Consider the following 144,179-nt stretch of genomic DNA (forward strand, 5'->3'; position numbering starts at 1 on the left):
CCTTCGTGAATGCTTCCCCTCTCACTGCTTTGTCAGTGGCTTTCTTGACAAACCAGTTTTATTCACAGCCTCACGTAGATAGTCTCTCAAGTTACCGGAGCGTGTTGATCTAAAAGACCCACTCAGTAACTTAAGTTCAAAAAGGGGCATATTTTTGAGTTGAATTACTGAATCAGTTCTGCTGTTCACTCACTCAGATCCAGAGAAAGAGGTCTTTAACTCCCTTCCTCCCTTTGCAGTTTGGATAGTAACAGAACTATTGGCAGAGTCAAGGTCTGATGTGTTTCCGTGACTTGTTCCCATCTGCCAAAGCTGTGGCTCACGGAGAGTAGTTGGCGTGTATACAGGAAGAACTGTGACTTTAAAAAAAGGGGAAAAGTCATGTTTCTGTATGGCAGCTTTGGAGAAAGTGGCTGAGACCTTGACCAGAGCTACCAGAGAGCTTATCTAAACCTAGCCTAGCATTGCAGCATAAACTTAAATTTAAAACTGGAGTGGGCAACTTGCAGCCCTCCAGCTCTTTTGGCCTACAGCCCTAGTCAGCATAGGCAGTGGCAAGGGATGATGGGAGTTGTTAGTCCAAAATGTCTGGAGGGCCACAAGTTTATACTTATAGTCAAGCTGTGGTGGTGGTGGTGGGGATATTTGCAAGTGACTCCATCCTATATGGAAGCTTGATATCACATGCTGTATACTGACTGGAAGTTCTGAGTGGACCTGTGACCGAAACAGGAAAACAACACAGCTGGAGAGGAGAGGAGGAAACACTCAGTTCTAAAAGAGCCAGTGTGGTGTAGTGTTTAGAGTGTTTGGCTGAGACTTGGGAGATCTGGGTTCTAGTCCCCCTCATCCATGAAGCTCACTGGATGACTTTAGGGCAGTTACTGCCTCTCAGTTTAACCTGCTTCACAGGATTGTTGTGAGGATAAAATGGAGAGGAGGAGGCACATATAACCTACTTTGGGATCCATGCAAAGGGAAAAAAAAGGTGGGATATAAAACTATAATAATACAAAAATATCGCAGCTGCCCAAGGAGGCTACTGCCTGGTTTGTAGAATCTGCCTCAGAGGTTCTTCTGCCAGTCCTCACACCAGGTAGGTTGTAACCCATCAAGGGGCTTTTTCAGTTGCGGCACGCTGGCTTTCCAGGGAGGTTTGCCTGCTGTTGACTCCTTTTGCCATAAAGTGAAAACCATTTTTATTGCCGTCAATGCATTTTAATTTTTTTAAATCCCACTGTAATCCTCTGCTGCTCCTATTTTATAGGATTGACTACAGTTATTTTATTGTATTTACATCTGTTGTGTGGCAACTGCTTTGGGAGGCTAATGCATCACTCTTACTCCCATTTACAAAATGAGAACAGGTGTTTAAAAGACTTTTCACCCTTTGAAGCTAGCTGGACCATGAGTTTAAAAGTTAAAGAATGGCCCTTTAGCGCTGTGCACCCCAGCCCTTTTATGTGTAAAAGGTATATTAAAAAGTACTGAAATATAACATGTATGCAAACAGATGTTTGCAGTTCAAACCTATGCATCATACATATTGGCTGGGTTCACTCAACATGCTAACCCACCTAGTGTGGGTTGTTGAACCGTGGGTTATTGTGTTGTCTGAGAAAAAATAAACCATGCAGCATGGTTAATTTTTCTTGAACAAGCCACCTTGAGCCAAGGCTTGTTGTTGGGTTGTTCAGGGTGGTTAACAATCCACACTGCGGAAGAAACGCTTCTTGCAGGCAACACGATAACCCACCCTGTGGAAGGTATACTGGGGGTCAGACAACACGATAACTCATGGTTTGACAACAACACACACTGGGTGGGTTAATGTGTTGTGTGAACCCAGCCATTCACATGTACTTGCTACAATTTCTTTGTGTGTGTGTGTGTGTGTAAATTCAATGGCAAACCAAGGGTTGCTTTCCTGTTATGTGATGTGTGAAACAAAAGGCGTAAGTGATATTTCAAACAAGAATGCAGCGTCTGCTTTAAATCCATTATGCCAGGTAGGAAGAGGTGTGTGATTGTAGAGGCACAGCAAAGACGTGGTGAATATAACAGTTACATACAATCCAGCTGAATGCAGGCATCACTTTGGTCCACTGCATTTTGCATGTGTATGTGACCGAAGGATGCAGTAAAGATATTAAGACAGGGGAGCCACATTACAATCTCTGGTCAAATAGTTTTTGTTTTATTCTAAGCACCTGGAAGAGTTTGAATTACGTTGGCACAATTGTAAATTGACCCCCCAAGCGGGTATTCTGGGGTTGTTGCCATTTTAAGTTTAAATGGAGGCGGTCTTAATTCATTCGGTCCATTTCAAATTTCAGCACGATGAATTTAAATCCTTTCGAAATCCCCCACCCCAGGCAACTCTGCAGAAGCCCACTGTATGACCTGGGGGCAAATAACCTTGTGGCACTGGCTGGTGCTTGGATGAAAGGCCTTTGGGAGCCCCACGTAAGCTGCCCAGAGCTACCTAAAGGAAGAGCAAGATATAAATAAGATCTTTCTTCTTAATCCATACATACTCAGATACAGAGATATGGCACTAGGTCATGGCATATTGTCTCTTGCTTCCTTCTGTGTTTGTGGCAGGCATGCAGCCCCCAATTACTACACAACACTAGAAGGGCAGCTGCATGCTAAACTGGAACCGAAGGAATTTGAAGGTTTAGAATTTATTTGAGTGGTCTCAAGCGTCATGATTCAAGGGAGAGCCGGAGCTGGCTTGCTAAGCTGTTCACAGGGAACCTTCGCCGGATACTCTCTTGCGGGTGATGTGCTCTAAGTGGGCTGTCTCCGAGGTATCCAGCTCAATCTTGTACTTGGCAAGAATCTTCAAGATGGGGCGAAGCTTCAGCCACCACTGACACTTGGGAAGGCGGTGCCTGTTGGAAAAAGATGAGGTGAGCATCCCTGAGGCAGGTGGCTTAGATTTAGACTGTGATCCTATGCCCACTTACCTGAGAGTAAGCCCCATTAAACCCCATGCGAATGACTTCTGGGAAGATATGTATAGGATTGCACTGTTAATGTATACGCTGCCTTTTCATCCTAGGTGGTGTCCCCCAACCTCTTGCCCTTACGGGCTTCTTCCTAACCCCTTTTTCTTAAATCACTTGTGTCCCACAGGGGAGAGGCTTCCAGCATCTGCTCCCCACACCTCCAGCTTGTTTATCAGGGCCACTTCTTACTGGTGTCTTTGACCATTCCTGCATTTATAAAATAGATTGGAAAAACTCGCCGACCTATGTGCTGTGCCATAGGCATTAACCATAATAATCATTTACTGTGACATTTCTGACTTAAAGCATCTTTTTCAATCGCAATTGAAACATTTTTCTCTAACGGTGAGGACTAGAAACTTTTTAGGCTTCTAACAGAGCTCATGGATTGAAAATTACCTAACTCCACATTTAAGTCCTTCCTTCCTTGCTGACTACACCCAGAGAAGAAACTTACTCAAAATCTGTCTGTTCTTTAAGTTCAGCAAGAGGCTGGAATACAAGGGCCCGTCTGCGCATGCCCAGAAGGCAAGCTGAATCAGCAGTGTTGGCGAAGATACGACCTGAAAAAAGAAACAGTGCCAAATGCTCACCAAATCCACTGACTAAAACATTGGGGCTTGAGATTTTTATTGCGTATACTGTAAGCTGCCTTGGAAAGATTATTTTGAAATGAGGGGAATATATGAATAAAATAAATAATTACAAATGTTCCAGGTGGGATCCAGGGGGCTGGATTCTTACCTCTGTCTGGGACCAGGATCCCACATGGAGAGCCTTCACCCAATGGCCCAAGTATTGAGATCGTCATATGAGACTGCTCCACATGCTGTATTCTATCAGAGCTCTGACTAGTGGCTACAAAGCAGCAGGGCTTTTTCAGGAGTGGCACCCACCCTTTAGAACTTTCTTTCTAGACTGGTCTGCCAACCTCCATCACTGCCAGATTTTATTTATTTATTTATTTATTACATTTTTATACCGCCCAATAGCCGAAGCTCTCTGGGCGGTTCACAAAAATTAAAACCACAGTAAAACACCCAACAGGTTAAAACACAATTACGAAATACAGTATAAAAAGCGCAACCAGGATAAAACCACGCAGCAAAGTTGATTATAAGATTAAAATACAGAGTTAAAACAGTAAAATTTAAATTTAAGTTAAAATTAAGTGTTAAAATACTGAGTGAATAAAAAGGTCTTCAGCTGGCGACGAAAGCAGTACAGTGTAGGCGCCAGGCGGACCTCTCTGGGGAGCTCATTCCACAACCGGGGTGCCACAGCGGAGAAAGCCCTCCTCCTAGTAGCCACCTGCCTCACTTCCTTTGACAGGGGCTCACAGAGAAGGGCCCCTGTAGATGATCTTAAGGTCCGGGTAGGTACATATGGGAGGAGGCGTTCCTTCAGATAACCTGGCCCCAAACCGTTTAGGGCTTTAAATGTCAATACCAGCACTTTGAATTGGGCCCGGACCTGGACTGGCAGCCAATGAAGCTGGAAAAGGACTGGCGTAATGTGATCTCGCCGGCCAGTCCCTGTTAGTAAACGGGCTGCCCTATTTTGTACCAGCTGAAGCTTCCGGACCGTTTTCAAAGGCAGCCCCACGTATAACGCATTGCAGTAATCCAAGCGAGAGGTTATCAGAGCATGGATCACTGTAGCTAGGCTATCTCTGTCCAGATAAGGGCGTAGTTGGTATATCAACCTAAGCTGATAAAAGGTGCTCTTTGCCACTGAGTTCACCTGTGCCTCAGGTGACAGTTCTGGATCCAAGAGCACCCCCAAACTACGGACCCGATCCTTTAGGGAGAGTGCAACCCCGTCCAGGACAGATTTCCAGCATATGGTTAAAAACCACTTACTTTTAAAAGCATTTGGATTGCTGTGTGATTTGCTACTCATCTCTAACGTGATGATATTGCTATATTACTTGTTTTCTTAAACCATTTTATAGTGTTTTCGTTTATAAGAAGCCTTGAGGGTTCTGGGTTAGACCAAGAGGAGAGCATATATAAATTTAGGTGGGGAGACAGTGGTGGCTGCAAAAGAGGTGAGGGGGGCAGAAAGCACCCCACAAGCTGTGTGTTACCCATCCCTAGTTTAAGGCTTTAAAGATTAAAATCAGCCCCTTTGACTTCGATCCGGAAACGAAGCAGCAGTTTTAGTATTGGCCTCAGCTGCTTCCTATAGTCAGCCCCCTCAGCAGACCCACAGACAGCTTATTTCAATCAAGCAACCGGATGTCATCAAAGCAATTTAAGGATGGCTGGATCTGTCTCACTTATATCATGTGGGCTGGGGATTATGGGAGTTGTAAACCAACACATTTAGAGGGCACCAGTTTCAGGGATGCTGTTCTTTTCTCACACAGCAATACAATAAAATACCCCAATGGACCTTATGAGTACCCTATGTAGGTTTCCAGGGTATTATCCCTTTCATGGCACAATGAGAGGGAGAAGGACATGGACAGACAGACACTGACTACTGCGTTCCCTTTTTTATTTCCACACACCCTCCTGCTAGCAGCCTTGATGACCTGTTGTACCCAATTGTATAAAAAGTCATCAAGTGGAAAATTCCCACATACCGTGCCTGGAACACTCTTTGATCTTGCCGCTCATCCACGCCACTGCCTTGGCACCCATTTTCGTTCCAAAGTTTCTGTCGAAAGGCGTTGGTGACCCACCCTGCGATGGGAAAAGGGAGAGTTGGTTTGATTTTCCTTTCAGAATCATAGTTGTGAGGATGTGATTTGCAAGCAGCTCAGTGCTTGGAATCCTCCAAAGCTTAATCATCGTGATGTTATTTAGACTATAGCTACAATCAGTCATACCAATCACTGAGTAAAACGCTGCCAACTCCACTGGTTTAATTGGGACACACAAGTGTAGATACCAGGACTCTGCTATCCAAACCGCATAGAAGCACTAATTCCCCCCCCCCCCCCGAATGAAGAGTAAATGTTTTTGTTTTTAGTTCTTTCTGATTTTGTTCAAAAGTAGTAAGATTAATGAAAATCATTGTTTGGCAAAAGTTCCAAAGGCCATTCTTCTTTGTGGGGGGAGGCAAAGGCAAACCCCATCAGATTGTCCAGACTGGCTGAAACCAGCTTGAGACAGATCTCGCAGCACAACCTTTTGCTGGCTGGCACAAAATCTGTATTTTAATATATGCACAATTTTTTGTTCACTCCATTTTGACCCCTAAAATCAAGTTTGGAACAGTCTCAAATTGAAGCTGCCCATGTCTAGATCTGCAGAAAAATAATCGCACCACCAAAAATAAATGGATAACTTCACAACTAATTGTAAAGTTTATAATCATCTGTATCACAGAGCCAGCCCAGTGAGCTTCCATGACCGAATGGGGCTAAAACCAGATCTCCTAACTCCCAGTCCAGCACTACAGCAAACTGGTGTATCTCCTTCAGATACAGAAAGATATTTTCTTAGATTACTATTATTACACGCTGCTGGTGCCAGTACTTACAAAGATACCAGAACATATAATGGGGTAGTATGTGATACTTTGAAAGAAGCAGCTCAAGCATGCAATTTATTAATTGAAGATGCAGAATAGCAAAGAAGTTTAGAGATAAATAATGGTAAAATCAACATTTAGTACTTGAATTCTTTACATGCACTTCTGTTATGAAATCTTTCACTGTGTGATATATATTAAAACATGAAGTGATTTCTTTAGCAATTCATATCTCGAGATCCGTTTGGCTGATTCACTTAATGTTTTTTTTAATCATTTTCCACAAAGATTTGGTAAGAAATACAAAAAAATCCCTTTTTGGGCTAATTACATCAAAATAATTGGAAAAATATGTTTTTCTGTTACGTGTAACTCCAAAACTGTGGGCCATAGCGATTTCCAGTTCCTTTTGCAGCTGAAACTTTCCCCACGGCCTGAGTTCGATCCCAGCGGAAGCTGGTTCTCAGGCAGCCGGCTCGGGTCGACTCAGCCTTCCATCCTCCCGAGGTCGGTAAAATGAGTACCCAGTTAGCTGGGGGAAAGGTAATAATGGCCGGGGAAGGCAACGGCAAACCACCCCGCTATAAGGCCTGCCAAGAAAACGTCAGCGGAAGCTGGGAGTCCCTCCAAGAGTCAGTAATGACTCAGTGCTTGCACGAGAGGTTCCTTTCCTTTCCTTTATCTTGAAAAGCTTTCAAAACTGAATAATTTTCTTGCTTACTGTACCAGTCTCTAACAGTTTCAATACAAATTTAATACCAGGTTGTAAAAATTCAAGATCAGGTAAACCAGGTGATGAACAAAGTTTCTAAATCATGAGTTAAACACACATGGTTGTGAAATTTTTCACAATGGGTACAGCTAGTATTTATATTATACAGTGTTCTTTGAAGCACATAATGCCACAAACCTTGCTGAAGATAAGCAAGTCTGGGTCAGGTCAGGTCAGGTCCGTGCTTCGATGGGAGACCCATGTAATCCTTACCAAAAAAAAAGTCTTGCAAAACAGGGCAAGTATGATCATACTTAGATTGCAGATGAGCTGAGGGCTGAAGCTGAAAAATGGCAGTTTGCCTAACACAGCCGAGGTGAAAACAAGCCAGAATCTGAAACTACTGGTTGCTCTTGGCTTGTTTTCACTAACCATAGCTTAAACAAGTCCCAGTTTCCCAAGTTTGGACATCATGGAGAACTCTGGGTTTGTTTAACCACACACCAGAGGGGAATGTCAGTTGTGTGAATTTTAGCTATCGCTACAGAGTTAGTATGATATTTTTGATACATAAATATGTATAGATATTCTTTTATTTTATTTTATTATTTTAGATATATAAATAAATGATCATGGGGGTAAATGGATGGGATGGAGATTATTTTTCTATGTATACAATCAATAAAATGTTCAATAATATGTTCACTTTAAAACACACACACACACACCCCTCTGGAAGCAGATGCTTCCAGTCTCCACCTCTGGTGTGCTTAAAACCAAACAAACAGGGCAGGGGAGCAGAACAAGCAAGCCTGGATCTCATTCATATAGCACACAATTATGGTTTCCTGTTACCTCTGCACGGTGACACCAAAATGCCTATACAACGCTAACAGATTTTCCATTTCGAACAGTACATAGGACAGCATGGGTCCAATCGGGGGGGCCCTGGAAGGAACTAATTTGGGGGTTTTCTATCTGACCTACCTGCCTGTCTTGTGTCATAGTTCAACTCCTCCTCCTTGTTGATGGAACTATTAACATTATTATTAATCCTGCCTGGGCAGAATATCCAGGTGCTCCAGCACCAGGCATACCTGCTGCATGTGTCCCAAAACATTCTTCCTGGTGTCGAAGATGCCTTTCCCTTCTTCAGAATATAAGTTGTATATGAACTCAGTGGTGTAGTTCTCATTGCATTTCTCATTCCTGGAAAGAAAGGCGAAAATCTGGCATGAATAAGACAGGGAGATGAGGTCAGCAGTAATTAAGAATGGGTTTTGACACATTCGTAAATCAGGTCTGCAATAGAGGAAAGATGGGTGGTTGTAACACACTGCTAAGAACGTTTTCTCTATTGACAAGTCTTACTTAGGGTCTAACTGGCTGCCATATTTGGAGCAAGGAAGGAATTTCATATAGTCATATTGGCTGGTGGGCCCTAGAGCTTGAATGACTCAACCTTTTTCATGTTCCGTGGCCTATTTGTAGCATGGCCTTGCAAACCACTGTAGTCCCCCCTCCCACTGGCAAGCGTACCAGGAGACATTGGGCAGGGGTTCCGTTTTGCAGTATGCTTCTAGGTCCCTATACAACAAGGGCCAGAGGCATTCTAGGGGGAAAAAGCTGCAGCTTTGATTCTGCAACACACCCACCTACTGGGGTCAATGTCATCCCAGTGGGCTCTCCTGGCACCCATAGGCCTTGGCATTTGCATGATCATGGTAGGTGCTGACACCAGGCTTGGTAGCCTAGTTTTTCTTCTCTAACTTAAGAGAATCAGTAAGCAACCTCAGTTGTTGGGAGACCTAAGTGTCAATCGGGTCCCCCAACTTGATTTGGAGGGGCCCGATGGAATAGATTTGGGGGGGCCATGGGGGGCTCCAGGTGGGGGAGAGGATATGGAAGTCCCGTTCCACCAGTGGTCCCCTTCTGCTAGCAGAACGGTGATTCTGGATCCAGCTCAAGGCTATTTTCAAGTCAAGGCGGTGCTTCCTTCAGTACAGTTGGTTTTGCTTTCCACAAAAATAAAAACATCTCATATTCCATATTGCTGCAGAATAAGCCCTGACTTAACTGGCCAGTCTGTTTCCTTATATTCTGGAATGAGACAAGCACATTCTGTGCCTTGTACAATCAATCCAAAAGGGATTGGTGATAGCAGCTTACATATTATTTCCTTGGTTATCCAAAGCTAGGATCCATTGAACAATTCTAGCGTGGCTCTATTCTTGCCACTTACTACTGGGGAGCAAGGGGGGATATCCCTTCTTCTGGACACTTGGAACAGCCTGAGATTGGGGGAGGAGAAGAGATTTGCAGCTGGGAACTTTATCTAGGCTTGGAAGAGCTTTTTCCAGAGACATGTTTTAAGTTCCAAACTTCAGCGTTAGGAATAACAAGATACACACTGAGATACAAAATGTTGGCAACTTGATTGTGGCATCAGCCTTCTAGAATTCTATTCTCTCTTTCCAATTGCTTGTTGTTCTTCACGTCTGAGATCTAGCTTAATATGATAATACCAAACAGCAGAGGCTCCAGCAACAGTTCTCAAAGCGCCTTTGCACAGAGAAGGAACATCTTCCCAATGTAGATAAAAGACAGATGTAACGTTTAAAGAGCAATTGCAGCAGGTTCTTCAATCTACAACTTCTGTCCTAAACATACATTGATGAAATGCAAAAAACAGCCTCTCTCAGAAAGGTGCACTGTCTGCTTCTTTTTTTAAAAAAAACCCATGCATGGCACATGCATGTTTATTCATTTATGCATCTACTGTTCATCTCGCCACACACATTTCACAAATGTTTTTAAGGTGCAAAACTCCAGGTTTTTAAGTAGGGGGGTGGGAGAGGGGGGGAAAAGAAAAGACTTGTTCAGTGGGACACTGGTGCTAGCTAATAGGCACTTTCTACAGCCAGATTTTCACCCTTCAATCAGCAATATTTCTGATTGTTAATTATAGTCATGTACCTCAATACTAGACCTCTCTTCACGGTGGTCTTCATCTTCTCAGTAAGATGCTCCACATTCATCTGTCAACCAAAGAAAAAACATGGTTTCTTAGAATTCTTAGGGATGCAGGGAAGGACGGTGAGGGCATCCCTCTTCAAAACTAAACATGAGCACATAGAATAGTAGAATTGGAAGGGGCCTATAAGGTCATCGAGTCCAACCCCTGCTCAATGCAGGAATCCACCCTAAAGCATAGCTGACAGATGGTTGTCCAGCTGCCTCTTGAATGCCTCTAGTGTGGGAGAGCCCAAATTGGACTTCCTAGAATTTGAGACATTAACAGCCAAAGTTATCAAAGTTCTAGTGCCAGAGTTATCAGCTAGCAGAGTTTAAAATTTGCACAAAAGCCGATCACAGCCTTCCCCCAACCTGGTGCCCTCCAGATGTTTTTGCACTACAACTCCCAGGATTCCTGGCTACTGGCCAGACTAGTTAGGGCTGATGGGAGGTGAAGTCCAAGACGTTGTGAGGGCACCAGGTTGGAGCAGGCTGGGATTGTGGATATGAAAGAATAAAATCTAGTCATTAATAAAGCTCAGACTGTGTGTAGACCCAGATCCATTTACATCACTGATGGCACACAGCAGAGAGAGAAATACAAAATGTGAACATCGTAAGATACACTTGCACCATGTTCGCTCCCCAAGCATCTTCATGCCGAGGCTTGCTTTCCCCCAGAATTTAAATTGGAGGCACATGGTTTCCGTTTTTCTATTTGAAGTGATTAGCCCTCCAAATCACACCCAATAGAGAGTGCAGACAGAATGACCCGGGTCCAGTGGATGCTGGTTCGCTGAATGGCCACAGTGAGTCATGCAGAGAGACACCTGGCAGCCTCTTCTATAGCCATTTCATTTATTTCTCATGTCACACTAGTGAGTTGTTGTTGTTGTTATTATTATTATTATTATTACCACCGTATTTCTTCAATTCTAAGATGCACTTTTCCCCCCATATAAACATCTCTAAAAATGGGGTGCATCTTAGAATCGCGGGTGTGTCTTAGGGTTTTTTTTCTGTTGATGGTACTGAAATTAGTGTGTGTCTTACAATCGATGGCGTCTTACAATCGAGGAAATACGGTATTAATATTTATTTATGTAGCGCCATCAATTTTCATGGTGCTGTACAGAACAAAATAAAACAAAATACAAAACGCCCTGCCCTATGGCTTACATTCTAAAATCACAGTAGCAAACAAACAGGGAGGGGAAAGGCCAACCGGCATGGGGGACAATAAAACAAATAATAAAAACTAGTATCGTCACACTACAGATTATAAGCTTTTGAGAAAAGAAATGTTTTCACATAAGAATTAAAAACTGTGATTGACGTCGCGGTTTGCAAATGCGCTGGAAGAGAATTCCAGGCAGAGGGAGCAGCAAGTCTCCACTGCTGTTGCACACAGAGAATTCTTGTTCTACTATTTGCAATGGAGGCTGCTAGGGAGGGACAAAGGAAGATGCTCTACACCAAAGGCAGTATCCAATGTTGGTCCTATTTAGAGTAGACCCATTGGGCCTGTTCAGACAACACTTCAGGCTCTGTGGTTAGCGAAACTGTGGTTCTCTGGGGTTAGCACTAGGGATGTGCTCCGCTTCTAATCGGACCGGAGAAGCAGTAGCGGAGCGGGGGGCTTCGCCTGCCCTTAAGGCGGAGGCGAAGAGGATTGGGGGGCCGGCAGAGCGTGGCGAAGAGGATCGAGGTGAAGGCGGATCCTTCGCCTCGATCCGGAGCTCCGCCGGAAAGGTAAGTGGGGTTTACCGGGCCCTGCCGCTGTCGCTGTCGCCCATGCGGCGACGGCAGCAGGGCCCGGTAACGCCCCCCGCCCACCTCTCCCTTACCTGCCTCCGTCCGCGGTCCGTCAGCGTCTCCAATTGAGCCCGTGGTTCCAGCAGGAAGTCTGGGCTGCACTTGTGGCCCAGACTTCCTGGTGGAACCACGGGCTCAATTGAAGACGGTGACGGACCGCGGACGGAGGCAGGTAAGGCCCCCCTCCCCCTTGGTCCCTTACCGGGCTCGATGGCGGCAGGGCCTGGTAACCCCCCCGCCCTCCTCTCCCTTACCTGCCTCCGTCCGCGGTCCGTCAGTGTCTCCAATTGAGCCCGTGGTTCCAGCAGGAAGTCTGGGCCGCACTTGCGGCCCAGACTTCCTGGTGGAACCACGGGCTCAATTGAAGACAGCGACGGACCACGGACGGAGGCAGGTAAGGCCCCCCTCCTCCTTACCGGGCTCTGCCGCCGTCGCCGCATGGGCGGCGATGGCGGCAGGGCCCGGTAACCCCCCTATGGGGGGGGGACCGGAGCTCCGATCCGGATCCAGAGCTCCGAGCGGAGCGGAGTGGGCACAGGCGGAGTGGGGGCGGGGTGGAGCGGGCCGATCCGAAAATGGCGGATCTTAAAGTGAAGCGGAGTGGGGGGGTCCGTGCACACCCCTAGTTAGCACTACCATAAGCCGTGTCGTCGCACATAACGCTTTAAGCCACAGTTAGAGCCGCTAACCCTGCTGCAAAAGGTCCAACTGGGGTTAGCGAGTGAGCAGGGTTTAGCGAAACACATCGCACAAGACACCTTTTAAACCCTGCTGCTTAACCAAAAGCCTTAACCTGCAGGGTTTAAGGTGTCTTCTAAACTGGCTGATTGAAATGAATGAGACTGAAGTTGGTCATGGCTAAGTTAAGTTCCATTCATTTCAATGGGTCCACTCTAAGTAGGAATAACATGGAATACTACCCAGGTCCTTATAGCTTAGGGTGACCAACTGTCAGGATTTCCCCGGATTTGTCCTGGTTTTTGTTCTTTCCATGGTGTCAGGGGGGATTTTCTATAATTTTCAATAATGTCCTGGAATGACACACCTTCCTCTTTAAGGCTGCCATTAGCATGGCAGGAGGGAATGACATGCTTTCTTGAGGCACATCATTCCCCCACCCCGAGCTCCAATTGAGGTCTTAAAGGGGAAAGTGGGTCATTCGTGGACATTATAGAAAAGGCCCCAATTGGAGTGGATGGTGGTGGTGCAGAATGAAATCCTTTCCCCTCCTCCACTCCAATCGGGTTCTTTAAGGTGGCGGGGGAATCACGTACTTTCTGCAGGACTCAGAAAGCTGCTTCCCCCCACACACACTAGGTGTCCTCTTTTTTGGTTTCCCAAATATGGTCACCCTATTATAGCTCAGTATGCTGACTGGCAGAAACTCTCCAGAGTTTCAGGCAGGATTCTTTCCCAGCTCTACCTGGAGATGCTGGGGACCCAACCTGGAACTTTCCAGAGTCAAAGCTGAGGCTTTACCATTGTGCTACAGTCCTTCCTTATTCATGGTAAGAGCTCCATGAACCCAATTCGCCCTGTGCTGGTTCTCCCAGGAACAGGCATGCTTTGAAAGAGGAAACAAGCCATCGTCTCTTGAGCATCTGCAAAAGGTTTTCACCTCCAAGTCATGGATGGTGAAAGGATCTTCATAAATATAGGCCGCATCTGCTCCAGCAGCCAAGCCTGCCATGGTAGCCAGGTAGCCGCAGAATCCTCCCATGGTCTCAATGATGAACACCCGCCTCTTGGTGCCAGCCGCAGACTGCTTGATCCGGTCGCACGTCTGGGGATGAAACAAGCTACAGGTCAAATAAAATGTAGCCAGCTCTGAATGAAGTCTTTTTTTAAAAAAAAAAGTCTGGAAAGGAAAAGTTCTTCTTGGAACCCTCCACGGCTGTAAACATACAAAAAATGACTTATATCGATTCAGAAATCCACACCCAACCTTCCCCAACCTGGTGCCTTCCAAATGTTTTGGACTTCAACTTCCATCAGCCCCAGCCAGCCTGGCCAGGAATGCTGGGAGTTGTATTCTAAAACATATGGAGGGCATGGAATAGGGGAGGCTGTTCTACATCTATACCACCTACTCCGACGTCTCACGGTCGAGAAAGGAGTTTCCCATCACTTGGTCCCCCGAGAACCTCTGAACTGGAGAACCTGGAGCCTTTTGGACGCAACGCAGGTGCTCTGCTGCTGTGCTACGGTCCATCTCCCCCCCCCCCATTGCTTTTGAACAGGTGACACCACCTAATGCCATTGGTCCGGTCTGCCTAGGACAGTGGCTGGCAGCAGCTCCCTCCGGGTTTCAGGCAGAGGAATGCCTTTATTTGATTAGAAGGACAAATACACACCTCCCATAATGCAATGGATTGAGGACCTAATAAGATTATCAACTTTTGAACGAGTGTTATATAGAAAAAAGAAAGGGGGGGGGGGAAGAAAGAAAATTATTTTATTAGATTTTGTTATTTAATGTTTATTTTAATATTTTATTAGACATAAAATTTAAATTCTGCGCCATGAAAAGCTGATTTCTGTAGCCTGTTTAAGTGCTGCAAATCTGCCGAGCTGCTAGCTCTTGCTAGCTGTGGGGTAGAGCAAGAAGCTATGCAATGCACCAAAGCGTTGCCCCTCTAAAATGTTACTTCCCTTGCAAGCTCTTCAACTTTTGAGATTTTTTTTTTAAATCAGGGCATTGCTTAAAACCCTTTTAGCCTATATGTGCAGACTTAAGGACTATAAACTTTAAAAAGCTGAGATTCTCAGGATACCCCAGAATACACAGTCCTGCCTGTAGGAGTAGACCAGCCTTCCTCAACCTTCCAGATGTCTTTGACTACAACTCACATGATCCCCAGCCAACACAGCCATGCGATGATGAGTGTTGTAGTCCGCCCAGAGAGCTTCGGCTATTGGGCGGTATAAAAATGTAATAAATAAATAAATAAATAAATAAATAAATAGTCAAACACATTTATTTGTATATTACATTTATGTGCCAGCATTTTCCCATTACAAGGAACCCAAGGTGGCATACATAATCCTCCTCCTCTCCATTTTATCCTCACAACAGCCCTGTGAGGTAGGCTGGGCTGAGAGTCTGTGACTGGCCCAAAGTCACCCAGTGTCTGAGTGGGGACTAGAACCAGGATCTCCAAAGTCCCAGTCCAACACTCTGACCACTACACCACCCTGGCTGCCACTACATCTGGAGGGCGTCAGGTTAAGGAAGGCTGGAATAGTCCCTCGGTTCTTCCTTGAGCACCTCTTGCGGCTCCTGTGCAGGGGAAGCGGTTGCTGCTGCTAACCTGCTCCAAAATGCTACTTTGAAAGAGACTGAACTAGATGCTCACAGGCCGAGGACCATCTTACCGACGTGATGGTGTTGAGGGCAGTGTCTGCCCCAATGCTGAAGTCGGAGCCGGGAACATTGTTGGAGACAGTGGCAGGGATCACACAGAGCGGGATGCAGAGCTCTTCAAACTTGGACCGGCCTTCAATCATCTCCAGGCTGCCGGTGAAAGCCTGCGGAAAGGTGGAAAGGAACAAGGGTGCCTCCCTTGACGTTGTCTGACGGGCGTGAGCAGCTCTGTACGCGCTCAGGTTCTGCTCCTCCTGCCCCGAGAGAGACTTGAATCGCTGGCCTCTCACAGCTCCCAGAGCAAACTCTGCTCACCCCAGGAACCCAGCCTGGACTAACCTAGAATTTGGATGCTAGACAGGGGGTGCTTTTTCCAGCCCACAGTCAACGACAGCCCACACTGTGCCTTGGGAAAGAGTTCTGTGGAAGGTGAAAACTTGCACACTCATGCGCTGGTCTGTTAATCCTATAAACCAGGGGTGGGGAATGCCTTTACATCTGGCTTCCATGGGCCAGACGACGTAAGTGGGCATCAGCCATGTTGTCTGATTTCAATCCCCACCCCGACCCCTGGCCCCTTGTCCATTTTGCTGCCATTCGTTCTGAGAGGGCTCCCTATGGGGACAGTGCACCTAATGATGCTACAGACGACGGTTTACTGCCATGATCTTTCTCAGGCTTTAAGGAAGGGCAGACAACCTGGTGCCCTCCAGATGTTGTGGACTATAACTTCCATAAGCCCCAGCCAGCAAGGACAATAGTTGGGGATTATGGGAGTTGTAGTCCAAAACAGATGGGGGTCGCCAGGTAGTCTGCCCCTGCTCCTAAGAGCCCCTGTTTGCCCGAGACCTACCTCAAAGCCACCAATGATGATGAGTCCATGAATGTTAAAACTGGCGATGGTGTTGCTGATATCCTCAAAGTATTTCTTGGGCAGAGTCCTGAGAATAAAGAAGAAGAATCCGAAGAAAAGCACCCAGCTGGCACTCCCTTCTTGGGATGGTACCTCTGAGTTCCAATGAAGAAAGCACCAGCACCCTTATTATCCCAGTAATTCCCAGTTTTAAATCAATCTCTGCAAAGGCCTGAGCCGTTCTGATATGCCTCCGCGTTGGATATGATTTGGACTATTTGGTCACTCTTGAAACAGAGACCCAAAAGCATTCCCTGCCCTCAGAGGCGGCTGCTTGGTGCATCTGTTCATGAGTCATCGCTCTCAGCTTGCCTCCTTCCAATCAGCCTCCAATAGGGAAAGATAATTCTGCTGCACCTTAGCAGAGGATATAATTGGAGCACTCAGTCACTCCCAAATGCAGGGACACAGAAAAATGACCCACCCTTGCCTGATGCACCTCTGCATGAGCCACTGCTCATTCTATCAGGAGGCATGCCCAGCACAGTGACTCTTGCAGAAAAATAGGGGGTTACATCATCATCATCATCATACTGCCCCAGAGCCAAAGCTCTCTAAGCGGCTTACACAGATTAAAAACATTGAACATTTAAAATTTTTGTACTTTTCTGTTGAGAGACTTCCTTTCATGGAGTTTCTCCCCCCACCCACCCCAAATCTCCCCATTGGTTGAGAGTGCCCACTTTTTTAAGGTGAAAAAATGGGGGACCGTCCTAAATAAATCCATGAATGGAAGAACAACATCTCAAGATGCTGGAACAACGACGGCACCTGTTAAAAACTTTCACCTCAAGGCCTTCCTCAGGGGTTACAAAAATGCCTGCAGAGACACCTGCAACAATGTCTCCTACCAAATTCGCCAGTGAATTTTAGTAGGAGACACCACAGCAAATATCCTCACAGGTACTTCACAACCCCCAGGGACTGTGACTGTGAGAATTCTTACTCTTCCATACTCTAAAAGTCAACATTTTTAGGTGTAAGAGTGACGCGTGTGTCTTCAATTCTAGATCAGGGAGCAGGGAGGAGAAAGAGACTGGGTTCGGATGAAACGATAACCAACGGTGGGTTAAATAGTCAACGGTGCATTATTATTTGTGAACCGCCCAGAGAGCTCCGGCTATTGGGCGGTATAGAAATGTAATAAATAAATAAATAAATAAATAAATTGTGTCGTCTGTCGGGACTTCTTCACACCACGATTGGTTATACGACTGAAATAATCAATGCAAATAACCAAATGCTGTGCAGACATGATTATTTAAACAACTGTTGGTTATCGTGTCGTGTGTCAGACACTGTTGACTATTTCATTGCACACAATTGGGTTTTTGGGGGGGCACCAAAGAGTCCCCTGTCAAGAGTGGCCAAAGCAGAGTGTACCGCTCTAGTCCAGCCGGTAGAACTCACAATGGCTGATGGGATACCAGCGGGAGGTCTGGGGTGGGGATAGAGGGCAGGGGATGTGTCAATCAAACATACCGTTGACTAATAGTCAACTCGACGCTGGCCTTAATCCACACCACGATTGATTATAATCATGCCATGTGGGGAGCTGCCCCTCGATAACCAACCATGGAGTTGACTATTAACCCACCACTGATTGTTGTGTTGTCTGAACGCAGTCAGAGCACACTTCGGCTGCTTCAGAATTTCAATATGTTTGTTTATTTTTAATCACAAAGTACAAACAGCCCTGGCGCAGTACCTTTTGGTTCCAAGGCTCGATCCACCTTTCCCAGTCCAGCCGCCAACTCCTCCCCAACCGATTTCTTCAATCTGTCCAGAGAGAGGGTGAGAACACCGTTTCTTAGAGGTTAAGCAGAACTTTCCCAACGGCAGTGCAATTAACTAAGCCCTCCCAAACGGCAGCGCCGCAATTGTGGAAGGAAGGCAGAACGTTCTTAGTAAGACAAATGAATGAAATGATTTACCTTCCCTTCAGCCAGGCCTTCAAACCCATCATGCACGGCCAGCATCTTATGGCCGTGGATCAACCCAATTCTGACGGCCGACCTCACGGCTGCGTTCATGCCGGCTGCTGGCGCGCCCACATTCATCACCGCCAGAGTGTAGCCGCTCTGCAGGAGAGAAAGGGATCGGGATGAAGCCAGGAATGGTTTCAAGTGTACCCACCTCCCTCCAAGGTACCCCTTGGTTGGGAATCCTGGATCCCACTGGGAGAGCCAATCACAGGGACACCATTGCGTGTGTAAAGCAGACTTCCCCCACTGCCGACAAGGTCCATCTTAGGAGATGCAGACTTCTTGCCTACAGAAGAACACAGGAAACCGCCTTACCGCTCAGCTCTTTGTCCGGGTAGCCCAGTATTATCTACCCTGACTATCAGCAGCTCTTAGGGGTCCCGGGCAAAGAAGGGCCTTTCCCATCATTTGCTACCTGTGGGGATACCAAGGTCTGACTCTGGGACCCTCTGCGTACAAAGCAAGGGCGAGTTGGGCAGCCCTAGCGTTAGGCAATGTGGAGCAGTCGCCCATGGAGGAGAAGGCTATCAATGGCTACCAGTCCTGATGGCAATATGCTATCTCCAGTACCAGAGGCAGTGTGCCTATGTACACCAGTTCCTGGGGAACAGTAGGAGGAAGGTGCTATTCTGCTCACATCCTGCTTGTGGGCTTCCCATTGGGGCAGCTGGTTGGCCACTGTGCAACCCTGGTCTGATCCAGCAGGCCTCTTCTTACGTTCTTATGCTGCGGGGGGGTGGGAGGTGGGTGTAGGAGGAGTGGGAGCAGCCCCCTCCATCCGTTCCTTCTGAGCTCTCTGTTGGAGGGCCCTGCTGTGTGTGCCAAACAGTCTGCCCTCAGGTGTGGTGGAGATGTTCTCCCATAGCACGTTAAGATTCAACCGCCAGCCTGGGCAGCTTCTCTATGGGCTTTTCTGTGCAAGGCTGTTAATCTGCTATTTGATTTCACTTTCACTGCAGAATTGAAATCCGAGCACTACACTGCATTTCCGCTACTTAACCTCCAGGTGGCACTGTGGTACGGTGGAATAGCGCAAATACACAAGATGAAATCACACTTTCTTTCGCCATTAGAAATAATACCCCATTTTCACTGCTCTGAAAAATAAGTCGCGGAAAGTGAGTCACAACATCGTCTAAAGAACTGTGAGTAGGAAATGATGAGCGCATAACAAATGCCTTGTGTAGAAAAGCTCTTTGTGGAGGTCCCCATTTGGCTGGAGATGCCAGGGACTGAACCTTGCTGGGACCGTCTGCATTCAAAGTACAACCTCTACCATTGAGGTACAGTCCTTCTCCTCTGTACGTTCCCCCCACCTCTTACCTTTGCAGAGGGGGGGCGGATGTGGGCCAAAATCTTGTAAACATTCCAGTTGTTCTGAAAACTCCTGCAAGAAAAACAAAGGCATGGTTTAGCATCCCTTCAACTCACAGAATCCCACAAGGGCACCAGGAGAGGTGTTGTCATGTAGCAACTAGGAGACTGAGCTATGAATCACGAAGCACCTGGTTTGAGTTGCACTCTTGCTTTGAACTGCCTAGGCAGCCTCAGGCATGCCACTGCCTCTCAACCTCAGCCCCCATGTGCAATGTGGGGAAAAGATGGACCTCTCTTGCAGGGATTCAGTAACATCATGCCTATCTTCTGAGTCAACAGACCTGCTCTGCACTTGAAAGAAGAACTTCAAAGTGCTACTGAAAGGTTCATTTTGTTATTCACATGATATTTTATTTACTTTTCAGGCACCTTTATCCTTGTGTCCTTTCCCCAACATCTAAACCAGTTTCTGAAATTTATGGGACCTTCTGGACTAGAGCAACACCTGGCACCGAACAAGGAACTGTACCTGGATGGAAAAGTGGAGATAATCCCTGTGCGCGCAAGGAAGCACTTGAGGAGTGTGGGCATGGGGCCCTTTGGATCAAGGGGTGGGGGACCTTGCCAGTGCTGAGGGCTGCATTCCCTCAGGGATAATCTTCTGAGGGCTGCATGCCAGCAGTGGGTGAAGCCGATATCAAAAGTGGGTGGGATCATCCCTTTCCCCCCCCCCCCTCTGCTCCTCTCCCCATCCTCCCTACCCAATAGGATACAGCAGAAGGAAAGATTGCTTTTGTCACATGTCTGAACTGATTGCTTGCAGAGGGGTTTTAAAATTAGGCCGAGGGCTGCCAGCTGCCTACCTCTGCTTTGGATGCTGGACAATAAGTGTTGTGGCAGCTTAGACCAAACCCAAAAGTGTCACCTGTGTTTCCTTTGCCTTACTCTTGGCTCTGGTTAAAGAGGTTTTGGAAGTTTTGGAAACAATGCAAAACTAGGATGAGTGTGGCTCACTAGGAGCTGTGAAATCTCTTCCAAAGCTAGTCTTCGACTCTGGCCTTAGGTAAACCTAAGGTTTATCCCAGGATAGTCCCGGGGTCATCCCTGTTCATGTAAATGACACACAGGATATCCTGGGAACAGGCAGGGACGACCCCAGGATGATCCCGGGATAAACCTTAGGTCTAGCTAAGGCCTCTCTTCCCCACCTTTTAAAAATTGCTGAGCCCCTGTATGTTTTTTCCTTGTTTTAGCTTACTTACTGTATGAATAGGCCACCCTATAACTACATTCTCAGGGTGACTCGCAAGAAGAAATGAAACCCGAATACTTCTTGTTAGAAGGAAATACGAACTATTAATATTCTCTTTCGTTTTGTTACAAATGCACAAGACAACGGGCTGCATCCCACGTACCCGTTTTCCTCGAATTATCCCCATAGCAAAAAGCTGTTGTTGTTGTTGTTGTTAGCTAAATCACACCCTGGGCAGCAGCGCTCCTAAGATCCTTTGCATACCAGGAAAGGGTTTAAGGGGGAGAAATGTAAAAAATCATTAAAAAATCAACGGACGACCCAATCCAATTCAAATTTGGTATGCTTAACGCCCTCCTTAATATCTATTACTGTGCCAATTTTAATGTCTTTATCTTTAAAACTTACGCAGATGTAAGCATTTTTTAATTTGGACTTTAAACATATCAAACCATCCTCTTGCGCCCCCAGTGGCCGCTCAGAAAACAACAAATGATTCGCTCCTAAAGAGATATTAAAATAGGTCAACTCTTTTGGCTTTATAGCACAATTAAAGTAGGATGCATGGGAGTACTTCACAGCCAAAGCAGATTATAAGCTGGAAAATTTAGCAGTCTTTTGCACCCAATTCACAGTGATTGCACAGTATAACGCTGGTGTGATGAAGCTAAACCTCAAAAAATGTACAAATATGTCCTTCATGCTGAGCCATATCAATTAACATTGGGCACTACTGATTAATCAGCTGATTAATGAAATTATTAAAACTTGCAGCCTGACTAAGGAAGGGCGGGGTGGGGGAAGCACAGCAACAACAACTCCGGAAGTTGTATTCACATTGTAGCGCTCTCTCACCTTCCTCTAAGTTTAAGAGCTTCATCGAACCGGCGCTCATTCATCGCTGTTGTAACGTCTTTTGTCTGTTGAAATATGTAGAAATGGTTACAATTTCTTGCCAGTGGTGCAAGCTAGGTATTTTTTAGACCCTGGACTTAAAGGCCTTACATGAGGTTGTGGGGGTGGGGTGGGGGAGCCTTTAGATGTCCGTTTATAACTTCAGTTGTGACACACAACTATCTTTTCTGTTCCCCCTCCAACGGCCATTCCCTGTTTCGAAACTGATTTTACATTCGTGATATATTAGGGCAAACAAAACAAAAACCTGCTTGCCAATCCTGGTGTGTGTGTGTGTGTGTGAGAGAGAGAGAGAGAGAGAGAGAGAGAGAGAGAGGCAGAGAGAGAGGCCTTAGCTAGACCTAAGGTTTATCCCGGGATTGTCCCGGGGTCATCCCTGTTCATGTAAATGACACACAGGATATCCCGGGAGCAGGCAGGGACAATCCCGGGATAAACCTTAGGTCTAGCTAAGGCCAGAGAGAGAGAGAGAGAGAGAGAGAGAGAGAGAGAGAGTTTAAAAAAACAAATACTCAGAGTATGTGTAGTTTCACATTTTAAACTCACAAATCAAAGTACCATCTTGACTACGGGCATAGTTTACGTCTGCTGCCCTGAAGGTAAACTCATTTACTTTGGAATTCGCTCCTTTTTGTTGCAGAAAAGGATAATATATTAGCTGGCTCGAGTGGACGAGGTGCAAATAGGCTGCATGTACCAACATGTAATTCATACACATCATGGTTTATTAAGCCTGGATTCCTGGCTTGTTGTTGTATACGAACACTCCTACTGCGGCCTAGCCATTCTCCACTCTATTCTGCAATCTTCACTGAACTGCTTCTCCACTCTAACTCTTCTCCCTCACTTGGCCTTTGCTGGAACCTCCTTCCTGCTTTTGCTGCCTTGACTTCTATCAAAGGAGAGCCCATTTCTTGCACAAATTTACAGGCCTGACAAGCAGCCAATTAACATCAGGCCTTCACTACTTTGTAGTCTATGGCACACCCTGCCTATGTCATCCACCCTGCTAAAAGGCTATGGGAGTGGATGCCAGCACATTTAGAAATGGCACCAACACAGGCTGTCACAATTGTTTGTGCTCCCACTCTTCCCACTTTTATGCAAATAGGAGTGCTACCAGTCCGTGTAGCAAATAACACACATTCATGTGCTAACTGTTCTTGGGTGCTCCTTATTTCAAATGAACGGCTTGCACATTTAAGCCACAAAGTCAATGTTAGAAAGTTAGGTGCACATGTTTAAATGTCATTAAAAAAAAAAAAGAAAGAAGGCAGAAAGTTTAGTTTTGGAAAAATGATCTCCTAATGGAAGGGCGGGCGACAAGTTTTGTTCCAAGGATCGAGCTGGCAGGCTGGATGATGTCAAGGAGGTGGGGGCCTGCTCCAAAGCCACACCCCTCCGGTGACATCATCTGGCCTCACTCTGCCCAATTCCCCCCCTCCCTGCTTCTAGGAATTGCAGACTTTTGAAAGCCCCCGGTGAGTCCCTCCCAACACCGCTCACGTCCAAATTGGGAGGGCGAGTGGCATCCCTTTGTTATCTCCACCCTGTGAGAGGCGGCTTCCCTCTCTTGTCCTAACAATTCCCCTAAGGCAAGAAGGGCATCATGTGACCTTCCAGAAGTTGTTGAAATGCAACTCCCATCATCCTTCACTACTGGCCATGCTGGTTTGGGTTGATGGGAGCTGAAGTCCAAAAGCATCTGGAGGGCCACACACATTCCCCCTCCTTTTGAGGGATTCAGATGTTTGGCATTTAGTTAGCTCCTGAGCCAAGACACCACATCCCAAAGTGATATGTTTCCATTGCCAGAGAAAAGCCTTGCGAGTTTGACTTCATGTCTGCCTGCAAGCAAGCTTCCCTTGAGAATATTTGAAAGAAGGAGACGGCTAGGCTACACATTTATTCATGTCTTAACTGCCATGAACTCCCCCAAAGAATCCTGGGAGTTTTAATTTTGGAGAACTACAACTCCTAGGATTGCCCAGGAAGAGGAAGAGACTGCTAAAAGGTAAACCCTTGTATATGTCTGTAATGTAGATAAATGGTCTAAGGAGGCCGGGCTGCTCCCCCCAGGTCAGCACCCACAGGGGAGAGAGGTAGGAGAAGAACTTACCACTTGGACACACTCCATGAGAGGAAGACGGATGGCTTGGTTGCCGGACAGACTGACCACGCATGCTGGAGTATCTGGAGTTCCCTCTAATAAGGCCATGACTGCTTCTACTCCCATCCTGCTCCCCTGTGAGATGAACAGCAGAAAAGAGGGTGATTTCTTTGTTTTAATCTTGGGGAGTTGGGGGAACTCCCCCCCAGGATTTCATTGCAGGTGATCCCACAATCCTCTGTGGCCCACTTTGGACCTTCCTGCCTCAGGACATCAGTATGTCCCTTCCCCACCCTCTTTTTCGGCTTTCCACTGCCTAGCCAGCTCAGCAGACAACTGACCTATCACACTGAGGGGAGTTTTTAAGGGACCAATTCCATGTTCTTGAGGGTCCAACCTACGCTAGTTTCTGAGGCCACTGCTGTGCTGGCATTCCTTCAAAATGCAACTGCTGCTCTGGAGGCACACGCGAATGAATACAGCGCCAGCATTTTTTTTATAACACCAAGGTGTGCCGCACACAAATGCTCACAATTGTGGGAGGAGTAGGAGCTTGAAAGGTCCTGCATGTTTTAATATTTTTGTTCGGAGCCGGAGCACAGGCTACAAGCCTCAGTATAGTGTTGCAACTGTGGGAGAAATGGAAGGTCCTGCTGCCCTTTCAATTTGCTTTCCTTTTTCTTTTTCTGAGTCCGCCAACTGCATGCGCAGCTTCAGTACTGCACAGGACTGAAGATTTAAAAATAAACTGTGTGCTTAACCACAGCTGTACGTAGCTGGGTGGGTGGGAGAAGACAGGGCTGTTTTGGGGTGTTTTTTTTTTAAAAAAAAGTCCTATAGGTGCATGCACACCTTTGCAGCTGTGCAGAATGTTTTTAAATTAAAACCAACACAGCTATAAGCATATTGTCTATAAAAAAGCAGCTGGAACAGTACAATATTGCATTTTACCAGGATACGATCAAAGGCAGAGGGGGTCCCACCACGCTGCACATGCCCGAGGATGGTAACTCTCGTGTCGTAGCCCAGACGTTTCACAACCAGCTGCAGAAGGAAGAGAAATACAAAAATGACATTATTCCTTTAAAGCTGAGGCAGGAGAGCTAGAACCAGGGCAGTGTGTGTCCCACAATTCCACAGCTGGAATTCAGCATCCTGTGAATCTCAACTTTCTCTTTTTAAAAAAGCATGTTTCTAGCCCTTAAGAATAACAGGTGACAGTATGCAAGTAATGAAGTCTCAAAAGCCAGACACAATTTTCAGTAGGCATCAAGAGTGTGTTTCAGTGTTCAGCAGGAGTTGTTGCCTTTCTCCTTGAGTAGCAGAGGCAGAACATTTTTATCAATTATTTTAAAGCAATGCTAGTTCCTAATCTAGGGAGACCATATGAAAAGGAAGGTTCTTGTATCCTTTACCAGTCGTATTGAAAAGGGAATTTCAGCAGGTGTCATTGTTATGCATACAGCACCTGGTGAAATTCCCTCTTCAACACAACTGTTAAAAGCTGCAGGAGCTCTGCCCTCTTGACCAGGCACAAAAGAGGGCAGGGCTCCTGCAGTTAACTGTTGTGATGAAGAGGGAATTTCAGCAGGTGCTGCATGCACACAAATGACACCTGATGAAATTTCCTCTTCTATACCACTGTTTAAGATACAGGCATCCTGTCCAACTTTTCATATGGTCTCCCTAGATTAATAGCTCTAGAAAACTCAAAAGTTTGATCCCTCTTTTTTGACATTTTGATTGGTCCTTAAAAAAATAATGTCCTTCTGTAGATTTCGGATTTTCTTTTCCTTAAGGCCCAACACGTCTCTCCCTTTGCTTTTGATTTACTACTGAATTTCTTTGCTGTCTGTAGACTACCCTATTGGCCAAAGGCAGTGCTGGAACATTTGCCCAGCCAACATTTATAAAAGAGGAGCAAACCACAGTTACCCTTCTCCCACCCCTTCCCAACCCCCATCTATTGCACAGGGTCAGAACAGTGGTGATGAATGGCAGCGCATGCATACAGAGTACAGAGCTCGGAATTAAATTCAGGCTGTCTTGGGTTTTGTCCATAATGATCTGGAAAGGACCTTAGCAATGACTTATGTCTTCTGAATGGCTTTTAGAAGGCACACCTGGAAGGCAAGGGAGCAGAAGCCTGTGTATTACAGTCCTTAATCCAAGTGGTCCCTTGTGATTGCAAGTCAACGTCATTACCTTGTATAGTCTAGTCCAGCCTTTCCCAACCTAGTGCTCTCCAGATGTGTTGGACTGCAACTCCTATAATTCCAGGTATGAGGGTTACAGTCCAATACATCTGGAAGACATCAAGTTAAGGAAGACTGGTCTAGTCAATGGATGTTTGGTTTGCTGACATTTTCCACCTTTGACACTGGCGTTTTCCTTAACTGGGAAACCGTTGGGTGGGTGGGTGGGTGGGGAAACACAACCCAACATCAAAATTTGTAGGGGGTTACATGTTTTAATATTCATATATGAATATTCCCTGCTGGCACATAAAAATAGCATGCTACAGAGACAGTTAGGGCATGAAGGATCCAAGCCCAAGCAGGAGTGTTGTCACCTACATTTTTAATATCTTCTGAGGTGATGGGCTTGCCGTGTTTGTCGATGGCTCCTTCAGCCACAATGATGATGTTCAGCCTTGAGCCACGGGTTCTTGTCTGCAGAGAACAGAAGGAAAGAAGATCCATTTCATATATTTTTTTAATAATATTTTTTTTATTTTTAAAACATCCAAACAATACAACAAAACAATATAAAACAATGCCCCATAATACACAATAATATAAAGTAAACAATTTAATAAACATATGTTCTAGCTAAATTCCATTTAACATAACATAATTAATATAAATGTGCTCCCTCCAACCCCGGGATCTTATTCATATTTCCAAAATCTCATTACTTCCTCTGGAGGTGTTTTCCCTCTCCCTTTTAGTAATACAAATTCTAAAAACTGTTTCCCTATTCCTTCAAAATCATTCGTTTTTATCATTCCTCTTCTAACTTTCATGTTACATGTTAGTTTATCATTAATAGCAATATCCCATATTTCTTTATACCGATCTTCTATATGATAATCCCTTTGAACCTTCCAGTTCCTAGATATCATTAGTCTTGCAGCTGTTAACAAATTCGTTATCAATTCTTTTGTCTCTTGATTACAATTCAGTTCTCCATAAACTGATAATAATGCCACAGTAGGTGTCTCTTCACTCTCCATTCCTAAAACTTCTTTTATCTCTTTACACACCATTTCCCATAATTTGGAACAGAAGGAAAGAAGATCCATTTCAAATCAGGCTCCAGGCCTGGTTTTAGAACGGAACCTGCCTTGGCTGCATCCCCCCTAAAGCTGAGGTGAGGAACCTGAGGCCCACCAGATCTTGCAGGACTACAATTCCAATCATCCCTAACAGTTGACTGTGCTGGCTGGGGCTGATGAGATCCTATTGGCTGGAAGCAGAAGAATCACTTCTGGGCATCTGCAGTGGTGGCAACACAGGGCAGCTGAGATCAGCTCACCAGGACCAACCTTGAGGTGACTTGGAAAAAATATGTGAGTGCGTCCAATCCTGTTGTTTTGCGACAGACTTCTATTGGTGCAAAGCTCTTTCAACAAGTCCTGATGTTTCATTTGATTTACTTCCCACCCCCCAAACAATCTACTGCCAGTATCAGTGCAAGTTAACGCAGCACCAGCACATTGTAGCCCTATAGCTACTCCTTCCATAACTTCGAGGCTCGACTTCTGCAATGCGCTCTACATAGGGCTACCTTTGTGCCTGGTTCGGAAATTTTGGTTACCTCAGTTAACCTCCTGCACAAGTGATCCTCCCAGTCGTCTTCCGGTGGTGATTCCGGAATGAAAACCCAGTCAGCACCACTTGCCAAGGCTGTTACAAGGGCTAGATAACTAAAAGGAGAGATAAGAGGAAAGTTTACTACTTATTGATCCAATACAAGACTTAAACCTTGCAGAGTGTTTGAAAACTCCAAGTTGGGAAAGTGCTGTATCTAAAGATGTGTAGGGTTAAATTTGACTAGACACTAATGAATTTGACTTGGCAGCTTCCAAAATTAAAATATTCCATTTCATCCTCGTTTGGGAAAACTGATAGTAGTCTGCATTCAGACACGGTTGTCAACAGAGATGGGAGGGGGAACCATTTCTTTGTTCCAACAGACAAATTAATTGGAAGAAGTGCACACAAAGCATGTTAGATTCACAGCAGTGCAGATTGTATGTCCTGAGAGGAATAGATGTACCAAGCCAAATAGCAAGATGGGAAAGAAAGAAGAGGAAAAAACCACTTAGGGTGCTGGTGAAACGTTTTCTAGTTTTTAAGGCAGAAAAAGGTTTCCTAACATCCAGTCATGGTTCCGAGTTTTTAAGCCGGTTTCCTATCATCCGAGAACAGGCTGTTCTGCTAGACTCTCCCACCCCCACCCCCAGCCCTGCCTTTAAAAAACGAACAAATAATAAATTACAATTAAAAATAATCTATCCATGCTACAATTCCAGTCAAACTATAACAATATAAAATATACAGTACTGTGAAAATATACTGATAATAGTAATATTATACAAATAAATCAAATATAAACTTTATAAATATATTATTTAAACAATATTAAATCATACCCAGCAATAGATATGGATTAATATTATCCTGGACATAGTTATTCCAAATGGGGGAAAAAACAGGATCTATTTTTCTATAAACTTATTTTCCTGTTCCCTCCCTTCTCTAACTCTATGTTACTTCATTTGATCTTCTATATCATGCCCCATAACTTGTTAATTTACTCATCAAGCGATGGAGGGCAAGTTTTCTTCTAATTATAAGCAATGGTCATGTGAGCAGCTGTTCACATACATACAACCATTTCAATTTCCCTCTCCAGTACTAAGACCTTAAGATGCCAGAATAAAACTACCAATTGGTAGCTTCTTTCAGGATTATTATCTGGCAGCTGCAAATTTTTAGGCATGATCAAAAGATATGAATTATATCAACAGGCTGTAGTTCTTTGAATGCTAAATCAGAAATTATGGAAATCAAAGGTATGTGATGGGAGATGATTATCTATATATATACACATACAAGCAGGGATTGATATAATTTGTCCATGGATGTTTCATTGGTTTGCAGAAATCTATTTATTTATTTATTTATTTATTTATTACATTTATATACCGCCCCACAGCCGAAGCTCTCTGGGCGGTTCACAAAAGTTAAAACAGTAAACATTAAAAAGTATACAAAATTTAAAAAAACAACAGTATAAAAACAACAGTATCCATTTAAAAAACAAGAGTTCTGGGGTACGTTAAAAAACAAACTTAGCGTTGTTAAATGGTGTTAAATGCCTGGGAGAAGAGAAAAGTCTGGACCTGGCACCTGAAAGATAATAGTGTTGGTGCCAGGCGAGCCTCATCAGGGAGATCATTCCACAGTCAGGGGGCCACCACCGAGAAGGCCCTCTCCCTTGTTGCCATCCTCCGAGCTTCCCTTGGAGTAGGCACTCGGAGGAGGACCTTAGATGTTGAGCGTAGTGTACGGGTAGGTTCATGTCGGGAGAGGCGTTCCATCAGGTGTTGCGGTCCCAAGCCATGTAGGGCTTTATAGGTTAAAACCAGCACCTTGAATTGGGCTTGGAAACGTATAGGCAGCCAATGCAAGCAGTGTTATATGCTCAAACCTCCCTGTTCCAGCTATCAATCTGGCCACTGCATTCTGCACAAGCTGCAGCTTTTCCACTAAGAAATCAATGAAGTAGTGTCAAGCTTAGATACTGGGCTAGTTCAGATACAATTATGTGGACAAACCACAGCAAGCTTTGGGCTTACACACCCCTTCCCTCTGCACTCTTCTCCTCTGGCATGGGCTATAAGGAGTTTGGACAGTTTGGGTTCATTTTTGATTAACCACAACGTCCCATATTGTCCAAACTCAGACAAACCAGGTTTAATGTTAACTATGGTAAGTGGGGGAAAGTCAACTTCAAAGCACATTTGATGAAGCTGGCTTGTTTCCACTAATCATAGTTAAAACTAACCCCATTGGGGGTTTGTACAACACACTAAACTGTGGGGCCTTCCTAGACGAGGCCTTAGCGCGCATTCTGTCCCGGCTTCCCTGCTGTGCGTCCAGATGACGCACAGGGGAATCCGCAGACAGGCCGCGCTGAAGCCTCGTCTTACCCGCCATAAGCGAAGTCGCTTATGGTGCGCCTTTTCCCCAGCTCCGGCCTCAGGCCGGAGCTGGGGAAAGTGTGGAGAGTTCCGCGGCTTTTCGCGGCTCCTCGCTTACTCGCGAGGAGCCGCGAAAAGCCACGGACCTGGCACGATGCGCTGTGCCCATCGTGCCAGGAGGTGGGTGATCCGGGGGGGGGGAGATGGCAGAGGGCGACGAAGGAGATGGTGGGGGGGCCGGAGGGCGACGAAGGAGATGGTGGGGGGGGCGGAGGGCGACGAAGGAGATGGTGGGGGGGGCGGAGGGCGACGAAGGAGATGGTGGGGGGGGGCGGAGGGCGACGAAGGAGATGGTGGGGGGGCGGAGGGCGACGAAGGAGATGGTGGGGGGGGCGGAGGGCGACGAAGGAGATGGTGGGGGGGCGGAGGGCGACGAAGGAGATGGTGGGGGGGCGGATGGGGGGGGATTAAATTAAAAAAAACTCATGGACGGGCGGCACGGGCATCGGGGACAGGGAAGACGAGCGGGGAAAGAGTGGGCAGGGAGGCATTGGGGATGGCAGGGGGGATCAGGAGCGGGGGGGGGTTATTTTTTTTTAAAAAAAGGCACTTACCTTGTCCGGCGGCTTCGGGCCCACATGGCCCCTTTAAAAAAAAAAAAACATGGCCGACGCTGCAGGGCTTCCGTCGTCCCTGCGGGTCGGCCGTCTAGGAGGCTGGGCGGCGCGCGTTAAACTTAGCACGCCGTCGCCCCGCCTCCCTGCCGGCTTATCCCGGCAGGTCTAGCAAGGCCCCCAGTTAATCTATAACAGAAGTGGAAGGTTCCAATATCCTCTACGCAGCCATACTGAAGGAGGGAGTGCTTAAGCCTGGGAGGAGATGAGGCTCATTCTCATACAGCACCATGTACATTGATGGTGCTATATAAATAAATAATAATAATAATAATAATTCTCGTAACAACCAACTTTGGTTTAGTGTTATGTCCAAATGCAGACAATATCTATTTAACAATTTACAATTATTTCCTACCCGCAATGACGACCCATGACCTCCAGTACAAATGTCCTCTGGTGGCTGTAAGACAAAATCAAAGTGAAAAATGGTTTCAACAGCAAAAGTGTAAACAGCTGAAGTTATTTATTTCCAGCATTTCAATACAATCCTCCAAGCAAAATAATGAAACATCACCGAGGCAATCAGAAAATGGTACGAAGCATAAGACGTAGGAGTTAATTCTCAGGCAGGCGGCTATATAGGCATCTCTGACAAACTGTTCCTAAAACTGGTATTACCTTTATCACAGGCATAAGGTTGCATCTAACGTTAGTCTTAACTTAAGTCAGTGAGAGCCAGTGTGAGGTAGTGGCTAAAGTGTTGGACTGGGAGTCAGGAGATCCGGGTTCTAGTCCCCACTTGGCCATGGAACCCACTGGGTGACTTTGGGCCAGTTACAGACTCTCAGCCCAACCTCCCTCACAGGGTTGTTGTTGTGAGGATAAAATGGAGAGGAGGATTATTATGTACACTGCCTTGGGTTCCTTGGAGGAAAAAGGCAGGATATAATTGCAATAAATAAATAAATAATAAAATCCCATTCATTTCAATGGGTCTAATCTAAGTAAGATTAACATTGAAAATAACACCAAAACCCCAGAGTCCTTTAGACTTTGTTGTTCCTTTTCTCTCGCTCTCTTTCCTTTTTCTTCTTCATTTCTTTTGTTGGAGACAAGTCAGTGGAGGCTGGTGCTCCGATGTCAGTGGGGCTGTGTATCCACTCTGGGAATGTAGTGGAATGCAGTGATCATGGCAAAAAGCCACTGATAGACTTAAGTGAAAGCTCTACGTTCAGAAGCAAAATACCTCTCAATTCCAGATGCTGGGGAAAAAACAGCAGGGATGCTGAATTCTTGACCCAAACACCAATTTTCCACAATGCTGGAGTGCTACCAAGGACTTACAGAAAACAAACAGGCCTGCATAATGCTCACAAGCCTTACCTTTGGGCTGTGGTGGCAATAGCGTCGACAATCTCCATTATCCTGTGAAGAGCAGAGTCTGTGCCAATGGTCATGTCGGTACCACAAAAGTCATTATCAATTGAACCAACCATGCCAACAATGTTCAGGTAATTCGACTTCTTTGCTTCTTCTGCTGTGATGCCACCTGAATGGGTATGGTACAAAGAATCAATGGAATACTAGCAGACATAACTAGATTACCATTGCAGGTTCACTCTTAGCCTGAACTGGACAAAAAGAAAAGAAAACCTCAATATTTACACTTTATTCTGCAGGTCAGAACTGAGAGCAACTTACCCCAATCTGATGTCCTCCAGATGTTATTTAAGCCACAGAAGCTTATTTTATTATTATTATTTATTTATATAGCACCATCAATGTACATGGTGCTGTACAGAGTAAAACAGTAAATAGCAAGACTCTGCCGCATAGGCTTACAATCTAATAATCTATTTAAATCAGTAGAGCTTAATTACCCACCCAGGAGTGGTTTGTCTTGTTGTCTGAACCCAGATGGCATGGCTTGTTTGAGAGGGAAACAAACCTCAAATAACCCATGGCTATTGTTGGGTTATTTGAGGGTTGTTTTCCTCTCAACCAAGCCATGCTACTGGGGTTGAGAAAACACATCAAACTGTGCCCGGGCAGGTAATTAGGCTAATGGCGCCTGGCACACGCTGCTAATTTTAACACGCCACCAGCCATGATGCCTTTTTCCGATCTGGCCCACAGACTTGCCACGTCAAATTGGGCAGCCTGCCTTATTTCTGCTCTCCAGTCTTTGCAATGGAAGCAAGAGCCTAGCATGAAGCAGACAGACAAAGATTATGAGTGGTTTTCAATCCTACAACCATGCACATCAACCATAGATCACATAGACGGGAGAAACTACAATCAAATGTCAGCATGAGTGTGCCAGTGTCATGGCCTTTGCATCTGATCAACGTTCTGCTTTTAACTCCCCTCCCCGAATTTCCCACGCACAGCCGTGATACCTGTCTTAACCAGATCCTGCAGCAAATTGCTCCACTCTGCTCGGAAAGTGTCCGCTCCGGTCAAACTGCCGTCGCCCCCGATCACGCACAGGTTTGTTATTCCTTTCTTGACCAGGTTGCGAGCGGCTTTCAGGCGTCCTTCACGGGTGCGGAAGTCCTGGCACCTGGCACTCCCAATCACTGTGCCGCCCTGGGTGGGGACAAACCGAGTGAGAGTTTGGAAGCCAACATTATGACCACTTAGCCCAGGTGCCGCTGTGATCAAGAGGTAAAGAGAGAAAGTCTCCTGAGCTCATCTGTTAAACTTTTATTATGGAGAGAAAAATATTTTAAGGACATAGGTATCATCACAGGACAACTGATCTACCTAGAGCCCTGATGGATGTCTCTCCAAAAGAGCAAACAGGGTTCTATACAAGGAACTCATTTCTCATCTCCACTGTGCATTGGAAGGACCAAACAAGCTCTACAATTAGATCTTATTACAATTGAGTCCATCTTGTTTTGACCAAATAAACTTCCTGAATCTATTTGTGGACTACACAGATGAACTCTGCAGGTGCTGTCCTTCCTAATAAAGAGGATGGGAAAATATCCCTACAAAACCCCATGAACCACAGAACTCTACAATAGCCAAGGGGTTGTGGGTGGCAACAAGCCACCCTGGGTGGGGTCATGTGACACGACAAACTTATTAACCACACTATGATCATGTGAACCAGGTCAGTAAGTTTGCTATATTGATTATATATATACTACACACACACACACACTTATAGATCACACAAATCCTAGTAGGAATTTTCAGATGTTAAATCAATAAAAATGCAAGTTGGGATATTGTTGTTTTTCCAAAGAGAATGATATCCCCTTACTCTAATTGGACATTAACAGAGGAAGCTGCCTTATATCAAGACAGACAATTGGCCCATCCCTAGTTCACAACTGGCAACAGCTCTCCAGGGTGAGAGACAGGAGTCATTCTTGGCCCTAACTGGATGTCTTGAGAAATGACACGAGTGTCCGCTTCCCTGTCCAAGAAAAGGAATAGTATAAATGCTGGCCTGATCTTCTCATTACTTCAGGATGCATAGGACTATACAATGCTACATTTTCCTCTCTGAAAATCAACTATATACAGTACAAACCAAGGAATCTTCATGATCACCAAAATCTGTTTGCTACACCTTGAAGTACTGTGCCTTAGAGTGTTAGGTATTTCACCAACTGAACAATTAAAGTTGTGAGTCTGGGGAAGAAGATGATATATTTATGCTGTGTGTGACCCTCTTTATTTCTGCAGCCACAGTGAAAGTGCCTGAATGCCTAGAGAGAGGCTTGGCTAGAACAGAATCCTCTACAATTCTTGTTTATGAACTCCAAATAGGCTCCTCTCACTTGCCGATGCAAGTATGGCTGCCGGCAAAGGTCAGCTCCAATTTCAAGTTATTTTGGGTCTCAAGACATTCACTGTGACCCCAGCTGCAGCAGTATCATTACACTTAAGACATACAACCTTGCCAGTGACCCCAACTGACGAAAAGGTCAAGATGTGGCAACAATTTCCCCCCTGACAGGAACCCCTCCCTAAAACAGCCAGTGACCTTCTACATTACAAAATGCAGAAGGAAAAAACAAAACAATTTTGTAAGGGGCAAAGAATAATGATTTAAAAAACTGGACTGACAATTGTGATATTTCCTGATAAAAATATAAGACGAGCCCTGCTGGATCAAACCAAGGGTCCATCTAGTGCAGCATTCTGTTCACACAGTGGCCAATGAGCTGCCTGCAGGAAACCTACAAGCAGGTCATGAGCATATTAAGAGCACCCTCCCAGCTATGTGCTATAGCAACTGGTGTGCAAACTGCCTCTGATACTGGAGGAGCATATAGCCATCAGGGCTAGTAGCTATTGATAGCTTTATCCTCCATGAAGTTGTCCAATCCACATTTCAAGCCAACCAAATTGGTGGCCATCACTACATTTTATGGTACCAAATTCCATAGTGACTGGGTTTGGATGACACCAACGGTGGGTTAAATAGTCAATGGTGAGTTGAATAGTCAACAGTTGGTTATTGTGTCATCTGTCGGGACATTTTCACATCACGGTTGGTTATTATGACAGCAAACTGTCATCTTGGCCCTGTGGGGAAGACGAAAGAGCAAGGGGACAGGAGCAGGCAGAAGAAACATCGGGGCCTGCTCCTGTTGGATCTTCCGCCACCCCCACAGGGCAAACTGTCATCTTGGCTCTGTGGGGAAGAAGAAAGAGCAAGGGGACAGGAGCAGGCAGAAGAAACATCATGGCCTGCTCCTGTTGGACTCTTCCCCCACCCCCACAGGGCAAACTGTCATCTTGGCCCTGTGGGGAAGAAGAAAGAACAAGGGGACAGGAGCAGGCAGAAGAAACATCATGGCCTGCTCCTGTTGGACTCTTCCCCCACCCCCACAAGGCAAACTGTCATCTTGGCCCTGTGGGGAAGAAGAAAGAGCAAGGGGACAGGAGCAGGCAGAAGAAACATCATGGCCTGCTCCTGTTGGACTCTTCCCCCACCCCCACAGGGCAAACTGTCATCTTGGCCCTGTGGGGAAGAAGAAAGAACAAGGGGACAGGAGCAGGCAGAAGAAACATCATGGCCTGCTCCTGTTGGACTCTTCCCCCACCCCCACAAGGCAAACTGTCATCTTGGCCCTGTGGGGAAGACGAAAGAGCAAGGGGACAGGAGCAGGCAGAAGAAACATCATGGCCTGCTCCTGTTGGATCTTCCTCCACCCCCACAGGGCAAACTGTCGTCTTGGCCCTGTGGGGAAGACGAAAGAGCAAGGGGACAGGAGCAGGCAGAAGAAACATCGGGGCCTGCTCCTGTTGGACTCTTCCCCCACCCCCACAGGGCAAACTGTCATCTTGGCCCTGTGGGGAAGAAGAAAGAACAAGGGGACAGGAGCAGGCAGAAGAAACATCATGGCCTGCTCCTGTTGGACTCTTCCCCCACCCCCACAGGGCAAACTGTCATCTTGGCCCTGTGGGGAAGAAGAAAGAACAAGGGGACAGGAGCAGGCAGAAGAAACATCATGGCCTGCTCCTGTTGGATCTTCCCCCACCCCCACAGGGCAAACTGTCATCTTGGCCCTGTGGGGAAGAAGAAGGACCGAGGGGACAGGAGCAGGCAGAAGAAACATCATGGTCTGCTCCTGTTGGACTCTCTCTCCTCCCTCCCCCCTCCCTCCTGAACTCCTGTTCCTTGTGTGTCATGTCTTTATTAGACTGTAAGCCTGAGGGCAGGGACTGTCTTTTTTGCTAAGTGTAAGCCGCTCTTAGAGCCTTTTTTGGCTGAGGAGCGGGGTATAAGTATGATAAATAAATAAAAATAAAATAAAAATAAATTCAGCCAAAATAACCAACACAAATAACCAACGCTGTGCAGAGTTGATTATTTAAACAACCGGCGGTTATTGTGTCATGTCAGGCACTGTTGACTATTTCATTGCACAGAGTTGGCTATTTTCGGCGACTACAGAGTGCCCTGGCAAGAGTGACCAAAGCAGCAGCTGCCACTCCAGTCCAGCTGGAAGAATTCGCAGTGGCTGATGGGATACCAGTGGGAGTAGTGGGGGGAGAGAGAGGGTGGGGCATGTCAATCAAACACACCATTGACAAATAGTCTACTCAACGCTGAGTTTAATCCAAACCACGGTTGATTATAATCGTGTCATGTCTGGAGTATCCCATCGATAATCAACCGTGGAGTTGCTTATTAACCCACAACTGACTATTGTGTTGTCCAAACGCAGCCAGTTTAACTGCGCAATATTTTGTCTAGGTTTAAAACAAAATCTCACTTTTTATTTTGAAAAACCCTCCTGTCACATTGTTGCAGAAAAGAAGAAAAGGAAAAAGAAGAAAAGTAACGTGAGTGATAAATATTTTGCGCTAGTTATCAGGCCAGTTGGGTGAGTAAATAATATCATGAAGTTGGACCTGAAGGTCAGGAGGATCATCCAGTTTATGGAATGTAGTGATCATGGCACAAAGCCACTGATAGACTTGAGTGAAAACTCTATGTTCAGAGGCAGGATACTTCTCAATTCCAGATGCTGGGAATAAAACAGCAGGGGAGGCCCACAGACTTCATGACCAGCTTGTGAATTTCCTGGGGGGTATCTGGCTGGCCACAGCTGGAAAAAGAAAGCTGGGCTACATGAACCTTTGATCATCTGATTCACCAGGGCTCTTATTTTCTTAACTCTCCATCCCAAGCGCCCCATCCATCCCAATCCATCTTTGTGCCTAAAGTATCCCAACACAGGCTTGCCCATTTTTTTTTCTTGGAAGACTCCAAGGAAGGAAGGAAGAAAATGCATTCTGAACAACTCTGGGGATTCTTCCTAGATTAACTTGAATTTGTCTCCCTGTAAAGTCTTGAGGGGTGTATATGTGGAAGAACTGAGTTTAGTTCTAAATAGGCACGTCATCAGCACACTGAACTCCAGTCTTCTTTGCTGTTTCTGTTGCTTGTGAGATGGACTCATATAAGCTAAAATATGCTGTTATTGGCCCTGCCCCCTTCGCCTTTGGCTCCACCTACCACTGGAATGTGGCACTGAATCTGGCCCTTAAACTAAAAGAGATTACCCACCCGTGCTTTCATTAAAAGCAGAATAATCTAAGAAGCAACCAATGGGTTCACTTCAGAGTGCTATTAGTTACCCGATTTCTCTGGGAACCCTTTCAGTTCTTGAATTGTATCCAAGTTTTCCACAAGCCACTCAGCTAAATCATGTTGCACTGTACTCTCAACAGGAAGTTGCATATTTTAAGAAGGATGTTATCTACAGGCCAATACCTTAGTGGGCCTGTCCTGACAACATGCTAAGCCATGGTTAGGCCACTAACCCTTTTGCAGCAAATGGTTAGTGAGCGTGTTTAAACCATGGTTATGTAGCCACCATGGTTAGGAATGGTTCACATGGCACACTAAGTCTTGGTTTGCATGGCACGCTAAGCCATAATAATCATCTCAAAATGCTTAACCATCATGGCTTAGCGTGTTGTCTGAACAGGGCCAGCAAGTGGTAAGTATAAACAAACTAAGCTTATTTTGTCTGATAACAGGACTGGTTTTGTTCCAACGACAAGAGCATCCTATAGCTTTCTTGCTGAAGCTATGCACTGTTACCAAACTACAAGCAGGCCTACAAGAAGTTGCCCTTTCTACTCAGTTTAGTTAACGTATCGTACATCTGCAACAACTGTGTGTCACAAGACAGGTCTCTGAATATACCAGGAACATCAACTGGGACATTCCACATCTCATTTCAAACAGCACCCCAAATGAGGGATCTAGACCCAGTGATGACAGCACCTCATTGAAGGGATACTCTTTCCCCAAAAAATGTTCCTTGCAGTTGCCTGGACAGACACTGTAGGAAATGCCATCATCTTCAAACAGCAAGCTGATGTGCCTGACCTCAAGTAAGCTTACTTGAGAATAGATCCCCCAGCTGACTGTTCCATGCAGCAAGCTAGTCTATCCACCAGCAAGTAAATTTGCTCACATTTGAGCAGATGTATTTAACCCTCTCTGTGCCTCTTGTTCCTCCTTGTTCCTCTCCAATTGTGCAGATGCATAAGGAGCAGTATAGGAACAATTTCAGGATAATTGGAAGAAGCAAGGGACAAATTAAAACAAAACAAGACTATAAAACGCAATGGTGCAGAACCAAGCAAAAGCTTGGATCCTACACACACACAAAAGAACTTCTGCTCGCACGACAGGACTTCTCCGTCCTCTCCTATCCCCCTGCAGCTCCCCAAAGCATGCCCCAAATCTGCTCCTGAGAGTCCCCCAACCCTCCAGAGCGGATTTGGGGTGGTACACAGGGGGATTTGGGGATGAGAAGCAAATCTGTTCTACCAGTGGTTCTCTCTTGCTGACAGAACTACGTCACTGGGTACATCCTATACATCAGTGGTTCTCAACCTTCCTAATGCTGTGACCCTTTAATACAATTCCTCATGTTGCGGTGACCCCCAACCATAAAATTATTTTCGTTCTTCTCTACACGATCCATTGTCATGGGATGGTGTGCTAATGAAAATAATACATAACAATAGCTTTAATAATACAAAAGATGATACATGACATAGTTCAGTCAATACAGTTTCCTAAGACCATCGGAAATATGTGTTTTCCGATGGTCTTAGGCGACCCCTGTGAAAGGCTCATTCGACCCCCAAAGGGGTCCAGACCCACAGGTTGAGAACCGCTGCTATACATTCTATTGCATCATGCCCACCTGGCCTTCAGGTGGACTCTCTGAAAATCTTAGGATTGGCATTTCCTGGGATGGGGAGGACAGCTCTCAAGCCTCTCACAACCCAAAATTTTGAGGGACAACATCCAGATGACAGGCTTACCAGTTGTAGCATCATAGACACACTTTCCCACGTTGCTTCCTTAATATTGTCACCTCCATCCACAAGCCCTTGGTAGCCCTGGGAGGGAAAAATGCCAAAGAGATTATTTAAAGGGAAGCTTTCTCTGCTCAAGAGCCAGCTACTAAGAGATTTACAAGAGTTTCCAGTTGCTGAGCAATGCTTGAACTAAAATGCTCTTTGAATGCAGTACAGCACAATGGGGCAGTGTTTGGCCTGGTTGCGCAATTCTCAGGGTATTTCCAGCTATGGTATGATGTGGCACTATGCTCCCCCTTCTAGTCTATTTTATTTATTTATTTATTACATTTATACCCCACCTTTCTTCCATCTTGGAACTCAAGGTGGCTACATGTGGTTCCCAAGTGGTCTCCCCTCCAAGCACTGACCAGACCCAGACCAGCTTAGCTTCAGCAAGGTGCCTGTCTCATGTGCCTTTAGACTATACTCTGGTTGAGCAGCAATCAGCACTTGGACAGGGACATCCTGACGCTGTGAGCAATTTCCACATGGTAACTCTACAAACTACCCTGGGCTTCAGATGTGCTCTTTACTAAGCCAAAGGCAGGAAGTCAACACTGCACCTAAGAAAAGTGAACCTGGTCTTGAAGCACCCCATGTCAAAATAGTCAAACACCCCAAACTTTTCAATACAAATCTACTGTGTAAGTGACACAGTTTGCGCAATGTATTGTATTGTATTTATTTATGAAATTTATATACCGCCCCATAGCCAAAGCAAGCGCCACATGCAGGTTTTTCCTGGTACAAAATGGGCAGGGACAGAAAGGAGTATTTTTTTCTGGTGCAGAACACTGCCAACTTGGAATATAGCTTGGAATTCTCAGGCTTGGTCTACATAAGCAGTAGAAAGGAGGAAACGCTGTAGCAAAATAGGCTGTGCCATTTCAGACTGAAGGGATCATGTTTTTAAACACCCTCACGCATTAAAAAGAAGAAGCTCCCAGTAAGCTGAAACTGATACAGAAAGGAAGAGACTGGGTTTGAACCTTGACGAAGGGCATTAGGGCAGAGAGACAGGGTGGAAGGAGTAAAGAGCCAAGGACTTTACAGACAGGAACATTTCTGGATCTACAAATTCAAAACTCCATAGGGCCTTAATATGAAGGCAAAAGCAGGTTTTATAGTATGTATTTTGAATGTTTACAAGAAGGCCTTGAAAAGGTTCAGGCTGAAACGTGTCGGGCTTTACAATCTACAACAAAAAGTTCCGCATCCTGAGAATTCGTTTCTCCCTTCTTTTCCCTTAATATGAAGGACAATTCATAAGCTTTATACCACTTGTGCCTCTGTTTTGTTCTCCTTAGGAATTTTCATCTACCAGGAAGCCACTCTTGGTATCCATTTAAAATCGCAGCTACCAATGAGGTTAAAAGCTGAAACGCTTAGTTCTAAATATATTTTGAAATTGTTGTTATTTTATCTATCTTCCTGTGTGGTGGGGGGGGGGAGAGAGAGAGGTGTATGTGTGTGTCTGTCATTTACATGCAGTGAGTTTTGTGTATGGGGGAGCATTCATAAAAGCCTATTGCCACCCACCCCGCCCCTTGAAGTGGTGCAGTCTACTCTAGGAATCTACCACCTCATTCTACTGCATGCATGGACCAGGCCTTAAGATCAGGAATAGGGAACATGTGACCTTCCTGATATTGTTCAACTGCAACTCCCATCATCCCTCACTATTGGCTATGCTGGCTTGGACTGATGGAAGCTGTAGTCCAACATCTGGAGGGCCACACATTCTTGTCCCCTGCCTTAGGTGCAATTCCTAATTGAGAAAAAAAGAGGCACCATCTAGGAAGGAAACAATCACATCTACATTGAGTGCCATTTTTTAGTAGAAAGGTGGGGTACAAATCAAATCAAATACCTCATGAACAAAGAATACTTTGGCACCAGTATATATCCCCACTCGGACTACTGCCCGGACAGCAGCGTTCATGCCTGTTCAGAGCAAAGGAAGACGAAAGGTCACACAGATGCCCACAATCAAAAGTGAAAGATGGCGTATTAGCAACAATAACTTACCTCTTTGGAGTCGTAAGCAAAGGAATTTCTAGTGGGCTTCACCTTGCTGTACTTTGATGGAGACATGGAGTGTTTCCAGATGAGGCTTCTGTTGTGCATTCACCTTGCCTCAAACACAGGATTTTGGGGAGATGTTCAGATGTCATCATCTCCCATTTGTAACCCTCCCAAATTTTTCTACCTTTCCTTCCATCTTTTTTCTTACCACAAAAAAATAAATAAATCTATTAATAAGTAGAAAGATGGAATAGCTCTATAATGACTTTTGATTGCCTGTCTGGAAGCCCCCATGTTCATCTAGTCATTGGTAGATTGACCAGACTCCTTGGTGGCTTAATGCATAGAATCACAGAGTTGGAAGGAGCCTTGTACACCATCAAAACCAACGCTGGACGTTCAATATAGTAGGTTTTGGAAGGTGGCATGGAGTGAGTATTTATGTGAAAAACTGATCTTATGCATAAACACCATAAACACGTATCATCCATTTCCGTAATATCCCGTCCCCGTCCTTTCATTGCAACATAAATGGACTGTCCCACATAGGAATATGAGGGGTGCTGAACCATTTTTGGGTTGCCACCTAGCAGCTCCACTGCAGACTGGCGTGAGTGGATATGGCCACATTCAATGACAACACCATCCCACGCCCTTCCATTTTGTCTTCCTCCATACTGAAAGAGACACATGGACCTAATCTACACCAAGCAGGATATTGCACTATGAAAGTGGTATATAAAAGGCAGGAGCCACACTACTGCTTTATAGCAGTATTGACGTGCACTGTCAACTGTTGGGGCCCATACCATTTTCATAGTGCAATATCCTGCTTGTGTAGATTAGGCCATGGAGTGCCTTTCTCTGGCCACGTCCCTGGTTTGCAAAAGGACGGACAGCACTGAGACGAGTGGCTCCTCCCCTCAGCATTGGCCACTAGGCCTCTCACATCCACACTGTTATTTCCAACTTGAAATTGCAGATAACGGTGGAGAATCCCCTGTGCACTGTTCCACCTCTCAATCACAGGGATTCTTCCAGGGAATGGGCCTTGCAGGCTAAACCCCACTCCATGGAAGAACCCAAGAAAGCTCCACAGACCAGATGTGAAACCTTCAGAATTGGATTAGGCCCAGGAGCCAGAGTTTCTGCATCTTTGGCCTAGAGTGACACACCACCCTAAACTCTGGCTTCCCAGTTGGAAGCTACCATTTGCAGAGCAGGAGTACTAGGTGGGATGAGAGCAGAGGTGTCACTCTACCTCCATATTTCTATAGTGCTCTGCCTTATTTGCCTGGCAATGGTTTCTCTGAACATGGAAAAGTAACCAGTGTGCAGAACTGAAGCCCACATTGATGTGCACTTCTTGCTTTTCCTCACTCTCTCTCTCTCTCTGCTGTCTCCATTGTAAGGGGTAGTGGTAGTCCTTCCCCAATTTCATAACATTAAAAAATAAGATCTCACAAGCCGTGAATTTTAAATAACATATAATGAATGGAGGAAGTGCTAAATCATCTGGTAAGGCTCAAATGTTGCTTGGTTCCATTTACACACAGGTGCTTCTGATACAAAAGGAGGGCGGCCTGGAGGCCTTCCAGGAATGCAGCCTGAAACTGAACTGTTGGGGTTCATTGATGGGATCGCATCTCCAGGGCAAAAGTGAAAGCAAGCAAAATCAGCAATGTAGCAGGGGAAACTGATGATCTGATCACATGGTTCAGAATCAGATTCATCCCAAGAAGGCATGATAATGGAAGTGCAGAAAGGAGTGAGAAGCAGAAAGAGGTCATGGGAGCAAAGGACATTTTGTCAGGCAAAGGCAAAAAAGAGTTGCTCCAGCAAGAGTGAAAGGCACCTAACAGACCCAACCATTGTATAAACCATGGGCTGTAGAACTCAATGCCCCTGTTCAAACAACACGCTAAGCCATAGTGCTTAAGCATTTTGAGCTAAACAGGATGGCTTAGTGCATCATATGAACCATGACTTAGGGTGTTGTGTGAACTATTCCTAACCCTGGTGGCCATATAACCAAGGTTTAAACATGGTTATATGTTTAACCATTTGCTGCAAAAGGGTTAGCAGCCTAACCATGTCTTCGCGTGTTGTCTGAACAGGCCCAATGAGTGGTTTGTTTGCCTTTATTTCCCATAATATACCCAATGCCAGGGCATAGGTAACTCAGTGGGAGATGTACTTCTCAACAAACATGCATAGACTCAGGCTATATGCTTTATTATTTATGAAATGAAGCAGCCAGAACATGGAAGAAGACACACCTTCCGAATCAGACATCAGCATGAGGCTTGCCTCTTACAAAACCCCCTAAACTTTGACTAAAAGCTATACTACATGATAAGTTAAATATGTAACATGCAGCTTAGCCTGTCTAATACCCTTATCTAGATTAGGACCGCTATGTGTAGGGAGGGGAGACTTAACAGCTGCTGGTTTTCCTAAATTCAAAAAGAGGAAGAAAAAAACTTGGCACCGATGGAGGAGTTGTTCTTTCTTATTTTAGCCCCATGAGGGTTGGAACTGAGGGAGCAAATCTTGGAAATCAAGTGGCCAGGAGAGGAAGGTATGTAAAAGACATAGAATTAAAGAATCTTGAGCCCCTTCCCAGTACCAGAACTGAATGGAGCTCACAGTCCCTCCACACAAGAATCATCTCCTGGTTATTCCGAGCATTTTTCATTTCAGCAGTATGATTCGGGGGCAGAGAGTCGCTTGTTGCTGCCATTATTAAACAACGAGGAGTCAGAAATCCTTTCTATTCTATGACATATCACCTGGCACTAGGACAGAAAGTCGATGTCCAGATGTTTTGGACTTCAACTCCCAGAAGCCCCTGCCAGCATGGCCAATGGTCAGAAACGTTGGGGGATGAGTCCAAAACATCTGGAGATCTACTTTCTGCCTAATCACTGCCCAAGTACATTCCATTCAGCCCTGAGGAATGAAACCATGAAGAGTGAGCCAGGATTTCTGGATTCACTGAGGAAAAGGAGGGTTTGTCAGATTAACAACAGCAATAACAAAAAGCAGGACTGAAACAAGACAGACAAGACAATCTCCTCACAGGTTGGGGCAGAAGCTTAGATGAGGGTGGGGGTGGGATTTTAATTTACATGGCTTCCCTTAGCTTTAATTTTTATTCCTTTGCAAGCAGTGTGGACTATCTCTGTCTGTGACCCCTCGCAGAAACATTCAGATGTTATGGACAAAATCTGGTTCAGGTGAGGAGGAGGAGAAGAAGTACCATCTCAAATTTGCTTTTATAAAACCTCGAAAGAGTAAAAGTCCATTAAAGTCCAGAAGCACTGATGTTCTTAAAAAGAAAAGGGGTGTCTTTAAAGAAACAAAAATGATGAAAAGAGCCATGACACCCATTTCAAAGAATTGTTTCATCTTAATTTTATTGCCCATGTCACTTTTTGAAAGCTAGATGCTTGCCAATTTCATGCCTGTTTCACTCCAAACATACGGCCAGACAACCACCCACTGGACTCTCCGGACTAGCTCCTCCAGGGAGAATTCGATATACACCACATTCCAAAACTGCATTAGGCCGATCACATCTAACCTGGCTTTTAGCTGCTCTCATGCCAAGAGAGATACATTAAATGTTTTGAAGACTAGATATAAAGGCTCACTATTGTTACAGCCCATGCCAAATCCTTAATGAGGACTTGTAACATACAAGGTAAATGTGCAGTATGGGGCCTCTATAACGGCAGCAGCCTTATGATCTCTTAAGCCTGCCCATGCTGCTACTTCTTAGACACCGCTTTCTTAGCAGGCTCTTTGGAATAGCTGTAGTTTCTCATTGCTCTAAGTCAGTATGCACCCAGACTCACAAGTCTCCTGTGTCTCTTATCCCTAGAGTCACATGAGTCACACATGTTATTTTTGAAATGCTGACATTTAAAATAAGTGCCTGTGGTAACCCCTGCCAGGTCACTGTGCTTGCTGGCTCTAAAATATACCGCACTGGGGAAGGGACATAATCCAACCACACTGCGTAGCCAGAAAACTTTCTGCAGTCCTGTAATTGCTGCAAGGAGAAGCCATGAACATGGTAGCTATTGCTGCTGCTTTGAAAAACTTTTGCTATAGGAAAGTTGAGGACGCAAAATGCCCTCTGCTTTGTATCAGTCTTATAGAATTAAGTCAAACTAGTCTCAAGTGAATCTCATTCCCTTGGCTCTCCAAAATCTGAAGGAATAAAAGAAAGGTCTTGTACTCATCTCTAGGGGTTCCTTTTCACTCCTGAGGGTTTCTGGAAGGGAAACAGGAAGCCCAGTCCCAATACAGACAATAAAAAGCAGACCAACTCAACTTTGACTGCACAGATGGAAAGAGAGCTCCCCCCACATAATTAACAACACCTACCTAATTTAACTACACTGCTCTACTTGTGTGGGGAACTTATTTTCTGTCTTGGGGGGTAACCTGTCAGAGGCTGCATGCTGGCAGTGAGTGTGGCTATGAATTCAAGTCAGTTCAACTGGTAGATCAATCAACTAAGGTTTCAGTTGATTAATTAGCAGAGTCTAATTTTAACAGCCAAGGACAACTTATAATTGGTAGGATTATAACTTAATAGCACACATTTTTGGAGGTGATTTTCTTTCTAGTGTATTGCTATAATAGGGAATGAAAAAGAAAATCTTAAGGACAGTCTTTTCTTCAAATGAGTTGTAGCTTTCAATTATAAAGTTATGGGATCCTTAACCTTTTTGTACCAGTGGGCACCATTTGGAATTTTGAGAGTGCTATGGGTGGCATTCACAAAATGGCTGCCATGGTGGGTGTGGCCAGTTACAAAACAATCACGGCCCAGAAAGCAAACTGGTGAGATGAAAAGAAAAGTAACATAAATAAAAGGCAGAGGTGGGGGTTCAGCTCCAAACTCCCAAAGCACTTTTCTGAAACCACAATCTTCTGCTCCAGAACCCATTTCTCAGAAGGCAAACTGATGAGACTCCCCCTCTCCACACACATACCCTTTTTTTCTTTTCTAAGAACACCTCTGGGTGCTACATGGAGCCCAGAGACATTCATGGAAATAAAAGATGATGCTGGAGGCCAGCACTTCGCTTTGCAGCATGCCAGTCTCATAGTTAAATTTTCAAAATAAATAAGGAGATGCAAGGAGGTGTCTGGGGATTATGCAGGTTGTTGTACGAGACCTCTGGAGGGCACCAAGTTGGGAAAGGCTGGCGAGCCCAGCATTCAGTCTCCAACACTGGCCAGGGAAGTTGCATCACAGAAAATCACAAAGGCATGATGGAGAAGAAGCATTCTCTGCTGAGAAAAGGAATAGAATCAGAAAAGAATTTCAGAGTCAGAGGAGGACTGAAAGGGAGAGAATGGGCTATCTGTATTCATCATCGTCATTATCATTATCATCATCATCTTTTTTCGCTTGTGGCAGTTTTTCTAGATGGACATGATGGGCTTTGCCAAATCACGCTGTCGTTCACTGATTCAGGAATTTTCTGACCATGGAGCATGTTTTAAGTATGATTGCTTTCTGGATGTTGATGTGGATGTATTTTGGTAGTTTCTGAAGGTTTGATGTATTCTTTTTTGATGTGATGCCAGTGACTGATGTGACTAATGGAATAATTGTGACCTTTTCCTGTTGCCATAGTGTTTTTTTTTAACTTCCATAGCCAGTAGTGTATATTTTTATCTCTTTTCCTCTTCCTTTTCTACAATATTTTTGTCATTAGATATTGCTATGTTGATGAGGTAAGTTGTTTTTCTTTTTTTGTCTTTAACTGTTATGTCTGATCAGTTGCAGATTATTGTGTTGTCCACATGAATTGCTCTGTCCCAGTATATTTTATGATCTGCATTTTCCAAGATTGTTTTGGGTGAGTATGTATGGTGTAGGTTGTTTGATGAATTTGAATTTGATGGGCAGTCATTGGTGAATTATTTTCGCAGCTGTATTGCGTTTTTCTGTATAGTCCATTCCTGATAGAATTTTACATCCTCCTGTTACATGTTCTATTGTTTCTTGTTATCTTTTATGATGTATTTTTGGTAGTTCTTGGTCGCTATAACTAGATCCTTTATAGCTATTAGGAATCCTTGTTTCAGGAAATAGCTCATCCTTCCTAAGCCATTCGTACAATTGTTCTTGGTTTATTTGTGAGTTCTGTGTTATTTTGCAGTGCTTCCCATGTAGTGCTTTTTGTGCCCATTTTTCTTTTTTCTCTGCCTGGTCGTTTGGTCTTTGTTATTATTGTTGTTGTTGTTGAACTTCAGTTAGACACTTTGGACGTACCTGCTATGTAGCACATCCACCAATTGCACTTTCCAACAGAGACCCGGTCAGCTTAAGCCATTTTAATGAACCTATGGGGGGCGGGGGCAGGGAAGCAACTGGACAACTAAAGCCCGGATGGAGACACCCATTGAGACCAAGGTCTCTACTGCTTTTGCCATTAGCGTTTCAGGCCACAAAAGGACACAGGCCAAACCACAAAAACCCTTAGAACAGCAATCAAGTCAACTTACCTTGGGCATCTCCTCCGGACGTCAACACAGCAATGGCTTTGCCGATCCCCATCGTGTCACTGTGCTCATGTTTTATCGTTGTTTGCGACATTCTCAGGGCTGGAAAGTCAACAAGAAGAATTTCTTAACGAGGCTGATGGAGAAAAGACCCTTGATCTTACGTGCCTCCTGGTCTCCCCTCCGCAAGGCCGGCAAGATCCGGAGTGTTCCTTGTAGCCCTCTGCCGTTGCCTTTCAAAGTCAACACCCCGCCTACCCTCCCATACACAACAAGGGAAAATGTCACACTGTAAATGATCTTCGATGCAGCGTCAGCCACACCTAATCTTAAAGGGCACATGGCCAGCTGTCATGAGTACCAACGAGCGATAGAGAATTCAGGTCAGTAGCTGAGCAGTCATCCCTTTGTGCTGTGATTAAACACTTTCTCCTTAGGCCTCAGATGCAACTACTGCAGCAAGGGGCTGCATCTGCTTGGTGGCTCCCAGGTCTGCAGAGAGTGGAAGTAGGATTTTGAAAGGAGGCAGAGGCTGCAATCCCAAACCCATTCCTTACCTGCAATTAAGGTGCAATGAACTCAATGGGACTTATACCTGAGCTGACATTTAAAGGATTGCACTATTCAATTGCAATTAAATAATTCTGACTCAGCCAATTAAATAATTCTTAATTAGGGCTGCAGTGTATAGTGAATTGATCCATTAATTTGTAAAAGACATTATTCTTTGATGCCCAGAGTGGCCCCTATGAATTAGCCATGGGAATTGAACTTGTTACATTATTTTTAATGCAAATATTGATAAAATGTGCAGATGGCAGCGCCACATTAAAAGACACTCCTCTGTGTGAGTGAAGATACTTATTGCAATAAATCTAAACCAGGGGTGGGCAATGGTTGGCCTTCCAGATGTTGTTGGACTTCAATTCCCATCAGCCCTAACCAGCAGAGTCAATAGTGGTGGATGACGAAAGTTGCAATCCAACAATACCTGAAGATCTGCATGTTGCTCAGCCCTGATCTAAACCCAAAGGAAATACAGCTTCCCCACCCTCAAGTATTACTCGCTCATAACTTGTTGGGTTACCTTCACACATTATGAAACAACCCAAGATTCCTGAGTTGTTAATTAAAAGCGGAAATGGCTTGTGCACAACTCCCATGCTCCACTCGTCCCTGAAACTCTCAGCACATAGACAAATATGTACGGTTATCTGAGACATGGCCTTTTCCCCTATAGACCGCTATGGTCTCTACACTCTGAGTGAGAGGTATTGCTCAACATATCACAGGGTATATTAATGTTTGTTTGGCCGTGAGGCAGAGGAGGACCTTTTCTATTGCGGTGCCCACAATGTGGAAGGATTTATTTATTTTTATTTATTTATTTATTACATTTTTATACCGCCCAATAGCCGAAGCTCTCTGGGCGGTTCACAAAAAGGATTCCGCAGGCCCCTACCTAATGTGAAGTGCTTCCACTGACAACTTAAAATTGCTTGCCTGGGCATTTCCTAACTACTAGCATTGTCAGCTAGCCCTGGATACTTTAATGAGATTTCATTGTTTTATTCTCTGTTATATTGATTGGTTTTATATGGTATCGTATCATGTTTTTATCTTATGAACAGCTTGAGATTATTATTTTTAAAGGAAGTTCAGTGTGTTTCCCCCTTGAAATAAATAAATAGTATGCCTTTAATTCTCAGCCCTGCCAATTAAAATTTGCCCTCACCAATGTTAATCAATTAAAGCTTTAGTTTATTCACTTCCTGATTAAAGCTTGCAGTCCTAGTCACATTGTACCAGGCTGGCCTAGAGGTATCAAAACCAAGAAAACTTGAAACTTTGGATTAAAGCCTCAATGTGTCGTTAAATTTGCCAGACTAGAAGAGGAAAAACCTCCTGGCTTTGTAAGAGCTTGTTGAAAGGGCCAATGCCACCAAAAAGCTATATAAAATGTTCCTATACCCCTCCACCTCCACAAAAAAAGAGCCGGAAGTATTGGGCTACATCACTGTCATGTGAGTAGGTAATTGCTCGTGCAAAGGAACTTCCTGTTCTCTTCTTCTCCCGTGCACGCTCCAAATCTACTCTGACGGACACCTGACCCTCTAGAGCAGACGTGGGGGATAGGGTTCAGAACCTTGGACAGCTCCTTTATAGTTCTGGCAGGTTCTGAATGAAATCAAATCCAGGGTTCTAGAAAACCTGAAAGCTTGTCCAATCTTTTGTGGTCCTAATAAAAATATTGCCCAGTTGTGGAATTTGGATTTTTTAATTAGCTTTTTTTTTTTTAATGTTACAACCCTGGAGAACAGGAAGCTCACATATCCCTGATTTTTATAGTATATACATAGCGTACTTTGTAGGTATTTTAACTTTCCAGGGAACATTTTGTCCTGTACATTCAAAGAACAGAAGCCATATGAGTACAAATTTGACTTTGCATACTATTATTATATTATTATTTATTTATATAGCACCATCAATGTACATGGTGCATACGTGCATGCAGCCAATACATAGCAACTCATCTGCAGGCTAGTTGCAGGCTCAACTGCAGGCTCCTCATCTCTCATTCTCTCTTACTGTCAATGATGTTACGCTTACTCCGGTCAAGGAAGCTCGTAGCCTTGGCTTTATCTTTGACTCCTCGCTCTCCTTTATTCCTCATATTGAGGCCGTAGCTAAATCTTGTCGATTTTTCCTGTATAATATTGCCAGGATTCGATCATTTTTGTCTGTCTCTTCTGCCAAAACGCTTGTTCATGCGCTGGTTATTTCACGGTTGGACTACTGCAACCTTCTTCTCTCTGGCCTTCCTTCTTCTCACATCAGTCCGTTGGTTTCTGTTCACCACTCTGCCGCAAAGATCATCTTCTTGGCTCGCCGCTCCGACCATATTACTCTGCTTCTGAAATCTCTTCATTGGCTTCCAATTCACTACAGAATCCACTACAGAATCCACTACAGAATCCAATTCTCCTGTTAACCTTCAAAGCTTTTCACGGTCTAGCTCCTTCCTATCTCTCCTCTCTCATCTCACACTATTGCCCCGCTCGTGCTCTTCGCTCCTCTGATGCCATGTTTCTCGCCTGCCCAAGGGTCTCTACTTCCTTTGCTCGGCTTCGTCCATTCTCTTCTGCTGCCCCTTACGCCTGGAACGCTCTTCCAGAACATTTGAGAACTACAAGTTCAACCGCAGCTTTTAAAGCTCAACTAAAAACTTTTCTTTTTCCTAAAGCTTTTAAAACTTGATGTTGTGCAGACTTCTACTGTTACTTTCTACTGTTAGTTTTACCCTACCCTGTGCCTGCTTACCCTACCCTGTACCTGTTTGCATTCTCTTCCCCTCATTGTTTTACTATGATTTTATTAGATTGTAAGCCTATGCGGCAGGGTCTTGCTATTTACTGTTTTACTCTGTACAGCACCATGTACACTGATGGTGCTATATATATTAATAATAATAATAATAATAATAATTGAGGTATTATACAGAAAGAGGTGCAGAAGCTTCTTTTACGAGGTGACAGGATTGGCCGGATAGATGCAGTCCATAGGCCTTCTTTTGTCCCTTCTATCTTCAGAATACTTCTAGGTCTGCCCCCTCCCCTTGCTCAGTCTATTACCTAGCACAGCCCATCGGGCTTCCCACATTCCTGACACAGCGTCGTCGTTCAAAAAAAGAAGGCTTCCCTCAGAGACAGGCTCCATGAATGCAGCAGGTACCTTGGCTGCTTGTCTAACTCTGGGGCCACTTGTCATGGAATGTTCACCAAGACATTGCTAGGAAACCGAGACATCTCATTCTTATTTTCCAGGTCACAACCGCTAGGTGCATGATGAATCACTGTTGTCTGTTTCCCAGGCTTTGGGGCCACAAGATTTCACTGTGATCTTTTAGCCCAGTCTACTGCCCTCCAGATGTTCTGGATGGCAACTCCCAGCATCCCAGAACATTGGCCTTACTGTCAGGGGGCTGATGAGAGTTTAAGTCTGAAACACCTAGAGGCCACCCCATTAGATACCCCAGGTAGATGAAAACATGACTTTTGGAAATACAATCCCATCCTCAATGTAAAGAGCTGAAGCACCAGTGGATTTGCTTCACATTTTTATTACAAAGGACACTGGCTTACCAACGGCAAAAAAATGGCTTCCCGTGTATCTGATAGACACACTTAACTTTTAGGTTTTAATTTTACAGTAGAGCAAGTTTCTAGCTCTCATAGTTGCAGCATTAAGGGCACAATCCTATGCATGTTTAGACAAAGCCCTACATTTTCCAGGATTCCCCAGCCAGCATGGGAGCTGTAGGACAAGCTTGCTAAAAGATCTGAAATTAAAAACAAACTGGAACAGAGTTCCAAGTGGTGAAGATATTTTTTCATTCTGTGGCATTATCTGCCTGCCCCCTTGCTCCCCAAGTAGCTATTGTGACCCTTGCTAGTTTCCATTGTCATTCCTGAATTTTGCAAATAGAACATACTTAGCCCAATACAGAAGTGAGGAAGATTCTTTCAAATAAACCTATGGCCTGGTTCGGACAACACGCTAAACCATGCTGCTTAACCACAAAATGGTTAATGGAATGCATTAAGGTCAATGCATTCATTAACCATTTTTTGGTTAAGCAGCATGGTTTAGCGTGTTGTCTGAACCAGACCAGTTGCTGATGTTCAACAGTTTGTTTCTAATTGAATATTGTGAGATCATATATTTGTAAAACTTGTGTGACATGTTCATAAGTTATATTTATGTGAAATCTGGCTTCCTGGACTGCAGAATTATGACACTTGGCTGTATTCATACCTCCAATGCTACCTAGAAAGTGCCCCTTCTTTCCTGGTTGAAATGTAATCTGAATTGTGTGGTTTAAAGCTTTTTTTTAAAAAAAATCTATTTTAATGGTGTGTTGTTTTTATTTTATTATATCTTGTACACTACTCCAAAATTTTGAATGAGGAATGGTATATAAATACTGTAAATAAATAATCTGTATATTGGGGTGCACAGTCTTTTTGCCCCCAAGGGCCAAACGGCTCAGGATTTGGGGACCACATGTGTGCACAAACATAACACGTGTGCACACATATCCCTGCAAACCTTATACAGAATCACTCTTTCTTCCCTGCTAGCTGCGGTCTATACGAGGGTCACTGGGGGAAGGGACAGAGAGAAGGCTAGCCACATGGGGCCCATAGTTAAGACCTTGACGTGCATATGCAGACCACAGACCACTGCTTGTGCACCCGAGGTATGTGCAGGACAACATTGTACGCCATTGGGCTGACTACTACTGCTATCATTGGAAATATTCCAAGTGTTAATTTGGTATTTGTCAGCACAAAGCACATGCACCCTGCTCCTAACCTTTAATTCTGCCACTTTGCACACAACCTTCTTCAACCAGGTGCCCTCCAGATGTGTTGGACTACAACTCACATTATTATTATTTATTTATATAGCACCATTAATGTACATGGTGCTGTACAGGGTAATCCTCAGCAAGCATGTGAGTTGTAGTCCAACAGACCCAGAGGGCCCCAAGGTAGGGAAGTCAGCACCACGTTCTAGGAAATGTGTAAAATCTAGGCATATACTTGTGGAAACCAATTATGTATTCAAGAGGATGAAGTCACTGGCTGAGTGCAAAGCTGCCCTTCCCTGAATTACAGATGCGAAATGCTGCTGCCACCTTCTGGATGCAGAGAAAGAGCAAACTTCTGGATTGCCTGCTGAAGAACTCTTCCTTACACTGAACTTTTTAGGATATGCATCTAGACTACTGATTTCAAAACCATGTCCCTGAGCAAACAAATGTGTCACAAGAAGCACCCCTTGAAGAATTAAAGCTGAAAATATTTGATATCACTAGAAGCCCCACGTTGCACTGATCAGCCCTTCACTCTGCCAATATATGGGCAGTTCCATCACCCTGAGACAGAGAACAAAGATGCAATGGGACTCTCTGATGCAGCCACATACAGGGAAATCACAGAAGTGTCATTGTCAGTGGGATAGTAGCAAATTTGGAAGGACAGGCACTCATCATGACCGTCCCTATAGCCACAAACCCAGGGAGAATCCAAAAGCTTAGGCAGTTGTATCGATCCATACCAACAAACTTGCTCCGGCAGTTTTCATCTTTGATTTAGGTCTATTATAAAGCTATTTGGTCTTAATTGCCAAATCAAGATTAAGCCACTCCCAAATACTTTGCAACAGGGAACAAAATATTGTTGCTGGGAAAATTCATCCCCCCTCCCACCCTGCCCAAGTTACTGTGAGGATTGCAGCTAAGCTCAGAGGAAACAAGGCGGGGTGATGGTGGCAGATGGCATCAGAATACCTGCTAACAAAGAAGTCCCAATGCTGCACCTCTCTGAGCCTGGGTTCCCTATACCATTATCATCATTGCCCCAAAAGCTCAGTCCCATCCCTGAGCCTTGACTGACTAAAGGAGAGAACGTGACATTGAGAGGCATATTAACCAGGCTATCCTTCAGTTGCAATACTTGCTCGTGGTTCTGGGAGCTGGCTGAGAAAAATATACGCATCCTTTTGATGAACATTAAAAAAGCATGTCTTCCATTGTAAATGGAGGGGAACGGAACAGAACACTGCGTCACCCGTGGTGTTAAAACCATGAAAAATACTTCTCTCGGCAGATGGAGCTAAATGTTTTCAACTAATACTTCTTTAACAAAAATATGCATGTGGTTGTATATTCATAAAACTTAGAAGATAGCATCCTATGTTAGTCCTATGCAGAGTAGAACCATTGAAATGATGATGCTTATGCTAGCCATGACCAACATATGCCTCATTCATTTCAATAGGTCTACTCTACATAAGACTAATATTGGATACTACCCAGAAAACCAGAAGGTAAATAAAAATAACTATTGGCATAATTTTTACAGCAGGGCTTATAAACAGCCACTCACCTGGCTGCCACTGGCAAGTAAGATTCCCTCACAAGTGACCAAGGTTTCATAAGCTGGAAGCTTTTTCTCCCCACCCTCCAGTATGCTGCAAATTATTAACACAGATATTTGTCAACAAACATGCCAGTACATTTTGTGGGCTTGTTGGTTTTGTGAACTTTGGCCATTTTATATACCTTTTTATGCAGGAAATACAGCTCATCTTTGTCACAATTGCTGGTTTCAGTATCATCTTACCAACTCCAGCCTGGAAGTATAAAGCAGCTTACTATACGTTAGTGCAGCCTCCCCAAACCTGGGAACCTTCAGATCTTTTGGACATCAACTCCCAGCATCCCTGGCTAGCATGGACAATAGTCAGGAATTCTGGGAGCTGTAGTCCAAAAGATCTGGAGGGCACCAGGTTGGGGAAAGCTGAGTTAGTGGTTCCATAGCTCATCCTTTTAAACTCTGGAGTTGGACTGGATCAATGTGCATTTGACAACAGGCATAGCACAACCACTGATGTCGAGTCAGCATTCCTATTCAGTAGCACTTGTTCTCATGAACCCATCACCAAACTAGTCAAGTTCAGTTTGTCTAGAGCAGCGTCACCCCTGCATGAGATACACTGTATGATACATATTGCATAACTTGCCCAGGATTACACACCAAACATATAAACGCTACTTAAAACTGTATTAGTGCCAGGAATCCTGGGTAGGAATGATGGGTATTGCAGTCCAACACATCTGGAGGGCATCAGGTTGAAGAAGGCTGGAATAAACCCTATGCAATGCTCCGATGTCCGTTCCACAGCAAATACTCTCTACCTAGTACAATTCACCTTTGCCTACCTCCTAACCCTTCAGTGAAAAATATGCATTTGTGAGGAAAGGCAGGTTTTTCAGGACCATCCCTATAGACATACGGCCTTTCTGCTTTGGAGGGGAGCAGCAGCTGACATGCTTTGCGTGTATAGGATCCGAAGTTCGATTCTTGTGACTTCCCCTTGCATCGCTGTTAGAAATACTATCAGAATTGTCAGTGCTGGGCTAGATGGACCCAGTGGTCTGACTATGTCGAAGGTATCTTCCTTTTTTCTGTCATTCTGTTACCTTCCAGATGTTTTGGACTATAATTCCCATAAGCCCCAGCCAGCATGAGCAAAGGGTTAGAGAAGTTGTAGTCTAAAATAGCTGGAGGACACAAACCCCTGCAATAGAAGGAACAGTAAGAAGAAGGACCTGACCATACAATCTTTGAGTAAAAACAGATAATGGATCAGTGTGAATGGAGAAAGTGGGGCGACTCTCAGAACCTCAGGGGGGATAACAACCTTTTAAAGAAAACTGTGTGGCCTGGTCTCTGTTGGCAATTTTGGCATAACCCACTACAACACTCATATAAATACCACTCATATAAATTGGATTTAACCCTTCCATACTCTCCTCCAAAGAGTGGCACTGATCACCGCTTCACCCTGATGATGGAGTTCTTCTAGAAAGAGACGGTTTTGCACTCTGGTCCAGGAAATCATCCCAAATGAACTCGTCCATTACCACATCACGTATTTCGTCTTCTTCTTCTTCTTCTTGAGAAGTACCAATTCATCCCATAAACCTAGTGTTACACCCTTATTAATTAGCTCATACAGCTACATTTGTGTTAAGCCAGCAACAGAGATCCTTGTGTGTGCTTTAAACACACACAGGCCTGGTTCAGAAAACACACTAAACCATGCTGCTTAACCACAAAATGGTGTGTTGTCTGAACCAGGCCACAGTAAGATAACTACAAAGGAACTAGGAGATACTCTGCTTGCACCATTAGAAAAAACTTACCTTCTCTGCTCATCTTGCACACTACCAAAACTTGCCACACAGCCTCCCTTCTTTAGCATTAATTACAAGGCAGGCTGTGGCATTTTTTATCTAACTGAAAACCCCATAATCCCACTAAAGCAGATATGACCATTTATTCTAACATTTCTTCCTGAACTAGCCTAGAGTATATTAAAATATTTTTCTCTCGATCTCCTTTCGAACTATCAGGTAGATTAGGCTAAAACAAATCGCCCAAAGCCACACGGTATTTTCCTTGACTGAACAGGGATTTGAACCAGGCTCACTCTTCCTCCAAGTGGAAGAGTGCTAAGAAGCTATTCATAGTGTTCTAATGCCCCAAGATGCTTTTATCAAACAATTTAAACAAATCTGCAATGGGATGCTGCACCAACCTGGTTGCTCTTCTTTTTCTTCAGAGAATGAGTAGAAGGTAAAGAAGAAAACAACAGCTGCAAATGTAAGTGACACTGAAATGAAAAGACTGGACCCTACCACAGAGAGGTCCAGCGGAGCCCACATAACCAGAAAATGTGGGCTTTCCTGTAGGATATTTATAGATGTTATGCCTGGCCTCTAGACAGCTGTCTCGGCTATACCTCTCTCTTATTGGTGGATATAAACGTTGTGGCCTTTCATTGAAAATGTCGCAGTCATGTTGGTGTGCAACTTTAAAAATTCCAATTCAGCTTTACAAGATTACTTATTTTAAATCAGGAGGATCTCTTACATTAAATCAGGAGGATCTTTTACATTGGTGTGGCCACACAGAATATAAGCGACTTCCCAGTTTCCAGAGGGGTAGCTATGTTAGCCTGTTGCAGCAAAACTAACTAAGAGTCTTGTGGAACCTGAAAGACTAACAAATTTATTATGGCAACAAGCTTTCATGGTATACAACTCACCATCAGATGCATCCACAAAAGCTTATGCCATAATAAACATTTGTTTTTAGGCTTCTTGTTTTGCCTGGTATAAAAGGTAATTGAATGGAGAACTAATGAATACAAGATAGAACAAATATTTTGTAGATACTGTGACCCCAAGCTGATACCATACAGAAATAAAATTAACCTACAACGTAGATCTAACATAAGCAACAAAACAAATTATATGTTTGCATAAGTGGATCTTGAGAATATAAAATGGTGAGTTTTCCCCCATGTTAAATGGCACACATCCAAGTTACATGAAAGAATCACTCATAGAATAGGCCCTGTCTAGCAGTGATGATGATATCAATGGGTCACAGAAAAGATTGAATACATGCATATAAAGGTATCCTATAAAAGCAAGAACACCATTCTTTGTTTTATAGGAAAAATTGTGAGTCTGCTTTTCAAGACAACAATCTTACTCTCCCAGAACCACAAACAAGTAAAAGCCCACTGAAACATTTCTTCTCTCTCTTCCAACCAGCTCCTCCCCCGATTCATATGCACCATCACATTTGTACTGCAAATATATCCACATACTCTTCTCAACTCAGCATTGCCTCAAAATACCATGAGACCCTAAACAACCTAGCGGTCTGGGTTCAGACATAGAAGGCAGGTGCGTTGCTGCACATTATCAACAATCCATTGGTTACAAATCATACATCTGGTGGGTAGAAATTAGTGATGTGCTGTTTGCATGTAATGATAACCCACTGTTTTTTAGACCAATGGGTTATCATTACATGCAAACAACATAACATTACTTTTCACCCACCAGGTATATGATTTGCATGTTTGTGCCCATCCCTACAATCTTACTTAGAAGCAAGCCACAGTGTTCAACAGGGCTTACTTCAAGATAGCATACAAAAGTGCACAATGTTAGAAGACATTTTTGAAAAGAATTCAACAAATAAAGGAAGGACAGGTCTATCAATGAGGAAGATATTCCTTGGGGAAAGGCCATATAGCTGAGTGGTAAAGCATAGGGTTTGCATGCAAAAGCTCCCGGGTTCAGCCCCTAACATCTATATTAAGTCTAGAAAAGATCCCTGTCTAAATCTTTGCTGCCAGATAGTATAGCAAAAATACTGAGCTCGATGAACCAATAATCTTATGATCCTAATGGGTATTAACCATTATGAGAGGGGCAACAGAGCCGCTGATCTGCATGCAGAAGATCTCAGGTTTAATCCACGGCATCTCCAGGTAGGGCTGGAAAATCTCCTGCCTGAAAGACTGGTCAGCTGCTGCCAGTCAGTGTCTGCAAAACTGGGCTAGATGGACCAATGGTCTGTTTTGGCATAAGGCAGCATCCTATGTTTTGCCTACGTACGATGGCAAAATAGATCTCCCATGCTAAAAGGCAGAGTCTGGGCGGAAAAAACAGGGCGATGCTACTACCTTCATTCAAGCCCTGCTTTCACCTAAGAATTCCTTCGATTTGATCCACCTGCAGCCAGGTCCTGAGCGCCTACATTAAACTAGGATGCGAGGTCACTAATAAACTACCTATGCCACACACATACTTCTACCCTTCCCATAACCGCAGGAAAAACAGCATTATTATAGGGCAGAATCACACATTACCACCATCCAGAAACACGTGCATACAAAGCAAACACGCCCACGCACCGCCCTCCTTAAGCACCGGCGCATGCGCGGGCCTTCTTCCTACCTAGGTTTCCCCGCCCCTTTCTTTTGGCCCCGCCTCTCTCAGAATCTCCGTTCTCTCCGCCTCTTTTTCAGAGTCTTCCTCCCCGGAAGACGGAAGGACAGGACAAGGCAACCGGGAAGGCATTTCCGCTTCCGGTTGCCTCGACGTTCCCGCCTCTTCGAATCCGGTTGGAAAGAAAGAAAGAAAGAAGGGACGGGCAGAAGGAGGGAGAGCTTGGTGCACGGAGAGTCGCTCGCCTCAGTTCCCGGTAAGGGGGGGGGCAGGTTTGGTCGTCATGGAAACCGTTCTCCCCCACCCCCACCCCCGCGGTCTCTTCCGCCGCCGAGGCCCCACCCGTATCCCTGAGCAGCCCTGTTGCCTCTTTTGTCCCCTCCGCCCGCTTTTAACTTTTTGGGGGGGCCCCAAGTCCGTCCCTGTAATGTGGCGGGTGAGAGCGCCTGACTGACTGAGCGGGAAAGTCCCGGTTCAAATTCCACCTGTGCCCTAAAGTAGTAGGGCTGCCCGTGACTGACGGGGTCTGTCTGAGACTTGGTGTTTTGTCCTTGTTTATGTCCGGTTACTTGGAAGTAAAGCCCCACTCTGTTCGGTAGGCCTTGTTTGCTCCCAAGCAAACGTAGCAGGCTGAGCCTCTTCCCGCGGGTGTCCGAGGAAAGAGTAAAACCTCAGGGAGAGGAGCTGGAATCAAGGGATGGGAAGAAGTCCGTAGTCTGCTTGGTTTGATGAGAACCAGTCGCTGGCTCTCAGCCGCCTCACAGGGTTGTTGTGAGGCTAAAGCAGACAGGAGGAAGGCTGTGTTAAAAAGGTGGGATATAAATGTAATAATCATAATCACTTGTCTCATGCACATTATTATTTATTACTATTATTATTATTATTATTATTATTTATTTATTTATTTATATAGCACCATCAATGTACATGGTGCTGTACAGATAACACAGTAAATAGCAAGACCCTGCCGCATAGGCTTACAATCTAATAAAGTTGTAGTAAACAATAAAGAGGGAAGGAGAATGCAAACAGGCACAGGGAAGTGTGTGTCTCCTGAGGTAATAGGTGTGGCTGGGATGTTCCCCTCATTCTCATCTGCTTCCACCAATTTCTGTTATTAACACACAACCAATGTTGTCTTCCTGTGCTCCTTCTTCAGTCCACTCTGCCACAGTTGTCATTGGAATCCCCCTGTACAAAGTAAATTAAGATAAACCAATGCTAAGGAGGGCAGGGACTTATGCCTTTAACTGTTGCTGTGGTAGTGAGGATTTTGGCAAATACTGTTTTTTTTCTCACACCTGCTCCATTGTGCCATGATGAGCAGCACCTGTCAAAATTTCCTCTTCCTCACAACTATTAAAAGGTACAGGAATTCTGTCTTGTGTTGCATATGGTCAGTCTAAAGTAGGTTCAGATGGGAACACCAGAAGGTGATGTCTGAGATGGTAATGCTGCAACAGTATGATTTTAGCTATTGGAACACCCCCATCCCCAATTTTGGTAATGCTCTGCACACTAATAGTCGCCATACCAAAACATCACCAGGTAATTTAATCATTGTAGTCACTGCCTTCGATGTGAATCTATCCAATTTTTGCTGACCTATGAACTCAGTAACTTCATTCCAAATTCTTCTGCCAACACCTTACCAGCTTTCTGGCCTAGGAAAAAAAATACTGAAGTAGCCATGTGTATCATAGAATAGTAGAGTTGGAAGGGACATATAAGGCCATCGAGCCCTGCTCAATGCAGGAATCAAGTATGTTGGTTTACTTACCGTATATAACTTTCTCTTTAAGAAAAAGGTAATATAATTTTATTCCATGCAAGTAAGAACAATTAGTCATGCCGCATAACTGGTCCAGCTTGTCTCTAGTGTGTATTGTAATGATGATCTTGTATTTGTTATAATTTTCTCTGAATACAAGAGAGACTGAAGAAAGATAAAGGTAAGTTAGTGACCCTAACTGCTAATAGCTCTTGACTGTTCTCATTTTTGCAGGGTTTTCCTACCTTTCCAGTGAGAGAGGATAGATAAATTCCTCTAAAGTTACTGTGTGAAAATGGCAAAAATTTCTTATCTTACCACACTTTAACTGAGAATAGAATAGGAAAATTAGGTTGGGAGAGGGAGATAACACACCTAATCGCATACCATATGTTTTCCTTGTCCTGAAAAATAACCTGTCTTCAGCACAATAAAGTAGTCCACTTCTTTGCAAAATCATCATAATGCAGAACAATTAGATGAGTGATTACATCCTGAAAAACTAGTTCCACTGTTAACTTTTAATTACACAGGCAACATGTGAAGAGGAGTGTGGGATAGGTATGCATCTCCCTTAGCTTTGTAATGATGCTGTGAGTATAGACAAGTTGTACTTCAGAGGCATGGTACATACGAGAGTCTGAGTGGTTGTGACTTATCAGTTACACTATGATCCTTATAGTCAGAAGGATTGCGAATCAATGATGCAGACAGATATGCTGTGTTTTCTGGTTTTGTTTTTGTTTTCCAGGATATAATGAGGAACAGAAAACAACTTGCCTCTTGTAGCCAATAATGAGAGAGAGAGTTCTGGACAATAATACACTTTCCCAAGAAATTATTTGAGTTGGTAATACACGTGAAATGTGGCACAAACGTTATTGCAGAGTGGGAAATGGGACAGACTAGGAGGAAAGCCCTGACATTTATTCGAGGGCAGCTTTAGAGAGCCTGCCTTGAGGTTATTTAGCAATGTAGTATTTCTATTTCTAGAAACTCTGAAGACATGAAGAAGAAACGTCTTTCACGACAGGGTTTCCTTTTTCCCCTTCCCCCAAAATATCCCTGGTTGTTGCTTTCAAGGTTAAACTGCATAAGTATTATAGATGTATCATAGGTATTTTCCCCCACTGTATTTTAATAGTTTGAGGATGGACAGTAAAGAACTCTGGTAAACAGATGAAGGATGTGTACAATTATACAGTGTCCACTTTCAGCCTTACCTGCAGAGTTTAACTTTGTTGTAACCCATCAAGATTCCATGGGACACCATAAGCCCTGGGTCTAATGGACATTTTAATGTACAGTGTAGAAGGGGAGGTAGACAAAGTGGCAGATTGCCATGATCAGAGCTCTGCTGGCTTGCATTGGCGGGGGGTGGGGCAGGGTGGAATTACTGCCTTTTTCTCCCATGTGAATCTTTTGTTTTAATGTTGCCCCCATTGATTCAATTTTTTGAGGGGGCAGGGGGTATTTATACTAGCTCAAGGCTAGCATGGGGAGATGGCACTCCTGAGAGTTTTCTGGCAAATGAAGGGCTTTGCATCCATGGGATTGAAGGCTGCTCCTAGAATGCATTGTTTGGGAGGCCTATCACCAGCAGGAACATGGCCCGGAGATGGCTGTACAGTTACTCCTGCAGATCTTTTCTTGGGCATAACTGGTGCCTCCATGAGGGATGCAGCTTCGCCAGCTGGCAGGGAGACACCTTCACCCCATCCTAACCATTCTTGAGCAGTTGTCCAAAGGAGTTCAGATTGCTTTGCTCATCCTTACTTTTTCAGGAAATGCCTTTTTTCCCTTCAGAAATCCAAATCTTCTTCCAGCCTTTTTACTCAGAAAATGGAATGTCTGTAACAAGCAAAAAATGCATGAGGTTTGGCCTAAAGCCTTTTTGTAATGCAATACATTTGTTATAACTCTTTCTCTCTTCTCAGGCACTCGAAGCTTTCAGCATCTGTGTCAGTTATGTGATGAGTGTAGTAATGGGTGAGTCTGCATATTTTATACTAACTGACATTGTTTATAGCCTTTTTCAAGTTGTTAAAGAATTTCTCAATGAAGTATCCTCCTTTTCTGTACATTCAGACATGTTCAAATTTACCTTACAGCTCAGTCTAGAGAACCCTTATGGTGTCATCTCTGTGTATAGCAGCGATGGGGAACCAATTTCAGCCCAAGGGCCAAATGCATTCCAGACAAGTGCATTGGGAGCCACATGTTAGCAGTGGGCTGGGCCCACTGGCATGCATTCCCAATGCACACACACACGAAACTTAGCTAGTACCTTTGGTAGTTGTTCTTGAGGCAGTGGCTGCGTCATGGGATTGGCAAAGCAGATTTAGCCAGCTGCTTAAGGAGGAGATGCTCCTTGAGGTACCAGCTGAGTTGCACACCGACTTCATTCCCCCTTCCCTTTCTGAAGGAGGAGCAAAACCAACATAGCTGAGACCTCAAGGAGGGATCCTTGAGACACTGATTCAGTTGCTCTCCTGCCCCCTCTCCCTTCTGGTAGGTGGGTGATGCTCCCAGGAGTGATCTCACACAAATTCAGCCTGCAAGCCAGATATTCTCCATAATTTGTTTATAGGATTACGCATGAGCTTCTCATCCAAGTAATGCCTTGTGTAAGCTTTGGGACCTGACCCAAATCTTGCAGACAGTGGCTTCCCCAACTGTTCTCTGGGATGCTTGGCAGACAGAAAAGACAGTATGGGGCATGTATGGAGGAGGTAGGGCCCATTTGCTCTACATCCTATCTGCTTTTTTAGTCCACTGCAAACATACGCTGGCTGTATATATCATAGGAAATGAGCAGGTGTGGTGGTAGAAAGTTCCTAGCAAGTTGGAGAGGACAACTCAGCTTTTCTCCACTTCACAATCACATGACTGGGCTTTAGCTATGGTTGCAGAAATTCTGCTTGTGTTGCTGCTCTTAAAGGCAATCCATAGGACCAAATTTATGAATGAGAGACAGGGATTAATTTTATTCTCAGTCACATTTAGCTAAGTGCTGCTTCTCAATCTGAATACATTGAAATGCTGCTTGCTTGTCTTTTTAAAGAATGCCAATTGTACCTTTTGAGAAATGAGACAGTCACTAAAACCATGTAGAATATTACAATTCAGCAAGCTGCAGTTCATACAGTAGCATTGCTGATACTTGATTGCTCAATGTGTTTGCCAGGTTACCTTCCTTTTTAGATGAAGGTTGTTACAAGGGCAGGGGGAATGTTCACGAGCTGCCTCTTTCTGGTGCTGCTAGTTTTTCTTTGATTTTTGAATCAGCTTTTGTTTTCATTTTTTCTTTAAACTTTGCATAGTCCACAGGGAACTTGTTCTACCTGTGCTTTTTGTCAAGTCCTAATAGAGCTTGCAGCAGTGAACATCTTTCTTAGTTTGTGTTCAATTCCTTTCCTCTTGAGAATCAAATGGTAAGGAGCTTTTTCTTTCAGATGAAACTACTGATTGCATGAAGATGGATGCTGGAGACTATGTGTTAGCTAATCACACTTCTGTGTTCAAGACTCTTCCTCAACAACAGAATGCTCTCTCAGGAGATCAGTTTCCGTTGTCTGGCAACAAGGTTTGGGAATCAGCTGCTTTTGCTTCCTTACCTTTGCAATGCTTTTAATACACCAGCTAGCTCATGAATCAATTCCTAACTTTCTAATGTAACAGTATCAAAAGTAATATGATTATTTTTTGCTCCTTGAATTGTAGCAATTACTTGCTTTCAAGATTTCCTTAATGTAAAAGTAATGAAGCCAGGGACATAACTGTGCCACTCCAGCTATTCAAATGGAGCTTCATATGTTTCAGTCCCTTACAAGTTGAACCTTTATTTGGGGCACCTGGGATTTTATGATAGTAGAAAATGATGTAGAATTTATCACAGAATACCTGTGGTTCAACCATAATAAGGCTTATTGTCATCATCCTTAACATCTTGAAGTTAAGGGTGATCCTGCTGGCTGGGAGAAGCAGCAATGGCACCTTATAAAGTAGTTTCTACCCTTTTCTCAAATTCCATATCTTTCTAATATTTTCCAACCCTCTTATAGTAATTGTTGACCAATTCTAAATAATACTGTAAAGTAAAATAATTTCCTTGCCTAGAATGTTGCATATCTAAATATGCCATTCTTTGCTTTTGCATAACCAGTTCTGAGTTTTTCATGTAGCAAAATTCTAGTGGTTCTACATATATTGCAACTCTTGTTTCACATGTACTGCTGAAGCTTTTTGCCTTTCTTTGGATGTGAACTTTTCTTTGAATATCCTTTGATTGTTATTTCCTTCTTTGTTAGTTTTTATCAAACAAATTTGACAGTTTGGAGAAACCTTTTCCTTGTCCATCTGGAAATGCCTCCTGTAGTTTCAATTACTGTTCAGGTAAGGCAAGCTGTATTGGCTTTGGTTGAGGGTCTGATTAAGATGGTTTAAAATACATGCAGATTATAGCACTGTAGTGAAAATGCCCTGGTGAAAGGGGCATGTGCTGTGTGTTTCATTCTCGCTTTAATTTATGGTTGAGTCTAAAACTTCGGTTATGTAGAGTGCATTTCAATGAAGCAAACTGGATAAAAGCATGAAATGTCTCTTATTCATGAGGGGAAACTGCTGCTGTTTGGTTCAGTTTTGTAACCAGAAATGTCTTACAGTGAGAACATTATTTTGTAGCAGGGATTCTGTATTCTTGGGTCCCACTCCATTCCCCCAAACTATGGTTCAGGTGTCAGAAATGTATTTTTGCAGTGCAGATTGAACTTGGGTTCCATGATAAAGCTAATACCACCTAGTAGTTAGAGCTTCCCCATTATGGAATATATGCCCTTGGACAGAGCTGTACTCATATGAACATGTACACGTTATATGTGCATTGTATCTGACCCTTTTTTTAATTAAACTGTAGAATGGCTGTTTTTGAAAAAGTTATGTCTAAAATTGGGCAAACATTTTTACTAAACCTTCCTTTAGGATTGGTAAGATTTGGTATATGAGCTGCCACGTTTTCTATTCCTGGGTTAAAGGATGAGGGTTTTCCCCTCAAGAGTGACTGTGTAAATTGGGATTACATTGTAGGCAATTATTCAGTTACTCCTTAAAAGGCAGGCAGCAATTTACAGCTCGAGCAGGCCAGTTTAAAGTGAGACAAGCTGGTTGTAATTGCTCCTGCAAAACTGAATTTTGGAAATCTTATTTGAAACCTCTAGTCTCTTTCAAGTTACTTTACACTACCTAAGCAATATGTTGTATACATGGATGGAGCCCCTTCAGAGGCCAATGATGCTTTAGACAATGACATTGTTTTGTAATTGATAACCTGGATGTGAGGCTATTGACTTCTTATTCACTGCTCAGTGCTTCTCTCCTAGCAGAACCTCCATCCTCTGAGAGCTATCAAGCAGTACGTGTGCAAAGAACATTTGGAACAAGTGCCAATGGACAGTGGAGGAGTTGCAGTTCTAACCTCGGTCCTGTTTTACAGATGCCTAGAGCAAGTCGCAGTGAAACACGCAAGAGTCCAAGGTACATAAAGTTTCACTAGATTTTGTTTTGTGTTTAACATCTTAATCATTTTCTGTTTGTTATAGCCATTGGCTGAAACAAAATTAAAAATTGCCTGTACATAATTATAACAAGAAACTTAAAATAGGAACATTCACATTTCCAATACCGAACAACCTGAAACACATCTATCAATACTTAAAATAGTAAATGTTATATATCTGTGTATAGATACACAGTTGAGCACAGTGCCAACACAAACAGAGCCAAAACATGAATATTGAGAAACAGGAGAGAGGTATTTGCATGCTTGGTGAAACCCCTGGTCTGTAGAATTTTTTCCCCAAAAAATGAAGAAAAAACGGATTACGGGATGTTTTATGTTGAATAAAATGTTTAAGACAAGGTGTTAAGATATTTACTTCAAATGATTTCTAAAAACTCTACAGTATCAGATTATTACAATGTCTGTGCACCAAAGACAAACAAGTCCTAGGTTGTAAACTGAGACTACAACTCTCAAATGCAAGAGAAAGATCAGGGTCTTGCTATTTACTGTGTTATCTGTACAGCACCATGTACATTGATGGTGCTATATAAATAAATAAATAATAATAATAATAATAATAATAATAATAATAATAATAGAATCAAATAAGGCTGGAACCCCTGCCTGCAAAATAGCACAATGGGGATTGAGCATACTCAGTAGCAGCTGAAAGTTGAAATTCTCTGTGTTGAATTCAATAAAAAAAAATCCTGTAAGCTGTTAATTGGATGGCATTTCAACCAGTTTTTGGCAATTTTGAAACTCCCTCCTGCAGTCTCCTATAAAATCGTTGACATTTGTGTAAGTTACTGTTAGCTTATCTAAAATTTAAAATGCATTTTGAATCATGCCACTGAACCCCAGAAGCATAAATTAAATAAAGCACAGTGAAAATTGAGATTTCCCATAATGGTATGTAAACATTCCAGGTGCAGAGGCTATGCTATCTTGGTGTTCTGCCTTGACTAAAATCCAAAGTGTTTTAGGTTTGATCCTAGGTAACACACAAGACAGTGAGCTCTTCATGTGAGTGTGTGTGTGTGTGTGAGAGAGAGAGAACTTGCAATCCTAGTAGTAAAACAACTAGTTGCATGGTGGGTAATTTGCCATTGTATTGAAGAACTAAAAGAAAGAAAGAGGGGAGGGATATTGTATTACGAAACAGCAAAATGTTTGGAGTCAGTTCTTAAAATCTGTGGCAAATCTGCTGCCACTAATCTGCTTTAAGTTTAATTAGGCTGCCACAGGAGGAGTCCAGTTGCAGCCTTGGGAACCTTTCAGGCACAAATCCCTGTCGCCATTCCACCTCTTCTGGACTATCTCCTATATACTTCTGTGATGTTTTGCTCCCTTTTTTGGGTGAAATTCTCAATCACACAATGGACTAGAACAGTTTTCCCCATATGAAGCCACAGAGCTTATGCTAAACTTAATTTTTTAAAAAAATGACTGGAAAGCACCTACAAGAAAGGAATAATATAAAGCATTGGGTAGTAAGTAGGTTGAAGGCAACTCAGATATGTGGCTTTGAGGGCCCAGTTCTCCTTGTGGACTTCCCACAGGCATTTAGTTGGCCAGTAACTGGACAGAATGCTGGATTGGATAGGCCTTTGATCTCATCCAGCATAGGTTTTCTTATGTTAAGTGAGAAATTTTTCAGCGGGGAGCGGTATATAAATATTCTAAATAAATAAATGATAATGGTGGACTCATGTGTCAGCATCAGGTCATTATCAAACACCTTTAATTTTAAGTTGCTACACGGAAGGAATAGTGAAACTTGTCTTCTGCAACCACTCCTTAAAAGCTGTTTTCCTCCCAATAAGGCCAGAAACAGCTTTTTTAAAGATTTAAAAAACATTCTGGAGGGAAAGCATAGGTAGAGAAAGGGTTCACCTCCTGCCTGCAGCCATTTTCTTCAGCCCCTGCTTTGTAGGAGTTTGGCACACTCAAGTTAGGTAATGCTGCATCAAATCTACTTTTGGTCCAAGTGTGCTTGCATGTAAATTGCAAAAAATGTAGTGTGAAAAGTACAGGCGTCCAGCCCCATCTGGTGGCCTCATGTATAAATTGCTGGTAGGTTTTGATTCAATTTGCAGGTGAGGATTCTCTTGGCATTGGACCTTCACATTCATTATCTTTACAACCATATCTCCTAATTTATATTGGAGACCAAATAGTCTCCTTGATTTTAAAAAATAAACCATGCTTCTCAGGCACACATCTCCTGTGAGAGACCCATCGTAGAAATTGGGAGCAACTGGCTTAGAAAGATTTGATCATCGCCATCATCCTCATTATTATTACTTAAAATATTGGCAGCCAAGAATGTGTTTTCAAAATGCTGCAATCTGAAAGTGCAAGATGCCATAGGATATCTTGTTCAGTTGGAAAGATCCTTGACCACATTTTATAGCTATCCTTTTCCTTATATTTTTAGCAATGTTAAAATAAGTCTGATCTTCTTTCTGAATGCCTTCAAGATATCTGCAGGAATATATATGTTAATATAAGTAGACTCTATACACAAAACATCATTTTTGTTGAATCAGCCTCAATTTTAAATCTACAGAAATAGTACATAAGGAAGCTAATGCAACTTTCCATTAATTAGAGCATTCGAATTCCCAATTTCATCCTTTTCTAACATACTGAACATCCAGTTTATTATATTCTAAAACACATTTATAAACAACTATTGTAGGCTTAGCTCTCTGTAACGATCCAACTAATTCCTCCAACGGTATAGAAGCACTCATTGCTGGTGGCCCAGATATAAAATCAAAAGGTGCTGTAATTGAATATATTGCCTCTCAGCACTAGATAAGTAATAGGTATGGCACAGTATTGGAAATAGTAAAACTCATTGTCTGATACTGTTAACTGATATAAAGTATATCAATTCCTCTCTGCTAGTCACAGCTTATCGTGTCATCTGAACCGAGGCAGCACAACTTGTTAGAGGGTTCAGCAACCCTCAGATAATCCATATAGGGTTATTTGATGTTTGTTTAACCCTCCAACAAGCCATGCTACCTGGGTTCAGACAACACAATAAGCTTCAGTCAGACAGTGAATGTGCAGATTTTGCCCAGCACACATCGCAATTCACAATAAGCCACCATGACTTATTCTGATTGTGCAAACCACCTTATTTTGCGGCATGTCTCTAGCCACCAAAGTTGCAGGTGAAACCATTCCTTTCTTTTTAATATGCCTAGTTACTAGCACCATCTAGCTGAAAAAGGTGTCAAATAGTTTGAGTCCAAAACAACACTTGCAGGAGCATTAAATGAAGAAATATCTTCTAAATTGTTTGAGATAACAGATAAACCTTATGATATAAACTAAAATCTGGAAAATTAAATCCTAACTCTTTAAGTGACAACTGTATTGGCAACCCATGGTTTGTTGTTGGGTTAACTCTGGGTTGTTTAACCCTTAACCAACGCAGAGTTTCCAGGTTTAGAAGCAACAAACATGCGGGAAGCAGCATGCTTGCTCACTCCTACTAAATATTGGCAGTTCCTGGGTTGCTCTGTTTTTCTACTTGAGTTTCTACAACATGAAGAATCAAAATCTGAATATCTTTGTAACACTGGCTAAGTAGACTAATATATTGAACTTTTCTGCAGTGGGATATCAAATTCCTTCATAGGGAAATCAAACCATCATTGCCACGTTTCTGCCTATGAGAAATCCTTTCCAATTAAGTCTATTACTGGTCCATCATGGAGTGCCTCATGTCGCCGGAGCTTACTAAGTCCCAAGAAATCCCAGAGGAGATTCATCAGCACTGCAGAAGAGGTAGGTGAAAAGCAGAGAGAATTTAAGCTGCCTATGTAAGGAGAGTCTCATCCTTTGAATTTTCTTGAATTGGGAAGGCTACTGTACAGTTTTATTTTATTTTATTTTATTTATTACATTTTTATACCGCCCAATAGCCGAAGCTCTCTGGGCGGTTCACAAAAATTAAAACCATCATAAAACAACCAACAGGTTAAAAACACAAATACAAAATACAGTATAAAAAGCACAACCAGGATAAAACCACGCAGCAAAATTGATATAAGGTTAAAATACAGAGTTAAAACAGTATAATTTAAATTTAAGTTAAAATTAAGTGTTAAAATACTGAGTGAATAAAAAGGTCTTCAGCTGGGGACGAAAGGAGTACAATGTAGGCGCCAGGCGGACCTCTCTGGGGAGCTCATTCCACAACCGGGGTGCCACAGCGGAGAAAGCCCTCCTCCTAGTAGCCACCTGCCTCACTTCCTTTGGCAGGGGCTCACGGAGAAGGGCCCCTGTAGATGATCTTACGGTCCGGGTAGGTACATATGGGAGGAGGCGTTCCTTCAAATAACCTGGCCCCAAACCATTTAGGGCTTTAAATGTCAATACCAGCACTTTGAATCGGGCCCGGACCTGGACTGGCAGCCAATGAAGTTGTAAAAGGACTGGCGTAATGTGATCTCGCCAGCCAGTCCCTGTTAGTAAACGGGCTGCCCTATTTTGTACCAGCTGAAGCTTCCGGACCGTTTTCAAAGGCAGCCCCACATATAACGCATTGCAGTAATCCAAACGAGAGTTTATCAGAGCATGGATCACTGTAGCTAGGCTATCACTGTCCAGATAAGGGCGTAGTTGGTATATCAACCTAAGCTGATAAAAGGTGCTCTTTGCCACTGAGTTCACCTGTGCCTCAAGTGACAGTTCTGGATCCAAGAGCACCCCCAAACTACGGACCCGATCCTTTAGGGAGAGTGCAACCCCGTCCAGGACAGGGCAAACATCACCTCGCCGGACAGATGAACCACCCGCTAACAGTACCTCCGTCTTGTCTGGATTGAGTCTGTTTGTTAGCCCTCATCCAGTCCATTACCGCGCCCAGGCACTGGTTCAGAACAGTCACTGCCTCACCTGGGTTTGATGAAAAGGAAAGGTAGAGCTGGGTATCATCCGCATATTGATGACACCTCAGTCCACATCTCCGGATAACCTCCCCCAGCGGCTTCATGTGTATGTTAAACAGCATAGGGGATAAAATAGAGCCCTGCGGAACCCCATGGCTTAGGAGCCAAGGCACAGAGCAATAATCCCCCAGCACCACCTTCTGGAATCGGCCATCTAAGTAGGAGTGGAACCACTGCAAAGCAGTACCTCCAACTCCCAGCTCAGACAACCTATCCAGAAGGATACCATGGTCGATGGTATCGAAGGCCGCTGAGAGGTCTAGGAGAACCAACAGGGTCGCACTCCCCCTGTCTCTCTCCCGACAGAGGTCATCCCACAGGGCGACCAAGGCAGTTTCCGTTCCAAAACCAGGCCTGAAGCCCGATTGAAATGGATCTAGATAATCCGTTTCATTCAAGAGTGCCTGGAGTTGTCCTGCAACCACCCGCTCAAGCACCTTGCCCAGGAAAGGGATATTAGCCACCGGCCTGTAGTTGTTAACAGCCTCCGGGTCCAGATTAGGCTTCTTCAGGAGTGGTCTAATTAAAGAGGCCGGCACCACTCCCTCTCTCATGGAGGCATTTACAACCTCCTGGACCCAGCCGGCGATCCCCTCCTTATTTGATGTAATGAGCCACGAGGGGCAAGGGTCAAGCACACAGGTGGTCGACCGGACTTGGCCAAGCACCTTGTCCACATCCTTGGGCCTCAACAACTGAAACTCATCCAATAAAACTGAGCCGGACGGCGCTCTGAACACCTCTACTAATGGTGCTGCATTAAGTGCTGCATTTTACAGACTTAACCAGCATTTTGTGGTGATGGTCTCACAGCGATTGGCTCAGCTGCCCTAATGCCACAGAAGAGTGTAAATACCAAGGTCTCTGGTTGCCACTGGCTGAGCTGCTCTGATTTATTTATTTAATTATTTCACTTATATACCGCTCCCGTAGCCAGGGCTCTCTGGGCGGTTTACAGAAATTCTAAAATTGAGATAAAAACACGTATGCAAAATTTAAAATTCTAAAACACAGAACATACACACATAAAGCATTAAAAACCGTTAAAAATCCCAAGGCACAGTCGGAAGAAGACCCTAGACAAAGAAGCCTAGGAAAGGCAGGGTACGAGAAGATAGTTATTTATTTATTTATTTAATTACATTTATATACCGCCCCACAGCCGAAGCTCTCTGGGCGGTTTACAACATTTAAAAATAGTAAACATTAAAAGTATACAATTTAAAAACACACACACACACACACACACACACACACACACACACACACACACATAAAAACAGTATAAAAACAACAGTATCCATTTAAAAACAACAATTGTGGGGTCCATTAAAAACAAACTTAACGTTGTTAAATGCTGTTAAAATGCTGTTAAAAATGCCTGGGAGAAGAGAAAAGTCTTGACCTGGCGCCGAAAAGATAACAATGTTGGCGCCAGGCGAGCCTCATCGGGGAGATCATTCCACAGTCGGGGGGCCACCACTGAAAAGGCCCTCTCCCTTGTTGCCATCCTCCGAGCTTCCCTTGGAGTAGGCACTCGGAGGAGGACCTTAGATGTTGAGCGCAGTGTACGGGTAGGTTCATGTCGGGAGAGGCGTTCCATCAGGTATTGTGGTCCCAAGCCATGTAGGGCTTTATAGGTTAAGACCATATAGTTGCCCAAAAATAGTTGTACTGCGGAGAGGGGGGAGGTCCTAGAAAAGCAGCAAGTGGGTAAAAGAATGAGGGGGAGAAAGGGGTCTGAGTGAGAAAATGAACAAGGAGGAGAGACGACTATAAATAAGTACAAGAGATATGCAGAATGGAGAGGTGTTCTTGGAACAATTACCTGGTTGTATCCATGCAAGTGAGCCAAGTAATAGACTGTCTTATAATGCATTGATTTAACAGCACTGTACACTCTGCCTCCAAATGGTTTTTTAATTAGAGTCCCTTCCTTTAGGATCTTCAAAGCACATGTACAGATCTGACCCTACTGTCTTTATTTTAATCCTGACCACTGGGCTTATAGATCAAAGTGATCTTTGCTTCCTAGGCTCTCTGTCTTTGTTATAGAGACAAATTATTTTAAGGCCCCTTTATCAGTGGCAAGTTGATAAATTTGAGGGGTTGGATCTAACCCTTGTGTGAAGGGAAGCCCGGGCATGCAACAGGAATTCCCTTTCTTCTCTCTTCACCGCCCTATCTTGTCTCGAAGGGAGCAACAGGGGGGGAAGGGGAAACCCCCTTTGTTCAGTAGTTCCCACCTGCTAGAATGACACCATTAGACACAACTTGAAGACTCCTAGTGTAGTATAGGATGTTTCATGTCTATGCAGATACAGAATGTATATGGTTTTGCCTCCATAGACCGTCCGAGAGGAAGAGAAAGAGATCTACAGGCAGCTGATTCAAATGGTTACAGGGAAAAAACTCTCAACTTCCAAGGCCTCTTCACTGTTGTCTCTCCACCTGTGAGTCTCTGAAATATATTGCCTAAGCTAGTCATCATTGGCTACTTTGTTTTTGGAAGTTCTGGTGTGTTGTTTTGTTTTCAGGTCCAGATGTGCAGGTTCCAGTAAAAACCTTGTGAAAAAAGCTGAAAATAAGAGTAGGAAACCTGTTGGGACTTATGGCCCTCCTGGAAGCAGCCAATCATGCGGTGTTCCGAGGACTCAGGAGCAGCATTCTCACGAACCACTGCCACAACCGATCCGCAGTTTCCACGCACACGTTCCCTTTGAGCCCAAGGACACCAGTACACCAACTCAGCAAAATTGTCTACCAGCATTGGATGTGCAGGCTGAAGGTAAAAGCAATAGATATAAATGGACTTTTATGATGTTTTCCCTTATCTACCAAAGACTCTTTAGTTATTGCTATTTCCATATCATCCACAGGCATCTCATTCATCTTTGCAACAAACTGTAAGATAGCGTACCGTTGTTCTCATGTTCCAAAGATGAAACCTGTAGCGCATTCTCACTTTTAGTGGAAATGGATTGTAATCGAAGGCTGATTGCCCAAGGCCATCTAATTAACTACTTGACAAGAATTTTAATCCTAACCTAACGTTCTGGATACTGGGCAACAAAGGTTGTCATAATATATTCTATATAACCATGAAATATAACAAGAGAATCTGGATTGTGTTTTGTTTTCAAAGAAGCTTACTTTCAGTGATTGATTAATCTTGCTCTGTCTTCTGATCCATATAGGATGTGACTCTCTCATAATGCTCAATGGCAAAGACGTCAAATCTCCAGCTCCAAGGCAAGTGTTTCCTATCTTGTGGGGGATACATTTTAGAGCTTCCAGTGTTGCAAAGGAGAGAATGAGGGCCAGATCCAGATAAAGTTAATCGTACTTAAGTCCCGTTGGAATGATGATTCATTAATGTCTTAACTAATTTTAATGGGGCGTCAGCATGACTATCTCTAGTGTTGGGCCAATCTCTTTAGCCATCCATGTCTTTTGTACTACCTAAATTTCTTTTGGTAGTGAAGTTTGACCCTGTGATGAAATTAGACACTCTGCTCAGGTGCCAGCTTGTAGTAGGGAGTCAGCTACTTGCTACTTACTGACAATTTTGATCATACCTCAGCCAGTTCTTGGTCCTTTTTGGACAGGAATTTTGGGTCCCAGTCGGGCAAATCAACTTGACCATCTTTTCTGATCTCCATCAGTAATTCTCACATGTGGTTTTTGTAGCTTTGCTTTTGAAACTGTAATATCACAACCACAAGTTCTCTTTGTTTCTACTTCCAGGCCATAAAAAGTTAAGAAGCAGGAAATCAGGGATGACTATTATATAATTTTATTTATTTATTACATTTCTATGCCGCCCAAGAGCCAGCGCTCTCTGGGTAGTTGTTGTTGTTGTTATTGTTATTATTATTGTAATTGTATCCCCCTTTGCCCAAGGCTGGGCCTCAAAGTTTAAAACCTACATTGAAAAGGAAAAAAGAAAAGACACGTTTAAAATACACAAAAAAATTGTAAGTCAATTAACATAGATGGAGGGACAGATTATTCTCCAAAGGCCTGCTGGAACAAACAAGTTCTAGCCTGCTTCCGAAAGCCTATCAAGGAGGGAGCCAGTCTAGTTTCCCTGGGAAGAGAGTTCCAGAGCACTGGAGCAGCCACTGAGAAGGCCCTTCCCCATGTTCCCACCAAGCGCGCCCGTGAAGATGGTGGGACTGAAACAAAGGCTTCTCCAGAAGATCTCAAAGCACGGGCAGGCTCATAAGGGAGAATACGGTCTTTCAAATAACCTGGACCTGAGCCATATAGGGCTTTATAGGTCATAACCAGCACTTTGAGTTGTGCCGGGAAACAGACTGGAAGCCAGTGGAGCTGTTTTAACAGGGGAGTTGTATGCTCCCTGTAACCAGCCCCGGTCAACAATCTGGCTGTAGCTCTTTGAACCAGCTGGAGTTTCTGAACACTCTTTAAAGGCAGCTCCACGTAGAGCACATTACAGTAATCCAATCGGGATGTAACTAAGGCATGTGTCACCGTGGCCAGGTAGTTCACAACAGTTAAAACCATATAATAGAACAATGTGGCCAAACTCAGTATAAATCTTTTAAAAGTTTAAAACTACAATATAAAACCAAAGTAAAAACTAGGAGATCTAAAAATTGTAAGATCTAAAATACAATAACATTTAATGCAATTAAAATTGATATGTGCATGTCAGAGGTACATCTGAGGTTTCTGCCTGGAGTTTTGTTGCTCTCCAGCTTGGTCACTACTGCGGTAGGCTTTTCGTGTAAACTATTTGCAGGCGTATCTGGTGAGGGATTCCCAGCACTGCATTCCTTTTCTTGTGGGCCTTATTCAAACAGGCAGCACAGCCCTTTCTCATCCTCTTTCAGATGAAATTCAGCTAAATCTATTTCCCATATGAAGGAAACATTTATCCTTTCTTATCTCCTTACACCTTTTAGCACACCTTTCTTTGAGGCTGAATTATGGATCAAAGAATTGTAAGTATTTTCTGTTTTTGAGTATTCACGATTATGTTGGTGATTTATAGACTCAGTGTATCTTGATCACATATTCAAGAGTTAACCTTGTCTTTAAACATGCTGCATTTACACTATTATCACTGCCATTTCAACCTGAATTAAAGCAGCTATGGTCCATTTAGGAAATGGGTTTTTTCATTTTTTTATTGCTTTCTTCTCCCTGCTCTTGGGCAATATTTGGAGAGAGGGTTTTTTCAATTGTTTTTCTTCACCCTTTCTAAATATCAACAGCTCTCTGGAAGAGTGGCCAGAGCTATCCCCAAAACAATCAGCCACATGCCTGTGTCCACAGAGGATACTGGAGCTCCAGAGGCAAGACCGCTTAATTGATGGCAGGAACCTTGATGAAAAGCCCAATGGAATGCACACTCTGACTTTCAGTTAGTGTGACTTGAAGACTTTGCATATTGCATGCATTCCACCCATTCTTTATCTCAGTAACCACTGCCTTTTTATAGCTGCTTTCAGAGAGAGAGAGAGAGAGAGAGAGAGAGAGAGAGAGAGAATTAAACCCTTCTGTAAGGCTAGGAAGCTCTTTGTGGCCTCCTTTTTTGTTAATGGGTGGATAACCCCTTTTTGCTTAGTCTGTAAAGATAGATGGAAGAAATGAAGTTATTAGAAAGCAAGAAGTCTACTACTATGTTTGGGCCAATGGAACTTGCTGGCAATCCACTTTGGTGGATTGTAGCAGCCTGACACAGAAGCCCTCTGCACACACAAGCACCTCATAATAACTCTCCCATAAAACTGATTAGGAGTCTAAACAAATAATAATCTTAGTATATCTGCAATTGGTAAAGATGTGTATTTCTACGTATACTAATGCTGAATGCTCAGTCTGTTGTATGCAAAAATCTTTCTAGAACCAGCGTATATGATTCCCGAGCCCGTGAAAGATTGCGACACATAGAGGAACAGAAAGCTTTGGCATTGCAGCTGCAGAACCAGGTGAGATGCTCAAATGTGTTTTTTTAATGAATGTTTTAGTAAAATCTGAGCTGGCAAGGTTACCTTGAATCTCCAGGCACTTGCTTGCTTTTGCTAAGAATCATAATGGTTGATGCAATTGAAGACTATAAGAAAAGATGGCTTTGAAGACTATAAGAAAAGATGGCTATTACTTTTGTCACTTGGCTCCCTTGCTTTGAATTTTAAATAAATACCAAATTGCAAACTGATAAGCAAGCTGGAGGCCAAGATCTGATCAAAACCTTATTAAAGTTAGTCAAAAGATTTCACCATTTATTTTCTTTTGATAGCAAAACTAGGCTCTAAATAAATTTGCTGAGTGAACCATTTTTGTGCATTAGCACGTGAAAATGAGAAATCCAAGCAGTGAGATGTTGCTAGTTTAAGGATGTGTCTTCTAGAGATTGCAGAAACAGGAGTTTTCAGTACCTGATTCAATAGACTTGCATCTGCGAGTCCCTCTTGAGAAGGAGATTCCTGTCACAATTGTTCCAGAAAGCAGTAAGACAGCTGACGGTGAAGAGGAATTCCCTGAAATTACAGAGGTACGTTTTTACATTGATGCTGAAAAGCTTGACAAGCGTTCTAAAAGCAGGGACTTCTGAGCTAGTTTATAGAAACAACCATTCATGTTCCTTGACTGTGCCACTTGAGACTGCATCTGGAGGATTGCATGATTGAACGCCCCATTTTTTAAACAAAAAATAAATTCCCTGCACATAGATAACTAGATGTTGGGAAGAAGGGTTCCAGCTTAGCCTTCCCTTGACTTGCTCATCTTGTACAGTGATTTCCCCCCCTCATGACACTTGTCTCAGATCTGTGGTAGGTCTTTCTCCAGTGAAGAAAGTTTAACCTCAGGCCTCTTTGTAAGTATAGCATTAGAAAATTAAGGATTGATCCCAGTCAAGGATGTTACTGACTTTACCAAGGAAAGATGTATTGCTCCTTATGATCCCTTAAAGGGACATTTAAGGGATGAGTAGGAGGTGTAACTATGGAACAGTTGTTGGGATGAATTGGCCACCAAAGCATATTTCTCAAATTTTATGCAATCTTCGTCCTCCCCACAACCCCCGTACTTATTATTTATTTATTTATTACATTTCTATACCGTCCAATAGCCGGAGTTTTTCTTATCCCACAGCCACCTGAAAAACCTCTGCATATATCTGACCTGCACCTCCCAAATCCCACATGATGCTCTCCCTGTACCTGAGGCCTCATAGCAATCATGTTTCCCATTTTGTGTTTCTAATGAGGTGACTTTGGCATGCTGAGCATGAATTGCTTATGCACACTTAGCCAATGAACAAATGCATTAAGGTATCAAGATCTTGATTCCAGACTTGGTAGTGCCTATCCTCTTTCTAGAGCTATCTTTTTTTTGCAGTGAGGCAAATTTAAATCACATTCGGACTTTGAGCTCACATTAAGCTCTTAAGCTGCAAAACCCAAAGCTCCTTTCTGTTATAAATCCCCTTTATTTCCTTTAGGAAATGGAGAGGGAAATAAAGAGCGTATTGCGAAGTGGGAACCAAGATGAGGTGCTGAGTGAAGCCTTCCGGTTAACCATAACTAGGAAAGACATTCAGACCCTTAACCATCTCAACTGGCTCAATGATGAGGTAATCTAATTTCTCTCTTTGTCTAAGCATGTTATTTTGTACTCTCCAGCTGTTTAGTGATAGTATAAAATCTCCAAATGAATGGCAAGAGCCTGTTAACGTAACATAAGAACCTGGTAAATCAGACCAAAGGCCTATCTAGTCCAGTTTCATACAAAAGCCAAACAGAAGCCTATGAATGGATCCACAAGCAAGGCATGAGGTCATGGCCTGCTCTCATGGCAAGTGGTAATTCAGAGGCATACAACCTCTGGACCTGGAAGTAGCATAAGGTCGTCCTACCTTGTAGCCATGACTTGTACCCTCCATTAATTGGGTAAGGATGGCAGCAAATTTCATAAGTTAACTATGACTGTTTTGACACAGTCAGGTCCTTGTGAGTTTCTATTTCTGGCATAGCAATTAGTATTGGCGCAATTGCTGCAATGCCCATCAGGATCTTGGCTTCCAGGATCCTGGAAAACCTCTTGAAATGTGACGTGATGCATGGAATGGTGGGCCAGAATCTGCTTTCATAAGGTGGTTCAGAAGCCCCCAAAATGACAAATCAGCCTGTCGAAGCAGGTCCTTACAGGGGTGCCACTTGACATATGAAGACAGGCTAGCACCACCCTGTAGTGCTCTTCACAATTTACCCAGATGACGTATGCACATGTCCTTTACAAGCTCCTTAATTGCTGCTACCACTACAGACTCCTATGATCTCCCTCTCTCTCATCTTGAAATGCACAGGGGGTGGGAAGAATGTAGAAGGAAAGCGGTGCGCAATGAAAGGGTTCCTCACTCAGCATCTTTAGCGGCAAACATAAGAAAGCCTGTATTGGTAGCTGAATGTGTAGTTCCTTGTTTCTGCACTGCACTAATTGAAATACCTAGCCTTCACGGTGTTTTGAAGGGGGTGAATGGGCTGTCTATAACCTTGTCTGTGGCCTTTCTCTGTCTCAGCAAAAACAAACAACATTACAAAATCATACACATTGACCTGGTTTGGATGACACATCAGCCCATCATGGGTTAATTAACTCTCAGGGTGCTGCAGTGTGTGCCATTTACCATTATGAATATGCCACCCCTGTCGGGGATTGCTGTGGCTTGTGTTGTGCGAACATGGGCAGCATGAGCTATTTGAGAGTTAAACGAAGTTAAACTAGTCTATTCTAGTTTCTTGCAGGGGTTGTTTAAACCTCAAACAATCCCCACCGCCTAGGTTTGTATGACATGGCAACCACTGGCCAGAGCTTGCATATTCATAATGGCAGCCGGCATGCGCAGCAGCTCCTTGCAGGTAAATTAACCCACAATGGGCTGTTACGTTGTGGAACTTGCCCTTATGTTAATGAGCAATCCCATTTTTTGTTAGCCGATTTCATCAGGGCTGTAGGACTCGTGTCTCCGTATCTAGTAAGGTGGAATGCCACCATTTGCTTAGTGAATGACTTTTTGGGAATGCAAAAAAAGATTTTTTTTGGGAGGGAAAACTACTTGTCATTTAACCATATGACAACATATGTTTTCATCTCCCCTTAGATTATTAACTTCTACATGAATATGCTGATGGAGAGAAGTAAACAGAAGAGCTTTCCAACTGTTCATGCATTTAACACATTTTTCTTCACCAAGTTAAAAACGGCTAAGTATCAAGCTGTGAAACGCTGGACTAAAAAAGTGGATATTTTTTCTGTGCACATCCTGTTGGTGCCCATTCATCTTGGAGTCCACTGGTGCCTAGCAGTGAGTATGTTTTATGTCTGTGTGAAAGAGATTGTGCATACCAAAACCCTTAAATTCTTCCTCTTGTCTGTCTGAAATGTACTCTTAACGACTTTGGAATTGCTCCTCTTTTGTAACATACACTTGCGAGTGAACATTTTCATAGTTAAACCCTAAGGTAGCCATAGCTTTGCAAAAGAGATCTGCTACCTTCCCACCATGTTTCTGCAATCACCACTAATTGCACTCAGCTACATAAATGTGGCCATGTCCCAGTGTGGCTGAACAAAGATACTCAGTCCTAAAGTGCAGTTTTCATATATCTTCGCTAGAACTTTGCCAAAGGTCTACTTCCAACAATGTTATCAAGTGGTCCCTTTTCTACAGAAAGCAAGCAGGAAGTTTATGATTTTGAGTAAGCGTGTGTCAATGCCTCAATGAAAGGCTCTTGTCTTATTTAGGTGATTGACTTCAGGAAAAAAACCATCACCTACTATGATTCCATGGGTGGAACTGACAACGATGCTTGCAAGATACTTTTGTGAGTATCCCAATATATTCAAGATTTTCCCAGTCAAGGGTGAATGGGAGCTCAGGGTGGATAGGAAGCAATCTTCAGGACAAGCTGCTGCTATCCTTGTGACATGTAGCAATAGCTGGTTTTCCAAGATTTTCTTAAAGAGATGACTAAAAGCAAGCTTTCTCCAGTAACACAGGGAGCACCATTTCTTTGAACTGTCTTTACTAGTTGTAACTTCCACTTTTCTGAGATAGGAGTAACCTAGTTGGTTTTATCCTGTGTTGGCTTCACCTAAACATTTTGAGCGGATATAAAGTGGAGTAGGCAGAAGGTAGACTGGGATCTGCTGGTCACCTACTGCAAATCACCCAGGATCTCTGGGTGGTTTGCAATAGGTCCCCAAGGGTTTCTGACTCCCAACTGCTTAACAGCATCAGCAAGGAAAAGGCTTCTCCTCTCGCAAAACTAAGCTTGTTGAAACAAAGAATGCTTGAGTGTGAGAACCATGAGTAGATTTCTGTGTGGAAGGACTGCAATCTCAATTCTGAAACTAGAAACAAATTCGTGGTCTGAGCTACGTCCTTAATTCTGCTAAGTTTGTGTCTGCTATCCCCCAGCCACTATTTTGTGTCTGGTTATCCTTGAAGTGCCAGGAAAAAACCCAAAGTAGATCTCGGAAGCCTATCCACCCTGATGTAGGGGATGGGCTTCCATTTGCCAAAAATGTTGTATCCCTCATTGAACCACTAAGGCTGCCTTCCTAAATGCACTTGTTTGTTTATTTAAAATGTAATATAATGTAATATATGTATTGATGTATTTGATTTTATATATGACTTGTAATTGGCTAAAACCCATTCAGGGTTGCCATAATAATAAATGAAAACATTGTTATCCTGCCTTTCTACTAAAAAGTGCTCGAGGTGGCTTATAATGTGGAAAACAGAAGAACAATAACAATACAATAATACAGAGAAACTGCAAAAAGAGATGACCAAATAAACACATTAGCTAGTAAAATGGGGGATTACTTGAGAGTTAGTCCTATGAGATTGACTTTCAAGTACGTATGCATAGGATCAGGCCTCACTTTGGACTCCTATATCTGTACAGGAAATGGCCAATGGGGAGTCTGCGCATAGTACTTTTAAGCTAGTTAGCATTTCAAGGTCTTTTTTTCCATGTGGCTACTAAAATATAGAATTAAAGAATATATGCATTAACGCATTAGATACCTGAAGACTCCCAACTGTTGCCGGAATAAGACACATTCTTTAAAAGGAGTCAAGGAAAGGCCTTAAATCAAATCAAAGAATGCATTGCCCTGTATCTTTGGTATGAACAGATTGAAACAACAAGGGTATTATGTGCAAATATTGATTTAAATTATTTAATTTAATGTTTAAAAATTTGAATGGTAAGCTGCCCAGAGATAAATGCTATGAAGGGTGGCATATAAATGTGTTAAAAGTAAATAGAAGTCCCACTGAACGCAGTTGGAATTTACTCACCAGATTACACTATAGCCTGTTTTCCATGAATCCTTCATTGCTGATGGACCATAGTGGTTATTTCAACAGGATACATTGCCATTCCTGACGAGCCCAGCTGCATATAAAGTGGCTTCTTTTGCCCACTTCGTTTCCAAAATTGGGTAAGACTGGGCATGTTCATAACATTATGGCTGACGCCCCTCCAAAAGCAGGAAAGCAAAGTATTGAAATCAAAGTACTGAAATTAAGCAAAATTTAGAAAATTTCCTATGGCTTGATCCTAAAATGTATGTACTAGCAAATAATTTATATACCAACCAAAAAATGGGTGGGGAGGGGGGAGTATCAGTGGTGTATCAACATGTTGCTAAACATTTTAGTGTCAGTTGTTCAGGAATGTTAAGCAGGCATTTTAGGATAATTAAGTTATGAAAGTATTTTAAATTGTGAAGTTTGCTTCCATACATGTCTGTACGCTTCTCAATACCTCTAGTAAAATTAGCGTCTGTTTCAAATACTCTGCATTGTTTATGAACAGTGTCCTACTGCCTTGAATGTTAACTGGGAATTGACATGCTGGCATAAGGCTTAGAAGCATTAGAATGTAAACTTGTACATTAATTTTGGTAACACCGCACATTACAATGCAAAAGAAGACCTGCTTTTCATTATAAGATAATTTCTCCAGGAAAAGGCTGTGCTGTCAGGTGAGCAGCCCCATTTGATCTTAATATCTGGGCAGGCACATAAAGGAAAAGGTGCTCCACCAGTTGTCCAGATCCTAAGCAGAGTAGGGCGTCACATGTCAGTTATAAGCACCTTTGGAGCTAGTGCAATTCCTTCAGAACTGTTATAGTATGTGGTGCAAAATGCCACTCAGAGCCTGTGGCATTTTGCACCAGCTGCAAAATGTTAATATTTGTAAACCGCCCAGAGAGCTTTGGCTATGGGGTGGTATAGAAATGTCAATAATAATAATACAACATATATACACTGTACAGAAATAATTATAATGTTTAAGTAAACCAAGAAGTTAAATATGGTTAATTATAAAGGTCCATTTTACAAGAAGCTTTATGAAAGATTTCCATTCTATGACAGAATAAACATTTTCAGCAACTAATGTAACTTTGCCAGTGGCATAAATTAAAATGGGTGGAATGAGAAAAGTATTGCTATGGTTCACTCCATAGACAGCACATATTGGATATTACAGAATTGCTTCTAACATTTAGAATGCAGTCCTATACCCAATTTCCTGGGAGTAAATCTCATTGAATGCAATGGGACTTTCTTTTGAATAGACTTGCCTAGGATTGCACTCTTAGCTACAGATTTGCATTTACCATTAAATAAAAATCTAGTTTTCTGAACTTTGGATCTATTTGCAATTCAGTACAGACGACAACCAAGAAAATCATATGTATTAATTTACTTTTAAAATTCTACACTGCCTCTCACCATTTAAAAGCAGCTTGCTTACATATATATATATATATGGTTTAAAGAACTAAGGGAATCCTATGTTTCCTGGGAGGGCAGCTTGAGGGGCCCTGGGCCTCTTCTCTCCACACCCAGTCTGTGGGCGGAGGCCTCCCTGGCGCAAGGGTGGAAAGGACCGCTGCTGTCATTGCTCTGGCAGTGGGATCAGGAACAAGGTGTTCCAGGGTAGTGTTGTGGGAGGTCGTAGATCTTCAGGTTCCTGTGTCCCCCTTTTCCCATGACACCAAAAACAAGGGCAAGGAATTAGTCCAGCTCAGAAGCTTAATTTCCCTCCCATTAGTGTCAGTGGGAAGGAAATAAAGAAAAAAATGTCTGGACTGAGGAGAAAGAAGGGCGGGCTGAGAAAGTGACTGTCCTTCTCCTCCTCCAACCTAGTCTAGCTATCCTATCAAAATTTTCAGAAGGATTTACTTTTAAGTACCCATTCTTATGATTGCACTACATAACACTTGGACAAGAAAATCCCCTGCAAGATAGCAGATTGAAAACTATTTGAAGCCGTGACTGAAATTCCAAGCATTTGCCGGGAAGAAGGGTGCCCTCCAATTAATAAGGAAGTATTTTGGCATATCTTCTCTGGATGCTCATTCTGGAGATGACATAGGACAACTCTTAGAAAGTCTTGCTCTCCAGCATTGCCATCATGATCTTCTGAGAGATTTTAAGTGAAGCTTTACCCACTGCTTTTGAATGGCAGAGAGTGTCCAAGTGGTGATGTATTCTATCCTGTGGTATTGGAAATCCACCACATTTATTTTAGGTATGAAAGGAAAACATGTATATTTTTCTCTAGAAATGAAAATAATTTGGAGCAATCCTTAAACTTATTAGCCAGTAAAGGATCTTTTTATTAAAGTAATATTATTATTATTATAGTTTCTGCAGCTGAAACTCTCCCCACGGCCTGAGTTCGATCCCAGCGGAAGCTGGTTTCAGGCAGCCGGCTTGGGTCGACTCAGCCTTCCATCCTCCCGAGGTCGGTAAAATGAGTACCCAGTTAGCTGGGGGAAAGGTAATCACGGCCAGGGAAGGCAACGGCAAACCACCCCGCTATAAGGCCTGCCAAGAAAACGTCAGCGAAAGAGACGTTTCTCTTTCCCCTCCAAGAGTCAGTAATGACTCAGTGCTTGCACGAGAGGTTCCTTTCTTTTCCTTCCTAAGGGCTAAAATAGATAAGAGTTTATCTTTGTAGCATAGTCTGCCGTTTTCTAAATTAAAACATGGAGTGTATTGGTTGATCGTATTAGAATGGTGGCTTATATTCCCCTTATACAAATCTATGATGTGGCTGCAGTTGGAGTATTGTGTACCGTTTTGATCACCACACTTAAAAAGGATGATAAAGAATTGGAAAAGTGCAGAAAAAAACAAATAAAATGATCTGGGGGCTCGTGCAACTCCCTATGAGGAAAGGTTACAACATCTGGGACTGTTTAGCATAGAGAAAATGCTAAGGAGGGGAAGCACGATAGAGGTATAGAAAATTTTGCATGGTGTGGAGAAAGTGGATAGAGAACATTTTTTCTCCCTCTTTAGTAATACTAAAACCTGGGATCATTCCATGAAGTTTGATTGGTGGGAGAACCACAACAGGTGAAAGGAACTAGTTAAGCTATGGAATTTACTGCCACAAGGTGTAGTGACGGCCACCAATTTGGATGGCTGTAAAAGGGGATTGGACAAATTCATCTAGGATAAGGCTGTCAATAGCTACTAGTCTTGATGAATATGTGCTCCTTCCAGGTTCAGAAGCAGGATGCTTATATACACTAGTTGCAGGGGGCGCTGTTGCTCTCATGTCCTACTCATGGGTTTCTCATGGGCAGCTGGTTGACTACTGAACAGAATGCTGGACTGGATGGACCTTGGTCTGATCCAGCATGGCTCTTCTTACGTTACGTTATTTATAAAATGAATGGACAACACAAGTTGATTTTGTATAAAGGAGAGACTGAGGGTCACTCTATATAAGAGATGAGCAGTATAAATCATAGCCTTGGCAAATGTCTGCTAAATCTTGCCTGGAATTAACGGCTGTTTGTAGAACGCAACCAAGATTAAGTGAAGGCGACTTCTGTTATATCACTGGGAAATTGAATGGCTTGACACTTCATTTAGATACATACGAGTTAAACTTTTTGTCTGTTAAAATGCTTGATGAATAGCCACTGGAAGAGTTTTGCTGTGGATGTTATGGCTCGTCTGCCACTTGGGCCTGTTCATGTTGGCAGATCTCCAAAGGAAGCTATATATTTATTTATTTAAAACATTTATATCCCGCCCTATATCATTAAGAGCTCAGAGCGGTGTACAGATAAAAGCACACAGTATAAAACAATAAACATGCGCAGTTAACAAATTAAATATATGAAGGCTTGAGGTTCTCTATGGGGAAGCCAAATTAGATCCAGATTTGGCCCCCAGCGCACTTGTTCCAGCCCATGAGATGGCAGCATAGTTAGAACAGGAACCCCACAGATTTGACCAGGTGACTAAGGGCAAAGGTAATAAAATGGGGCAGGGGCTCTACTTCCAGCTGATTGCTGCCCTTCCTGTAATTGCTTTTCCCTCTCTATTTCCTTTCAGGAGGCTTTAATTGGTTGAATGCAGTGGGAGGATCACACCGGGAAGAGGGGACGGAGGTCCTATTCATGGTTAGTGACCCTTTCATGCTTTCAATCTTTAGAGCTTCCTGATTTTTGGTGAGTTTTGAATGATTTGTTTGTCCCTTTTTAGAAAAGGGAGAGATTTATGGGCTGTCATAAATCTCCTATGACTTACTTTAATTGTTAATATATATATATATTCATCCCATTTTAATAATTTGTTTATACAAAGTTATTGATCCAGAAGAATCAGAATGGAATTATTTAAGAACTTTAGGTAGCTGAGCTGGAAAGACCTTTCTCTGCCTAAGATCTCAGACAAATGTCAAGAAATACTTTTGTAAGCCGCCATGAGAGCCTTTTTTGGCTGAATGGCGGCATAAAAATCCTTAAATAAATAAATAAATAAATAAAATAAACTGCTGCCAGTCCAAGTAGACGATATTGGGATAGATGAACCAATGATCTGACTCCATTTAAGGCACCTTCATGCATTCATATATGTCACTTGCTTTACGCTGGTGTGTAAGGATCTGAGAGGAGGCATACATGATTATGTGAAATCTAATCAGAAATTAATAGGCAAAATTAGTATTTATTTACTTCAAAGCCTTCCCCAGAGAAAGTACTGAATGTGCTTCAGTTGAGTGTCACTGATGATTCAGTGGCCTGGCACAGACATAGTACTGATTCCCAGTATTATTATTATTATTATTTATTTATATAGCACCATCAATGTACATGGTGCTGTACAGAGTAAAACAGTAAATAGCAAGACCCTGCCGCATAGGCTTACAATCTAATAAAATCATAGTAAAACAATAAGGAGGGGAAGAGAATGCCAACAGGCACAGGGTAGGGTAAGCAGGCACAGGGTAGGGTAAAACTAACAGTATAAAGTCTGCACAACATCAAGTTTTAAAAGCTTTAGGAAAAAGAAAAGTTTTTAGTTTTTAGTATACAGTTGTTTGCAAATTGGCGACATCCTAATGAAATAAGTTCCTCCTCCCCTTTCCTGGAAGAGTTCCTCAGTGTTAACCATAGTTTCCCATCGCATGTGCACTACTACAACCTGAATACATACATATTTATTTATTTAAAACATTTGTATCCCGCCCTATATCACTAGGATCTCAGGGCGGCATACATATGGTGCTATCGCTGCTTGTAAGTCTAGGTATTTCAAAATTGGGGGAATAAGACCCACTTCAGATATTAAGAAGTGATGTACTATGAAGCAGGCATGAGTCACACTTCTTATGTTCCTCTCTAATGGGCTAAGAGAGGTGTCTACATGTGAGATCCAGGGATAGCTCTTGCAGAAAACGTTGTATTGGCTTGTCATGTGGACAGTGTCCTTCTGGTTACCTTCAAAATATTCACATGATGCCATGTTCTGTCTCGGGCGGAAAATGCTCCTAGATATGTATCTAGGAGGAGACAATCCCAACTGCTTCTGGATTTAGATCTTATTGAAACTATATAGTCTATCTTGCTATCAGGCAAATTATTGTATTCTTTTGTGCTTCTCCATCCTGAGACAGACATCTCTAATAGGAAGCTGAGGTACAGTCTGATATTTCAGAATATCTGGTCAACAGCAAGTAAGACTTATGGGTGTTCTGTCTCCAGCATTTTCCCCCTAATTTATCTCCTTGAATATACTTGTGATTTGAAGAGCTGCCTCTCACTTCAATTAAATATGCTTCATTAGAAACATAGGCCAGGATCGCGAAGAGATATTGGCGACTAACCAACCAGCTTATGCAAATATGGTGGGGGTGGGGTGGGGTCTTTGAACTGCAATATCATAGGCTGCTTTTGAGACTACTCCCCCCCCCCCCCCGAGGTGGTTTTCCATATAGCATGGTGACAGAGTGGGGTTGCTACTTTGTCGGGCACACAGAATTAGTTGCACAGTCCTTCAGAGAAGCAATGAAATAAGAGCTCTTGATATAACTGAATGAACTAGCTACTGTACTAGTTAGTACAATCGTGTTCCTCCTCTAATGGGCTAAGAGAGGTGTCTACATGTTAGATCTAGGGATAGCTCTTGCAGAAAACATTGTATTGGTTTGTCATGTGGACAGTGTCTTCTTTGTCACCTTCAAAGGAGGAGGATCAATGGAAGAAGATAATATATTACAGATATACATTTTACTTGTGAAAATGCTGTTGAAAATTATCTTGAGACCCATATTCCATATGCAGAGGTTGCAGAAGATAAGCCACATTAAATACTTGAAGTATATAAAATATACTTAAAATAGCTCAATTTGTTTGATTAAAGATGTAACAAAATCATCCTAGTACATATATTTGGAATGACTTATAACTACAAGCAGGGCATTAATCCAACAGGAGGAAGCATTAAAAAGCACAAGTTGATTGAGGCCTCTCTGCTTTGCAAATAAGGTACAATGTGTTAACAGGAGTGAGTAGGAACTGGTTACAAATAGGGGAAGAGAAACTGTCTTGAAACCTGAAAGAAATGCATTGGGATGAAGTACACAGGACTAATTACGTTACTTCACACTTTCTGTCCTACCTCAATAAACCAGAGTACTACCATGCAGTTGGACCATCTGCCATTATTTTTCCTATGGCAGCATGGAATTCTAGGTGAAGCAGTAGGAAAAATGGATTCCAGAAACTGACAGAAGACAATAGCAAGTGCTTCAAAAGTTTAATGTGTGACTTTTTTTTTTAGCACTGAGGTTGTGTGTGCGTACTATGTTGTGGTATTTACCCACAATGTAGCACACTTTATTCACAATGTGGTTTGACCCTACGCTATGTTAGATGTGAAGTTGACCCTAGTAGATTTTTTCTTAACTTTTAGTTACTAATTGAGATGTAAGTTTGCAGCTACCCAAAGGCAAACGTGGTTGATAATATTTGGTTCAAGCACAAAATAGAATTGTGTGAACAACTCCACCTAAATATAGCAGAAACATATAGTAAGATATCCATCCTTCAAGTCAATGACATATGCAAGGTAGAGAAAGACTATAATGGGTGGGGTGGGCGCTAACCCAAATCTATGGTCTGGTTACATAATTGATTCATGCTAGCATATAAACACCCTGTGGAGCCTTCACCTGTCTGCATGGAAGGAATATCAACCTGGCTCTTTGTCATGGTGTGTTGTTGTTTTTTGCACTAAAGAGTTTCAATCTGTTCTGTGACTAAAGTGGGAACCAACCATGAAAACATTGTCTGGGGTTAGAAATGAGGAAAGGAAGTAGAAAATTATTTAGGAACACAGTATGCACGGGATGCAATGTGGACACTTAATTTGTTGGCTAATCTAACATTCAGTTTGCAGCAAGCTTTCTATCCAAAAAAGCAGCTTGTTCATCCTTTAATCAGGAGTTCTGCTGATATTTTTGTAGTTATGACTTTCTGCTATAGGTGTGCTTGAGAGGAATGAGTTTTATTGCTGAGTTAGAATCCTGAATTTCAAAATAATTTCTCAGAATTAATTGGGATCTCTGTTTGTTTGTTTGCTTAAACATATCCCTTCTCATTCTTCCCTAACCTCTGCAGGCATTACCTAAAACAGGAAAGCGTGGATAAAAAGAGGAAGGAATTTGATACCAATGGCTGGATGCTGCTAAGTAAAAGGAGCCAGGTATGTTGGCCCTATGTGGCTGGCCTACAAAGATCTGAAATGTTCATACAATTAATCTTGGCCTATATGTACTTTTCTAATCTAAGAGTTTGTCTGTAGATGAGGAAGGTCCCCTTTCTCCCTGTCCATGACTCTAGCTAGCCTTTTGAATGCAGATGTTTGAGAATAATATATGTACAGTGAGAAAATATGAGAATGATATCCATGCATAGCTAGAATAAAACATATCTTAAGTGTGGGTCACACAATTGCTTGTGATTTGAGTCACTGAGTGCCTGTAACAGCTATTTTTTCCAACAGCTATTGCAGACACCAGCTGACAGAGAGGTCCTGTCCAACGCTCTCCTTACCCTATCCTCTGGGCAAAGAAAGAGCTGTCATCCATGCTAGTTGACTTGCTTTTCAACAGCGCTTCCTTCCTTACAGAGAAGAACAGGGCTCTTGATTTGTTTCCCAGAGCATGGGGGGAAAAAGGGACACCTCCAACTGTAGATAGTTATACTAGCTGTTGGATCCGATAGTGGCTTCAGGCATTCAAAGGCCTCTATGTATGTTTGGAGCCTGATGTATGCTTCCACTCTGTCCTTTTCCTTGTTTACTAGTCTTGCTATCTTTGTCTCTACCTTGGTTAAAATTATACTGATCATGTTTCCGTTCTGCTACTTCATAGAGGGTCTGTGCAGTTTATAGCACAAGTATTTGATAAAGCTAACATGAGGGTTTTGTCATCTAAATAGAGAGGGCTCGGTTTGTTTGTCTCTTAAAGGAGATCCCTCAGCAGATGAATGGCAGTGACTGTGGGATGTTTGCCTGTAAATACGCTGACAGCATTACCAAAGACAAACCAATCAATTTCACTCAGGTAAGTTGCCCCTCCTGACTAGAGGCCTCTGTATTTGCACAATGTCAGCCTTTATGATCATAATGGTGCCTTCTGGCCTTAATTAGGATTGCACCAAAAGCAAACCGATTCTGAATGAAAGAAACACGACCGCTTTAGCCAGAAGAAAAGATTCAGAGTAAATAACTTCCTATACATTTCCTTATGTTGTATCAGTTGGATTCCAAGTTTCTGGTTTCCAAAGGATGTTTTGAGCAAAACCAGTAAGAATTGGGATAGTTCTGCTGCAGGAGAGGGGGCTGGGTAGTTTTGCTCCTATGCAAGATCCTTAAATGTGGGCATTCAGAGCCATGGCACTGGTGAGAAAGTTGTGCCCAATGCAGCTATGTTGTTCCCGGAGCATAGCCTATATAAAAGGCCAGTAATTCACTGTATGGCTGCAAGACTACTTTTTCTGCTTTTTGTTAACTTTTGGATATGGTGCTGGTGGTACATTGCATACATGTCTCTCCCATTGTGGCCTTCTATTATAACGGTCTTCATCTGTTAACTTCATTGAGTCCCTGCTCATTTAATGCAGGGGTGGCAATTTGAGGTCCTCCAAATATTTTCGTCTACAAATTCCATCATCTGTTGCAATTGGCTATGCTGGCTAAGGCTGATGGGAGTTGTAGGCTGAAACGTTTATAGAACCACAAGTTGCCCACTCCTGATTTAATGTATGGTCTCCTTTCTTCACAATACTCACAGCACTAACACCAGCCCGCTTGTGTGCTCTAGAAAACCTGTGCTATTGAAAGCACTTCTATCTCTCTAGATCTAGGGAACGTCTAGAGATGCAAAATTGGGGCTAGGGCTGCCAGATCAAAACTTCAAAAGTAACTGTTCTCTTTACCTAGTAATCAAAGGCTTGGTACTGACCTTGGCTTTGTGTTTGAGCAACAGGGCAATGGAATATGACTTCTTCGGTGGGAGTGGGGGTGTTTACAGTTCATTGTGTGTTAAAAATTATGTCATTTTAAGGCTTGTTGATACGATTGTCTTTTTGTTATTAAAGCAACACATGCCTTATTTCCGAAAGCGGATGGTCTGGGAGATCCTCCATCGCAAGCTGTTGTGATTTCATGCCAAATGCAGGACCCATCTGAGACTGCGAACCAGGCCTTTGCCCTTCTCAGCCATCTCCAATGAGGACTGCATGGGTTTCCCACAGAAGCTTACAAGACTGTACAATACATTTTGTGGCTTCAAAAAAAGTAAAAATCTCTTTCATGGACCTGTGGCACTCTTTCAGAAGCACACTTGCCATTTTATATTTTGAAACCTTATTTTTTCCAAGTGACTTCTGGAGACACTGAGGAGAACAGCTTTTGACCTTTAAAGAGTTTTCTCTTTTTACAGTCTCTGCTCTTTTCAAAATGACTGATGTGTACAAACAACTTGAGACCTGCCAGGCTTCAATTGCAGGTTGTGGGCAAAAGCACTTGCACTGTTGTATTGTATCTGCCATAGCCTGAAAGAAAAATTAACTTCACAGCACTCATTAAACGCAGTGCTGCATGTTACTATTGCTGCAGATGGTCTTCTGCAACAAACACATCAAGTGTGGAAGTAAAACATGTGTGTATACTCTTCTTGGGAAACCTGATAGGCTCAGATTTGCCAAGGGTATGAATGTGTATTTCTACAGTTTGCTACAGATATTATGGATGTTTCCCACAGCAGTCGTAACATGTTGCATTGCCCTTTGTTCTTAAATTATTAGGTGGAAATGGAATTGTTTAAGAATGGAAGCTCTAATAAACACCAGCACATGCGAAGCAGCTTGCTGCATTTTTTACTATGACAATGACCTTCTCTTCAAGTCTGTAGTGAAGGATGGTAAATGGAAGATGAACAACAGCTTTTCTAGAGGGTCAAGCAAAGGACCTTTCTAGCACTCAAACTTCATTCTCTCCTACTGGATGCTTCATCAACTCTTAACTGTAAAAGTCCAGGGCCAGCCATGTATCAGTTAGGACATGGGCGCAAAACATATAGCTCTCCAGATGTTGGGCTGCAACTCTCATCTGCCCTAGCCAGTGGTGAATGGGGACACCATCTGGAAGGCCGCACATTTTCCATCCTTACAACATCAGGAGGGCTACAGGTTTCCCATCCTTGCTTTAGAAAGGCGAGGCATCTTGCATTAAGAACCCTTCCTCTTGGGTGCCTCCTTCACAACCCGCCTCTGATAGGCAGGCTGTGTGTATGGAATTTGATGCAGAGAGAAATAGTAGAGCAGTAGGTTGTAGAGCAGTTTTGAGGGTCAATTTTGTGCCCAAATGCCGGGGGGGGGGGCAATCCCTATCAAAGCCAGCATTTTTTCCTTGAGCTATTGTCAGAATCTAAGGAAACCCTGAAATTAGGAAGCACTGTTGCATTGCACTGTTGATAAGCAAACTAAGCAGCTATAAGTTGAATGGATGCTCCTTGGACAGAAGATGGAGCAGTTATTGATCATTGAACTATTTGTAGATTTTAGGTAGAATATTACTTGTTTAAAACTCTTTTTTAATTATTGGTAAACTGTTTTTATACCATATATATATATATATATTTATAAGCCTTTCCGAGTGATGCAGCAGTGAACAAATAAATGTCTGCTGAATTTTACAGCTCTCTCCCATGTTCTATTATAACTCATTTGGAAGCCTGACCACCACTTTTTCTCTCATGTTCCCCTCTTCTATTCTTGATAGCCCTTAACGATAGAGTGAAGGGCATCCTAAATGGAAACTCTGCCTCCTCAAACCTTGCTTTTCATGCAGATGCACATGATGATGCAAGACAGTATATAGAACAGTCTTCCTCAACTTGGTGCCCTTAATGTTTTGGACTAAAACCTCTATCAGCCCCAGCCAGTCAGGGATGATGGAAGTTAGCATCCAAAGCTTCTAGATGGCAAAAGTTAAGGAAGGCTGATAATATAATCTACTTAGCTTCTATATGAGATGGGCTGCCAGCAGCAGCAGCTTTACATTCACAGACAGGCAGATATTTTACGGAGCCCAAGGTACCATGAATCTCACTAACTGGTGTAAATTTTAATCCAACCTGAGAAGGACTCGGCTCTCAGGCCACACAAAAAATCTCTTCCTCTGTTGCTTCTGTCCCATGCTACAGTCCAGTGTACAATTTCTGTACAGCCGCATTAATTTCAGTGGGACCCACTGCAAGCCTCACATATTTGAATGGACATTGCTCGCCGGTTGTGTTTGGTATCTGTACCTGCTGTCAGATACCAAACACAGCTGGTGGTGCGGTTAGAATTGAGGCCTAAAAGATGGTAGACTACTTGCGAAGTTCACATGCCACACATACCTCTTGATGTATCTTTTTTAATTCTAAGGAATAATAAAAAATTAATGTCCTCTTGTATTTTTTGCCATCAAATAGGGAACATTTTATATATTCTGGACCTGTAAACAATAGTTTTGTACAAATTCCCCACTGCCCTTCCCTGAGTCGTGCTCTTCCTAGACAAGTTTGTACCTTTTTTGATCTGTCTGTATATGTTTTTATACCAGTCTCTTTGGTCATATTTTTTCCTATGTTTTTTCTGCAAGTAATGATTTTAAAACCTAAAATGTTTTTTTGTAACGTGTTATTCTTAAATAAACCCAGCTGGTTTTTTTTAAAAAAAGTAAGCCTGGTCTGTCAAATTGTTTCCACACACCATTCTCTTACGTACATTCTTATATATCATGTAAGGGCAGAACACCACATTATCAGAAATACAAAGCTGCTGCCCAAAATGGCAACCTTGTGTCAAATCTTTCACTTATCCCATCCTCTGCAGCATGCAGTAAAATTTATCTTGTGTCCTCATTCATTAAGTTCTAGGTGTGTTTCCCCCTCTCCTGGCTCCATGGGAATGCTCTACTGGTTGGTAGGCATGGGGAAATGTTCAGCAGAATAAAAATCAAGACATAAGTAAATTATACTACTTGTTACAGAGGAGGTAGTAACTAGACTAAAGGATGGGCATGGGTGTGCTTTTACAGTGGCTGTTCTATAAGTTGTCTGATACGTAATTTTATCCTAAAAGTTGAATAGTGAAGAGACAAGAAAAAAACTTAACAAATTAACTGCTCAATTCCTCCCTTAAGTCGGTAACAGTAGATTCAAGACACTATAAACTTGTCCCAATCACACAGATATATCGGCTGTTGATGGTAGGGGGCAGTAGCCAATCAAGTTCTTTCCAAGTATGTGTTTTTCAAGAAAATGCCTGGTCAGAATGTTGGTCATATGAAGAGCTGTGCTCCATCAGAGTAAAGGCCTGACTTGTCCAGCATTCTGTTCACACAGTAACCAATCAGATGCCTGTGAGAATCCCAGTAGTAGAACATGAGTGCAAGAGCACCATCTTGCTCATGTTTCCCAGCAACTGGTGTTGAGAGATGTGCTGCGGATGATTTATTTATTTATTTATTTATTTAATTACATTTATATACCGCCCCACAGCCGAAGCTCTCTGGGCGGTTTACAACATTTAAAAATAGTAAACATTAAAAGTATACAATTTAAAAACACACACACACACACACATAAAAACAGTATAAAAACAACAGTATCCATTTAAAAACAACAATTGTGGGGTCCATTAAAAACAAACTTAACGTTGTTAAATGCTGTTAAAATGCTGTTAAAAATGCCTGGGAGAAGAGAAAGGTCTTGACCTGGCGCCGAAAAGATAACAATGTTGGCGCCAGGCGAGCCTCATCGGGGAGATCATTCCACAGTCGGGGGGCCACCACTGAAAAGGCCCTCTCCCTTGTTGCCATCCTCCGAGCTTCCCTTGGAGTAGGCACTCGGAGGAGGACCTTAGATGTTGAGCGCAGTGTACGGGTAGGTTCATGTCGGGAGAGGCGTTCCATCAGGTATTGTGGTCCCAAGCCATGGATGATAATTGGATGATATTCAGCTTCATTCAGTATCAAGTGAGAGGGAAAACAACTCCCTGTCCACTTTTCCCACTCCATACATAATTTTCTACATCTCTGTCATATCCCCCCTTACTCACCTTTCTTCTAAGCTTAAAGACCTCAAATGGTTGAGAGCTTGCTTTCTTCATAGGGGAGTTGCTCCCACACCTTGATCATGTTTGTTGCTCCTCTCTGCACCTTTTCTGGCTCTACATGGTTTTTCAGTCTGAAAAAGCCACCCAAATCGAGCAATTACTGATTACAGGACAGTTCCTCTATTTCTCTTTTACTCCCCCCACCCCCCAAAATGAAGCCTATGCCTAGTCAATAGGGCAGCATTTGAGGGGCAGCAGCCATAAACATGTTTCTGCACTTGCAATCCATTTTGTTAAGCGTCCTTTAATGTGTTACATTCAACCTTTGCTGTGACCTTCCTCAATCTAATGCCCTCCAGGTGTGTTGGATTGACATATGCTGGGACTTGTAGTTCAACACATCTGTAGGGCACCAGGTTGGGGAAGGCTGCTCGAAGTTGTATATTCTCTCTGGGAATATGCCATCCTATAAATGACAGGCACAGGGCTAAAGACATGTTCTGTTGCAAAACAGGAAACCTAACAAATTTTCCCCAAATCTCTTAAGTACTGGAGTCTTATGTTCCCACTTCTGTGTCCTGCACTTCCACCCAAGAGCTCAGAGTGGCTGGCTTACATGAGGTCATCCTCAACATCCCTTGAGGTAGGTTAGGCTATCAGAGAGTGTTTTGGCAAGGCTACTTAGCGTCACGATCCTTGCTTGTCCAGATCCAACATGCTACCTGTATTCTGTGTTGCCCCTCCACAGCTCAAATGTCCTACGTGGACGCTAGTTGCAGTGGGACTTGATAGTCAATAGAACATGGGAGTATATAATGGATTGTGCCCTTATATTTTTGTAGAAAGATCATGTGCCCATCTCCATAAAGGAGCGCTTTCTATGGTCAAGATATTCTAGAGTTGTGCCTGCTTCCCTGCCTAGGAACATAAACGCCCTACTGGATTAGCCCAAGATCCACGCAGTACATAGGCGATGGCTGCCAACTCCTGTATGTCCTCAGCCTTTGTTATTCAGAGAAACATTTCCTCTTTACATGGAGACTTTGTTTAGCTATAATGGCTAATAGCTGTTAGAAGTTCATTCTCCATTAAATTCTCAAGTCCGTTAAAAAACAATGGTATGTCTTGTGGGGTTGGCTTCTGAGTAAACATGCATAGGATTGCACTGTAAATAAGAGATCAGATCAGACTCCTCCAACCTGATGTTGTCCAAGTATTTTTGACTACAACTCCCATCATCTACAGCCATGCTGGGATCCAGAAGGCTTGAAGCTATGGTTGGGGAAGTACCCTAAACTATACATTCAGCATTTAATATGTACTTGCTCTTCTTCATGAATATTATCCAGGCTGTCACTAGCTAGGGATTTTCAGGTCATGTTGACTCTTTCCTCCTTGCAGCTTTTTCTTCGCAGACATTAGCAAGGCTTTACCCAACATTTCCAAAGAACCAGTCATTAGCATCTTTAATCTCCACACACACACGAACAAGCAACGTCTGTAAACATACCTTGAGCTAAACACAATGTTCCATTTATTCCTTGCTGCTCCCAACCCTTTCTCAAAGAAGACAGGAGCTATTTATCCCATATTTAAATAGATGGATACCTTGGACTCCCTGCAGAGATCATGGCGTAAGTCACTCAAAACCTAATTTTGCCTCTCTGCCTACCAATACTAATGGTTTTCCCAAGTTCTACTGGATATAGGTAATCTTGTCCACATTGACTTGCCCACTGAGCAATCCTTTGGGGATTGCATAGGATTCTGGGGGGATGTACAAGTACATATGTTGATTTCTAGCAATGGCCAACCAGATGCATCTGGAATTTTTTATAAGCAGGGAATGTAGGCGGTGGCTGCCTCCTGCTGTATGTCCTATTCAGAGAAACATTTCCTCTTTACATGGAGGCTTTGTTTAGCAATGTCCATTCACCAAGGGCAGGTTTTTTTGGGTGATGGTGATAGTGGCAGAGGGGGAATTTCATCTTGTGAAAGAATGTAATGTGCCAGGGAAAGAGTTAAGAACCATCCCTCCGCCACTGCCCCTCTTCCTAAAGTGGCCACATGCCAAATATTCCTTAATGGTGGACGTCATGTGCTAGCAAACAAAGAGAAAAACTTTCAACCAATGGAGCATTGAATGTAACCTATGACTCATTGAAATTGTGCACCTTAACTTGCTAATTTAATGTAACTTAACTTGCTAACCCCGCCGTGACGAATCAAAGGGTTAGAAAGAAACTAACCCCCCCTGTGTAATCAGAGCATATATATACTGTAAGATTCCTTTGTTCTAGTGTGTCTCTATTTTGCAAATCGCTGGAGAGCACCCCATACTTCAGTATTGGAAGTAAATGGATTATGTTCAAACCTCCAGCCTCTTGTGTTTTGATTGGGAATTATGCGCCGAGGTAACGAACCACTCCCCCCCACTTAGGGGACAACAATGGTGCTGGGAATACTGTGCTAGAAATATATAGTTTGAAAATGGCTCTGTTTCCTATCCTGCATTAGGAGCAATCACACATGTGATCACAAACCACAGACAAGGGAGCCATTACTGCTTTTTGTGTCATGCATGAAAATCCCCACAAAATGATTTCAAAGCTGACGTATCTGGATTTAGCAACCACGTATCTGAAACAATGACCCAGCTCTGGGTTTTATTTTGATTTGGTATCTGCCTAGTCATCATGACTCTAAATGCAAGTCTGACACAGGACACAAATGTGTGAATGTTCAGCTCAGTTTTAAGAATAATTCCTCATTTTGCTTAAAGAAAAGGAAAAAAAAACATATCTATTGAATGCTTTAGCATTGGTAATAAAACTGTGAGACAGACCTGTGCCAGAGGCTGGGCTTTCTAAGTAAATTAATTAGTTCCATCTATATAAATAAAAATGTAAATGTCCGTTCGAAACAGACGTTATATCTCCGAAAGTTCTTCACCGATTGCTTTGAAATTTTGACACAACGTTGCATTCGAATACGCGAGCGTTGTTATGTAACTATGTTCTATATGGGGTCAAAGGTTTGTCTTAAAATCGAAGAAATAGGCCTCCTCAAAACCAGTCTTGCTGATCATTGTGACATCGCCAACCAGTAGGCCAATCCGCTGCCTCTGCCTCCTCTCTTATTTGCATGCACATCAGTGTCAAACACGACTCCGTGGTAAACAATCACACGATTACAATCGCATTGCATTCCGGTACAACCCAGCTGATGATTATAGTTTGAGGCAGCATGTTCTCATCGGCACTATGACTGAAGTGTGTCCTTATTGCAAGGCTGTTAAATTTAATGGAGAAACAAAAGGAATGTGTTGCGCTGCTGGAAAAATTAAACTTTACAACGGCACGCGGCTTGCAGTAAATAAATTACTGAGCAACGTCATAGAAGGAACAATCTTGACAGGACCTTTCAAAGGTGAAGATGTCCTCATTCCTCGCATTCCTATGATTCCAACAGATATGCCATTTCAATTTAAGAGATTGTAATTCCCAATTCGATTGGCGTTTGCAATCACCATCAACAAAGCTCAGGGCCAATCTTTAGAATTGTGCGGTTTAGATCTAGACACAGATTGCTTCTCACATGGACAATTATATGTTGCGTGTTCTAGAGTCGGCAAACCAGACAATCCCTATATCTACACAGACAATGGAACAACTAAAAATATTGTATATCCACAAGCATTGTGAAATTAAACATATTAGAAACATCCACTTTGTCTTTTCTTTCTTTTCAATTTAACCAGACTGAGCCACAGCAACGCGTGGCAGGGTACAGCTAGTTTAGAATATAGCCAGATTCTGCATCTTGGCAGGGATGGAATAACCCCACAAGGCCACAAACATCTTGCAAACAAGGCCTGTGTGATGTAACGGTTTGAGTGTTAGACTATGGCCCAGTTCACCAGTCACAACAACCCAGGTGGGTTTTTTTAAACCCTGGGTTATTGTGAACGAGTAGAGTGGCCACTTACAAATCACCAAAAAGAGGACAAAAGAAGGCGTGGAGTTGCATAAAAATGACATACGCTAACTTAGAGATGAAAATTTAGAAATAATTCTAATTTAAATAGAAATATGGTACATTTTACCACAGTGTGGAAGATGGTGACCAGATGACCGGTGTGCTTTTTTCAGTCTGCTGTCCAGGTAGTGTTGATGGGCAACTTCAACGCTCAGCTCTACCTTCGGATGATTCTTTTATCTTTCTGCCAGACTTGGACTGGACGCTCCTTCAAATAGAGGACAGTGCTCTGGCAGCCCTTCAAATAGATGCTAAAAGACCCAGGGACGTTCCACCTTCCTTGGTACCCGCCAGGCTCCCTGCCCCTCCTGTTTTTTTAAAATATTTTAAATTGGGAAAAAAAAAGGGTGGGGGGAGGCAAAGCAAAGCAATAGCCTCCAGCATCATCTTTACTTTTAAGAATGCCTCTGTCCCGTCCCCCCCCCCCCCCGTGTAGATCTCAGGAGGATTTTTAGAAACTAAGGCAGCTGCAGCTCAGTGCTTTGCTGTGAAGCATGCTGAACCACTCCAAAAAAATAAAAAAAACATACACTGAGGGGTGGTAAACAGCACCATAGGGGGGCCTAGAAGGAATAGTGGGGAGCAAGGGCGGTGTTTTGCTGCCTATGCTGTATGTGTGTCGAGGAAGACGGTGCCTGTGTCTTTATTAAATGTAGTATGTCTCTGTGTTTGTTTTGGTGTGGTGTATATTTCCCCTCCTGGTTTTGTGTGTGGTGTGGGGTTTGCCTGGTGTGTGTTGGAGTAAGCGACAGCCATTAGTTAAAACCCACTGTACAGCTGGGGAAAAGACAGGTTGCTTACCTGTAACTGTAGTTCTTCGAGTGGTCATCTGTGCATTCACACATATGGGCTCTGCGCCTGCGCAGAGACCGAACCGGAAACTTCTATAGCTGAAATCTTTTTAGGTGGGAACCCCTCTCCCACCGTCCACTGAGCATGCGCAGGGGTTCCCGCCTGATCCCCTCAGTTCCTGAAACCGCCTAAACAGTCTCACTGAGGAGAACCACCAGGTGATCAAAAAGAAATTAATGACACCATAGTGGGGATGGTGGGAGGGTTGTGTGACTGCACAGATGACCACTCGAAGAACTACAGTTACAGGTAAGCAACCTGTCTTTCTTCTTCGTGGTCTCTGTGCATCACACATATGGGCGATTAACAAGCTGACTTACCGGAGGTGGGTGGTGTCAGTTGGTGGATAATATTCATAGTATTGCCGACAAGACGGCACGCCCAAAAGCACAGTCTCTACGTGCTCTAATGTCTGGATGGTATTGACTGGCAAAGTCAGAGGCGTCGACCAGGTAGCCGCTTTGCAGAGGTCTGGTAAAGCGATCCCCTTTTCAAAGCCGTGGAAGTGGCCACTCCTCTCGTGGAGTAAGAGCGCACTTTCCCCTCCAACGGGAGGCCAGCGAGTTCATAGGCTAATTTGATAGTCTGAACAACCCAAGCAGATAATCTCTGCGGAGATGCTTGGAATCCCTTTTGTTTGCCCCCATAACAAACAAAAAATCTTAGGGATCTCCGTAAAGTTGCTATTCTGGACTGATAGAAAGCGAGAGCACGTCTCACGTCCAGGTTGTGTAGTGTTGACTCAAGGGGAGATGTCGGCGAGAGAAAAAAACTTGACAGAGTAAAATCCTGTCCAAGGTGAAAAGAAGACACAACCTTTGGCAGAAAGGCTGGGCCTGGTCTAAGGACCACTTTGTCAGCATGAAACACCGTATAAGGTGAGTCCATACGGAGTGTTGCTAGCTCTGATGCACGTCTAGCAGAAGTGATGGCAACAAGGAATGCCACCTTAAAAGTCAATCAACGTAAATGTGTCTTTGCCAATGGTTCAAAGGGCTTGGCAGACAGTGCCTTGAGCACCACAGAAAGGCTCCATTGGGGAACAAAGGAGCGAACTGGTGGGATGGTATTCTTCATACCCTTCATGAAACGCTTTGTTAAAGGGTGAGTGAAGACCGAACAGTCCTGAACCCAACGGTGAGAGGCAGAGATAGCTGCCAAATAAACTCTAAGTGACGAGAACTTGAGTCCTTTTTTAAATAAAGAAAAGGAAAGGAAAGCACAATGGGTATAGGTGCTGACAATGGGTATTCATTTCTGCTGAGGGCAAAGGTAGAAAATGCTTCCCACTTTTTGGCGTATGATCTTCTAGTGGCCGGTTTTCTGGCTGCTAGAATAATGTCCCATACGTCAGCAGGCAGGGATAGGTTATCTATTGTTGCCTGATTCTCCATGCTGTCAAGTTCAGGGACTGGACATCTGGATGAAGAATGAGTCCTTTCTCCTTGGAGATTAAGTTGTGGCATTGGGGCAGTTTGATAAAGTCCACTGAGGACAGTTTGAGTAGCGGAGTGAACCACGGCTGCCTTGGCCATCAAGGAGCCACTAATATGGCGTTGGCGTTGTCTATGCGCAACTTCAGAATCACCTTGGGTAGGAGTGGTATGGGGGGGGGGAAACAGGTACAGGCTGCTGGTGTAGCCGATTCACAGTATACATCGTCGTAGACTGGATCATTTAGTTTCTCTATAGGTTGGGACATTTCAATCCCTAGAGATCTTGCCATTCTCTGTACTTGGTCTGCAAAGCGCGCCAAGTCCTCTGACGGGGACACCACACCAGCAGCAACCACCACGTCATCCGGTGAAGGGACGGACGGGGCCGGCGGCATCTTCCGAGAGGAATCCGATCAGCAATCCTCCTCCGATGGAGCACCCAACCCCATCCCTGCAGCAGGCAGCGTCTGCAGTGCTTGGGAAGGTACCGTGGTCGGTACCGATGTGTGCGTCGGCTGCGGAGCGCACCTCGGCACCGACATCCTCCGTGGAGGGCGGCCGTCGGCAACGCAGGCACGGCCCGCATCGGCGTTCCCGGGAGGACCACCGACAGCAACAATCATGGCGCCCTCTGTGTCCCCAATCCTCGCAGCAACACGGAGGACACTGGGGAGGCCGGCAATTGGTGCAGCAGTCCCGCACTCCAGGCGGTGACAAAAGCCGCCCGCCACAGGCCATGCACTGAGGACCCGAATGAGCCGAAGCCGGTGAACGGCCCCGATCGTATCCGTAAGGAGGCGTATGTCGGTATCGATAGCCTTCGGTATCGATAGCCTTCGGTATTGACCGACGGTTGCTGGGGCACTTGTCGGTACCGACGTCCGTCGGTATCGATGGGCTGCGGTTCCTCTCGGTACCGAGGGGAAATGGGGCCCCGATCCGGTACGGTGTTATCCAGTGAGGAACCTCTAATTTCATCATCTGAAATTGATGCTCTCACGCTGGGATCATCTGTGGGTACCGTGATGATCTGCAGCGGGGATGGTACCGGTGAGCCGATAGCGTGCTCTGCCTGGAGCGGCGGGTTCGATACCGGTGGTGAGGATTGTGTCGCCCGTCTCGGTATCGAGTATGGTCTCGGTAGCGATAGCCTCGGTATTGGGCTTATCGGTAGCAGCAGAGACCTTTGCAGTGAAAGGCTTGACATCGATAGCCTCGGTATCAGGCTTATCGGTAGCGGCGGAGACCTTTGCAGTGAAAGGCTCAATATCGGGCTTTTATGCCCTGCCACATGCCTCGGTAGCGAAGTGCTCGGTACCGGGCTTCTCGGTACCGATGAATTGGTTTCGACGTTTTTTTCTTCCCATTTTTTATCTTGAGTTTGCTTTTCTTCTTCTGGGGTTCTTCTGCCCCAGGACGCTCTCTCACTCTCTTAGCAATCTTCCTGTCCTTTGAAGATGCAGATTGAGAGGAGGAGGAGGAGGGGGGAACCGATAAGGCTTCACTCCGCGCGGGAGGAGGTTGGGGCATAGACTCCATTGTATTAGGAGATTTGGAGCGTTGAGATGTTCTCGGTTTCTCCACTGCCTCCAACGCCTTTTCCCAGAGTAACGCCCGAAGGGGGTCTGAGCGGTTTTTCCTGGCTTGCCTTGAGAATTTTAGGCAAAAGCAACAGGACTGGACGACGTGCGTCTCCCCAAAACAAAGCAAACAAAGGGAATGTCCGTCGGTCTGCGAGATCTTCCGCCCGCAACTGGAGCACTTTTTGACGAGGCCTTGGTGTGCCATAGGCACCAAGACTAAACTAAGGAATAAACAAATATCTTTTTTTAAAAAAAATTATTTATATATAACTATACAGAAAAGGTGAGAAAACTGGAGAAGAAAGATAAAGAATGTAAAATAGTAGATTCAGCTGAGGTAATAATACCAATAAACACTAGAAGTCTCCAAACGCTGTTGACCCTACAGGCGGTTGAAGAGAACTGAGGGGATCAGGCGGGAACCCCTGAGCATGCTCAGTGGACGGTGGGGGAGGGGTTCCCGCCTAAAAAGTTTTCAGCTATAGAAGTTTCCGAAGAGCCCATATGTGTGATGCACAGAGACCACGAAGAAGAATAACTGGTTAAAAAGTCACTGAATGGTTAATGCAAGTAGGAAGTTGGGGTGCTGGTTTTCGTTTAATTTTTCTCATTTATTTTGCCTGCTTCAGTTGTATGAAGATGCCTGCTAATATTAAGCAAATATCCTGTTTAAAGTTTGCAGTTGTCTTCTGTCTGAAGTGTGGTCAGACAAAACGGAGTCTGCAACTGTGTGTGTGTTTTGCCTAGTTTTTATTTTGGTGTAGGTGGATGTTCTGCCTGTGTGTGTTTTTCTGAGCATCTCCAGTTTGGCTTCTGTGAAATTGGTGTTTTGTTGTGCTTTGTGGAGGAAAGGATGAGATATGGCCTTTGGGGTTCAGATCCAACCTCTTGGGCAAGTACAGTTGCCTTCTCTGAAATAGAGGCTGGAGCAGAAAACTGCGGGTTCAAAAGAATAATTTTGTGCTTTGGGCTCAGGCCCCACTTCTACCTTGTACTTAGATTCTTGGGTAAATTTCTTTTAGCCTCACCAGTTTGCCTTCAGGGAAATGGGTGTTTTATGACTGGCCATGCCCACCATGGCAGCTGTTTTATGAATGGGCAAGCTTCCCTCATGTTGGCCAACGCCCCCACATCATTTTCTCAAAATTCCAAATGTACCCACTTAGGTAAAAAGGTTGAAGAGGGGGGGGTCATATAATTAAACTTTTCCTGTTGGAAGCAAAGGCCTTTTTGTGTTCACGATCGTATCTCGGCATGTCTTTCAGATATCTCAGCCTGGCTGCTTCATCGTCGTTTGAAACTTAACATGGCAAAGACTGAATTGCTTGTTTTTCCTCCTAAACCTTCTCCTCACCTCTCATTCTCTCTTACTGTCAACGATGTCACGCTTACTCCGGTCAAGGAAGCTCGTAGTCTTGGCTTTATATTTGACTCCTCGCTCTCCTTTACTCCTCACATCGAGGCAGTAGCTAAATCCTGTCGTTTCTTCCTGTATAATATCGCCAGGATTCGACCATTTTTGTCTGTCTCTTCTGCCAAGACTCTCGTTCACACACTGGTTATCTCTCGGTTGGACTACTGCAACCTTCTTCTCTCTGGCCTTCCTTCGTCTCACATCAGTCCGCTGGTCTCTGTCCACCACTCTACCGCTAAGATCATCTTCTTGGCCCGCTGCTCTGACCATGTCACTCCACTTCTGAAATCTCTTCATTGGCTTCCAATTCACTCCAGAATCCAATATAAACTTCTCCTGTTGACCTTCAAAGCTCTTCACGGTCTAGCTCCTGCCTATCTCTCCTCTCTCATCTCACACTATCGCCCCGCTCGTGCTCTCCGCTCCTCTGATGCCATGCTTCTCGCCTGCCCAAGGACCTCCACTTCCCTTACTCGGCTTCGTCCTTTTTCTTCTGCTGCCCCTTACGCCTGGAACACTCTTCCAGAACACTTGAGAACTACAAACTCAATCACTGCTTTTAAAACTCAGCTAAAAACTTTTCTTTTCCCTATAGCCTTCAAATATTGAGTTTGTTCTGACTCTATACTGTTAGCTTCACCCTACCCGGTGCCTGTTTACACTTCCCTCTGCCTGTTTGCATTCTCCTTCCCTCTTTATTGTTTACTACAACTTATTAGATTGTAAGCCTATGCGGCAGGGTCTTGCTATTTACTGTGTTATCTGTACAGCACCATGTACATTGATGGTGCTATATAAATAAATAATAATAATAATAATAATTGTTGGTGGGGAAGAGTTTAAACAATCCTGACTCTATTTCTTCCCCAACAAAGTTGCCTTAGAAGGAAAGGGGCTTCCTGGCTGTCTCCTGGTGCTTCCGCCTTCCCAAAGCAGGGTCCAGCTTTGCCACCTGTCTCCAAATGGATCCAATATTGACCTTGACAAGGTATGTTCAAATACAGGGGCAGCCAAATGCCACCGCCAAGGTCTCTTTCCTGGCAACTCTATGAATATGGTGCCTGTATGAAGAGCTCCTAAACTTATGTCCAACTGTAGGATGCAAGGCTGGATTTTCTGGCTTTATTCACAGCTTGTCAAGTCATCCTCCAGCAACACAACTATCACTCTGTGCAGAGTTCTGGCAGGTCTAAAGTCATATGAAGTCTCCTTACAGTGAGTCAAGGCCTGGAGCGCTATTGTCTACTCTGATTGGAGTGGCCATTGATGGTCTCAAGCAAAGTGAATACAATGAACAAACCAACAAGGACCTTGCACATTAAATGCCAAACTGTATTAATGCTAGAAATTCGTACAATTATAGTTGGATGCTGTATACACATTTATAAAGCCACAACATTCCTCCTACACATTGATATTGATCCGGAAAGTACAAGGATGTGAGAAGCACTGCCTGAAGAGCACTAATTGAGATACTGTGAGAAAACCTTCGGAGCTCCCGTAAGAATCTAAACTCTAGATTAGTCTCCTAAATCAACTGGAGTGAGAGTGATATAGAACGTGGCCAGAAAAATAATAAGAAAAACAGTATCATTGCATAGTCACTTCCTTCATATGGTTTGACGAATAACATATTATAGAGTTGTAGTCTGTTATTTACTGAATATTTACTGGAAGGAGCCACCGCTATCACGGCGGTACACCTGCACATCATTGCACAGGTGCTGGGGCATATCCGCAAGCTCCCCCACTTTTAAAGTTTGGGTGTTTTTTTTTACTTTTTTGGCATTTATGTGCTTCTCCGGAGAGGTGCAAAGGTGTCAATCTATGGGCGTCGCATCACAACTGCGTGTCTCCTGCTGGGTGTTTTTTTAAAAAAAATCTTATTTTTTTTCTATTTTTAACCATTTATGTGCTTCTCTGGCATGGTGTCCTTCTGCCACGCCAGAGAACTGCCCACCCCCTCCCCTGACCAGCCGATGGTGACCAATCAAGGGTCGTCATCAGCTGGGGCACACCTCCGCTGCAGCTCCGAAGGAAGGCGACAGATGGCAGGTACCATCGTTGCCTTGCACCAAGTGGGAAAAGTCGGGGTAAGTACACAACTTTTTAAAATTAGAGCTTCAGGGAAATGCCCTGGGATGGCTCCGTGATGGCAGCTGCGTCATATAAATGACCTGCCCGCCACTGCGGATCTACCCCGGGGCTTTCCCCTCGTCAAGATGTACCCCTAGTCAATCTTCCCCACTATGGTAAGATGTCTTGTATTTCTATTTAAATTATAGTTATTATTTTTAAATTTGCATCTATACATATAAATTATCATATGCAAATGTTATGCAAATTGGTCTCCACCCCATACCTTAAACCACGCCTTTGAATCCACAGTTTTCAGCACCAACAGAAATCCATTTCGCAGCAAAGTCAGCTGTAGATAGGGAAATGTGGGTGGCTTTTTTTTAAGTGGGAGGGGTAGAGCACCTTGGTGGGCACCAAGAAAGGTGTCTAGAATGTATTGGTGCCCTCAGACACCACATTGCCTATCCTGTACTAGAGATAGAACACCTCTTGTATGAGCCATCCCAAGCCCTGATATCAAATACCCAGACAACATCTAGAGATGATTCCAAATGTTGGGGTGTGGGTTACATTTGGCTCTTCAAGAGCTTTTTTATTGTATCTTCTACTTTGGTAATCATTCTATGTTTTACCTTTTTTTAAATAAAAAACTTTTTTTGGGGGGGGGGCGTTCATAGAAAAGAGGCCACAAAATGGTAAGTGACAAACAAGGTCTACACATCCAGTCTTCAGCAGAATGATCGAGTAACTCACTGCTGAAGATAACTTCAGAGAGCCAGAGACGTCCATTGATCGTAGGATTCTGCTGACAGTTGTTAACGTCTAAAATAAGAGGGTCCTTCTAACCTGGAAACCTTTTCCTGCAATAGATGGATTTACAGTGCAAATCCATATGTTTCTCCTCAGAAGTAAGTCCCATTGAGGTAAGCTACTTTAGGATTGTGGAGAGTACCGGCCAGGAGGAGTTGTATCAAAGAAGTGAGGAGTCTCAGGCATGGGGAGAAGCATTCTCTCTCATGCCCAAATATACCCTTCTTTTTGCCATGTTCTAGGGTTGAACTCTATTAAAAATGGGTTCTATGTCTCAGCCTCGGAGATTCAACTTCAGCCTCATCTGGAAAGTGACCTTGGGTCCACTTTAACATTAAAAAGAAAAGCCCATTTAAAAAGAAAAAGATGTGCCTTTCCTTTGAGCAACTGTGTGTTACATTTGGCATTTGAATTGTTAGGTAAATGTTTCAAATAAAACATAAGTTTTTCCCATATTTGTTATTTGCTCTAACTAGATAATTAGTGGATGCCTAAAAAAGCCCAAATTGTAGATTTATAGAGCTAAAGGATACACACACACACACACACACACACACACACACACACACACACACACTATGATCCATAATTATACATCAAAAACTGAGAAAGGCCAGTATAGAGGAGGGCATTTGCTTTTGCTTTTAATTATTTCCACTAAAGATCTTGAACGCAAGGCTGGAATTACCTGTTATGTTACCTCAGCATAGAAATGTTTCTAAACCTACATTTGCTGCCAAGTATTGCTAAGGGTGGGGCATTCCCTGCATCCTTTCCCCTAAGATGACCCCCTTGACTGAGTTGCAATCTTGGAGTCCAGGGGTGGGATCCAGATTTAATCATGCTTAAAGTAGAGCCATTGAAATCAATGGGACTTAACTTAAACATGTCTAAAGTATGACTAAATCTGGATCCCACCTCAGAAGTTGCAGCCCAAGGCATCTGGAGGCTTCCAAGGTAGGCTAGCCCTGAGTTAGGAGAGCACCAGCCAGGAGGGCTTGTATCAAAGAAGTGAGGAAACTCAGGCATGGGGTCCAACTCAAATCTTCCTGGGTTCCCAGTCTGGCCTGCTGAGGTTCCCGAGATTACTCCTTCCCCTGGCCCCACTACCTTTCTTCCAACCACCAATTTGTTTGGTGGTTTACCAACATATGTGTCATTTCCCCCCATTCTAAAAGGTCAAAATGCCTCTCCTAAGGCTTAGTTACTGGCAGTAAGAGGCTTAAGTTACAAGATGCTGGTAGTTTTTATATTTAGGTCCCATCCTTTTTGCATTCGCCCCCTGCTCACTGGTGGAATGTGTCCCCCCTCCCGCGAGAGTTTCTCCAAAATTGAATTCGACCCTTAATCTGAAAGAGATTCCCCAATCCGGTCATACAGGAACACCCCAGTCAGTAATCTGGACAAGAACCCTAGAGATGGCATATTTATTTTCCTTAAAGCCCGCCCGCCCAACACACACACATTCTGCCCTAGCTGGCATAACCTCGAGTTATCCCTCTGCCACAGATTTTCCCTTCCCTGCCTTTATAGGCTTGCTTTGCCTTTATTAAATACATCACCATAGTGGGTGCCATTTGGATGTTCTACCTTAGGCATCAAAGTATCATATTGCATATAATGCATATGTGTGGATAGTGCCATTACATAGTGTAGTCATTAGGTGGCACTGGACTTAGTTGCATGAAAAACATAAGACCAATAGTCCATCTAGTCCAGCATTCTGTTCACACAATAACCAACCAGCTGCCTATGGAAAACCCTGCAACAACACTCTCCTACCCATGCTCCCCAGCAACTGGTGTACATAAGCATATTGCCTCTGATACTGGAGGCAGCAAATAGCCATCAGGACCAGTAGCCATTGATAGACTTATCCTCCATGAATTTGTCCAATCCCCTTTTATAGCCATCCAAACTGATAGCCATCGCTACATCTTGTGGTAGTGAATTCCATAGTTTAACTATGAACTGTGTTCTGTCTGACTTACCAACTGATGCGGCCTGTAAAGTAGCCTTCTATGACACGGGGTACTTCCAGACGGAGGGCTCCTACTGCTATCAATCAGAAGGTATTGGGCAACTCTTCCATCTTTTTATTCTGAATGGACTTTCTGTGGTAAGAAAAAAGAAAGAAGAAACCATGGCGAAACATGGAAGGGTTACAAGTAGAAGCCAACAAAATCCGCAAAGTTCCATGAATGAGACAGGGCATGATGGCACAATAAAAAAATTCGTCTGGAAGCACCCATGGTGTCAGAAGTTACATTTTGAAACCCACAAAGCAAAGAAAATGAGACCATTCTCAGCACCAGAAGCCTTCAGCTTTAATAGTACCACAGCATATAATATTTACTTCATTAACCTTTGAACCGTATAATATTCACAGGTTACAGGCTTAAAACCCCAAAACAGACTCATGAATTCTGGTCAAATTCAATTTTGACCTCTTTGTATCTGACCCCATTCCTGCCATCCCCAACCAAGGGGGGATCTACTCTACTGCTTTTAAAGCACTTTGAAAACGTTTTGAAACCTGTATATGCAGTGTGTCCTGGGCCCCAACAGTTGTCAAAACTGTTATAAAGCGCTTTAAAGCAGTAGTGTAGATCCCCCCCAACATATTAACTAGATTCTAAAAGGTGCAAAAGAGAGCTACATGGCCCCCAATTCTTTCTCTCTCAGAAGCACAGGAGACAGTGGGCTCTTTGTGTAAGGGGAAAGGTCTGTTGCTAAGCTACACTGCACAGCCTAGTTTGTCAAGTGATCCTGAGGCAGAAGCACAGGCTGGACAGCTTCAGTTCCCCCCCTTTGACAGGAATTCATCGGTTCAGCACTGGGAATGCCAGGAATGTAGGCCTGCCCAGAAAAGCTGTCCTCACTAAGCCATGCCCTTGTAAGGCTCAAGAGGTCATTCAGCTCCTGGGACAGAATGCATCAGTTTTTCCAGAGAAACGTCTCTATGTCCCAAGTCATCATAAGCTAAAGAGAAGAACACAAACACACACACACTACATCAGACTTCTCTCAGCCTCTCAGCATTTGCACACAGTTCTGTAACGTAGCCCATGGGCCACAAAAGGCCATGCCATCCATTGGGAAGGGTCTCTTTCTCTCTCCCTCCCCCACTCCAAGCTCCCACCTAGAAAACTTGAGAACCCATTTTGACTGGGTGTCTTCCCATAACCATTGCTACACCAGAACAATGTTAAAATAGTATAGAAAAATTGCTTTCCTTTCAAGTGTCTCAAAGTCTGCTATGTTTCTTGCAAATGAGCAGAAGAATCAATCCAAGTGGTGGGAGCTCAGCAGCCTGGGTGGTCTTGAACTCTAAATAGTAGTAGGTCAATCAATCTAAAATGTGCTTGAGAACATGGCCGCTCTTCTTGGTCTTTTATCAGCAGCTTTTAGGACTTCTATCAGCAACCATTTACCATAGATAGATAGATAATGCAAGCTGCCCTTTGGATTTTCAAAACTTCTTGAATGGTCTCTGTCTCCTGTCCTCTATACACAGGCCAAGCTGCCGCAGGAGGAGTTTTGCATTCATTTTTTAAAATCTCCGCTCTTGAAGATGTTGACATATGGCAGAAAGTTCAGGATTCCAGATAGCAAAGACTGGGGGCGAGAGTAGACAGCAGGATTCCTCAAGCTGGTGCCCTCCAGGTGCTTTGGACTTCAATTCCCATCAGCTCCAGCATGGCCAATGGTCAAGAATGCTGGGACTTGTAGTCCAAAACACCTGGAGGGTACTACATTGGGGAAGCCTGGGAAAGATTATCTGAATGCAAGGCAATAAGGTTGAAGCAAGAGGGCAGAACAGAAAAAGTGTGTGAAAAGATTAATGTTTTTATCAATTTTTTATTCTAAATTATACCACCACCCCCACAAATGTGCAAGTATAACTAGATATTTTACAGGCCTCAGCTTCAAATATTACAACGTTCTAAAAAGAGAGAGAAACACACACACACACACACAGAAGAGTAAATAACACATAAACCTTAGTAAAGACAGTCCAATTATCCAGATATAAGTCCATTCATGAACGGTGCCTTTATGCCACTCTTTGAAATGTTGCTAGTGCTGCTAGATTGAAAAGATGAATATGATGAATCCATTGAAAAGATGTGGTTCTCAACCTTTTTTTGCTCCATTCCCCCCTTTCACCATTGTTCAGAATATAATTCCCGCCTTCCCAAGATAGTCTCATAGCATGGCCCCTTTTACATTCTCAGCTCCCATGTTTTGCGTTGCCCCTTTAAATGGGAAGCTTGAAACTTCTAGGATTGCAAGGGAGGGAGGGAAAAGAGAGCAAAGGCCTGGCTTTTGCAGACGACATTACACTTTTCTGGGACATTTTTAATAACATGTGTAGGAAGACATAATCTACAGGACATCATACTTTGCTGAATAGTGGTCCCAATTCCCCCCCCCCCCCCGGAACCCTAAAATTCCCCCCCGGGGGGGAATCCCCCCCTTGTTGAGAACCCATGATGTATATGATCTCAATTTTGCAATACCGTGTCCATCATGGAACTTGGCTGTTGTATAGAGAGGTGCACTGGGTATTGTTACTTAGGCATGACCTTAAATGGATGAGGCTCTCCAGTTTTAATGCTTCACATCCAAAAATAAATCTTGTCACCACCCACTAATTCCACACGCCACCACAAGCAAATAGCCAATTGGAAAATGAATCAGGAGTAATCTGGGAAATTATCATGTCAATTTCCAACTTAGAAAACGACATCGGTATTTTATTATATAAAACTGTTTATAAGTATTACTAAAAATAAACAAAGAGAAATCTCCCCAAAAGATTCTATTTTACTCCAGATTCTTGAAGCAAATAATTAAATGTTGGGTATAGTTAATTAATTTGAACTACAACTCATCCCTGAAATCCATATGGAATGCAGGGCTCAGCCTTAGGTCATGCACAATAAAACTCATCTGAACATGTGCAGAGTGCGATCCCATTAGTCTTGAATAACCACAGCATGTGAATATGGAGGTTTTCTAGCCAAGCTGGAGCCCCAACCCATATTATTATTATTGATAGGACTACTGATTGCCCTAGTATGGCTACTTTTCTAGAACGTGCATTACTATTAAAGCATCATTATTTCAATTTCCAACGTGGTTCTTTGGGATAGAAGAAAGGATACATTCTTATTTCAGTGGCTTATTCAGGGGAAAAAAGTTCAAAATGTTCAGATCCTAAGGAATTGCCATAGTTACAGTATTAATTAATTTGGACCAAACTGCATCGCATTTGTGAAGTGGACGTTTGGAATAAGTTCCCACTAAGCCCGTCTAGGCAGCCCTACTGATTTGGAGGGGCTCTGAGACTTTGGCAAAGGTAAGTGCTTTGGTGCCCAGCTGCTTAGGAAGAAGACTTCAGCTAAGATTAGAAGGTTATGAAATGTAAGAAGAAAGCCAAGAGGAAAACAATTAAGAATAATTAGAGTCAAGTGCTCCCTGGACTGTGCTGAAATCTGCAAGCAGAAAAGAAACCAGGGGATCAACTTAAAACCTACAGCAAATATTATTGGAATAACAGACAAAACACAAAGCAAGAATTGCCTGTAATTCTTCTTACAGCTCAACTGATGAGCTGCATTAGAGTTTTGCCTGCTTCAGACGTGTATGTTCATCTCTTGATGACGGGAATGCAAGGGATGCCTTGCTTGTGTCAATCAACCATCCTAGGTTTAGCACTGCAGGTTTCACCCATAATACTTTCCCATGGAATCAGTTCATACAGTCAATCACATTCAGAATAACTAAGCGATCCACATGCATACGTATGTGAATTAACTCTTAGGATTACACTCATAGAGAAGTAACAAAAAACCTGATAGTGCTTTTTTCTAGGGAAATGTAAATTCAGGAGGGGACATTTTGGAGTGGTGACCATACCATAGCTTCTCTGCTCCAGATCACCCTCTCCGAAAGCACTTTTCCTTAGGAAAAGCAGGTGTCAGGCTTTTGTTATTTTCAGAACTGGGTCATGGGCAGCAGAATGAGGTGAGACAGGAGCTGGGAATCAGAGGTGCTTCAACACCACCAGCTCCTAGCACTACCAGTGAAAAGACATTGTGCAGCTATTTCATCTTTTCCTCCTTGGTAAAGAAAGACAAAAGCAGCACTGGGATAACATAGAAGGGTTAACAAAGGATGACAATAACATCTGGACACCTGGTAAAATTCTGTGAATGACTGCAGGAGAAAAGGCTTGTCTGGAAATACCCCTGGAAAAGCCAGTATTCAGGACAAAAGAGTAAATCAGAAGCAAAAGGCAAACCAAGAAGTAGGGCCAGTGAAACAAGGCACACCAGAACTCAGGATGTGTTCAAGCAAGTCTCCTTTCCTGTCCAGGAGGATCCAATGGCCAGTCTGGGTGGGCGGAGTTAGTCCTGGGCCTGAAGGAACTTCATCAAGAAGGTGGCCATCTGCAGTTGAGTGGCTCACCACTTGGGGCAGCTGCCCGCAGATCCCAGCAACTCATGACAGTTATACACATTTGCCCCAATGTGTGTTTTATTTGGCTGAACAGGTGGTGCAAGCTGTTCTGTCGCAGGAGTCTTCACCTTTTTCAGTCTTGGGACTCACTTTTAATTCCAAATTACTCTTCCCATCCCTTCATTTTTTCTCCTGTAAAAAAAAAGAAGTCCTAAACAAAATAAGAAAATGAAGATTTCAGTTCCTGTCTGAATATTGCTGGGGGGTTGGAGGGAATACATTGGATGAAGGGTTTTCACACACACACTCACTCACTCACACACACACACGCCCTAATGAAGCAGGACAGATAAAACAGATATTTGCGCGATGATGCTTTGGCATCAGCCAGCCAGGGCTGCTTTTCTGTAACGCTCTGAAATCTGTGAATTCTCAAAAGTCAAGACATATTGCAAGCTTCGTGCAGTTAAGCGCTACAGTCTTATCCCGGCCATCCAACCAGCTCTCACATCCTGTGCAACCATGACACATGAAGCAACTGAAATCACTCAGTCCTGCCTTGGTTAGAAGACCTTATGCTACCTGATGGAGTAAAGCACATTCCAGATTTTCCAGGATGCCAAAGAACACATCCTGCTCCCCTTCCCTTCTCCCTAACAGCACCAGCCATCTTTTCTCTCACTCTCAGGCTGGAATCTTGTTGTGTCATCCAATCTCACTTATTTATTTCCAGTAAGCCCAGTCACCGTTGAAGCCACGGGACCCTCTGTGAACATGAGCTGGCTCGGCCGTGCCTCCCACAGCTCCAGCGAGCTTGCATTTTTCAGCATTCCTTAGCCTGCTGTGCAAAGATAGAAGGCCGCTTTGTGTGAGGTCACTAGGCTCACAAGGAAGTCTATCAGGACACCCCAGCCACGGGGTTTGGGAACATTCCAGCTGCCAGCTATTTGGACCTTTTCCATTGTAAATACATTTCCTTTGGGAATGTCACTTTTCAAAGAGCTAGGACTCTAATGGAGGCAAGGGGCTAGCAGGCTTGCTCAGCAGTTGGACAAGTTAAGAGCACACCTTGCCGGTGGCCATAAAAAAGAAAAGCAAATGAACTTTTAGAAGTATTATATATCTCTTCTCCAGATCGATAACTACAAGAACAACACCCACGGTTTCAAATATTGTTGTTATGAAATTTAAAACATAAACATCCACAGTACAGACATGATTTTCTAGCCTGGTTAAATTCATATAAAAAAGAGAGAATAGGTATATAAAGTAGGGGTGGGCAACTAGTGGCCCTCCCATCAGCCCTTACCAACATAGCCAATGCTGAGGGATGATGGGTGTTGTTACACAACAACTTATGGAAGGTCGCACGTTACTCACCCCTGATATAAGCAGATCTAGGCAGGATCTGCACTACTGCTTTAAAATGGTTTATAACCATAGTGACAACTGCTGGGGCCCAGAACACACTCCATATACAGTTTTCAAACCAGTTTCAAAGTGTTATATCCTGCCTGATGTAGATCTGGCCTTGGCAACATCACTTCAGTTATGTTGACTATTCCATAATCTTACAAAGGATCCACATCCATATGAAGCAAAAATTATCTTTTCTTAATAGATTCTGTCAGTTATCATCCACATAACTTGTTTATTTCACTAATTTAGCTATCAGCCTATGGCATGGTTAAATTACAACTTCAAAGGTTTCAAGCGTTTCCACCAATAATTGACACTAAACTGAAATTACTATCCTGTTTCAAGCATCACATGTTTGCCTAGTAAATATAGCATTAGATGACCTACATATTTGTACTTTGTAACATATTCCGTGATGCATGATTTTGTCATCCTAAATTACCAAAGGGGCTCATCTGGAAGAAAGCACTTCTCTGTCTGCTATCCTGGACCCCTTCCCCAAGGTAAGGTTTTTTTTGGCTTGGAGAAGGGAAGTAACAAATGGCAAAGTGCATAGTGGAGCTGGACCCCATTCAAACTGGGGTCAGCGTATTTGATCAGGGAGAGTTCACATTTTGAGCTCCCCCCATATCAAATACTTGCCCCATCTCTACATCTGATACTGCATCCACATTTGTGTGCTACAGTTGTGGATGCCTGTAATGTATCCATTCCTGAAATTGGATACAGGAAGTTATGCCTTCTTTTAATTTTAGTTTAACCTTTTTATTGCACGAACTCTCTCCTTAAAGCATAATATTACCTCCAACAAAGTCTAATTTCCTTTCCCCCAGTTATTAAACAAACTGACCCAGTTTGCACAATCACCATGGCTTAAACAAGTGATGCTGGTTTATTTAAGGCATGGCTCATGCCAGGATGTGTTGTTTATTCGTTCAGTCGCTTCCAACTCTTCGTGACTTCATGGACCAGCCCATGCCAGAGCTTTCTGTCGGCCGTCGCCACCCCTAGCTCCCCCAAGGTCAAGTCTGTCCCCTCCAGAATATCATCCATCCATCTTGCCCTTGGTCGGCCCCTCTTCCTTTTGCCTTCCACTTTCCCTAGCATCAGCCTCTTCTCCAGGGTCTCCTGTCTTCTCATTATGTGGCCAAAGTACTTCAGTTTTGCCTTTAATACCATTCCCTCAAGTGAGCAGTCTGGCTTTATTTCCTGGAGTAGGGACTGGTTTGATCTTCTTGCAGTCCAAGGCACTCTCAGAATTTTCCTCCAACACCACAGTTCAAAAGCATCTCTCTTCCTTCGCTCAGCTTTCCTTATGGTCCAGCTCTCGCAGCCATAGGTTACTACGGGGAATACCATTGCTTTAACCATGCGGACCTTTGTTGTCAGTGTGGTGTCTCTGCTCTTAACTATTTTATCAAGATTTGTCATTGCTCTCCTCCCAAGAAGTAAACGTCTTCTGATTTCCTGGCTGCAGTCAGCGCCTGCAGTAATCTTTGCGCCCAGAAATACAAAGTCTGTCACTGCCTCCACGTTTTCTCCCTCTATTTGCCAGTTATCAATCAAGCTGGTTGCCATAATCACCCTGGGTGCGGCTTGTTGTGATGTCCGAACCTGGGTAGCATGGCTGGAGAGGGAAACAACCTTTAAATGAGCCACGAGCTATTATTTGGTTATTTGACGGCTGTTTCTCCTTCCAAGAAGCCATGATGCCTGGATTCGGATGATACAACAAACCACGCTTGGGGAGGTGGTTAAGTAAATGGTGCCCAGCACACCACCATTTAAACCACAGTGAACATGCGAACCAGCCCACTGTGTCCTATGAGAAAGGCTAAGCTATGTCTTGAAAAATTAAATACTGTGTTGCTGAATGTGTTACATTACATTTATTACATGTCTATACATCCCAATAGCCAAAGCACTCCGGGCAGTTTACAGAGATTACAACCCACAATATGGTAAACATAATATGTACAAAATGCAAAGCCAGGTTTAAACAATGAACAATAAAATACCAGATTCTGTTCAAAAGCATCTGTCTCTCTGTGCCTATCAGAGTATGTAGGGTGACCCTATGGAAAGGAGGACAGGCCTCCTGTATCTTTAACAGTTGTATAGAAAAGGGAATTTTGGCAGGGGTCATTTGTATGCATGCAGCACCTGGTGAAATTCTCTCTTCATCGCAACAGTTAGAGCTGCAGGAGCCCTGCCCTCTTTTGTATCTGGTCAGTCTAGTATAGCTCCTGCATCTTTAGCTGTTGTGATCAAGAGGGGATTTCTCCAGGTGCTGCATGCATACAAATGACACCTGCTGAAATTCCCTTTCCAACACAACTGTTAAAGATGCAGAAGCCCTGTCCTTCTTTTCATAGGGTCACCCTAAGAGTGGGGAACGCCCGTGTGCAGAACCATGGTCCTGCTTTTTCTCTGCCAACGAATGAGCAGTGATGGAGAGGAAGGATATCCTGGCATTCTCTGGCATACAACCCGTGTTACAGTTGCACAAACACCTGACAAGTACCACCGTTGTCCCAGAGTGCACACTGCTATCCTTGATCCTTGACTGACTAGGGAAAGGGTAGAGCAGGACACTGGAAGGCAGTATTCACTGGCTTACCCAGTTTTAATCTGGGATGGCAGGGGGTGGGGAGGGGGAGTGCCACAGGTATCAAAAGATTGGGAAAGTCTATTACAGAAAAACTTAAGTAGCCCTCTTTCTCTAAGGTATTGATTATCAATTCCAGCTTCACATCAAACACACTCTTCTATGCCCACAGGCAGGGTTAAGTTGGCAGCACCGTATACCCTGCTCTAGTGCCAAGCTAAGCTGATTTCCCAGCATCACACACCCTGGCCGCTTGCATGTCAGACTGAACTGCAATGCCAACCACACTGGCATTCCTCCTTCCTTAATGAGGTGGGGCTGCCTCTTTAAATATTATTCTGTTTGAGCTTCCTACCACTCTGTAGTACAACCAGTGGCTTTCTCTCTTCACTTGCTATTTATGGCCCCTGTATTAACAGTAATTCACTGGCCTCTGTGCTGTGTATCCTCTTTTGAGAAGCACAGACAGAAATCATAGGCATCCTTTCACAGGCCTCCAGCTACAGATCCTACGTGTTTACCTCCAGTTCCAGGGACTTACATGTTTTGTTATGAAAGCGTCATAGGAACATAAGAAGGTGCCTTGTACTGAGTCGACCATGGGTCCATGTAGCCCAGTATTGTTGACACTGACCGGTAGTGGTTCTTCAGGGTTTCAGGCAGGATTCTTTCCTGGCCCATGTAGGTCCCATGTAATACAGGCTGGAGTTCAAGGCCGGTTCCAAGTTCAAAAAGTATAGATGTAGATGAGCTCACAGAGCATTATCACATGGGGGGGAAATCATGTTCTCCAACCCCACTCCTGTCCTTCATTACTTGCTCTTTCCTCTGGGAGAGGAAACAGGAAATAAACAAAGACCGCATGGCCCACTCAGGGGGCGTTTTTTCGCGCTGCTTTTCCTGCACACAGCAGCAGATTGTGGCACATTCCGTTCTTTTAAAAAAGTCGGATTCAAAGGGGTCCGTTTTGCGACAGAAAAATGAGCGTAAGGAGCGGGGGTTGCACAGGAGGCATGCAACATTGTCTAAAGGATGCATGCACATCCATAAGTGGACAGTAGCGAGCATGCGATAAAATGCTCGTCGGATGAACCTCACAGTGAGACAAGACCTGTTGTCTTCCTACCAAATAGGAAACTTTCTGACAGATACTACGGATTCCCAGGCCACGTAGGGACTTTTTGAATGCCTGTTTGAAACACAAACACACACACACACACACCCTAACAAGGCCATACACTTTGCGAGATGATATGGTAATTTTACTTTTCGATCTCTGCCACTGTGACTACTCTTACTGACCATTGTGGTCTTACAGATTTTTGTGGTATATTTTGTTTGTATGCTGTTCTTTTTTCTAAAGTGTCATGCTGTTAGCCACCGTTACTGTAGCCCCTTGGAGAGGAGCCATAGCTCAGTGGCAGGAGGTCCCAGGTTCAATTCCAGCCTCTCCAGTTAGGGCTAAGCATGAATACTGCCTGACACTCTGGAGAACCATTGCTGCCAGTCAGTGTCAACAACACTTGGTTAGATGGACCAGCATTCCAGTGATCAAACCATGAGTAGCTCCCTATGTTGCTTAGAATAAAAGCAGACAAAGTAAACTGGAAGGGATGAATTGCAAAGCCCAATGCCTAATTTTAAAAAAAATGCGTTTAAAACCAAAGATCAACATGAGTTTTTAACTTTTACTTATTACCATTCCTTGGTCACCAAATTTTCTCACGCAGTGGAAACTAATACTTTGGTACCATTAGAGTGCAGTAGCATGCAATCTCTTACAGTGAGTGTATTTGAAGACATATTTCTTAAACACCAATAAAGCATCAATATTAGAATGTAAGCCTATGCGGCAGGGTCTTGCTATTTACTGTTTTACTCTGTACAGCACCATGTACATTGATGGTGCTATATAAATAAATAAATAATAATAATAATAATAATAATAATAAGAAGAAGAAGATGGTAAAAGACGATTTACAGTGGCACCGCCTTGTTTTAGGAGGCCCTGGGTAAGATGCCTTCAGGAGAGCCCTCTTCCCACAGCCCTGGACACTCCTTCTCCTGGTTTTTCTCCCTCCTCAATCTCTCTCTCTCTCTCTGAACATTGCGCCTGTCATTTTTAAAATTTTCTTAAAGGGAGAGGAGCGCACGAACTATCGTGCGCAAAGGTAAGTGTTTTTTTTACATTTCATTTCATTTTCCCGCTCTCCCCACCCTAACCACGATGGGTGCAGCACTCCTGAAGAGTGCTGCGTCCCGTGCACGGCTCCACGCGAGTAAACCTGCAGAAACGGGCCATATGCTCCACAGTCTTGGGCTCAGCCTGAGACCGCGGAAAGACCGGGCCCAAAGTGTAGGGCTGTATCCTGATCCCGGGATCCCCTGTGCGTCATGTGGACACACAGGGACGATCCCGGGGTTTGCCCCGGGATATAGCCTGGTCTAGCTAAGGCCTCTCTCTCTCTCTGTCTCTGAACTTTTCTACACAAGGCTGTTAATCCGCTGTTAATCTACTGTGTCTACATGTGGTTTTGTCACAGAATTGAGATCCGACACTACACAAGGAGCGTTCTTTTCCTGCTCTTCCACTATATAACCTCTAAGAGGCACTGTGGTATAGCAGAATAGCACAAGTGGAAATAGCACTTTATTTTGCTTTCACAATTAAACGCCACATTTTCCCTGCTGTAATAAGTTCGCCAAAAGTACCCATTAGGCACAGAAGCAAAACTGGAGGGTTATGATATCATCTAAAGAATTTGTAAACAAACATGACTTGGGGTATGTTGAGCATACGATAACCACCTCATGTAGAAAAGCCTTCCCTCTTATTACTCTTTCCTGCCCCATTCTCTCTCCCTCTCCTCATTCCTCTTTCTAACACCCATCTCATTTGTTCTCCTCACTCTTTCTACCCCATTCCTCAGTGTTCTCCCTTTCCTCACACTTCTCCCCTATCTGTGCTTGTCGTCGTCCCCCATCATGCAGTGGCAAAGTAAGTGGTACACTCTCCCCTCCCACCGCACCAATGTATGATGAGTTCGGGTGCACTATGGAGTGAAGCTGCACTGGCGCCAGGATCTCAATTTCACAGTGTGCTTCTAGGCCCAGGTGGAAGAGTAAAATGAAGATGCCGTGCAGCTTCACTCTGTAGCACACCCTACCTCTTCTGTTGGATACATATATAGTAATTATTGCTGTGGCAAATATTTGTGGCCCCTCAAGACTCTGGGATTCAGACCTGGTGCTCCAGCCCTAGTAGCAACTCTGACTATTGATGAATTGTATGCATTACAGACAAGATGCATCCACCATCCACTTAGAGATGTAAATTCTAAAGGTAGGGTGACCAACTGTCAGGATTTCCCCGGATTTGTCCTGGTTTTTGTTCTTTCCATGGTGTCAGGGGGGATTTTCTATAATTTTCAATAATGTCCTGGAATGACACACCTTCCCCTTTAAGGCTGCCATTAGCATGGCAGGAGGGAGTGACATGCTTTCTTGAGGCACATCATTCCCCCACCCTGAGCTCCAATTGAGGTCTTAAAGGGGAAAGTGGGTCATTCGTGGACATTATAGAAAAGGCCCCAATTGGAGTGGATGGTGGTGGTGCAGAATGAAATCCTTTCCCCTCCTCCACTCCAATCGGGTTCTTTAAGGTAGCAGGGGAATAACGTACTTTCTGCAGGACTCAGAAAGCTGCTTCCCCACACACACACTAGGTGTCCTCTTTTTTGGTTTCCCAAATATGGTCACCCTACTAAAGGCCTTGTGGAAGTAGTTGAAACTTAAACCCTTTAGAATGACATTGGTAGAAAATACACCTTCTTCAAGGCTGCCTTTGATTCCATATGTCAGTAGAACAGCTCCATAAGTAATTCCTGGACATCTTTTCTGATACGGTCACCTATAATTTGTACCGCATCTCTAACTTCTTCTTTAGGTCACTTGGGGAGGTATAGCCCTAGAAAGAAAAGGCTAATTTTTTAAAAAATAAATAAATAGATAAGTAAATCATTTTAGCAAAGCAGTCTTGAAAAGAAAAAGTAGATATAAAATAGGGACAGCAATTTACCAGGGACAGAGATCAGGAAATAGGGACATTTGGAGCAAGGGAAATAGAGTACTGTTTACTCTTCCCCCATCACCTGCCCCACAGTGGTAATTCCCACCAAGCAGTTATGCATTTATGCAAAGTTGTTAAATGCCCATGTTTCCTGTAATGCACTTAAAAGACAAACACCAGAGAAAACAACACTCTCTCGGACGGCGAACTGTGTGCATGGTGGGGCTTGCAGCAAACCAAGACAAAACTAAGCATAATTTGGCACATGTGAATCCACCCCAAAGATGCCTTTTAATAAATAACTTGATAGCTTCCCTTAGGCTATGGACCTGCTTGCCAAACTCCCCATTAATGTCGTTACACCCCTATACGCAGGCGTTAATACATAGACATGAATAGATTCTCTGTTACCAGCAGAATCATTTATTTAACCCTCTGGAGTGGATTTGCTTCATCCCTCAGCAGAAAGCAGAGCAGCAACACGCTTTCTATTTATATTTCCTTTCAGACACAGGCATCCTTGTCTCCAAGCTTTGCCTTTAATACCAATACATACTGCGTGATTCTGCTGTCACTAGCACACACCAGTGCAAATGGAGAGAAATGGAGTTACAGCAGTGTAACATTGGCACAAGTGAAGCCCAAATCCATCCGATGATTCTAAATAAAGCCAAAAGCATGAATGGAGGAAACCACACATAGGTAACTAGACTCCCTCCTCTCCTCTGCTCCTTGATCTCCGTGTAGGGAAGGCAATTTTTGTCGTTTTGGGCCTCTATCCCAGAAATGTTCTCCACGTGCAAAAGCTCCATTACCTTATGACTCTTGGTTTTTTAGACCTTGGATCTCTAGGCTCCATTCCGGGAGAGATGAATGTAGTAGGCCTGTAGAGCCCATGGAGACCAGCCAGGTAGCTTGGGGTGCAGATGAGGCATTGAGGAAAGAAAGAGAAAAGAGATGTAAAAGGCCTTAGTGTGTGGAGTAGCGATTTCCTAATTCTACTTCCTTGTGGTCCTGGGATTCAACCAGTAGTTACAGATCCCTGAGATATATTCCTAGTTGGCTAAAAAAAAGAGTAAAGAATTAACTGCTATCTCCATCTCATAAAGCAATATCCTGTCCCCATATATTGAAATACCACCCCAGGAACTGGCACTGTTGATTGGACCTGCTGGGTAGAGGTCACTACAATTTGGAGGGGGAGATGAAAGGCAGGGTATACAGAGTTGGCCCTGACATTAGGCAGAGCGAGGCACTGGCCCTTGGGCAACAGATGCTTGGAAATGGCAGTAACATGTCGGAAGACGTCGATGTATGTGCCACACACCTGACCTAGGCCCCCTACACTAGCCTGCTTCCCTTGGGTGCCACAACTGTTCAATTAAACTTCAACTGTCAGTCTAGTCAACTTTTGTATGTGGAACGGGTGAGCGGATGCCATCTTGTCCTTTGCCACAGGCAGCCAAATGTCTTGGGTTAGCTCTGGGCATAAATGAAAAAAAGGAAAGGAAGAAACTGTGTTTCTCTATATCCAAGACAGTAGTTACTATTTGCGAAGACAGGGCCCCACCAAACTGAAGGCTAGAATATGTGGTTGGAACTCTGACGCCTCACCCTATTATTATTATTATTATTATTATTATTATTATTATTATTATTATTATTATTATTATTATTTATTTATTTATATAGCACCATCAATGTACATGGTGCTGTACAGATTACACAGTAAATAGCAAGACCCTGCCGCATAGGCTTACAATCTAATAAAGTTGTAGTAAACAATAAGGAGGGAAAGAGAATGCAGACAGGCACAGGGAAGTGTAAACAGGCACCGGGTAGGGTGAGGCTAACAGTATAGCGTCAGAACAAACTCAATATTTAAAAGCTATAGGGAAAAGAAAAGTTTTTAGCTGAGTTTTAAAAGCTGTGATTGAGTTGGTAGTTCTCAAGTGTTCTGGAAGAGCGTTCCAGGCGTAAGGGGCAGCAGAAGAAAAAGGACGAAGCCGAGTAAGGGAAGTAGAGGTCCTTGGGCAGGCGAGAAGCATGGCATCAGAGGAGCGGAGAGCACGAGCGGGGCGATAGTGTGAGATGAGAGAGGAGAGATAGGCAGGAGCTAGACCGTGAAAAGCTTTGAAGGTCAGCAGGAGAAGTTTATATTGGATTCTGGAGTGAATTGGAAGCCAATGAAGAGATTTCAGAAGTGGAGTGACATGGTCAGAGCGGCGGGCCAAGAAGATGATCTTAGCGGCAGAGTGGTGGACAGAGACCAGCGGACTGATGTGAGACGAGGGAAGGCCAGAGAGAAGAAGGTTGCAGTAGTCCAACCGAGAGATAACCAGTGCGTGAACGAGAGTCTTGGCAGAAGAGACAGACAAAAATGGTCGAATCCTGGCAATATTATACAGGAAGAAACGACAGGATTTAGCTACTGCCTCGATATGAGGAATAAAGGAGAGCGAGGAATCAAATATAAAGCCAAGACTACGAGCTTCCTTGACCGGAGTAAGCGTGACATCGTTGGCAGTAAGAGAGAATGAGAGGTGAGGAGCTTGCCTATGGAGGCAAAAGCTTACCTCTGGTATTACCATCCTTCTGACAACACTCGAGGAATTTCCTTCTGTTATCATATGCCCTCAAGTATACCAAGGTAACTTCGTTGCCACTGTGGAAGTTGTTAGCTCTAATCACGCGGGAACTGACATCACCAAGCCACACTAGATACATAACGTTATGTTTAATTTTGCTTTTAAATAACAGTAACAACTGTTATCATTCCGACAAAGCCAGGTAAATAATCAAAATGAAACAGACAAAGAGTGTCATCACATGGGGGGAAATCACGTTTCCTCACCATCGCTTCTCCCCCCCATTTCTGTCCCTCATTACTGCCTCGTTCTTCCCTGCCTGGAAAGAGGAAGTAAACAAAGACCACAAAGGCAGCTTTCTGAAGAGTATTGTATAGATGGTTAAAGGGCTACTCAAACAGTAGTCCTCAAACAAGACTACTCCTATTAAATGAGTGCAGGACATGATGGGTCATGCCCTGACTCTGAGTGGGTCACATCAGCAGTATTGCCACCACTTTATTTTCTTCAATATCTTTGTCGGGGAAGAAGCAAAGTGCAAAGCAACAAAGCTATGTACAGTGTCTGTTGGGGAAGGAAAGTCAAATCTAAAATGGCGGTGGCCGTGCCCTTGCACATTAGTTGTTAGTGAGAAAGTTCTGGACAGGTGGCACAAAGAGGATTGAAGCAGAACACTGGAGAGAAAGAGAAGAGAGAGAGAAGAAATAAATAAAATAAAAGTGGGTTCCATGTTGAAAGTTAGGATTAAAATTGAGATCTGCTTTGTATCTCTAAATCTCCTGATTTACGGGGAGGTGAGATAGTCACAGCATCTTCCACTTATTATTTCCCAAGCTCCTTTTGTTGGTACCCCTCCTGAGCCTGCTGTTCAGCATACCTGGGCCGGATCTACACCAAGCAGGATACGACACCTTGAAAACAGTTTGAAAACTGTATATGCAGTGTGTCCTGAGTCCCAACAGTTGTCACTATTGTTATAAACCGTTTTAAACCAGTAGTGTAGATCCTGCCCTGAACTGGTATCCAATTAGCCCCTCCTGCTAATGGAAAGGCTTTGTCAGCAGAATGATGGGGGTGACTTCCTGCATCCCCCTTCACACCCATAAAATCAGCACCAGAGGTTTAGTGGTAGGATGACCATATTAGATTGTAAGCCTATGCGGCAGAGTCTTGCTATTTACTGTTTTACTCTGTACAGCACCATGTACATTGATGGTGCTATATAAATAAATAAATAAATAATAATAATAATAATAATAATAATAATAATAATAATAATAATTTGGGAATCCAAAAAAGAGAAAGCCCAGGGGTAGGAAAGCATGCTTTCTGGTGCCTCCAGAAAACGTGTCATTCCTCTCCCCCCAGCTGCCATTAAGGCCCTGAATGGAGCAATGGAGGGGAATGACACGCCTCTGGAAAGTGCATCATTCCCCCACCATGGCAATGGCGACCTTAAAGAGGAAAGTGTGTCATTCCCAGACATTGTAGAAAATTACAGAAAATGTCCCCTGACATTGAGGATAGAACAAAAACCCAGGCAAATCTGGGAAAATCCTAACGGCTGGTTACCTTAGTTGGTGAACCCTCCAGAGCAGATTTTGATGGGAAGCTGCAGCAGGGAGAAGAGGAAGGGAAAGTCCAGTTGTGTGTGAAATTATTCAACCCATAGAATCCTGTTAATTATAGTGGTGGAGCAAAGGGAAAATGACAAGGTCATGAAAGGAATGTGTGGGAGAAGTCATGTCTCCCTCCGGATGCATGATGAGACTTACAGACAGACTTACAGGTCAGTCCTCTGGGTTGGCATCTGACAACCCTAAAAGGTGTGCCACTGTTCTGGAAAAGTGACCTGGAGGGTATATTTTATTGTAGCCCAAGTTGCTAGGAAAATGAGACAAGAGACCGCTTTAATTAATTCAGTAAAATCAACCCTCCCCTAAAACCCAACCAAATGGAAAGATAGGTGGAAGAGCTCAAGTTTGGTCTTCATAGCTCCTGAGTTTCTTTGAGTTGGCCATCATCTGTATTCCAGATCAAGCCTTCATTCTGCACCTCAAGTTGCCTTTCTGCCCAGTTCCTATTGGTATTGGAAATGATTTTGTTTAATAGATCAGTTTGTGTTTGTGGAGCCATTTACAGATGGAAATATAGGAAAATCTTCATCCTTATTATGTTATTTCACTGAGGAAGCAAAAACAAACATTTAAAAGTCTCGCATTCTGGTAAAAATAAAGAAATAACGATGAAATAAAGAAGCAAATTTTATATGGGGACAACATGATGCCTTTGATTATTGCATTTGTGGCTGCTGAATTGTTCTGGGTTTTTTTTTTAACTTTTATTCAGGTGGGGCTCTGAAGTCAAAGATTTGGATGGTTACTTCAGATCAATACTAAACTCTTAGGGTGGATCCGCACGTCGGCCCCAGAGCGCATTTATGCGACTCTAGGGCACCCCAGAAACGATAGTCTGTACTTGCCTGTGAAAAGAAACTAGGAAGAGACGGAGACGCAGACGCCCAGCAATCCCCGGCCGGCTCGGAGAGCTCTTTTTGAAGAAGGCGGGAGTAGAGAGCTTTTTCCGCTGTCCACCCAACCTTCTTCCGCCGAGCTCTCCGTCCTGGTCGAGGAGCCGGCCGGGGAGAGCTGGTCATCGTCGGCGTCATCTCCATCTCTTCCTAGTTTCTTTTTACAGGCAAGTACAGACTACCGTTTCTGGGGTGCCCTAGAGTCGCATTAATGCGCTCTGGGGCCGACGTGCGGATCCGCCTTTAAGCCACTTCATTTCTATACCTTCTACCCTTGTGCACCTCTTTTGTCTGCCCAGCCAGTAGCACTTCCAGATGTCCTTCCCCTCACAGACTATTCCCTCTTGACTTCTCTGATTGCTCCAGATCTTCTGTGTTCCAGACCTCTTTTCCTAGGTCTTCCTGGCTTCTGCCTCCAGTTCCTTTGGCTTATGCTTTTCTTTAGGCCTCCTTTCCTAGGCTACTACTTGGTATATCACTATGTGCCTTCTGCCTGCTCAGCCCTCGTGTGGCAAGCTCACCACGGACTCACTCACTCACAGATGCTTCATTATCAAAATTTTCTTAAATGTTATTAAAATATACATGACAACAAAACGGAGATGGGACCATGGAGTCCATCCCAAAATTGACTTTAGAATGATGTCTTGGGCTTAAATAGGAAAAGCAATATATGAAGTGCCATCTGCTGCTGCTCCTTTTCATAACCACAGTGGTCTGGGCCAAAGTGAGAGGCAGGTGAACAAGCAGGTTGCAAAGGTGAAGAGATAGCAAACCCAGGAAGCTTTTTTTAGTGGTGAAGTGTAGGCCCTCAGCAGGTCCCCATCTACGCCTACCCTTGATGCTGGCCCTGACCCTAGCAGCCACTCACACCTCCATAGTGAGGCACAATCCTTCAGGGGCTTGTTCCTTGAGAAATCTCCTCCTCCTCAAACTAGAGGATCAAAACTCTGCCAAAAATGTCAATATGTTCATACCACTGATGATTACACAAGGATACATCTGCCCACACTGATGGGGCATCTTTGCCTGGAAGGAATCCTATTGCCACATCGACCCATCCAAAGCACAACATATTGTGCTCTTATTTCCTCTGCTGATGGGTTTGGAAGATCATACCATGGAAAGCATAAACATGCAGCTTGTTTTTATATCCTGAATATATTTTCTTTCAAATGCCCTGGTTATTTTGAATGAAAATAACAGAAGGTGTGAAATACCTTCTCTTGGCACACCAAGGAAGTCTCACCTGGTTTCCTTCGCTGTCACAGTCAGAAGCTTAGAGACAATGTCCAAGGTTCCATCACTTGTGTGGTGGGATAATTTGCCTGTTCAGTCCTCTGTGTCCCTGCGAGTGTTAACAGCTAACAGCCCACTTGGCCTCCTACACTATAATTCACAGGCTGCCTGGGCCCTACCCCTGTGGAGAATGCTGCCTTTGTGTCCTTCGAAGACAGGTGGGTTTGTGGGTTTGTTAGCTATATATTCCAAAACAGACAGTTGAGAAAAGCAACCTCCTGTGGGCAGAGGTATGTGCGTGTGAGGTAAAGGTTTTTAGCTGCAGAAAAGAAGCTTCTGAAAGTTCCGAATCATATTTATTTATTTGCCTGTTTTATATTTATTTGCTTTCTGTGGATCCTTTATGGCAGTAGCAGTTGGTGTATTAAAAATCCAGCGATACCTGCAAGTTCATCTCAGCCTCCCCCAGGAACAATCAACAGCCTGCCATCAGTAACTTTTGTTTTGGACTTGGATCTCATGTACACAGGCAACTCCTTACACAGTTTCTACAAAATTGACACAATTTTGACACTAGAAATCAAAGTTTTGTCTTTTCAAGCAACTATTCCTTCTCCAAAATCTTTGCTTATACTGAGATCTCAGGAAACGCCAATCCTTCAAACCAGAATATTTACGAGCTTTTTTTACATGAGACATTTATTGTGCGCTCATGATTCCTTAGTCATGCTTGTTTATGGGTTTTTCAGTTGACAATGTGATCCTGCACTTTTGCTTTTGTTTTTTCAGAGCACTTTCCTGTTTTGTTTTTTAGAGTGAGGAGTATTATTTCTGAAAGTGAAATAAAAGGTATTTTCCTATTTGTGTAATTGTGATATTCCAGTATAACATAGCACCACCTAAAGGTTATGTAGCTGAAAAGCAGGAAAGGAAAAGCTGTTTGTGTAAAGTTCAGATCTCAATTCTGTGATGAAACCAAAATAGGTACAGCAATTAAGGGCTTTTCTATCGGAGGCTTTTAACCTTCACCTTTACCGATGCTTCTGTTTCTGGAATCTTTGTGGGATTAACATCAGCACCTTTACACAGGAGAGGCTCTGGAGGATGACAATGTCAGGTAAAGGACCCGCAAATGACCACAAGTGAGAAATCATGAGCACACAATAAAAGCCTCACGTAGAAAGGCTCTAATAGCCTTGTGTAGCAAAGCTCAAAGGTATTGCTATTTATTAAAACTAAAACAAATGACTTGCCTGGGAAATGTGTAAGTGGGATCATATGTTGGTCTCTCTGTTCGTGCACTAAGCATGACTTGCTGTCATGTTTGGAGGGCCTCTTCATATAGGACAGTATATGCTAATAAATTTCACTACAAATTGCTGGTTTAAATTACTTAAGAAATGATAGTTAATAGATTGTAGGATGACCATATGAAAAGGAGGATAGGGTTCCTGTATCTTTAATAATTGTATAGAAAAGGGAATTTCAGCAGGTGCCGTTTGTATGTGTGCAGCACCTGGTGAAATTCCCTTTTCATCACAGCAGTTAAAGCTGCATGAGCCCTGCCCTCTTGACAAGATACAACTGAGACCAAGGCTCCTGCAGCTTTAACTGTTGTGATGAAGAGGGAATTTCACCAGGAGCTGCTTGCATACAAATGACACCTGCTGAAATTCCCTTTTCTGTGCAACTGTTAAAGATGCAGGAACCCTGTCCTCCATTTCATACGGTCACTGCATGTTAGGTGTAACAAAAATGGAACCTTTATTTCATACTTAACATTTTACTTTTCAATAGAGCATTAAAAAAAGCCAACCAATTCTTTTCAAGAATTTGGCTCAGTGACTCATAACAATACCATGTCTTTTTTGCTTTGAAGCTGAGTGCACATTTGGAGGAGGGGCAACGTTATGTTAGTGTCTACTTCTTTTGGATGGTGCTATGCCTTGTCTTGCAGACAGCTTAGGCTATGGCTAATGAACCTGAACTGTCTTCAGATCATATAGCACTTGTCTGCTTGGTCTAAAGTGAAAAATTAGCTCCAGACAGAGCTACACTCGCATGACACTCTGGGATTGTTTTGGGAGGGCCCTGACATCCTCCAGGAATTAAATGGGGCGATGAGGATGTGATAGCAGCATACTCTCAGGGCTGTTGGTTTGCAAGCAAATGGTTAGTCACACGAGGAGAGAGACGGCCAGTCAAGTTGGTAATCCAACAGCAGCTCAGTTTATGCCTATGGTGATAGCGAGAGGGCCTTAGGGGCATTGGTTAGGGTGACCATATTTGGGAAACCAAAAAAGAGGACACCTAGTGTGTGTGTGGGGGAAGCAGCTTTCTGAGTCCTGCAGAAAGTACGTTATTCCCCCGCCACCTTAAAGAACCCGATTGGAGTGAAGGAGGGGAAAGGATTTCATTCTGCACCGCCACCATCCACTCCAATTGGGGCCTTTTCTATAATGTCCACGAATGACCCACTTTCCCCTTTAAGACCTCAATTGGAGCTCGGGGTAGGGGAATGATGTGCCTCAAGAAAGCATGTCATTCCCTCCTGCCATGCTAATGGCAGCCTTAAAGAGGAAGGTGTATCATTCCAGGACATTATTGAAAATTATAGAAAATCCCCCCTGACACCATGGAAAGAACAAAAACCAGGACAAATCCGGGGAAATCCTGACAGTTGGTCACCCTAGCATTGGTGTAGTGGTGAATTTGAACGCAAGTAGCAGTGGTGACCCATATCTATATATGTATGTGCATGAGATAGTTCACAACATGATGTTGTTGCTGGGAAAAGTCATTTCTCCCCCCGCCCCTCCACCTATTGTGCGGATTATTATAGCTAAGCTGAGAAGGAACAGGGAAGTCCGAGGTGGATGGCAGATGACATAATTGTCCCTGCTAATCGAAATATCCCAGTGCTTCGGGTTGTGGCACTGGGTTTATGCAGAGCCCTCCAGGGGGTGGTTTGCCTAACACCAAACATGACTTCATTCCGCTCAGGCATTGTGGCACATCGTGAAAACTAGTTTTCATGCTGTTTTATCTGCTCTGCTTTTTTAATGCTGCTATTTTGTGCCAGGTTTTTTTTTGGTTTTAACACTGTGGTTTTGTACTGACCTTTTGCAGTCTGTAAACCGCCCTCCTGGTTGTTTTTCTGAAAGGTGACCTAAAATAAATGCCTGGCCTTTTAAGTTCCTAAAATTGAGGAAGCAGACCAGAGTCAGTGGTTTTATAGGGCCAGGTGGAGCCCTGTGGGCCCGGGCTCCTTATACCACTTGATCCCTATTGTGCTGGTTATAGCTGCAGTACAACTACTTGCCTAGGCTGACCATATGAAAAGGAGGACAGGGCTCCTGTATCTTTAACAACTGTATCAAAAAGGAAATTTCAGCAGGTGTCATTTGTATATATGGAGAACCTGGTGAAATTCCCTCTTCATCACAACAGCTAAAGCTGCAGGTGCCCTGCCCTCTTTTAAATCTGGTCACTCTAGTATAGCTCCTGCAGCTTTAAGTGTTGTGATGAAGAGGGAATTTCACCAGTTTCCCCATATATACAAATGGCACCTGCTGAAATTTCCTTTTCTAGGCAACTGTTAAAGATACAGGAGCCCTGTCCTCCTTTCCATATGGTCACCCTATACTTGCCTTGATGGTGCTGAGGCTCAGTAGGTATCAGTAGGCTAGAAGTCTAAAATTATAATTTGGGTAAAAAACTGGGGGGGGGGAGAAGCACCAATTGCAATTATTCAATTGATGAATTAATTAATGGTCATTATTTACATGTGAAAGCACACCTCACTTCCATTTCCTCCCTGATCCTGAATTGTCCAGAGCACTCATGAGCATGACACACCTTTCCTCTGCTTTCTGTGCCACATGAACAACAAGCAGATGTTAGGATAAAAGAGCACAGGAGAGGTAAACAGTGGCTTAAAAGTGTCATCCCACAGAGAGCTTCGGCTATTGGGCGGTATAAAAATGTAATAAATAAATAAATAAATAAATACCTGTTTCCCTCGGATTATCCCCATAGTACTAAGCTTTCCCGGTTGTTGTTGTTTTTGCTACCAGGTGACAGCGATCCTTTGCATACAGGAAGTGAGTTTAAGGGGGGAAATGTTAAAAAAAACCCATTAAAAATCAACGGATGACCCAATTCAATTTAAATTTGGTATGCTTAAAGCTCTCCTTAATATCTATTACTGTGCCAATTTTGGTGTCTTTATCTTTAAAGCTTACGCAGATGTAAGCATTTCTTTAAAATCCTGCTCCTGCGCCCCAGCGGCGGCTCGGAAGATACGCTGAAAAAGTAGGGGCTAAATACGGTGAATCTTTTTGCTTTATAGCACAATTAAGGCAGGACACATGGGAGTACTTCACAATCAAAGCAGATTATAAGGTGGAAAATTTCTGAGTCCTTTGCATGCAATTCGCAGTGATTGCACAGTATAACGCTAGTGTGATAACGCTCTAAAACTCAAAGGTCAAAATGCTGACAAACCTAATTTTTATAGCATCTCTACCAACATGCACTAGAGAGAAAGTGGCATTGCGGCTATAACTTCATTTTGGATGGTCTTATAGCAAAATGAACCTCCCTCCTTTTCACCTTAAATGTCCAGGTATGAAGACTTCGGGCCTTTCAGGGTATGTCTCATTCACTTTTTCCTGTTCAGGTGGAGAAGCCTGGCACCTGGCTTCTGCTCCTGTTGCTATTGGAGACAGATGAAAAACTACCCATGAAGGACAGTCTGTTTAAGTGCTGTTTATATTGGTGTGCTGGCATAAACTTTAGAAAAAGATACGATCCTAGCTGTGCCGTCTCAGACAAAACTGCGATTGACTTCAACAGGGATTTTGCTGGGTGACAGGTCCATCAGAGAAATTTAAAATGTTTACACTGTTGCATGGTGTCTAGTTTTCGTTATTGTTGGTGGCACTATGTGTGTCTCCACTTCCATCTCCCCTTGTTGGGGGTTGTTTCCATAAAGTATCTCTGGCAACAATCCTATACACACTTATCTGGGAGTAGGTCCCCTTGAAATCAGTGGGGCATACTGCTGAGTAGACATGTCTAGGGTGGCCTTGTGTTCTCTTGTACAGAAGAGTGCTCTGTTTGGAGAGTGCCAGAAGATTGTCCTCTGTTTAAAGGCATGTTCTCCATGAGCGCCTTTCCAAGATCAGCATTAAGTGCTGGGCCTTGGAGATGCCCACCAACAGCACCTAAACAGCAGGTTGCACAAGTCACACAGGTCACCTGGTCAGTCTTCTATGCAATGGTGAGATGTACTGGATTTCTATTCAAATTATAACAAACATCCAAGGGGGCAGGGCTCCTGCAGCTTTAACTGTTGTGATGAAGAGGGAATTTCACCGGGTCCTGCATGCATACAAATGACACCTGCTGAAATTCCCTTTTCTATGCAATTGTTAAAGATACAGGAGCCCTGTCCTCCTTTCCTATGGTCACCCTAGGATAGTCAAATCTCAAACATGCTCTGCTGTCAGGTTTGAGAGGCCAAAGGGAAATGGAGAGAACAAAGATGGCACCCGTGGCAGGAGTGGGGTCGATGCGGAAGATCAGGCATTCAACTTTGTTGATTTGTCCCTGCTCTTTGTAACATCCAGGCTATTTTCAGACTAAACTCCATTGCCTTTGGTTGGGATTGCTGGAAATGGGTTGGTGGGGAGAGAGAAATGTCAACTGTTTAGCCCTCTGTCTTTGAATCCTGGCCCGTAAATTCAATGGATCTCTTTGTTCACAACCTTTCTCAAAGGTTGACTTTTTGTATCCTACACTCCCCACCACAACCACACACCCCAGTTCCATAGGGAATAAAAGAAAACCCCTTCTCTCTACTCTCTGTCTGAAGGGAAAAAAATATGCTGTAAATATGCAAAAGAAAGCTTTGCGTTAAAGTACACATTAAACTGAAAATGTCCCTTCCAGAGGCAACCTGCTCTGCCCCTACCCAGCCTAGATTTACAAGGAACTACTGTGGGATGCCAATTTTTTATATGCCAATATTCAGTTAAGCACACAAACAAAAATGTTGGAGTGACATGCCCAGGTAACATAAAGACATTACAAGAGGCCGGCTGGATCAGACCAAAGTCTTTCCAAAGCGCTCAACCGATTTTGAATATTAGTTTTATAATATGTTGGTAAGTTTATTGTTGTTAGCCATCTTGGGTGCCCAGTGTGGAAAGATGAGGGGTAAATTTAATAGATAGATAGAGAGTTTTGGTGGTTATATATAGCCATCACGACTAGCAGCCATTGATCGACTTATCTGAACCCTATGCATGCTTAGACAGAAAAAAGTCCTGCGACTGGCCGGGTGTTGTAAGACTTGTTTTTTTCTCTCCCTGTCTAAACATGCATAAGCCCCTTTTAAATTTTAAAACCATCTAACCAGTGGCCATCACACCTTATCGTGGGGCAATGAATTCTAGGGCTTCTGCTATTGGGCAGTATAGAAATGCAATAAATACCGCCTCCCTCTAGATTACTCACCGCCACCCAACACCAGCGATGCTACGGGGTTTGGTGGCAGAGTGGCGCCAATTTAGTGCTGTGAAGACAAGACAGGCCCCGTTCTAGGCTGACTGTATCTGTCTTCCATTGTTGCAGTTATATTTAATTTTTAGTACTCGGGACCTGTGGAGTAGCACTATTTTGGTGCACCTTTAAGAAAAAGTTAGAACTCTCTGATTTCAATAATGGCAATTGTTGAAGCTGAGACTTTGCTTTTTTTATTTGTGAGTTCTCTTTCAAATAAATTTGCCTCTTGCATTAACCTTGACCTGAGCGCCATTTGATTCCATATACCTGAGGGTTTCTCTCAACAAGTCCTCGCCTATTTATACAACACCAAAAATAGTGCAAAGAACAAAGACACTGCGAAGGGGGACGGAGGAAGGCCTCAGATGTCCTGGAAAAAGCACACACACATGAGGAGAGATATTTCATTCTGCTGCAACCTTTCTCTGAAGGGCCTTTCAGAAGCAGGCAAGATGTGAGAATAAAGAGCCATTTCAGAAAGCAAAAGCCATGGCCCTCTTCCAAATGCTAGACGTATACGGATGACACATGCAAAGCAGGAAAATGACACCACTGAACGGGACCACTCTTTCTTTAGTGAACAAAACGTTGCATCACTGCCATGGCATGAAAGGGGACACAGTGCCCTTCAACGAGATTCTGAAAGCATTTTCCAAGTTCAGCCTAGAAACGTGAAGGGCTGTCCTGATTCATTGCATGCCTCTATCTATGCCTTTCATTCTTCTGTATCAACAAGGCATGAAGTGTGGGAGCTCTCCCACAAACAACATTGTATCCCACGGTTTTGTGCAAATGCGCAAAAAGCGCAAATGGTTGAGTTGGGTGCAGAACCCCGAATATCCGCTTTTAAGGGGGTGGGGTATAAAAACAAGTTTCTAGCACTTATAGTGGCGAAGATTTGCTCAAATGTCTGTGGGCAGCACTTCATGAACTTATCTACACAAGGCAATTGTGTAGATAAGGCAACTTATCTACACAAGACTCCACCAATGTGTGGAGTCACGAATATACGACTGTATTCCCTATGGTGCAGAAAAGCAGGAAAAGAAATGTTCCTCATGTAGTGCTCAGATCTTAATTCTGCAACAAAACTGAAAGTAGATGCAGCTGATTAACAGCCTCTTGTGGAAAACCCTAGGTAATCTCAGGCACAGGCAAAGGGAAGAAGAAAGAGTTGTTGACTAAGATTTCCTAAAATTAGGGAGTGTCTTATACACCCCTTGCCCTAATGACCAGAAAATGAATAAATAAATGGAATAAAGACTGTAGAATAAAACTGAATAAAGACTGTAGAATCAAAACAAGAGAAACTATATAAACCAGTTCAATTTGCATAATGCATACAGGATTGCAGAACTGAGCTTTTTTTGGCACAGAATTTGGGTCACCTTGGGGCATCTGTTTTTGTTTGCTTTTTGAATGCAGGCCACACACTTTCTGGAGTAAATCCTAAAATTAGCACGGTGTTATTTGTCCTGCAAGTAACACCGTTTTGTGGGGGTGGGGTAAAGGCGAAGGTATCACTGATTCCTCTGTCCAATCTCTGACACAGACTCCTGTGCCTTAACCTCCAGAGACCCCTTGCTCAGGTTACATAGGCAGGTATGAGAGCTGGCTATGGCCATGATCACCCTTCTGTTGCTCCAGGGCAGGACATCACAGTAAATTAGGCTGTACCTAGATTACCTGCAAGAGAAAGCTTGAAATGCATTGTATGGACAAGTAACCCCCCAGTGCATAGCAGTCCCCCCTAGTAAATCAGAAGAGAAGAGAAAAGTGAGAGCAAGGTCTGGTTCTGTTGCTTTGGTGTTTTCTCCCTGCAGGCTGAGGCTCAAAGATACAAATCCCCTTTCTCACTACATGACCTCTCTGTTTCTTCCCCACAGACATCCATCAATGCAACTGACAAAGGAACAACCCTACCTTGTTGAGGTATTTAGGAAGCTTATTCAAGGTCAGAAAAAGTCAGTGGGGAAATGTGTGGGGAGGGGGGAGCATCTGGTCCTTGAGGAAAGAAATTGAAATGTCCACAAGATCTCCACAATGTTAGTTATGGCAAAATACAACCCCAAGAGTGGGAATGTGTGTGGAAACATGGCTAAGTGACAGGAAATTCTGTAAGCCACAATATGTAGTGATGGTCACCAACGTGGGTGGTTTTTAAAAGGGTTTGGACAAATTCATGGAGGAGGAGGCTACCAATAGTTACTAGTCGTGATGGCTATATGTTAGAGCCAGGGTGGCATAGTGGCTAGAGTGTTGGACTCAGAGTCTGGAGATCCATGTAGTCCCCACTTGGCCATGGAAGCTCAATGGGTGACTTCGGACCAGTCACAGACTCTCAGCTCCAACCTATCTCACAGGGTTGTTATTGTGAGGATCAAATAGAGAGGAGGAAGATTAAATGCAATCAATCAATCAAATATTACTTCCAGTGTTAAGAGACAGGTTTTTTTTAATCTATACATGCGAAGGATCTCATCTATAGAGTTTATAAAAAGCGGTTTGGAAGGAACGGGGCAGCAAGAGGGAGGTCAGAGGGAGGAGAGGTTTCTTGGAGAGCCGGGTGGCCTCCCCCCCTTTTTAATCTATAGATGTGATCCTTTGAAGGAGTGCATCTATAGATAAATAAAAAAACGGGGTGGGAGAGAAAACTGGCAGCAAGAGGGAGATCAGAGAGAGGGTCCTTCTCTTTCTCCCCCTCTAGCTGTTCCGTTCCTCTCCCCCCCCTATTTTTTATCAATAGATGCAAAGGATCACATCTATAGATAAAAAAAAAGGGGGGAAGGGAAGGAATGGGGCAGCCAGAGAGGGAGGAAGAAAGGAATGTGCAGTGCCCAAATCTGCCCTCTTCCAGTTAATGGCAACCAATCAGCGGTCACCATTGGCTGTGGCACACCATTGTGTCCAAAAAAGTCAGGGTAAGTGCCTGACTTTTTTGGAGCGGTGTTTAGCAGGTTTGCCCCTGGATGGCTTCGGGATGGCGGCTGCTTCATATAAATGACCTGCCGCCACTCCGAATTCACCCCGGGGCAAACCCCTGCTCAAGACAGGCTCCACCCTCTTTTGCAAATCAGCGCAGTAGCTTGAACCGGAACAGAGCCTGTTCCAGAGGTGTGCCAAACACGTTATTGAATCTTTGATTTAAACAAGAGCTGGAGTGCAAAACAGAATAAATCCATTTATAAAATAGAGCCCAGAGTTTATGGAAGGCTTGGAAATGGCAGCCATACTAGATGTTGACTATGGGCTGCATTTCTGAGGAATTACTTGATCTAAACAAACACACCGGTTCTTGGTTGCAGTAATGGAGCAACAAGCTAGAAGTAAGTGGAAACTTCGGTTCCACCAGCGAGGACCAGAGAAGGCGGTGTGTTATTTCTCCTTTTTATTTCCTCATTTCATGCTCCTTGCTCAGAAGTGAGAGCACACTGTTGATGCAGAGGCACATTCCATTCCGCTGCCGATGTCCTACTGAAACGGGGTTTCTTGGAGAGCCGGGTGGCTCTGAGTGGTTATTTGCAGAGCTGTGGGCGTGGCTGGGTCCTTTGAGACCCTGAGACGCTTTCCTTTGGAACTGGGCTTTCTCTGACAAGGATCTATTCTGCCAGACGTTTCTCATGCCTGCCCATAAGGCCAGAGGAAATATTTTTGGGAAAGTCTGAGGTTAATTGGACATGTCGTTTTGGGCATTGCATCGCTTCAGTCAGCAGGGGAGAGGAGACAGTTTTGCGCTTGACGAAAAGTTTAATTCCCCCCCTCCCCCGCAGTTTGTCCACCTATCAATCAAATCTATGTTGCACATGGGATTTTGTCTAGACTAACAGAAGTTGCCTTTGGGGGGCATCAGGGCAGAACACATCAGTACATTTCGGTGGCTTGTTACAATTCTTATTCCTTCCCCAACCTGGTGCCCTGGAAATGAATTGGACTACAACTCAAGATCAAGGTCCCAGACACAGGATAACATGTTAATTTCAACCAGTGCTGTGCTCCACTTCCAAGGCGAGCATCAAGGCTTGGCATGAAGAGGCACCTATTGAGATTCAGAAACCCAAGGGCCCCCAACCATTGCCCCTTGGCATAATTTAGGGTGGCCAGGGGTCCTACTTTACAGAGGACAAATGTCTGTTATGGAGAGCCATCAGAGGACATTCGTCTATTTGAAGGGCTATCTGGTACAAAGCCTGTTTAAAGATAAAGAACCCTAAGAAGGGGGAGTGTAGGGGCCTGCAAAAGCTTCATCCCATGTATCTGTTCCCCTCGAATTATCCCCTACAATGCTAAGCTGTTGCCATTGTTGTTGCTACCGGGCGGCTAGATCCTTTGCAGGGTTTAAAGGGGGGAATGTAAAAAAATCATTTAAAAAATCAATGGATGACCCAATCCAATTCAAATTTGGTATGCTTAAAGCTCTCCTTAATATCTATTGCTGTGCCAATTTTGATGTCTTTATCTTTAAAGCTTACGCAGATGTAAGCATTTGTTCAATTTTTCTTCATATCCTGCTCCTGCACCCCAGCGGCCACTCGGAAAATAACAAATGATACGCTCGAAAACTAGTGGCAAAATATTGCACTTCTTTTGGTTAAGAAGCACAATTAAAGCAGGCTGCCTGGGAGTACTTCACAATAAAAGCAGATTATAAGCTGGAACACTTTGGAGTCCTTTGCACGCAATTCGCAGTGGTTGCACAGTATAATGCTGGTGTGATAAAGCTCCAAGTTGCCCATCGACAGCACCCAGGCAATAGATAACTGACCTGACACACCGGCTCAGAGTTGTCCCCACTTTGCACCATATCCTGCTTTGTTGGGCCCTGGCTGCTAGTTGCCCATTGTGTGAACATAGATCTGGACTAGTTGGACCCTTGGTCTGATCCAGCAGAGCTCTTCTTATGTTCTTATATTATATATTTCTATTTAAATTATAGCCTCCCTCCCTAAATTTGCACCTAGACATATAAATTGGCATATGCAGATAGTAGGCAAGTCAGTGTCATCTTTATCCTCTTTTTGGATGATGCATTTCACCATCTTGGCATTCCTGCCTATGTGCTCAGCTGCCCTTTCATTTGGCCCAGCAGAGGCAAGTGAGTGGACAGGAGGAGGAGCCGCCTGCTCTCTTACCCACTCACCTATCTGCTGTCTCTGATAAGTGGTGAGGAGCAGCAGCAAAAGACAATGAGGAGGGAGGTAGGCCAGTGAGGAACGAGCCCACTGTGAGTGTGTTGTCAAAGACACCCCCCTCACCTACACATACATATGCTTGACTAGTCACTGCTCCATGATAATCAGGCCCTTTTTCTCATTTCCTTCTGCCAACCCTGCCAGGATACTGCAGAAGATGCTTTGCATTGTGTAGGAAATACCCTTGATGAGGGGAAAGCCCCGGGATGGATCCGCAGTGGTGTTAGTTCACTTATATGATGCGGCAGCCATTGCAGAACCATCCCAGGGCTTTCCCATGAAGCGCCAATTTAAAAAAGTCGGGAACTTATCCTGACTTTTTTCACTTGGAGCAAGGCGATGACGGCATCTGTCGCCATCCTTTGGCTTTGCTTCAGAGGTGTGTCCTGGCCAACGGTGGCCCTTGATTGGTCGCCATCACCGGACAGGGAGAGTGAGCGTGGAATAAGCTTTACTTACCATTGCAACACGATAATTGAACTCAAAATGCTGCTGTCTTGGGTTTTATCTGCTGGGGTTCCCCAGAAGGGTTGCTCTCCTTGCACCCTCTTGGGGATCATGTCACTCCCTTCTATCAATGCTAGGGTGACCAACTGTCAGGATTTCCCCGGATTTGTCCTGGTTTTTGTTCTTTCCATGGTGTCAGGGGGGATTTTCTATAATTTTCAATAATGTCCTGGAATGACACATCTTCCCCTTTAAAGCTGCCATTAGCATGGCAGGAGGGAATGACATGCTTTCTTGAGGCACATCATTCCCCCACCCCAAGCTCCAATTGAGGTCTTAAAGGGGAAAGTGGGTCATTCGTGGACATTATAAAAAAGGCCCCAATTGGAGTGGATGGTGGTGGTACAGAATGAAATCCTTTCCCCTCCTCCACTCCAATCAGGTTCTTTAAGGTGGTGGGGGAATAACGTACTTTCTGCAGGACTCAGAAAGCTGCTTCCCCACACACACACTAGGTGTCCTCTTTTTTGGTTTCCCAAATATGGTCACCCTAATCAATACATCTTATCCCCCACCCCACTTAAAAGAACATTTTACTCTCTCCACTAGTGCCGGGGAGCAGCCACGTACAAGAATACAGACAGCTTCTGCAAACATTAAGTGGACTCCCAACAACAGCTGAGGGCTCCCTCTCGCTTCCCCTGCTACTTTCACGTTGGGGGGGGGATGGAGGAATGGGGAGCATGGGGCTGCGGCAGGGCCCCCTCCTTCTCTTCTTGGTGGGGGAAAAGCCTTTGTCCAAGGTAAACAGGGGGAAACAGGGAGGGACGCACAGAGGTGCAGCAGAACCCATCCAGGGCCGCAGTTCCCTCCCCTCTTTGTGGGGATAATGCAAAGGAGTGCAAACGTGGGGCTTTGCCACTGTCAAGACACGGCTCCAGTCTGTTGTAACAGGATTGTTTGCCAAGAAGTGAAGAAGCTTCATGTAGCTGCAGGCAGAGGATGATGGAGACTGCTGTTATTTATACGTTTTATAATTTAAAGATTTGTGCCCTGCATTTCAGTAAAGTTATCTTCACGGCAGCTTACAACACATTAAAACAATACAGAAAAACAAACCAGTGCTCATCAAGAAGCCCTCTGGCTGGTGGCAAAGGCCAGAATGCTTTTCTTCCCTTTGTTTCTGCTATGCCAAGGAATAAACAGTTGAAGCAGAGCCCTTTTTGGCAGGGAGGTGGGAAGCAAGTCCTCTACGGATGCTCCTTCTCTGGCTCATGGCTGGGACCTTTTCTGGCTCATGGCTTGGCCTTTCCTTCATCCATAATGCTCTTCCTGTGAGAGAAAGGGTGCCGCAAAAGTGCCACCTCCCAGTTACCTGGCCGATAGCAGTGGTTTCCCCTAATTCCTGCAGTGCCGGGGCAACTGTAGCCCAGCAGTTAAAGGCACAGCCGCATGTTGGATTTACACCTGCAGCAGAATGAAGTGGGAACGAGGCGGCAGAGCCTGGAAGAGCGCGAATAGACTGCGGGCGGCCTCCACGCCTGTCTCCTGGCTGGTTCTTTGGAATGTACAATCCCATTTTGTTAGCTGCAAGAGAATGTGGCCTGCCTGCACATGCAGCAGAATATATGGAGGACGCAACATTATAAAGCCCCTGTGAGCTCACCTTTATTTTCAAGCCCTGATCCACCTCCTCCTCCGCCTTCTACTTTATAAATGTAAAAAACATTAGAATGTTTAAAAAAAAGGGAATTGACAAAGCATTTATTTGACAAATAAAACAACAATAAAGAACACAAATTCATCAAGGAGAGTATAATATTAAGGGCTGAAAAGACCGCTATCATCACGGGTTTCTTGAAAAAGATAATGAAAAGAATCGAAAAGGAAGAAAAGTTAATACTAATGTCAGAATTGACAGTTTGGAATGTTCCTTTAGGAATCTATTACTCCCATAAATTACAACCTTTTTCTCAATGCTTTTTGAACAGAGACATTATTACAGCAGTTGCAAACTGATTAGCTTGG

The 144,179-nt window shown here is 43.7% G+C and overlaps 2 protein-coding genes across 2 annotated transcripts; one reads left to right on the forward strand and one right to left on the reverse strand.

The window, feature by feature from the left end:
• Window positions 1-2,671: 2,671 nt before the first annotated feature.
• On the reverse strand, window positions 2,672-57,440 carry PFKM (phosphofructokinase, muscle). The gene is made up of 23 exons (XM_063119184.1): window positions 57,316-57,440; window positions 48,145-48,243; window positions 41,456-41,529; window positions 39,547-39,624; window positions 33,123-33,312; window positions 32,107-32,272; window positions 31,139-31,183; window positions 27,715-27,823; window positions 26,472-26,567; window positions 24,847-24,939; window positions 23,905-24,030; window positions 21,726-21,790; window positions 19,625-19,688; window positions 18,251-18,397; window positions 18,025-18,095; window positions 16,257-16,344; window positions 15,415-15,567; window positions 13,658-13,822; window positions 10,186-10,247; window positions 8,307-8,418; window positions 5,605-5,704; window positions 3,472-3,577; window positions 2,672-2,897 (listed from the first exon to the last, which is right to left on the reverse strand). Exons 2-23 carry the CDS (start codon window positions 48,233-48,235, stop codon window positions 2,750-2,752), a joined length of 2,349 nt encoding a protein of 782 aa, XP_062975254.1. The 5' UTR covers window positions 48,236-48,243; window positions 57,316-57,440; the 3' UTR covers window positions 2,672-2,749.
• Window positions 57,441-59,642: 2,202 nt separating this feature from the next.
• Window positions 59,643-95,432, forward strand: SENP1 (SUMO specific peptidase 1). Its single transcript, XM_063119185.1, has 18 exons — window positions 59,643-59,783; window positions 63,236-63,287; window positions 64,754-64,884; window positions 65,609-65,693; window positions 66,680-66,830; window positions 70,494-70,665; window positions 74,181-74,284; window positions 74,369-74,619; window positions 75,029-75,083; window positions 76,763-76,801; window positions 77,707-77,791; window positions 78,214-78,357; window positions 79,309-79,440; window positions 80,968-81,171; window positions 81,612-81,691; window positions 90,822-90,906; window positions 91,673-91,768; window positions 92,805-95,432. Exons 2-18 carry the CDS (start codon window positions 63,272-63,274, stop codon window positions 92,865-92,867), a joined length of 1,893 nt encoding a protein of 630 aa, XP_062975255.1. The 5' UTR covers window positions 59,643-59,783; window positions 63,236-63,271; the 3' UTR covers window positions 92,868-95,432.
• The last annotated feature ends 48,747 nt before the right edge of the window (window positions 95,433-144,179 follow it).

This window comes from Elgaria multicarinata, chromosome 3, assembly GCF_023053635.1.
Source record: "Elgaria multicarinata webbii isolate HBS135686 ecotype San Diego chromosome 3, rElgMul1.1.pri, whole genome shotgun sequence".
Lineage (NCBI taxonomy): Eukaryota > Metazoa > Chordata > Lepidosauria > Squamata > Anguidae > Elgaria > Elgaria multicarinata.

Excerpts from the sequence above, each read along its gene's own strand:
- PFKM (XM_063119184.1), bottom strand. The coding sequence starts at position 48,235 with ATGTCGCAAACAACGATAAAACATGAGCACAGTGACACGATGGGGATC. Across the intron at positions 39,625-41,455 it reads AAGTATTCTTTGTTCATGAG|GGCTACCAAGGGCTTGTGGA; the intron begins GTATTTGATTTG and ends TTTCCCTCCCAG. Across the intron at positions 31,184-32,106 it reads ATTGCCACCACAGCCCAAAG|CCACCAGAGGACATTTGTAC; the intron begins GTAAGGCTTGTG and ends TTTGTCTTACAG.
- SENP1 (XM_063119185.1), top strand. Across the intron at positions 75,084-76,762 it reads GTCAAATCTCCAGCTCCAAG|CACACCTTTCTTTGAGGCTG; the intron begins GCAAGTGTTTCC and ends TACACCTTTTAG. Across the intron at positions 90,907-91,672 it reads TGCTAAGTAAAAGGAGCCAG|GAGATCCCTCAGCAGATGAA; the intron begins GTATGTTGGCCC and ends TGTCTCTTAAAG.